Source organism: Trifolium pratense, linkage group LG1 (genome assembly GCF_020283565.1).
Source record: "Trifolium pratense cultivar HEN17-A07 linkage group LG1, ARS_RC_1.1, whole genome shotgun sequence".
Classification (NCBI taxonomy): Eukaryota; Viridiplantae; Streptophyta; class Magnoliopsida; order Fabales; family Fabaceae; genus Trifolium; species Trifolium pratense.
This window is the reverse complement of record NC_060059.1, coordinates 33,639,954-33,776,682: the sequence shown is the minus strand read 5'-3', so window position 1 is coordinate 33,776,682 and position 136,729 is coordinate 33,639,954. Positions and strand designations below refer to the sequence as shown.

General features: G+C 33.4%; 13 protein-coding genes, 1 long non-coding RNA gene, 1 other non-coding gene and 2 pseudogenes across 17 annotated transcripts; 11 read left to right on the top strand and 6 right to left on the bottom strand.

Moving 5' to 3' along the window:
• Positions 1 to 15,362: 15,362 nt before the first annotated feature.
• Positions 15,363 to 16,156, top strand: LOC123902529 (CST complex subunit STN1). The gene has a single exon (XM_045952289.1). The coding sequence runs from the start codon at positions 15,417 to 15,419 to the stop codon at positions 15,948 to 15,950; it is 534 nt and encodes a 177-aa protein (XP_045808245.1). The 5' UTR covers positions 15,363 to 15,416; the 3' UTR covers positions 15,951 to 16,156.
• A 183-nt stretch (positions 16,157 to 16,339) lies between these two features.
• Positions 16,340 to 20,935, top strand: LOC123902528 (protein trichome birefringence-like 14). The gene is made up of 5 exons (XM_045952288.1): positions 16,340 to 16,500; positions 17,293 to 17,562; positions 17,903 to 18,103; positions 19,067 to 19,262; positions 19,719 to 20,935. Exons 2-5 carry the CDS (start codon positions 17,403 to 17,405, stop codon positions 20,545 to 20,547), a joined length of 1,386 nt encoding a protein of 461 aa, XP_045808244.1. The 5' UTR covers positions 16,340 to 16,500; positions 17,293 to 17,402; the 3' UTR covers positions 20,548 to 20,935.
• Positions 20,936 to 22,135: 1,200 nt separating this feature from the next.
• Positions 22,136 to 28,336, bottom strand: LOC123899437 (GTP-binding protein ERG). The gene is made up of 8 exons (XM_045950567.1): positions 27,741 to 28,336; positions 26,964 to 27,053; positions 25,699 to 25,844; positions 24,230 to 24,388; positions 24,041 to 24,107; positions 23,658 to 23,765; positions 23,409 to 23,548; positions 22,136 to 22,675 (listed from the first exon to the last, which is right to left on the bottom strand). The coding sequence occupies exons 1-8, from the start codon at positions 28,203 to 28,205 to the stop codon at positions 22,591 to 22,593; spliced, it is 1,260 nt and encodes a 419-aa protein (XP_045806523.1). The 5' UTR covers positions 28,206 to 28,336; the 3' UTR covers positions 22,136 to 22,590.
• A 3,898-nt stretch (positions 28,337 to 32,234) lies between these two features.
• On the top strand, positions 32,235 to 32,306 carry TRNAD-GUC. Its single transcript has one exon. It is a non-coding gene; the product is annotated as a tRNA-Asp (tRNA).
• Positions 32,307 to 33,068: 762 nt separating this feature from the next.
• On the bottom strand, positions 33,069 to 37,027 carry LOC123897145 (imidazoleglycerol-phosphate dehydratase, chloroplastic). Its single transcript, XM_045947662.1, has 8 exons — positions 36,702 to 37,027; positions 36,489 to 36,613; positions 35,474 to 35,578; positions 35,171 to 35,263; positions 34,884 to 34,958; positions 34,023 to 34,085; positions 33,780 to 33,889; positions 33,069 to 33,487 (listed from the first exon to the last, which is right to left on the bottom strand). Exons 1-8 carry the CDS (start codon positions 36,922 to 36,924, stop codon positions 33,460 to 33,462), a joined length of 822 nt encoding a protein of 273 aa, XP_045803618.1. The 5' UTR covers positions 36,925 to 37,027; the 3' UTR covers positions 33,069 to 33,459.
• Positions 37,028 to 39,895: 2,868 nt separating this feature from the next.
• Positions 39,896 to 42,784, top strand: LOC123897129 (F-box only protein 6-like). 3 transcript variants are annotated; one of them, XM_045947650.1, is made up of 2 exons: positions 39,896 to 40,078; positions 41,363 to 42,677. In XM_045947650.1, the coding sequence occupies exon 2, from the start codon at positions 41,386 to 41,388 to the stop codon at positions 42,496 to 42,498; it is 1,113 nt and encodes a 370-aa protein (XP_045803606.1). In that variant the 5' UTR covers positions 39,896 to 40,078; positions 41,363 to 41,385; the 3' UTR covers positions 42,499 to 42,677. The 3 variants fall into 3 exon arrangements, with proteins under 3 accessions (XP_045803606.1, XP_045803597.1, XP_045803588.1); XM_045947641.1 differs by having other exon boundaries at positions 39,897 to 40,078; positions 41,360 to 42,784; XM_045947632.1 differs by lacking the exon at positions 39,896 to 40,078 and having other exon boundaries at positions 41,353 to 42,678.
• Positions 42,785 to 47,566: 4,782 nt separating this feature from the next.
• On the bottom strand, positions 47,567 to 48,124 carry LOC123892906 (agamous-like MADS-box protein AGL62). The gene has a single exon (XM_045942786.1). It carries the CDS (start codon positions 48,122 to 48,124, stop codon positions 47,567 to 47,569), a length of 558 nt encoding a protein of 185 aa, XP_045798742.1.
• An 8,835-nt stretch (positions 48,125 to 56,959) lies between these two features.
• LOC123902950 (zinc finger protein 7-like) lies at positions 56,960 to 59,174 on the top strand. Its single transcript, XM_045952792.1, has 2 exons — positions 56,960 to 57,193; positions 57,997 to 59,174. Exon 2 carries the CDS (start codon positions 58,043 to 58,045, stop codon positions 58,790 to 58,792), a length of 750 nt encoding a protein of 249 aa, XP_045808748.1. The 5' UTR covers positions 56,960 to 57,193; positions 57,997 to 58,042; the 3' UTR covers positions 58,793 to 59,174.
• Positions 59,175 to 60,360: 1,186 nt separating this feature from the next.
• LOC123892897 (probable ascorbate-specific transmembrane electron transporter 1) lies at positions 60,361 to 62,631 on the bottom strand. Its single transcript, XM_045942774.1, has 4 exons — positions 62,479 to 62,631; positions 62,319 to 62,367; positions 61,317 to 61,516; positions 60,361 to 60,663 (listed from the first exon to the last, which is right to left on the bottom strand). The coding sequence occupies exons 1-4, from the start codon at positions 62,629 to 62,631 to the stop codon at positions 60,403 to 60,405; spliced, it is 663 nt and encodes a 220-aa protein (XP_045798730.1). The 3' UTR covers positions 60,361 to 60,402.
• A 2,705-nt stretch (positions 62,632 to 65,336) lies between these two features.
• On the top strand, positions 65,337 to 67,160 carry LOC123883743 (alcohol acyltransferase 9-like). The gene is made up of 2 exons (XM_045932641.1): positions 65,337 to 65,796; positions 66,103 to 67,160. The coding sequence occupies exons 1-2, from the start codon at positions 65,383 to 65,385 to the stop codon at positions 66,994 to 66,996; spliced, it is 1,308 nt and encodes a 435-aa protein (XP_045788597.1). The 5' UTR covers positions 65,337 to 65,382; the 3' UTR covers positions 66,997 to 67,160.
• Positions 67,161 to 72,239: 5,079 nt separating this feature from the next.
• On the bottom strand, positions 72,240 to 74,305 carry LOC123884695 (probable transmembrane ascorbate ferrireductase 3). The gene is made up of 4 exons (XM_045933862.1): positions 74,101 to 74,305; positions 73,943 to 73,991; positions 73,382 to 73,581; positions 72,240 to 72,694 (listed from the first exon to the last, which is right to left on the bottom strand). The coding sequence occupies exons 1-4, from the start codon at positions 74,230 to 74,232 to the stop codon at positions 72,440 to 72,442; spliced, it is 636 nt and encodes a 211-aa protein (XP_045789818.1). The 5' UTR covers positions 74,233 to 74,305; the 3' UTR covers positions 72,240 to 72,439.
• Positions 74,306 to 76,398: 2,093 nt separating this feature from the next.
• LOC123902980 lies at positions 76,399 to 77,305 on the top strand (annotated as a pseudogene).
• Positions 77,306 to 87,051: 9,746 nt separating this feature from the next.
• LOC123902583 (probable xyloglucan endotransglucosylase/hydrolase protein 28) lies at positions 87,052 to 90,540 on the top strand. The gene is made up of 4 exons (XM_045952349.1): positions 87,052 to 87,452; positions 87,593 to 87,693; positions 88,502 to 88,710; positions 89,653 to 90,540. Exons 1-4 carry the CDS (start codon positions 87,251 to 87,253, stop codon positions 90,140 to 90,142), a joined length of 1,002 nt encoding a protein of 333 aa, XP_045808305.1. The 5' UTR covers positions 87,052 to 87,250; the 3' UTR covers positions 90,143 to 90,540.
• Positions 90,541 to 93,188: 2,648 nt separating this feature from the next.
• LOC123901641 (anthranilate synthase beta subunit 2, chloroplastic-like) lies at positions 93,189 to 96,736 on the bottom strand. Its single transcript, XM_045951680.1, has 8 exons — positions 96,510 to 96,736; positions 96,244 to 96,401; positions 95,204 to 95,274; positions 95,033 to 95,070; positions 94,808 to 94,918; positions 94,480 to 94,579; positions 94,069 to 94,204; positions 93,189 to 93,510 (listed from the first exon to the last, which is right to left on the bottom strand). The coding sequence occupies exons 1-8, from the start codon at positions 96,610 to 96,612 to the stop codon at positions 93,409 to 93,411; spliced, it is 819 nt and encodes a 272-aa protein (XP_045807636.1). The 5' UTR covers positions 96,613 to 96,736; the 3' UTR covers positions 93,189 to 93,408.
• An 11,455-nt stretch (positions 96,737 to 108,191) lies between these two features.
• Positions 108,192 to 115,537, top strand: LOC123918131 (RNA demethylase ALKBH10B). The gene is made up of 8 exons (XM_045970103.1): positions 108,192 to 109,069; positions 109,741 to 109,863; positions 110,225 to 110,322; positions 110,463 to 110,580; positions 113,077 to 113,199; positions 113,323 to 113,435; positions 113,548 to 113,702; positions 114,565 to 115,537. Exons 1-8 carry the CDS (start codon positions 108,475 to 108,477, stop codon positions 115,265 to 115,267), a joined length of 2,028 nt encoding a protein of 675 aa, XP_045826059.1. The 5' UTR covers positions 108,192 to 108,474; the 3' UTR covers positions 115,268 to 115,537.
• A 4,734-nt stretch (positions 115,538 to 120,271) lies between these two features.
• LOC123899464 lies at positions 120,272 to 120,869 on the top strand. Its single transcript, XR_006805638.1, has 2 exons — positions 120,272 to 120,475; positions 120,582 to 120,869. It is a non-coding gene; the product is annotated as an uncharacterized LOC123899464 (long non-coding RNA).
• Positions 120,870 to 125,775: 4,906 nt separating this feature from the next.
• Positions 125,776 to 129,138, top strand: LOC123892869 (annotated as a pseudogene).
• The last annotated feature ends 7,591 nt before the right edge of the window (positions 129,139 to 136,729 follow it).

The following is a 136,729-nucleotide window of genomic DNA, read 5'->3' as shown; positions in this document are numbered from 1 at the left end:
TTGCCCCTTAAAAATTCAAATTGATTAGCATCAAGCGCCTTTGTAAAAATGTCAGCTAGCTGTTCACTTGTACCAATGTGCTTGAGTTCCACACAATTTTCTTCAACAAGGTCTCTGATGAAATGATGCCTGATGTCTATGTGTTTGGTTCTTGAGTGTTGAACTGGATTCCTTGATATATTGATTGCACTCAAGTTGTCACAATATAATGTCATGACATCTTGGTCGACATTATATTCTTTCAGCATCTGTTTCATCCACATCAGCTGGGAACAACTGCTTCCTGCAGCTATGTATTCAGCCTCTGCAGTAGACAGAGACACACAATTCTGCTTTTTGCTGAACCATGAGATTAAATTATCACCCAAAAAGAAACATCCTCCTGAGGTACTCTTTCTATCATCAGCACTTCCAGCCCAATCTGCATCACAATACCCTATCAAAGTTGAATTCTTTGTCTGGGAGTACAGAATCCCATAATCACTGGTGCCCTTTATATACTTCAGAATCCTTTTGACTTGGACAAGATGGCTCATCTTTGGCTTGGCTTGATATCTTGCACAAACACCCACAGCAAAGGTGATGTCTGGTCTACTAGCTGTAAGATACAATAGACTGCCAATCATGCTCCTGTATAGGCTTTGATCAACATCAATGCCATTTTCATCTTTGGTTAGCTTTAGATGAGTAGCAGCTGGTGTTCTCTTGTGTGCTGCAGTGTCCATTCCAAACTTTTTGAGCATGTTCTTCGCATACTTGCTTTGAGAGACAAATATGGTGTCTTCCATTTGTTTTACTTGCAAACCAAGAAAATATGTCAGCTCACCTACCAAACTCATTTCAAACTCTGATTGCATTTGTTGTACAAAATGTTGCACCATCTTTTCAGACATTCCACCAAATACTATGTCATCAACATAAATCTGGGCAATCATCAGCTTCTCTTCTTGTTCTTTAACAAACAAGGTTTTGTCATGGCCTCCTTTTCTGTATCCTTGACTAACAAGAAAATTTGTCAGCCTTTCATACCAGGCCCTTGGAGCCTGTTTCAGTCCATAAAGAGCCTTCTTCAGCTTGTACACATGATCAGGATTAGCAGGATCTACAAAACCTTTTGGCTGCTCCACATACACTTCTTCATGTAGATACCCATTTAGGAAGGCACTCTTGACATCCATTTGGTACAGCTTAAATTTGAAGATGCATGCTATACCAAGGAGTAGCCTAATAGATTCTAGTCTTGCTACAGGCGCAAATGTTTCATCAAAATCAAGTCCTTCAACCTGAGTGTACCCTTGAGCTACTAACCTTGCCTTGTTTCTTGTTACAACACCATTTTCATCTGACTTGTTCTTGAACACCCATTTTGTGCCTATGACATTAACACCATTGGGTCTAGGAACAAGATCCCACACATCACTTCTCCTAAACTGAGTTAATTCATCTTGCATGGCTTCTATCCAGAACTCATCAGTGAGAGCCTCTTTTACATTTTTAGGCTCAACCTTTGAGACAAAACATGAATTAGTAACCACTTCATTTGTCCTTCTTGTAGCAATTCCCTGGTTAGGATTTCCTATGATGAGATCCTTGGGATGGTTCTTCTGTATTCTTATTGAAGGAACTTTGCTCACAGGGCAAGGTGTAGGAATGTTTGATTCATCATCTGAATCTGATTCCTTTTCTGCTACAGCTTCTTCAGATGTTGGCAAAGTTGTTGCAACATCATCTTCAGTATCAGATGTTTTAGCAGATGTCAAATCATCTATTACAACATTGATAGATTCTACTATTACCTTAGTTCTCTGGTTGTAAACTCTGTAGGCCCTGCTGTTTGTTGAGTATCCAAGAAACAATCCTTCTTCACTTTTAGGATCCATTTTTCTTCTGTGCTCTCTATCAGATAGGATATAGCACTTACTTCCAAACACATGAAAGTGTTTAACAGTTGGTTTTCTGCCTTTCCACAGTTCATATAGTGTAGTAGAAGTTCCAGTTCTGAGTGTGACACGATTGTGAATATAACAAGCAGTATGCATAGCCTCAGCCCAGAATTGATATGGAAGATGTTTTGCATGCAACATCACTCTGGCTGACTCTTGTATTGTCCTGTTCTTCCTCTCAACAACACCATTTTGTTGAGGTGTGATTGGAGCTGAGAATTCATGCTTGATTCCTTCAGAGATGCAGAATTCAAGAAAGCTTGCATTCTCAAACTCTTTACCATGATCACTTCGTATCCTAACAATAGCAGAGTTCTTTTCTCTTTGGAGTTGAAGACAAAGTTCTTTGAATGCATCAAAACTTTCAGATTTGTCTTTTAGAAATTCAATCCATGTGAACCTAGAAAAGTCATCTACCATGACAAACGCGTACCTTTTTCCTCCAAGGCTCTCCACTTGCATTGGCCCCATCAAGTCTATGTGCAGTAATTCTAGAACCCTTGTTGTGGTAAGATGTTGCAACTTTGGATGCGACATCTTTGTCTGCTTCCCTATTTGACATTCTCCACATATACTTCCTTCCTCTATTTTGAGCTTTGGAAGTCCTCTGATAGCCTCTTTAGCTATTGCCTTCTTCATGCCTTTAAGGTGCAGATGGCCAAGTTTTTGGTGCCACAACTTTACCTCATCTTCTTTGCTAATAAGACATGTTGGTACATCTTCTTCTTTAGGGATCCAGAGATAGCAGTTGTCTCTTGACCTTACTCCTTTCATTAACAACTCTCCTTGCTCATTTGTAACTAGACATTCAGCTTTCGTGAAGTTAACTTTCATGCCTTGATCACAAAGTTGGCTTATGCTGATTAGGTTTGCTTTAAGCCCTTTTACAAGCAGCACATTATCTAGCTTTGGTAAGCCATGGTTTGCAAGTTTACCAACTCCCTTGATCTCTCCTTTGGCTCCATCTCCAAAGGTCACAAAGCTGGTAGCATATGACTTCAAGTCTTCAAGATAATGTTCAACACCTGTCATGTGTCTAGAACAGCCACTATCAAAGTACCAGGTTTCTCTTGAAGAAGCTCTCAAGGATGTATGAGCTATTAGACCTGTGATCTTCTTCTTTTCTCTCCATTCCTGTCTTGTCGTAACATTAGGAAAGACAGGAGTATAGAATTCTTGATGAACTCTCCTTGGATATCCGTGCAGCCTATAGCAGAAAGGCCTAATGTGTCCTTTCCTGCCACAATGATGACATGTCCAGTTATAGAACCTGGGCATAGAATGTCCCATCAGATGTTGCGACAATCCTCCTGACACAAACGTGCTGCTGATTGGAGTATGTATAGTAGCATTGTTGAACTTCATCTGCTGCTTTACTCTTTCATGTTCAAAACCAATGGGCTTAGGTTTCCCATAGTTTTGTCTCTGTAACATTTCTTCAAAGGCATCAGTACCTTTAGTCATCATTTTAGCCACTTTAGTGACTTGATCTAAATCAGCATTTAATTTGGTTACTTCTTCATTCTGTTCAGCAAATTTACACAGGAGGTTAGACTTCTCCATTTCCAGCTGTTGAATTTGACTACTCTGATCTTCAACCTTAGCATTGAGATTATCAATGTTTATGAGTAAGTCATTTTTCTCAGCTTGTAGTTTACCATTGATCTTCTTTTGTTTCTCTAATGCTTTGCAAACTTCTATACTTCTAGTATGAAGATCTTTATAAGTAGCAGCTAGTTCCTCATAAGTTACCTCCTCATCACATGATTCTGAGTCAGATTCACAAACTCCTGTTAAAGCATTAACAAATTTGGCAGATTCTTCCTCCTCTGAATCTGTATCAGACCATGAAACCACAAGACTTTTCTTTTGCCTTTTTAGAAAGGTTGGACATTCAGGTCTGATATGTCCAAAACCTTCACATTCATGGCATTTCACTCCTCTTTCATCTTCATTTGTCTTTTTCTGAAAGCCGGACTGTTTGTTGTTGTTGAGTCGACCATTTGGCTTGTGCCTTTGATCTACTTTCTTCATCAACTTGTTGAACTGTCTTCCAAGCATAGCCATAGATTCAGCTAAGCTTTCTTCACCTTCAGATTCAATTTGTAAGTCATCAGCAGCACTTTTTGAAGCAAAGGCTAGATTCTTATCTTTCTTTTCATTTCTCCTGTTTAGGCCAATTTCATAGGTCTGAAGTGATCCTATGAGTTCATCTAAATTTAGACTTGAAAGATCATGAGCCTCCTCAATAGCTGTCACCTTCATATCAAATCTTTTAGGCAAAGATCTGAGTATTTTTCCAACTAGCTCCTCATCTGAGATAGGTTTTCCAAGTGCATCAAACGAATTTGCAAAATCAAGCACATTCATCTGAAAGTCATGAATGGTTTCTTCCTCCTTCATTCTGAGATTCTCAAAATTGGTTTTGAGCATCTGAAGTTTAGATAGTTTAACTTTTGATGTTCCTTCATGAGCTTTTCTCAGAACTTCCCAGGCATGTTTAGCAGTAATACATCTCTTAACAAGCCTGAACATGTTTGCATCCACACCATTAAAAATAGCATACAAGGCTTTGGAGTTGCCAAGTGCCAGATCATCCTCATCTTTAGTCCATTCATCATTTGGCTTCTTGACATCAGTTTTATTGCCATCTTTGTCAAGAACCATTGGTGGTTCCCATCCACGTAACACAGCCTTCCATGTCCTGCTGTCAATTGATTTTATGAAAGCCTCCATTTTAGATTTCCAATAATCATAGTTCTCAGGACCTGTCAGTAGGGGGGTTTAGACACTGACCCTCCTTCTTTATCCATTGTACCAGAAAGTACTCTCCCTGGAGCTCACCCAAAATAACAGAACAGGGTGCCTGCTCTGATGCCAATTGAAATTCTGGTATCACTAGAATGATGTTACCGTAGATGTCCCAACAACTACTTTATGAATAATGTTGTTTCTATTGTTGGCACATCTTACATAACATATAAAATACTGACAGAAAATAAATAAAGTGCACAAGTAATTGTTAACCCAGTTCAGCCAACTGCCTACTCTGGGGGATACCAATCCAGGAAGGAAATCCACTAATAGCTCTAGTTACTAAGACCTCCAGCAAACCCTAGGATTTACGCCTTAAACTAAGACCTCCAGCAAACCCCTGGTTTACGCCTTATAACCTCGACACTACTCATGCAACTTCTGCCTAGGAACTCCTAGACATGAGATCCCATCTCACTTCCACTCACACAACACAACCTGTGTTGATTATACAATGTTTGGAAAGATGTGGCGACAACTTGTCAAGACAACACTTCACTTTTGCTTAAAAGCTTCGAGTGAATCACACACGGTAAACTCCGTACTTCAAAGCTTAGGAGCAACCTTAAACTTCGTGTTATAGAATCCACAAGCAAGAATTACAATCAAATAATAAAAGACTCAACAAAGACTCAATATGTGAACTAATATTTTTCCAATGAGATATCTAGTCTTGAACTTGGTCTTCGTATATATAGTGGAATAGCACGCTCCTCTTTCTTCATTACTCATAGGACGCTCCTTGTAATTCATAAAAGGTGATCTGATTCTCTTTTGATCTTCATCAAGAGTGTATAGAAACTTTCCAAAAGTGTTTAAGGACTTTATAGGATAATTGTGATCATACCGTTGTACCATTAAGTCTTATCTTATCCTTAAAATACCTGATCAGATCAAATCTCCATTGAGCGTGCTATTTAAGTGGATTTCCATATATAACAGATGCTCTCATAAAATGCGCGAGATTTCCTTGAATAAATATGATGTTGTAACATGTTTTCCAACATCTTGTTAGTATATTTGTTTTAGCAAAATTAAGCCAATTCAAATATCCAACAAAATCCATCAGGTCCTGGAGATTTATCCGGATGCATCTGAAACAAAGCTTGTTGAATTTCAACCTTCGTAATAGGCGCTACAAGGTAGATATCATCCTCATCCGTCACACGTCGCTGGATTAGATTGAGGACCGGTTCCTGTTCGTCATTCTTAGGCTTAAAAAGATCATCAAAGTATTGTTTCGCTACCCCACAAAGCTCCTCTTGATTATGAACCTCGGTGCCGCCTTCATCGACAACTTTACTAACCTTTTTTTTTTGTGACGAGCAGTTGCCGACTTATGGAAAAAACTAGTATTCATATCACCTTCTTTAAGCCAATGCATCTTCGCGCGTTGTTTCCAATAGTCCTCTTCTTGAACCAACAAAAGGCATGTCGGTCATGAATCTGATGATACTGTTTGCCTTCCTCCTCCCCCTGGTTTCCCCTTAACACCGTCATCTCTCTCACACATTCATCTATTTCCTCCTTAAATTTTACCTTTTTATCTTTTCCCCATCCTTGTAGTCTGTTAGCGCATCTAGCCACACGGTCCACCACCTCAATATTCTCGTGAACACCCCAACCATCAAGCACTACCTCCTCTAAATCTGTTTCTCTCAACTAACTATTCTCAAAGCGAAAAGAACCATTGAACCGAGATCTAAAAGAAGGAGAACATTGCAACAATATCGGACTATGGTTTGAATGTGAAGCTAAAAGGTTAGATAACCTCACATTAGGAAATAGATGGATCCAACTTTACTAGTCATCGCCTTGTCCAACCGTTCTTCAATCATGCGAGGAGTACCATGACTTTTTATCCAAGTGAACGGATAACCTTCTAGCGAAATATCCGACAGGTTACAATCATTAATCGCTTGTTGAAATCCCATACACAACGAATTCGGGTGGGGATGATTGCCCCGTTTATCCTCTTGCGAAAGTAGATCGTTAAAATCACCAATGATACGCCAAGGAAGAGATGACATATTGCGCAACTCTCACAACAAATCCCATGCACTGCTTCGCCAACTACGCTCAGGATACCCATAGTAACAGGTTAGCCTCCACTCCCCCCGTTCCTCATCCTCCACTAATAAATTAATAAAATTTCTAGTATAGTTTAGAATGCTGCAATGACCACTTTCCTTCCATAACACTGCCAAGCCCTCACTCTGTCCCTCCACATCGACAACTAAACAAGAATCAAAACCCAATAAAACTCGAATAGTTTCAAGATGTCTAGTATAAGATAAAGTCTCAAATAGAAATAAAATATCCGGCTTGTGTTCCTGGACGAGCTTACGTAGGTTAGGAATTGCACCCGGGCCGCCCAATCCCCGACAATTCCAATTGAGAATAATCATTGGTCCCGGCAGTCCTGAAAACTACCAGGACCTGCCGATAAAAAATGCTGCTGAACAAGATCAATTGTTTCTTCCAAATTAGTACCTGACGCCCGTCTTCTCTTCCTCTCCACCTGGACCTCCATATCACTGTTAGCAAAATGGCTACCACCAGACAGCTGCAACATATCAGTCACAATCAGACCCCTCGCGACCACCTCATTCCCAATCTGCCCTGTATTCCTATCATTGGTCAAAGTCAATATAGGGCAGTGGGTCAATGTATTAGTGGCAGCAGGGGTAATAATGATTGGACCAGGAGTAGTGTGTGGACTCCTCATAGTTGTTGGCCGTGACTAATGAATATTCATTCTGGTGACCAATGCTCTATCACCACCTTGACTATTATCACTACTAGCGTCGCTTGCGCGTGGTTGTGCCTCATTGGACTGTGGGGACCCTGAACTCGGTGACTCCCTCCTACTAGCATGGCAATCGGTAGCCACATGACCCCTACTACTCCCTTCATCCCGTAACCAACGGGATTCGACTCTACCTCCAGGACGGCCACATCCGCTCTAATATCATTCGACCAACCCCTCCTTCCATCATCCCTTTCCATGGCATATTTGACCTCACTTATTATCGGAATGTCCAATAACTCCACAAACAAAACAAAAAAGACTCAACCGCTCATATTTAAATTTCACAACACCCCCCACACCACTATTCAGGCTGATCTTTTTCTCAATCTTCAACGGCCTCCTAACATCCACCCTCACCTTCACCCTCATGTACTACCGCCAGAAGCTTGTGATGATAAATTTCGCAAGTGCACGAAAATCACGTAGTAATAAAAATATCGATCCACAGGGATTGTGTGATCAAACTAGTCGAATCGTGTTCATAGACATTATACAGAAAATACACATAAATTGGGGGTATGTTGAGTAATGAATTGCTAGAAAATGTGCTTGATATGGTGGAAAAAGCGAGGTAGAATCATCGGGATCATCTAGTCTATAGCTAACCGCATGCAACCTACAATGTCATAAGATCTACTCAAGTGTTCACAACTAGATCGACAAATTAGTGAATCGCAATCTCTTGTCAAAATCCACTCTATTCGTTGTCGATACTCCCCCGATCTCTCGGGCGGAAGCTACCTACAACGAATGATATTAACGCGCGTCAATCGTTCGCTACACTCTATGCCTCAATCTCTCGACCGGAGACACTCGAGTGCTCAATACAATTCAGTTCAGACATTAAATCAATACTCTCGCACGTGACTTAACTCAAAATCATTACAACACTAATGAAGGATCGTAAAGCATTAGAAACAGACTTGAATTGAATGAACACTATAAAGAGAGTATGATCTTACACAATTGCAGGTTACATTCAATGAACTACATCCTAAACTACCTAGATTCTACCTCCGAAGGAGTTTAGCTCCTCATCGTTCTTCGTACGCTTCCTCGCTTCATCGCCACGGCTCGTGAATCCATGATCTGATGCGCTTAGAGCTCTCCACTGGAGTGTTGAATCACGATCTTCAAGTTCCAAGACCAGAATGTAGTAAAAAGTTGCAGAATTTTCCAACCCGAAAACAGAATTATGCAGAAAATATATATACAGAAGGCAACCACGCCGCGCGCCAGATCTACCACGCCGCGCGTGGTTGCAACTCCATCACTATGCCGCGCGTGATAACAGAATCACGCGGCGCGTGATCAAGTCAGAGGCAAACTTCTTCTTCAATCAAGACTTCACGCCGCGCGTGGTCAAAGCTACGCCGCGCGTGATCAAGTCAGAGAGCAACCCAGTTCCTGAACAAAGCTTCACGCCGCGCGTGGTCAAGTATCACGCCGCGCGTGATCAGAGTGGAAATCTTGGCTCCCTGTGAGCTCCATCACGCGGCGCGTGATAGGCTACGCCCCCAGCGTAGTGAAAATCCTTCATTTCCTGCAGTTTTTCCTGTTTTCTTGCAAAATAAGTAATCAAGCTAATGGTTAGATTTCTCTCATATTTATTGCTAAAAACCTACTAAAATGTATCTAATGTTGCTAAAATAGGCATGGAATAGAGAGTGTGACGATTTGTCATCACAACCCCAAACTTAAACCTTTCCTTGTCCTCAAGGAAACAACTTTTACCTCAAGCTTTTGTGTCAAGACCTTGGCATTTTCCTTAAATTCACTCGAATCATACATACGTGAGACTCACCTGATGATCAATGATCCACCTGCAAACAATGCTCAATTGCACAATCGTTCCCGCAAGACATTTTCAAGTAGTTCACACTTTTCGACCAAAGCTCTATGATTTCATCACACTACTCACATGCACTCTTCAGTTTGGGTAATTCACTCAAATCAACACATCAATGCAAGTCAACAATAATTTTGCAAGTAATCTAAGAATTTATTCGGTTCACTTTGTGCACACACATTAGAGGACTTTTAGGGTTATAACGTGGCTTGGCTAGGGTGGATGGTGACATTTTTGGATAAGTAGTAGAAAAACTTGGAGTTAGATCCCCCTAAGGTCAAAAATATTTCATAAACCAAACCCCCTTTTCCTTTGAACTATAGTGGACTAGAGAACTTTTTCAATCTTCAAACAAAGTTTTGCAATTCTTTTGAATTCAAGGCTATCACATCTCTTTTTTTTTTACTGCTTTTCTATTTTCCTTTCACATTCATTCATCTTTTGTTTTCTTCTTTTTCTCTTCTTCTTTGCCTTGCAAATTTTGAAATTTTTCAAATTTTCAAATCAAAACTTTTTGTAAGTTCTCTAGTACCCTCACCCCAAACTTTATTTGTTGCTAATTCCAAAGAGCAACCCCAAACTTAGTGGTGAGCATTGCGCATCAACCACTAATTAGGTGCCTAACCTCCAAGAAAGTCATTCCTTTTTTTCTTCAAAAATTTCTTAAGGTTTTGCAAAAATAACATATTCTTTTTCAGCTCAAATTGGTTAAGCAAAGGATATATATGTAAGGGTGGATAGAAAGGCTCAAAGGTACCAAGAAACATGCCTCGTGTGTGCTACAAAAGTACCAATCAAATAAAGAGACGACAAGCAAAATCGAGAGACAATACACGAGTGGATATCACACATAGAAAGGATGAGAAGTGTTTGGCTCAATACCTCACGGTTGGGTCGAATCAAAGAGCCGGTCAAAAAGTGTGCGTTCCCGTCCTTTGCCTCTTGATCACATGAGTGCAACAAGCTATTGCACTGCAAGTTTCACAAATCACACATGGAGAAAATCAAGTAATTGATACTCAAGTAATTAGAAAGAACATGCCAAAGTATTGAAACAAACTCTAAAAGTAAAAACCATTCCACAATCAAACAAGAGAAGATTCAAATTCAGAGTTAACAAATAACACATCCAGCCAATATCCAAGCAACATCAAATTATTATTACAAACCAACAAAAGTAAAGTAGCATAAGAGTGAAAGGGAAGAAAAGACCGTAAACTCATGGGTTGCCTCCCATGAAGCGCTTCTTTCTCGTCATTAGCTTGACGCTTCATCATCACAAGTTAGGGAGGATACTTCAACTTTGATTCAACCCGGCTCCTCTTGTTTTCTTCATTCAAAGGAGCAATATTAATATCAAATAGTAATGATTTCACACTTCCCGAATCACTCTTGAGATCTTCCCCTTTGGTCTTCAAATTAGTTCTTTCCTTCTTACTAGACCGTGATGGAGATTTCTTAGAGCCTTTCCTCACCGAAGCTTTCAATGTTGAAGTGGAAGACTTTTGAGGATTTACAACCGGATCGGGCTCTTCTTCTTTGGCCATCTTGTGCAAACAATAGATAGGAACCACACCATCCGAGTCCCATCCTAGGTCGTCATTCACTTTCTCCGCTTCTTTTAACAAGTCATTCTCTTCTAGTGGAGTGAGCAAATCACTTATGATCACGGGTTTCCTAGAGTCGCCACCCAAAAACACATATTTCCATTTAGGAGGAAGTTCTTTCAATTCCGGTGGCTTTTTTATCGCTTTTGGCTCTTTCTCCTCTTCTAGGGGGGTATCCAAGTTTTGAAGAAATATTTCAATCTCATTATCCCACTCTTCTTCTTTCTCATCTTTTACCACTTCCTCTAGCACTTCCACTTTGAAGCATTCGGATACCACTCCACAAAATTCAAGGTCTTGGTTATTGACCTTCTTCATCCTAGGATAAGGCATTCTAGCATATGGTGAAGGAACTTGAAACTTGGGGCCCTTCACAAGAGGTTCCTTGCCTTTCTTGGCACTAGACTCATTCTCCACTCTCTTTTCAACTTCACCCTCATAAGCTTTTTCTTCCTTTTTTTCTTCTTTCTTATTTTCTCTTCTCTCTTCAACTACATCCTCCCTCATCTTTTCAACTACACCATTTCTACTCTCATCCTTCTTAGGATTCTCCACTACTTCCGGTGATGAAACTTCTATACTCCTCAAATTAATGGAATTACAACTTTCATTATGAGAATCCGTGGTGTTTCCACAAAAACCACTTTGAGTTTGTAGAGAAGAGACTTGCCTTGCTAATTGACCCATTTGGTTTTCGAGATTTTTGATGGAGGCTTCATGACGTTTGCTTGACACTTCTTGGTTTGCCTTCATCACCTCAAAATTTCCTTGAGTCATCTTCATGGCTAAGATAAGAGTATCTTCAAAAGATTCAAGGTGATCTTCAAAATGTTGATCTTGAGGAAATGCTTGATTCAGATTAGCTCCATAAGAACAATTCATGTGATTCTTCACTCCAAGATTGAAGGTGTTGAAATGAGGATTATTTTGAGAGGTTGCTTGCACCATACATTGAGCTTCTAGTTGTTTGGTAATGATTTGTAGAAAGACATTATTGAACTTGCAACTAGTTAAGAGTGCCTCTTGATTGTATGATTCAAACATATCTTCCTTCCTCCTTACGATTTGCTCGTGCTGCTGTCTCAATTTCAGAATCGAAATCCAGCTTAATTGGACCTGTTCTCCGCATGCACAATGAAACACACAAGTAGAACGCTCCGGTAGAAAAATTATAAAACAGAAAAATAAGGAAAACACAGAAAAATATGAACACTATCGCCTTGTCGAATCAATCACAATCCCCGGCAACGGCGCCAAAAACTTGATGATAAATTTCGCAAGTGCACGAAAATCACGTAGTAATAAAAATATCGATCCACAGGGATTGTGTGATCAAACTAGTCGAATCGTGTTCATAGACATTATACAGAAAATACACATAAATTGGGGGTATGTTGAGTAATGAATTGCTAGAAAATGTGCTTGATATGGTGGAAAAAGCGAGGTAGAATCATCGGGATCATCTAGTCTATAGCTAACCGCATGCAACCTACAATGTCATAAGATCTACTCAAGTGTTCACAACTAGATCGACAAATTAGTGAATCGCAATCTCTTGTCAAAATCCACTCTATTCGTTGTCGATACTCCCCCGATCTCTCGGGCGGAAGCTACCTACAACGAATGATATTAACGCGCGTCAATCGTTCGCTACACTCTATGCCTCAATCTCTCGACCGGAGACACTCGAGTGCTCAATACAATTCAGTTCAGACATTAAATCAATACTCTCGCACGTGACTTAACTCAAAATCATTACAACACTAATGAAGGATCGTAAAGCATTAGAAACAGACTTGAATTGAATGAACACTATAAAGAGAGTATGATCTTACACAATTGCAGGTTACATTCAATGAACTACATCCTAAACTACCTAGATTCTACCTCCGAAGGAGTTTAGCTCCTCATCGTTCTTCGTACGCTTCCTCGCTTCATCGCCACGGCTCGTGAATCCATGATCTGATGCGCTTAGAGCTCTCCACTGGAGTGTTGAATCACGATCTTCAAGTTCCAAGACCAGAATGTAGTAAAAAGTTGCAGAATTTTCCAACCCGAAAACAGAATTATGCAGAAAATATATATACAGAAGGCAACCACGCCGCGCGCCAGATCTACCACGCCGCGCGTGGTTGCAACTCCATCACTATGCCGCGCGTGATAACAGAATCACGCGGCGCGTGATCAAGTCAGAGGCAAACTTCTTCTTCAATCAAGACTTCACGCCGCGCGTGGTCAAAGCTACGCCGCGCGTGATCAAGTCAGAGAGCAACCCAGTTCCTGAACAAAGCTTCACGCCGCGCGTGGTCAAGTATCACGCCGCGCGTGATCAGAGTGGAAATCTTGGCTCCCTGTGAGCTCCATCACGCGGCGCGTGATAGGCTACGCCCCCAGCGTAGTGAAAATCCTTCATTTCCTGCAGTTTTTCCTGTTTTCTTGCAAAATAAGTAATCAAGCTAATGGTTAGATTTCTCTCATATTTATTGCTAAAAACCTACTAAAATGTATCTAATGTTGCTAAAATAGGCATGGAATAGAGAGTGTGACGATTTGTCATCAGCTTGTATTGTTGTTTTTGTCATACTCCACAAACTCCCCAATGTAATTAGCAAGACCCCTCCTCACCTTCTCAATCATCATACCAACAGGGACGTTATGGATTTGCACCCAACAATTAACATGATAAAGAGGGATATCATGTAAAGCCACACCTATCTTCATGCTTTCAATAACCAAAGTGAAGTTATCATAAAGCCAAGACCCTCCCTTGATAACCTCCTCCACATCTAGGGGATGAAAAAATTGGAATAAGTATAAACCCTGTGTGGCTTCCTTCACAACCATACTCTTCACCGGTCGCCAAACATCAGCCAACCGCGCCTTCATACTATTGAATTTAATAGGCCTATCATGAATGAAGTGGCCCACCAAGTAGAGATTAACATCGAATTGTTCATCAGAATTTTCCTCCAGGTCGAAATTCAAAGCCTCCTCCTCAATATTAAGGTTATCCAAGTTAATCCCTTCCATATTATTAGTACACAAGCAATAAACCAAAAAATAGAGAGCAACAGGTTGTCAACGATACAAAGATCCCACAGAAACTCTCACAGAGTGGAGAGATACCCAAACCTTAGCAGAGCACCGGGAAACTCGCTAAATTTTGAATTACTAAGTTTGTTATGTAACCCAGACAAAGTAAAAAGCAACGAGGATGATATCCAGCAAAAACAAAGCTAATAGACGAGGCTGACAAACAGGGAAGATCTGCGATTAGAGAAAGTCAGCGGGAGCAGAGTGACGGCGGCGAAACTCACGGTCCAAGCAGGGATAGTGACTAGTGGTTAACAGAGCAGAGAAGCATCACCATCGATGCGTAGCGGTGAAAGAAATAACTCTTCAGGTAAACCATATCACAGATCGCAAATCACCGCGATAAAGAAGGACTCAACAGTATTAAAGAAATCGCGTGAGGAAGAGGTGTTGAATCAAGTCATGGAATTGTTGAATCGTAATTTGTTGAATCACAACCTCTTAGTTAATCGCAATTGTTGAAACGCTCTCAGTTTAATCGCAATATTTTGAATTGCCCTTCATCGGTTGTTGAATCGCTCTCTATTGTTGAATCGTTCTATGTGATTGAATCGTTCTATGTGATTGAATCGCTCTCTGTTGTTGAATCTCAAAGCCCCTCTTTTGTTGAATCGCTCTCAGCTTCAAAGAAGAGACCCTCTGTGAAGCAGCCGTAGGGAAAGGAACATTAGGTCAGGTGAAGCAGCCCCAGGAAAAAATAACAAAGTTGGAATTCAATATTTCCTTGGGCTAACAAAGTTTATTAAACAATAAACAAAGTTTATTTGCGTTGAAACAGTTTGATGATGATGATGTTGTTCGTACTCCATCGCCGCATCCTCTTTAAAAAATTGAATACACAAATTTCTTTAAAAAAACTTATTGAATGTACAACGGTAGAGAAAAAAGGTTGTGGTTATAAGCTGACATATATTACACAGTATCACACAACCTTGTTTAACTTACTATCTGACTCTCTCCGTGCTTTCAAGCATTCTATTTAAAAAATGATTTAGTCAAAAAGTGAAATAGTTCATTTTGTTCAATTCTCGGACATTGACTTTATACATTTTAATGAAAATAAAAATTTTACACAAACTTACTATTTATGATTTTATGATTTATATTCATGTTATTTATTTATTTTTATTTTTTTTTACTTCTTTTTGTTTTTTGAAAAAATCCCGCTATAAGCATGTCTATCACTATCATTTCCCACCAAAAATAAAAACCTTATTATATTTCCCAAACCATTTTGACCAATTTTAACTATCTTCCTCAACACACAGAAAAAACAGAGCAAATTCAGAAACCCCAAAATGCAGCAAAACAACAATCCAATCCCAATCTCACTACACAACGCACACGTCAAGCTTCTCGCTTTCGATTTCCTAACCCTAACACCACCATCTTCCCCAGACTACCCCTTCACCCGCAAATTAATCCCAATCACCCGCGCAGAAACCCTAGGAACAATCGTCCTCCGCGATCACAAACCCGCTAAATTCCTCCGTTTCGCAATCGACGACGGAACCGGCTGCATCCCTTGTATCCTCTGGCTGAATCACATGACTTCTCCTCATCTAGCTCGACGTCGTAGTCCACAGGATCTTTGTCTTCTTGCTGATGCTGCTGCGAGATCTGCGGAAATGGTGAAGGTTGGTGTTGTTGCTAGGGTTAGAGGGAAGGTTACTGGGTTTAAAGGTGGTGTGCAGATTACTGTTACTGATGTTTTTGTTGAAAGGGATCCTAATGCTGAGATTTTGCATTGGATTGAGTGTGTTAATTTGGCTAAGAATTGTTATAATCTTGTTAATGTTCCTTCTTCTTCTGGTTCTGTAACGCTTAAATAGAATTAGAAACTTTGTTATGCTTTTTGATTTTGTTAATAAGAGTAGTTTAGTTACTAAACGATGTTTTATTATTGATGTTTAGCAATTAGAAGAAGAAATGTTGATTATTGAGAGAGAAAACGAAAATGTATGTGATGCTATGAAGGACGGACACCGGATACGACACACAATTGAATGTAATTATAAGTGTCAGTGTCCTGTCCGATACGGGTAGAGTACCGATCCGATGTGCTTCATAGATGTGATGTAAGAGCATGAGGGAAAACGAAGATGCGTCAAATCACAATAATACCCTTGATTATTTCGTTAAATGACAAAAATACCCCTTGTTAATGGAACGTGTTTTCCTCTAATTGGATCCCTGACGTGACAGTGATTGTTGGAGTGAAAAAAGGAAGCAATACAACGAAACACCTCTCGCACTCTTTCTCTTTCAAAGTTTAGGGCTAACTCTGTCTTTTCACTCCTTGAACGCATTCGATCAGCAATCGCGAATAAACGGACACAACCAGATTAAGCAACGAATTACCACAAAGTGCTTCAAATCAAGGTTCTTAATTCTTAATTATGCCATTATCGTATTATTAATATTATTATTGTTTTTTTTTTTAAACTTGTTACAAACATGGGAGTGTTATTTTCTTTCTTTTTATTCTCAGTAGTGAAATACTGAAATGTAGGCTCGTATGATATGTGAAAACACAATAAACCGTTTTGTGCGTAACAGTAGAATTTTGTTTCGGGGTTGGAACTTAATAAGCAGCTGTTAGTTTGCTGCTTAAGTTTAATTTGCATGGTAGAGGTGTGTATACGGGATTATGATTTTTTAGGTGGGATGTGTTAGTGAAAGATTAAATGTGCTGACAATTAAATGTGATTTTTAAGATTTAAAAGAAATTATTACATATAACGGATTTTGGTGACCATGGGCATCTGGGTATGAGTTATCGGCAGTCTGTTTGGATTGAATTATTTTTTAGCTTATGAGAAACAACTTATGCAAATAAATAAGCTTTTATGTATTATTATAAGTTTTTCAAGGTAGTTCATGAGAAAACAGTTTATAAAGATACAATTTTTGTTTTTTGCGGCTTAAAAGATATACAATTTTTGTTAGTGAAAACTTATAAATTAACATAAAAGTTTATTTATTTGCATAAGCTATTTTCATAACTAAAAAATAAGTCAAATTCAAACCGACCCTAAATATTCCTGTATAAACATTGAATGAATGACCAGGCATATAGACTTTTTTTTCTAGGATGCTAGAGTCCAGCTCAATAAGTTTCGTTATGTTATCTTTATTTGTGCCTTTGATTCATTCATTCTTACACCTGCGCAGATAAAGCCTCAACAATAAGAAGAATTACCAGTGATATTATGTGATGGACTTGTCCTGAATGTAGAGACGACAAGTCAAAGATCTGTATTTACTGTTATGTGTAAGCGCAGATGAAAGGAGGAAATATTTGTAACTTCAAAGGGAGGCATGTTTCTGTAGCAGTAGCCCTAGTTGCTCTTGTTATTTTTAGCTCATTAGTGTGGACATCGGAAAGAAACCCATTTGCCACGACTTTAAGATCAGCTCAAGAATGGTACTACTTACCTACAGGTTTGTATTCGAGTCAGAAATAAATTAATGACGTCAATCATTTACCACCATCCCCTCTCTGTTATACCTTTGTAGGTTTGAAAACATTTACCGAAAATGCTTATAGGTTTTCTGCTGTAAAAAATATACACAGACTGAATATGTATAATGAAACCTCTTGTGTAGGATCTGATTCTTAATAGTTAATTGGCTTATAATTGATTGATTCTTAACTTTTTGTTGGTTTTGAAACCATTTTATGTTGGTGTTTTCTGATTATATTTTTTCATTAACCTGATATATTTTTGTAATCAACTATGCTGAGGATTTTAATATTTTCTGTAAAAACGCTTCTGCTCAGAATTTTCTGCGGAGGTCCCGATTGATTCAGTGGGAATTACAAAGCCAGAAAAAGGTGTGGAAATGTCCTTAACCCCCTTCATCGAAAATGGAACAAAACCACAACTTGGTATCGACGGTGCAGCAGCCATAGATTCTATACGTCCAGAATCTCCGGATATTCTATACAATCAAGATTCGAATTCTTCTTCCAGAAATGAAGGTAGATTTTTATTTTCATTCTTAATTTCATCACAACCAACTTCTGCTGCTACTCTATTTATGCATCTCTATCAACATAGTTTTTCTGCAATCAGTTTTTTGGTACATCCATCTTAGAGTCAATAAGCATGCTGAATAACTTTTTCTTTTTCCATTTCACTATTATTGGTTTACATATCATTCAAAATTGCAGTCACATTGGGAACCAAAGAAGAAGAAAAATTTAAAGAACATAAGAATCTTTATCATCATCATCATCATCATGTGATTGAATGGAACAAGGTGGTAAAACATCTTACGAGGGTTGCTCCATACAACTGATTTTTCTCATTTATGCTCACACATATATAACTATCCATACCCTTAAGCAGACCCTTACTCTTCAAACAATTAAAACACAAGATAATTTCTCTTCAAACATTCTGACACTATGTATTCTCTTTTAGTTGTCTGTTTTGAATTAACTGTTTCCTCGTGAATCACAAGTTTACTTACTGTAGCAATTTGTTTCTCTTCTTTCCCTTTCTCAAACTATGTAAGAACTAAGAGGTACTATTTCCACTATCATGCGCACTCTTTACAACTACATAGTTGATCTCCATGAATTCATGCAACCTTAGCCTAGAAATAGAAGTTTGCTTTCAAATGTTACAACTTTCTAATAAAAATTTATACAGTTTAAGTGTTTGGAGTTGTTAAATACAATTAGAAGTTCCTCTTTGAGAGTCTCCACTTACTAGCAGTATGTCCATTAGTGCAGTCTAGAGTCTACACTATTTAACAAGTGACCCCCTTTGCAGGGGAAATGGCCACGGTGCTCCAACTACTACTGTACCAGAAAATTAGCAAATACTCTGCATGTTATATGTTTTTTCCATGCTTGCATTTGCTTAGACCTTGTTTCTTCATTCTTCAGTGAAGTTTGCAGGGAAGGTTTAATGTTGATTGGATTTATGTTTTGCAGCTTGTGATTATGCCAAGGGTAAGTGGGTTGCAGATAGCAGGAGACCACTTTATTCTGGTTTCAGCTGTAAGCAGTGGTTATCAGTAATGTGGTCATGTAGAATGACACAAAGACCCGATTTCTCATTTGAGGGATATCGCTGGCAGCCGAAAAGTTGTGATATGCAAGAGTTTGACCGGTCCAAGTTCTTGACAAAGTAGGTATAATTCTTTCTTTTAATTTGATCTGGTTTTAGTAACACATCTCAACAGGATTATTTCCTGGTTGCTATATTTATTTGATTTTTGTATGGTACTGCATTATGAAATTTTTTGGTTTGATGTTTGATTTTTGGAAAAAAAATAACACAGTTCCAACTTGCTTTGGAACCATTTCTTAAATAAGAATATATTTATTTCTCAGTTATATAATCTAATCATGCTCGTCCTTTTCCTGACTCGAGCAATTCATCCAAAAACTTGTCTTCTACAATTCATAATTGTTGTTGACATATATATTATTCCAATTAATAAAACTGGAATTTGATAGTCGGTACATTTGTATTTTGTTAAATCTGTACTTCTAATCTTTTCTTCTTCTTTTTCTTCTGCTACATGTGTATTTATTTAAATGTTAATTTGTGAGCAGTGTTTAATGCTAATGTGGAATGTAGGATGAAGGACAAAACAATTGCATTCATAGGTGATTCATTGGGCCGGCAACAATTTCAATCTCTGATGTGTATGGCCACTGGTGGAGAAGAGAGCCCAGAAGTTGAAAATGTTGGATGGGAATATGGTCTCGTAAAACACCGTGGAGCTATACGTCCTGACGGCTGGGCTTACAGATTTCCCAAGACAAATACCACCATCTTATATTATTGGTCAGCTAGCTTATGTGATCTTGTGCCTCTCAACAACACAGACAAACTTAGCGACGTTGCCATGCATTTAGACCGCCCACCCGCTTTTATGAGGCAGTTTCTCCATCGCTTTGATGTTTTGGTTCTCAATACAGGACACCACTGGAACCGTGGGAAGCTCACTGCAAATAGGTGGATAATGCATGTTAATGGAAAACCAAATGAAGACAAAATGACTGCAGAAATTGCAAATGCCAAAAACTTAGCTATCTACAGTGTAGTCAAATGGCTTGATTTGCAACTTGTTTCGCATCCCCGGCTCAAAGCTTTCTTCAGGACTTTATCACCTAGGCATTTCTTCAATGGGGATTGGAATACTGGTGGGAGCTGTGATAACACTATCCCGTTATCAAATGGCAGTGAGGTCTCACAGGAAGGATCTAGTGATCCAGTTATTGAAGGTGCACTGAATGGTACAAAGATTAAGATACTCGATATAACCCCTCTTTCGCAATTGAGGGATGAGGCTCACATGTCCCGCTACACTCTTAGAGGAACTCTTAACTCTAGTGATTGTTTGCATTGGTGCCTGCCTGGAATTCCAGATACATGGAATGAACTCCTAGTTGCTCAGATATAGTGTCTTTCACCCCTTCCCTCTTTCTAATATTGTTTTTTGGGAATCAGAATTTGTCTATTCTTTTTGGGAATCTGACCAAGTATTCTTGGGCAAATGTATTTCACAATTTACTCTCACTGAATAGTGAATAGGATTATAGGGAGATCATATTATTTTATTTTACTCATTTTCAGTGTGAACATTTAGGTGAGCTTTGATATGTTTTGAACCAAGAGACTAGTAAGGAGTCAAAGGACATTAATCGGCGAGGCATGAGCTAAATACCATCCGCATTGCCCGAGATATGACATGCTCTTTATCACCAATTTGAAATAATTTTGTATCAATGTGTATGTATGATAACAGGTTTCATAAAGTAAATATATTGGTCTACACAAATTTTTGGGGTGATCTGGTTTGAGTATCAGAACTGTCTCTCAAGGAGCTTATACATTGCACATGTTCATACAATGGTTTAGTTAGAATTATCTATAATCAGCATCAAATTTACTTAAAAACTCATGCTTATTACTTGCGAGTTTGATCACCTAACAAACTGCAATTGAAAATAGTGGAAAATCGTCATCAACTATTATGCCATGCACCTGTTAAAAGATTCAAAAATCATTAGAATGATGCACCTGTTAAAAGGTTCACAAATCATTGGAATGACAAGAATCTTTGAACAATTTGGTGTTACACGAGGCGCCACTTCTATCTATTTCACGCTTTGGAGCCACTACTGTGATTTTCTATCCATTGAAAATCGGCTCCATTCTTCTCCTAATTTTCTTCCCCTTATTTATTTGCTCTCTAATTTGTGTCCATTCTCATCATAATATAACTACTCGTTCTTTTTCCTGTATTTTTTTCTCTAATGTACTGTAAGTTCTTGTTTTGTTAGTTTTGTAATTAAATTTTAGTTAAGTATAATTTACACCAAGAATTATGATTTCTTTTGATTCATGTAACCAATCTCACTTGGTGTTCACCAAAATAAAAAATCACTTTGGTAAAATAAAGCTTAGTTATTAAAAATAAACTGAAATGATTATACAATAATATTTGCAAAAATGATTTTGCTTCTGTACAAAAAATGATTTTCCAGATAAATTTAAATTAATTTAGATAAGTCATTTCAAAAAGGAAATCTTATCAAATTTTTCTAAATAGAACTCTTATATATAAACAGTAAGAGCTAAATAAATAAATAAAACTAACTCTAAAGGCTTGGTTTAGTGATAAAAAGATAAGTCTTGAATCCAAAAGGTTCAGGTTCAAGCCTCATTAATTTATTTAAAAGGAGATAAATGTAAATACTTTTGTAAATGTTATTTGAGCGCCAATTTCTTCTATAAAAAGAATAAATAAATAAAAACTAAAAACTGGGGCATGTGTGTTTGGCTAATGCTTTAACCTTTTCATTTAATCATTCATTTTTTTTTTAATATCATCATCATATTCAAACACAAATAGCTTCTTTTAAAATGAATTATTCCAATGTCGATTAACATTGGATAACATAATATCATTGACAAAAAAAGAACATCATAAGGTAATGGATGATCAAAATTTCACCATCAATATTGCTATACAGAAAATAACGTTGTACAATAACAAAACTCTTATCAAGTGTGGAGCCCGGGGAAAGGGGCATATATTGGGAGTATCCAAAGTAATAATAGGCATACAACCAAATGCCCTAGTTTTGTTTTGTATCAAAACATATCTATAATCAAAATAAATTTGAATAAACAAAAAATACAGAAATTTCCTCAGTTTTCATACACTACCATAAACTTAATGAATTCAAGTCCTTAAACTTTGGCAATCAAACAGTAAAAGGCATAACAGTTTGCCTGCGTGAAATCACCAAAGAACACATTATGTTTCTCTATAGCAATGATTTTCTCTATGATCACCCTGATCTCATGCTGGATTTTGTGAAGCTTCAAGGACTTCCAAGGTCAGTATAGTCCACACACCTTTGGCATTTTATATGCTGCATAACATGGTGTGGCAAAGAAGGTATATTCTGAACGCCAAATATATTTGAGCGCGTCATTATTTAACTTTAACCTGAAGAATTAGATGCACTTGCTTTTTAAAAATGGTCCTTAGCTCTTCATTAGCTTCTATTCCTATTCTCCTGTGTAAAACAAACAAACAAACATGAATAAACAAATGTTTACTACGTCCAACACAATGATGCCAAAATAACTCTTTAATAAAGGATGAAGGGAAGAGAAATGAATCCAGGTCCTCATGGGAGACGGATTAGGGCATGAGGAGGGACGGTAGACTCAAACAAGAAACTGAAATAAATAAATGACCTATCCTAAGATGGAAAAAAAAAGCGAAAGAACTTTCATGGACTGAAAGGTCATCAATCCCATCCGAGTTCAGAGAAGGGGCAAGATGGAAAATGGGCACAACCATACATGACAATCTCATATACTCCCTCCATTATTTTTAGTTGTCATTTCAAGGTATTTTACACATACCAAATAAATATAAAGTTGTTAGTTTTGATGACATTATTTGTCATTTTCCTACATATCCTTAATTATTTATAATCCCGTTCCAATTATTTCTCTTTCTACAATAAATAGTTAATGGTTTTATTGACAAAATAATCATTAATGTTGCATTGAGCTTTATAAATGATAACTAAATAGGAACAAACTTTTTCTACAAAAACAACAGTTAAAAAGGAACAGAGGGAGTATATAACAAAAAAATTCAGTTGTTTTCCCATATTCTATGTATAAACTCAAATCGCTATGCTCCAATAATGTCATATCTAAAACAAGTGAAATTGGGATAACAACAATAGCAAACTTTGTTAAACTACACAAGGAAAAGCCGAAGAAAGAAGTTACCCAATTTTTGAGCCATTCTTCCCTATGAGAATCTTGCGTTGGCCTAGTTTGTTAGTAACAAAGTGTTGCTCAATCCTAATAGAACCATCTCGCAACTCTTTCCAGTCAACCAACCTATGTTCAATGTCATATGGAATTTCCTGAATTGAGAAAATCGTTAGCCAATAACACTATTATTATCTAATCCTACAACATACCCATCGCAACTTCTAGCTATAAATCAGAAGAACAAGTGAATTCAAAGACTACCTGATGTACATGGTCCAACAACCTTTCACGCACAACTTCTAATGATATCATTTTCATAACTTCCTCAGTCATGGTAAATGGATCTTCTTCCCAGGGTCGCTGTACTGCCTATTGCATAAGAAACAGTTAAAATCCAGTGTTAAGTCTTGGAGTGTCCAAACTCCAACATATCAAGACAAAACTAAATAAAAATGTAATTGTAAAAGAAAAATAAATGCATAATGCATGGTAAAAAAAAATACGATTTCATAAATTTTCAAGTCTTGCACTACAAGGTGGGACAGTCTTGCTACACACAGAAAATAATATTGTTGTTTCCTTAAAGTTGCCAATACTATAATTTGTATATAACTAATAGATAGAAGAAGTAGAAAGATGCATGCCTGCTCCATCAAGTACTGAGTTAAATCTTTTACTCCAGCCCCCTTCATTCCAGATATCATGAAATGCCTAAATTATAAAAGAGGCATTAGAAGCAAGTTTAAGAAGTAGAGTTCATCTACAAAAATGTTAAAACTACACTGCAGACAAGTGTTTCCCCTAACCTTCATACAAAAGTAATAAGACCTTACCTTTCAAATCCAGGAAGATCTTTGAATTCTTCAGCAACCTTCAATAAATCTTTCTTTTTCTCTACTAAATCAATCTTATTAATACACAAAACTCGCTTTTGAGTTGGAATGGATCGTTCTCCCATACGCTGAATTAGTCTTGTAACTCTTGAATCAGGCCTATATTGATGGTATGTTAAAAAAAAAAGATGGGAGCATTAATAATGAAAAGAACAAGAATGTATCAAACTACATAAAAAGAATGTACTCAAATGAGCGAAACATGTGAAGAGACATAAATACAGTAACAACAGATTGCTGTCACACAAACAATTCAACAAAGCAACAATCTAAATAAGCTTTCCAGGGTCCACACAATCAGAAGAGCCTTATACATCCCTTTTATCGTTATAAAGATGACTTCATAAGTTTGAGTCTGAAGCATCGACACATACAATGGACACGACATGCAGACACCACTAATGTCCAAAACATAAGTTTGAGTTATTAAATACGTGCACCGTTAAGGATATAAATTGAGAATCAAGAAGATTACTACCAAGACAGAATGAAGACGAATACCATAGGAGACAAAATAGGAGAGTGGAAATGGGAAACTGGAAAAGGGAACTGGGAAAGAAAGCTGAAGAACGAAGATGAAGATGTGTGTATGCGTGAAGACGTGCATATGAAAGAACTTTTCAAATGCCTATTTTTTACAAACAAAAAAAAAAGTAGCCATGTCTGAGGAGTGTTGAGTCAAAGTGAAGAAAAAAAAATTGGGGATACTTGTCTGAGGCTTTTGACAGACCAACATGTGTCGTACAGGAATCAAATGAGTGTCAGTGTCCGAAAATGTCTAACATGTGGACACACCTAAACCTATGAGTGTTTGTGCTTCATACTGCTTGCATACAAATGATTCATCATCACCTGATACATCATACTAATGATTATTATAGGAAAGAACAAAGAGAAATCCTCTGTTAAATTTTCAAAGAGTTACCGAAAACCCTCGAAGTAATGCCCAACTATAAGTTCAGCAGACAATAAGATTTAATGAATCAATGACTGACTAGGAGATGAGTTGAATACTTGCAGTGAATCAAGAAAAGCTATGATATTTGATATTCAAATCAAGCTTTCAGTAGATTCAAATCTTATATATAGCCATAAGTTAATTAGTGCAACACATCTACAGCCACATTTGCTTGGGTAAATGATAGAGAAAACTTGGGAAAGTTCTAATTACAGATTTCTTGATAAAAATATTTATGATAAAGGAACAATAACCATTTTAAGTGGCTACTCAAGCCAACTTTACCAAAAACACAGCCACTTTTATTAGTTTTTTACCAGATTCAAGGCAAACTAATTTAACACGAGCTTCATATTTGGAATTTTCCAAAAAAGGTTTAAAATATAAAGAAATAGGTTAAAACACGAGTGTTAGAGTATTCCTCAAATTAAACAATAACACTTTACTTTACCTGGTAATATGTCTATGAACATCAAAAATGACTATGAGCACTTCATAAAGATTGACTGAACTCCAAGCACTTTCAACACGGGCCTTGACATCCCTATAAGGGAATCCAGCATAATTTAACGTGAGCCCTGGGGTATCGAAAAAACACTGCATAGAGAAAATGATATCAGTGCAAATATGTAACAACGTAAAATGCATTATTAAATTAAAAACCTATCATAAAGCAACACAATGAAACGGAAAGATCATGGCTAAAATAGTGAATCTCCGAAGTGACAAGAGGAACTAAAAGGGAGCACAGCATGTTGAGAACAAAATGAAGTAGTGATATAAGTGAGGTAGAGGAGCAATCCAAGATTTTAACATGATGCTTAGCATAAAGGTTTACATGATTTCTTTACCCAATAAGCTATATAACTGTTCCAGAAAAAGTGCAGCAGTGGTTTCATTCATTATTAGCAACAACTTCTTGAAACACCTTTTTTCCCTATATAATTTGCTTATTGTCAAAGTCAAAACTCATTCAAATCCAAATTAAACATATAAAAGCAAATATGTGTGTTTTCTAATTGGTTTATGGGAAATGTTAACGAGTTCCCCGGGGGCACTTTTTAAGTACTTTAAATAGTAAGCTTTTATGAAAATGTGTAACGTCAATGCATTGGAAATTGAAATGTTTAACTTTTTGAATAAATAATTTCTTTAAATGAAATCCTTAAAGAGCGTCTCGGGGGCACTCGTTAGCAAGACCCTTGATTTATTTACTTGCTTCTAGAAATATTGTAATTGTATTTTGCAATTGGCAAAAGGATGTAAACAACAATGGTCTATAACTAGCATTAAATTTGTTTCAAAGTATCCCTACCAGTGCCAAAGCACAAAAACATAATCAAAGTGTTCTCATTTTGCAATATGAACTTTTCTTCACTTTACAGAATGAAATGAAATCTATGCATCTATGCAAAATGCACAAAAAAGGACACCAGGTTCCATTGAAAACGATCATGCATATATCGACAGTTCATCCTTTACTGATACCATTGAATACTTAACCAGTCAAACATTATTGATATAATTCAAGTAGTCAAGTATATCATACAATGAAATCCATGCAATCAAACAGAAGTATGCCCCTATTCTAACTAAGATGCAAAACTCTCATATTCGGCATAAAAAGTATACCATTTTATTGCATGTATTACTTTATTATAAAGCAAAATAGCATAAGCCTCTACTGTAAGCTCAGCATTCAGCGAAGTTACTCACAATTTGGGTGTCTCCTTTTGTCAACACTCCAACAACTTCATGAGTTGTGGTGTTCGTCTTCCGTGAAACAGCCGCCACCTTTGTTCCAACCTATGATGAGAAAGCAGAAAAAGCATATATCATATTTGGAAATCATTCAACACGATTGCCTACAATGAAAATTCATAAGTTGTCACTAACGAAAATTTTATCTTCATAAGCTATTATTTTATAAATTACCTTGACTACGAGTAATACATAAAAGTTTATTTATTTGCATAAGTTGTTTTACTAAAGTTAAAAAATAAGCCAGTTCAAATGGTCACTAAGGGCCCGTTTGGATTTGGCTTAATTTTGAGCTTATGAAAATAACTTATGCAAATAAATAAACTTTTATGTTAATTTATAAGTTTTCACTAACAAAAATTGTATCTTTATAAGTTGTTTTCTGGTAAGCCACATTGACAAGCTTATAAATAATGCACAAATAAACTTCTTTTTTTTTGTTTACAATAGAGCTGATGATCGAACCCAGAACCTCTAGCATACAACCCAAACCCCTCGCCACCAGAGCAAACCTAGTGACTTAATAAATAAGTTTTTATGCTAATTCATAAGTAGTCACTAACTAACAAAAATTGTATCTTCATAACCTATTATTTAATAAAGTACCTTGACAAGCTTATGAATAATACATAAAAGCTTATCTATTTACATAAGTTGTTTTGCATAACCTCAAAAATAAGTCATTCCAAACGGACCTTAAATCAATTTGATTGAAAGAAATAAAAGACAAACCATATAATTAGTGAGAGCAGATTTGCCAGCATTAGGAGCACCAATAATCCCAACAGACAAAGATTTCTGATCTTCCTCCTTCACAACACCCCCATCAGTTTCTTCATCATCATTATCATCTTCTTCCTCTTTATTCAACGCAGCCTCCAACAAAGCCTTAGCAAGAGCCTTTCTTTTCCTCTCATACTCTTCATCCTTAAATTTCCGTTTCGCCTCCGAGCTCACCTCATCTCCGAAAATGCCCTCGACTCGGTTTCTGACACCCTCATTCCATGTGGGTTTAGGGGGATCGTTGGAAATGGGGATTTCGTAGTGGGAACTGTCGAAGGTTGAGTCTGAGTTTGAAGGTTGTGAATCGGGTTCTGGAGTGAGTGGTTCGGCGGAGAAGAAAGCGCGGAAAATTGTGGTGTGGTTGGGTTTGTGGCGGAGAAGAGTGGTTTTTCTTAGGATTTCGAAGGCTTTCATTGTTGGTTTTGGATTGAAAATCTATGGAAGAGAAACCATGGAATTGAATTTGAAGCTTTTTTTGTGTGAGGAGGGTTTAAGGGGTTAAGGACTTGCAACGACTGCGTTTCGAGAGACAGACAAAAAAAATTGGTTCTCTTTTTTCTTGTTTTATTTATTTATTTATTTATTTCTTGACAAATTTTTCTTGTTTTATTTGTTTTTTTATTGTTTTTTTTTTGACAAATTTTTAATAATAACGTTTCAACTCTTCTGTCGAAATAAAAAAAAAAAACTCTTCTATAAAAAAAATAATGGTTTCAACTCTGTTCCGTTCCTACATGCCTAAAAAAAACTGCACCTACATGCGTCAAAAAATAAAATAAAAAAATAAAAAAATTCACTACTACATATAAAATGTGGGCGGCGTCTAAGGTGAGGGCTCTATCAAATTTCTCACCGGTGTACCACTCAAATCCACCGTTAGATTTGAAAAGTCTATATAATCTAATAATTTGTCACTACACCGGATTCAATTTATTTCTCTCTCCCTCGGCAGTTCACACTTTCTCTCTCCACGGCTGCACATAATTGCAATTCTACTTTCAAAGTTTAATTCCTTGAAGGACATAAAATATTCATATTAAAGGTTTAAATTTTACGATCTGGGCAATTTTGATGTTTTTCTTAAACTAAATATATATTGAATAATTTTTGTTTATGTTATTGTTACTCTGATAAATATCTACCGGCACAAATATCATGACAAAAATCATCCAAAGAGACAGTTTGTGTTGGTTGGGCTTAGACAATGAATAATCCATGTTGTTGTAACCTCTATTGTGTTTGGAGGATTCAAATTTGAATAAAAAATGGCACGGGATTGAGAGAGAAAGTGGTAACAAATTATTAGATCATATATACTTTTTAAATCTAACGGTGGATATGAGTGGTACACCGCTGAGGGACTTGATAGATCCCTCACCTTAGACGCCACCTAAAATGTGATATTACTATCGATTGAACTAAATTTATGGAAACTTCATATTCTTTTTTTTGAAAAGGAAAAAACTTCATATTACTACCTTTTTTTAACAAAAAATATATTTTGGTAGTTTATAGTATTTGCACATATTTACATTTTTCGTAACAAAATATTCTTATATTTATTATTAATTAATTATGTAAATAAGTAGGCATGATAATTTTTTTTTATAAGTGCCTCATAATAGTTTTTTACAATTAAGTGATAAAGAAGTAGGAACCGATGTCATAGGAGTGCTAGCAACACACTCTTTAACAAACACACTCTCTTCTATTGGTTAAAATTTATATGGGTCCCATAAAAGTTATATGGGTCCATATTTTTTTATGGGACCCATGTGAATTTCAACCAATAAAAGAGAGTGTATTGAAGTGTGTTTGTTAAAAAATGTGTTGCTAGCATTATTCAACACCGGAAACATATGACAAGTTTTCTAGTGAAGGAGGACATTTTTTGGGGACAACATGATAAGACATGTTGGTATAAAGACGGTGATATCAACACTCGATTTTTCATGCTCAACTACCTTTAGGAAGAAGGTAAACTGAATATATATTACTTAGAGATAACGATGGATTAAGAGCTACAAATGACCTTGATATGTGCAACATAGTGAAAAAGTACTTTAATGAACTCTTTCAAATGCAAAGGATTTTGGATTCTCTATATTTGATGTCTCTAAATTCACCCAAGTAAAAAAATAAGAAAGGGAAAATATTGCATATATAAGTACATTGTTGGGATTTATGTAGCCAAGATATTTATCAAGAATGTTGCTCTTTGTTAAATACATGTTAATTACTTCCATCCTGCCCTTAATAAGTTAATATGACAATGTTGGAAAATGAACTTAGTAGTGTTAATTTAAGTGTGGAAATTGAAACATTGTGATTGGAAATGGGATGAATACATTGGTCTTGTAGGACTTGGAACTAAGGAGTGTGAATTAAAAAAAGTGAGAAATATCCCACATTGATAAGAACACTCTCTTTAGTAGTGTGTATATATTTATATCCCAAAGTGACTAGGTGAAATATTATTTTTAGTCACAAAATTAATTAATTCTTTGATTAGTTAATTTGAAGGAAAAACATGGTTTATGTTTGACCGTTGCTCACTCAATACCAGCTATTCCAACCAGTGTAGTATGATTCTAAAACGGATCCATTAATCCCATTATTCCACTTGAAATTCGTTCTCTTGGATCTATAATGAAACCAATTAAGCCACTTAAATTTTGATGCCTCCTTGTCTCATCAGTTTTTCTTTTGGTTATATGAAGAATAGTATGTTCTTTATTTTTATATATATATTTTTTATACGACAACAAAACAACTCAATATATACAATTCATATACTTAAAAACATTCCACAAAATATTGCTCTCGTGCTATTTTCTTTGTCAAAGACAATTCTTGGTGTTTCATTGGTTTTGTGAACTGGTATTGTTGTACCAGCACTGATATTGTTGTATCAGTGAGATTGATATTGTTGTATCAATTTTCGAGTGGTTTTGTAGAATCATTCAAGAAGGTGTTCCTTCTCCGATTATTACAGTGCAGTACTTGATCGGTTCTGTGTTGAATAGGGCTGTTTTATCCTGAGGACGACGCGGTTGGATTGTCTGCTTTGCACAATTTCAGCAGTACCGCGAAACGTCTTAAAGAGAGCGACCTAGTACGCGACTCAGCCAATAAAATCTTCAATTCTAAATTTTTAGAAAATTATTTTTTCAATATCAAAAACAACAGACAAATATAACATTCATTCCCAAAGGTGATGAGCAAAAAACTATGAAGGATTGGAGACCGATAGCTATGTGCAATGTCATTTATAATTTAGTGTCAAAAGTGCTTGTTAACGGGTTGAAAGGTGTTCTTGAGAAATGCATATCTAATATCCAGTCTGCCTTTGTTCCTCGTAGATCTATTGTTGATATAAGCAAGACATATGACCATAGGAGTATCTCAAAGAGGCGATGATCAAGATGAGATTCTCAGTGCAGTGGGTGGAGTAAATTATGATGTGTGGAGTCTGTTGATTACTCAGTTATTGTTAACATGTAAGTGGTAGGGGGCCGGTAATTCCAGGACGCGGACTGAGACAAGAAGACCCTTTATTACCTTATCTCTTCATACTTTGTGCAGAAGGCCTTTAAGCTCTAATTAGACAGGTTGAAGCATGAGGAGACATACATAGAGTGAAGATTTGTAGAAACGCTCCTATTATCTCTCACCTCTTCATTGTAGATGATTGTTTTCTATTTTTCGAGGCAACGGAGAATGAAGCTCATACCATGAAGCACATTTTGGCAACCTATGAAGCGGCGTCAGGTCAAGCTATTAGCCTTCCAAAATCTAAAATCTTTAGTAGTTGAAATTCTCACAGAACTTAAGAAATTTCCAATATACGGAGAACCTTAGATTTCTAAGACTAAGAACCTGATTTTGTGTGTGTATATCTGTCGCGGTTGCTTTCCAACGCGAGCTAGACTTCTTCAAAAAGGTATTCTTTGTCCCATAAATTTTGTTGTTTGTAATGATAACTTTGAAGACAGTCTGCATATTATATTTCATTTTCCCATATCTGTTCAAATTTGGCGCATGAGTGGTTTATGGAGTCAAATTGAAGAAGCGGTTCATGCATCAAATTCTGCGTCTGCTGCAGTTTTCTTGCTTCTGCAGAAGCTAGATGATCAACAAGCGGCTCTTTGGGCTGTGCTTGTTTGGAGTATATGGAAGCACCGCAATTTAAAATTGTGGAATGATGATACGGAGGGAGACAACGATGCAGATTATTGAGCGAGCAAAAAATATGATTAAGGCATAAAATTTGTAAGAAAAAAGAAGTACAAAAAGTTTGCCTTCTTTTCTAATAATATAGATAGATATAGATAGATATAGATTGTGCCTCTAAGACAAGTATAGATATAGATACTATAAATACTCAACTACAAATACTTTCATGAAACTAAATAACCTCAATTGAAACACAAATTTCATCAAGTCGTTGTAGTATAGTGGTAAGTATTCCCGCCTGTCACGCGGGTGACCCGGGTTCGATCCCCGGCAACGGCGTTTTTTTTGGGTATTTTGCCACATTAATTTAGTGGAACAACATCACAGCTGCATACTGGAATTGAGACAAATTTAAAGAGTGGATTTCATGCTAGGTGACGACATCAATAAGAGAATTCAAAATTACTTCTCTCATACTCTACTAGTTTGTATTGCATTCTGTTTATAAATTATAAGGTATGAGAAATTGTGTTCTGGAAAATATTGGATGGTGTTCTCCAAATGTCGATTGGGTTCGTCTCAATACGGATGGTACTGTTAAAGGTGGAATAAATGTAGGGTTTGGCGGTTTGCTGAGAGGAGGTCATGGTGAATGAATGTGTGGTTACTAAGGTTTAGGCACTTGTAGTGCTTAAGATGCAAAATTATGGGAAGTTTTGGAATCTTTAAAGATGGCTAGAGCGAGGGGTATTCACAAATCGAAGCTTCACATCAGAGTGATTCATTGGTGGTGGTATGACTTCTATCATTACGAAGATTGTGGCATAGTATCTGGAACGAGCCATCTTTAAGGAGCCAAAAAAAAAAAAAATCAATAGTTTCTTCAAGTTCATGGTTGATAAAATGCGGAAGCAGTGGAAGCCAAAATATCTTATATAAATATATTGTTTGTAAGGAGGCAGATTTTATTTTTTTAAAGACTTCATTTGAAACTTCAATGCTGATCAAAGAAAGTGTCATTAATCTCTTGGAATCAAATTTGTTATTCAAACAGGATAAATACATGACTAATGTAGAATCTAAATGATCTACATGATGTTATAGGTTTAAAATTCCATAGTGTCATTTTACTAAAAGAAAATCATGTGTACAAATTATTCCTACAATAAGAAACAAACTTTATAACCTTCCAACAACAACACAACAAAAAGGATGCTTGCTGCACAAGGCTCACGCCATGGTACGGTTTGGAGAAGGTAAGACATACAAATCCATATACTATGATCATTGCATGTATGTATAAATGTATACCAATGCCGGTAATTTTGTTTACAAATACTTGCACAAAGTGCTTCCGGTTGTTATCACGAGACAGGCAAGCAATGTGATGGAGATTGGAGCTGGAGTTCATCTTGAATTCACATCCTTGAAGAAGTATATAGTATCAGTAATATTTGTAGCTCGATCCAAATATGCACGTTGGTTGAAGATTTTAAGACCGTGACAGAACCCCTTTGGAACTGCACATAACAAGCGATGATGTCTAATGTTAGTTTCACGACATGCAGATGGAGAGAAAGATAAACATGCATAATCTTTGTTAGAAAACAAATATGAATGCTTAAGAACCTAAAGAATAAACCATGATTATGCCTACATTGTCATTAAGTTATCAATTACTTTGATTGAATAAGCTAACAGATTTTTAAAAGTAGACAAGTATTGTTTATTCTATCATTCAAAAGTAGACAAGGATTTAGGCTCTGATTACACCAGTATAAATTCAAGTAGTAATTTCAAAGGTAGCCATACCTTGGCACAGTTCCACGGCGACGTGGGTCATATTCTGTTGCTTGTCGAAGAGCCCTTGCAAAAGCTTTGAAAGTTGCTTCAATAATATGATGAGAATTTCTTCCAGCAAGCTGTGCTCAAATGAATGCACATAAGTTATATTAGAAGGTTTTTAAACTATGAACAAAGCATATAATTGAAGTTGGGATCAATTTGTTTCTTGCACAAGGATGCACAAATGACCTTGATTCTAGGATTTAATACCTGTCGAATGTGAAGTGTCATACCGGAAGTATTCACTAAAGATTGGAAAAAATGCTCCACCAACTACAAATGACAATATCAAGATGATTTATCAGTGATAAAATTTGCAGCAAAAAGAAAAACTAACATGGTAATTCTTTTATAGAAATATAACTTTTAACAAAGAGATGGAAAAAAGTATGGCGAAGGTTGATAAAAAAAGACGAGAAAATAAAAAAATAAAAAAACACGAGAATAAGACTGGAAATATGTAGAGATGCCTAGTCTCTCTGCTAAGAAAATTCCTATCCCAAAGCAGAATAAGGTCCTATTTGAATAAACAGTTTAACTAAGCACTTATAACTTAAGTGCTTATCAAATAGTAGTTTATGTATAAGTTATTTCTAGAAGAAAAGATAAAATAAAGTCATATTATTTTCATATCTCATAAGCTATCCTGAAAAGCTTATGGAAATAAGCTAAAAAAAACCTTATGGACATATCATAAGTCGTTTTCATAAGCTCTCCCAAACAGTATCGTAGTACTTATATCAGTAGATAAACTCAAATAAGACGGTCCAAACAAGACTTATAAACATGAAGACACATAAAGATTAATGTGTACCGGTTCGAGCCAAATGAAACAAAATTAAGTAAAACTTGCACATATATCCAAAATGTTCTTTTGCATCAAAGGGTGTGAAAGAGGTAACAAAACCAATTCTAGGCCTCATCATAATAACTTGAGCTTTTAGGAGCATAGGAACTTGACAACAACATCTAAAGTGAAAACCTTTGAAGTTCAATAGTTAAAATCTATTATATGGACAAATTCTAAACTAAATATAGCAATCAAATTACAACTTAGAGGTAATAAACTACCTGTGTGTCATATGTCCCAACCCTCTGAGTGGGAATGTCCAAATTATAACTTAGATGCGGTCGACCAGATAAATCCTGAAAAAGAAAAACAAATTATTAGGGAACAAAGCTTGTAAATTAGGTCAGATAGACACTAGAACTTTCCAAAATTTGTCTAGAAGCTTTGAGTACAAGCAAGGCACATCTATAGACAATAGGACTGCGCATCACACCTCCCACCACATTTATGTTAATGACCTGCAAAATTAAAATAATAACTGATAATCGAAAAACGGCGAGCAACGTACCAGTGAAACGTGTATCAATGCTTCATCAAGAGGAGCAGAGAAGTCGCCGAACCGGTTAATACCCTTCCTATCACCAAGGGCCTGCAGCAAAGCCTGCATATGTAGTAATAGAAACCTCTTAATTTAATGAAATGGTACACAAACCCAATTTCAATAAGTTCCATGATAAATGCAAAAACTCTTCACTGTATAATAAAACATGCGCATCAATCATAATGTAACATCTTGATATAAGAAAATGAAGAAAGTTTTGAGTTTCAAGTCAAGAAAATAAACAGTTCACATAGTTGTTGTCTGCGGTACCGTTCCAATTGCAAGAGCAACATCTTCGTTTGTGTGATGATCATCGATGTGTGTATCACCGGTAGCCTTTACGTGTACGTCAAATAGCCCATGCGAAGCAAGTTGCTGAACAATCAAAATCAAGTTTAGTTTTCTTCATTGGACAAATTGTATATCCTCAACAGTTCCTAATTTGCACTTTGAAGTTAGCTTCAAGAAAGCCGAAAGTAAATTCCTAACTATGATTATGAAGCAATTCACAACAGCACAAGACTGTTATTGATTCCACTCTGACACATCTACCTAGACTTTTGTCCATCATTTGCAATCTATTGATTCTATAAAATCGAATTCGGGACTAAGGTTCTGTTTGATATGAGAACATATTTTATGCTTCTATTTTCTGTTGCAAAACTACTACTTTGTTTCTTGTTTTCAAATATTTGTATATGGAAACAAAATATAATGTGTTCACCATTTAAAAATAGGAAACAAAGCAATATTTTAATAAAAAATGAAATCAAGAAACTTCTCAAACCAAACCGACAGTAATTGTATAATTTTCACAAAACAAAACTTATCTTTCTAACATGATCATCAAACCAGGAAAGTGAAATTTAAAGGTCAATCAGAAGCTCCAAAACGAAACTTATGCATGTAGCACCGATCATGATTTTAAATTAGGGTTGCACTTATGCTGAAACTTTTATATCGCCATAAAATGCAGCCAATTGCGTACGACGCGGCCACAAATGCGGCCACAAGTGGAGACCTCAAATATCATTATATGGTAGACCACAATTTAAATCTATGACACCGACACTTCAGATTGAAGGTGTGTCTGGAACCGACACAACCCTGACACTTGTGATTACAAACAATCAAATCTATTTTCTCAAATTATAACCGGTGTTTATGTGTTGGTGCCAGTTCCCATATCATGTCCAGTATCTATGTCAGTCATTTAATAACATAACAAAAATAAAAATCCACAACAAAAAGGAACAACAAATCATGTAAAAGAAAAAGTACTAACATCTAGCATATGATCAAGGAAAGGAATTCCAGTACTAGAATCAGCAACACCAGAACCATCCAAGTTAATTTTGACAGATACATTAGTTTCCTTAGTGACCCTTTTCACCTCTCCAACTCTAACCTCTAAAAAAAACCCAAATAACAATTATTAGTCATAAAAATCACATAAGAAGCTATAATAGTGTATATTATTACTGAACATGAAATTGACCTGAGTGAAAAGGTAAAGAAGTTGAAGTTGAACCGTTGTTGTGTTCAACAAAAGCAGCAGAGGTAGGAGGATTCATAGGAGTGGTGAGAGTGAGGTGATTTGATGAAAAGAATGAAGCTTTGAATGTAGTTGGGAAATGGGTTGTGTGAAAAGTGTTGATACGAGATTTGAAGAGAAAAGATGAAGGATAATTTTGAAGAGAATGAGGTACATACAACTCCATTCAGTTCGTGAAAGACGAGGTAGCAGGAAACGGTGTTTAAGGTTGTACTGACTTGGTGACTGTGCATTTGTGTGAGTTGGATCAAGTTACCCCATAAAATATTATGATGTTCCCTCAACATTATCAACTTTATTTCTCTGTTTCCTTTTTGAAAAAAAAAAAATCACTAAACTAAACTATCCAAATCCAATAAGACAAAGGCACTGTTTTAAGTTCAATAAGCTGGATTATCGGATTAGCTTATAAGTTTGTTTGATAAAAATGTGAAGTATTTTGTAACGAGTTTTTTTACTTAGTTTATAGCGTTTTTTGAGATACTATTTCAAATAGCTATTAGTTTATAAGTTATAATTTTTTACATTTTCCTCATTTTTACCCTTATTATTTTTATTTATTATTTCTTTATTTTTTAAAAAATATAATAACTACCTAGTAACCATGTAATTTTATGTCATTTTCTACTTACAACAGCTAAATAAACACTTTGGTTTTATTCTACTGGTTTTTTAGCTATAAGCTATCAGTTATCAACTATCAGCTATAAGCTAGCTTTTCAGCTATCAGCTAGCTTATGACTTATTTTTACAAAATAGAGCCAAAGTAAAAAGAGTGAAATGTACATTTGGAAAGGTAAAAGATATTCACCTAATAGTTTATGACCTCATATGACAAAAAAAAGTAAGTTTGGTAAATATTTTTCAAAAAGATACTAGTTAAAACACTAGTGCATTTGCACGGTTCTACTAACTTTTATTCGATATTTATTTGGACGAAGCAAAGTAGAGGCCCTAAAGAGCAATTTTCTACTGCAGGGTCGGCTAGTCCCACATAGTAGATTGGAAAAAATAGAGATTATTTTGAAAATTAAAAAGTATTTTATTAAAACTAGCGGCTAGACAGGGCGCGTTCCATGCCTCTCTGGTTTGCACTTGGATTGACATTTCACCGACGAGTTCCACTTCTATTCGAGATCATTTTGTTCAGTTTACTTCGTCAGCTGGTGGAACTCGAGCACGCCGATCTTTTCTGCAGCTCATTTGGCTTCCTAGCGTTTGGGTTGTATGGACGGAAAGAAACTATAGATTGTTCAGAGGCTCGACTAGTACTCTTCTTCAGATGTTGGACAAGATCAAGCTCTTTTCTTATAGGTGGTTGAAGACGACGAGTGTTACTTTAGTCTGAAACTACCATAGATGGTGGTCTAGTCCTATGTTATGCTTGGACCTTGTATGATTGGTTATTTTTCTTTCTTTCCGTGACTATTTGTAAACTTTGGTAGTCTATCTTGGTACACTTTGTGCTAAGGAGACTGTTTGTTAATATATCTCATTTTAGCTTCTTCAAAAAAAAAAAAGTATTTCCCTTTATATATAGGTATATATAAAGTGATTTTATCTATACTTATATATAAAGAGGATACAAAAATGTTTGATGTAGACTTTTCATAATACCAACAATACCCTTTGAAATTATGGCAGACTGGTGGAAAGATGCTGCGAAAGATGCTACAGCATCTCGTACCAGTACAAAACACAATAGACAAGTTACAAATAAATTAAGTGCAGGAAGATAAATAAGACATATCGTTTGTTAACCCAGTTCGGTGCAACGTCACCTAATATGGAGGATTACCAATCCAGGAATGAATTCACTATAATGAATAATAGCTCTAGTTCAAAGCCCTCGACCAACACCCGGTACTTGACTTATCGCCTAGACACTACCCGTGCAATCCTATCTAAGAACCTCTTAGATAATGAGACCTCGTCCCAAATTCCCTCTAACAACACGTACCATGTTGCTGTCAACTTTATAACGATCAAAGATGGAGACACCCTCCTAAGAAACTAATACCTAGCCAATACTTGACTAAGTTCACAATTTGGAGTTGCTTACAAGCTTCCTCCAAGTATAATACTCAACTCATTACCTATAGGTTTCTGAGTGAGGACATATTGACCATCTCACAACCCGAGTGGTTCACTTACACCAACTCTCCTAGAGAGTGGCTCAAAGACACGAAACTCTAAAGACTACATCTTGATGAACAATGACTTCGGTGTACAAATAGGCCTGAGTCTTCATGTATTTATAGCCTTGAATTGTCTTGATGTGCAAGCTAGGTCTTCAGACAAACACAGCTGGAGTATTACGGCCAGCCCTAAATTAATTTCAAAAATATAACCAATTTTTTGTTTCACGCAACAAAAACAAATTATATTTTTGTTTTAAATAATACAAACAGCCTTCCAGAAACTTGAGGAGAAAGACTTCAAATAAACAGCTGGAATCTTCATTGGTCAGCTCACAAGATTTACTTCAAAATAATTCTTCAACAAAGATTTACTCCAAAACAATATTTGATTAAATTCAAAAATATATCACGATATATTTTTGTATCAAATAAGAACACATAAACCGTCTTCAGATACTTGTGGGACAAGACACGTCTTGGCTTGTTAGATAAGCACGAAAATTATATCTGAAACAAATCTTCTAAAGATGTGATATAAAAATTCTGCGTAAAACAGAGCATCAATAATGTTGTACGCGATGCTACAACATCATGTGTAGTATTATGGCTATAACTTGTTTTTTCAAAATGTAGCCAACATAAAAACCTCAACATACTATGTAGTATTATGGCTATAACTTGTTTTTTGAGTAACATAATTTTTTTACTAGAAACTCACCATAAAGTTTGCATAATACACACAAATAGGTGCGGAACGCGCCGCTAGTTATAATAAAAAATAGACAACCACAAAATAAATTATATATCTTTTATACCTATATATGAAAAGGATACAAAAAAATTTGATGTAAATTTTTGCATAATACCAAACAATACCCTTAACTGTTTTTTAGCATAAAAAAAAAGTTTTTATTAACGAATCCTATACAAATCATCATAAAATTCAAATAAAGATTTTTTGACCATGCCTATTTCCGAGGTAACCCCTTGATTGAGAAGTCGCTTAAAATCTTAGAGGTAGTTCTTTCCAAACTTCCCATTAGGAAAAAAAGAGTTCTTGACCAGAAAAATAAAAAATAATATCGATACAAAGAACCCTGAAAGTTGAAACCACTGGTGTTCTTCTGCCGTGCCGGTGTCCGTTGCAGTGTGCTGTGGTCTTTGCTTCAACTTCCACCTGTTAGTCTTCTTCTCTTATTCTTCTTCTTCTTCTGTTTATGTATAATCCAACGTGCTATTTCCTTCATTGCTTGTTAATCGATTATGGTTCTATTTTGTTGTATGCCATGTCAATATAAACACTATTTTACCCTAGATTTTTTTTGTCTCATTGGATATTTTCATGGACAATTGCTTATTATTTTTAGTACTTGGTTGATTACTCTCACTTGGTCCACTTGCGGCTTGTTTGGATTGCCTTATTTTAGCTTATTTATCAGCATATGCACTTGTGATATGATATGATATGATATACATTTGGAAGAATTTATGAAAACAACTTAGGACTGCCACACCTTTATAAGCTATTTTTAGAATGTTTTTATAAATTTAACTTTAGCTTATGAAAATAAATTATAGCTTATACAGAAAAAATTTAACTTTATTTTATTTTTTGTTATAAAACTAGCTTATACATACATAAGTGTTTTTATTATAAGCTGTTTATTCATACAGGGTCAGGGTCTTGATTGTTCACTCTTTTCTGATAGTTGTTAAATGGAAAATTCTGACTTTGCTGTAAATTATTTGCTTGTTTTTATTCTGATATACAAAAAAGTAAAAGAATTGAGGTTTCTTAAACTCCAATTTGGTTGCACAATCTCTTTCATTTTACCTGAAAATAGAGTTTAGGGTGAAGTCAATGTTATGAGAAGGAAAGCCATACGAAAAGAAAACTTGGATCTGTATCTCTCAACTTTTGACCATATATATATGTGTTTTCTTTCACGACAGTTGTAATGATAGTAACAATTGAGATGATAACTATTGTGAAATAATGTGGAATTGATAGTAAAGAGAAATTGAAGAGGGGAAATACAGAGAGAAGAAGAGAAATATCAGAGAGAGAAGATGTGACTAAATCACCAATTACATATTCAATGTCCCTATTAATTTGCTTTCCTTTAGTTATATATGCCTAACTCAAGCCTTGATGTTCCATTTATTGGGCTGAAGTTGACTAACTCTTAATTGAGCCTATCCAATTTGGTGGATTCATTACAACAGTTTCCTGTAAAGTTCAAGGATTTGATTATGAGGTCTCATGTCAAACTTGTTAAGCATTTTTCCCTACGCATAGATCTTTCCTACCATATGATTTATCCCAACCTAAGTTTTATATGCATGTTATGTTCCATTTCTTCATGCATGGTATAGGAATTATTATTAATATGTTTGGTTTCATAGATAATAGTCTTCTTTGACATTGGTGTTAACATTTTTGTGGTCTTTTAATGGCAGCAGGAAATTTTGGAAGTTTCAGTTTGATGGAGCCTCTATCTACTAAGAAGTCTAGAAGAGATAGGAACATGAAAGAATCATCTAGAGTGTCATATATGACTGAAGTAATGGAACCACAAATTTGGAAAAGTTTTCCTGAAGATCTATTTGAGCATGTGCTTGCACGACTTCCCATTGCCACAATTATCCGCTTCCGCGTTGTATGTCAGCAATGGAATAACTTGATAACCTCTCAAGGTTTTTCTCAGCACTCATGTGTTCAAGTCTCACAAGCAATTCCATGGTTCTACATAACTTTTGAAGATAATTACAGAGTCATGTATGACCCCTTTGAGGAAAGATGGTATTATGATCCAAATATATTTGGAATCCCTATTTTACCAGTTTCTTCTGCAGGGGGTCTAGTTTGTTTTTTTGACTTTTATTATCGAGATTTGTATGTTTGTAATTCACTAACTCAATGCTTCAAGAAGTTGCCGGCTGGGTCAATTAAGAGATGGGGTCGTTTAGGGATGACAGTGAATGGGATTGAAGGCTACAAGGTCCTTCGTTTGGATGATTATAATAGAGAATATGAAATTTACGATTCAGTAACAAAGAATTGGGGCCATCTAGCAAAAGTACCTGAATGCATTAACAGGCCAGGATATATTAGTTATAACCCTGTTTCCATTGATGACATGCTTTACTTCATGCAAACTCGTCCAACAGGGATTGTTTCTTGCAACACGTCAACTGGGGTTTGGACACAACACTTAATCCAAGCGCCATTGTATTCGTCTAACTTAGAATTGGCTGAGTCTGGTGGGCAGATCATGCTTGTGGGGCTGCTCACAGAGAATAATGTTACGTGTGTATGCATATGGAAGGTGCAGAAAGTGACTTTCTTATTGAAAGAGGTTGATAGAAGGCAGTTCTCAGAATTTCGGGGGAAGTCGGTTAGTCTGGCTTGCTTGGGAAACAAAGGTTTGCTCTTGTGTTACTTGACATCAAATAATATGTATTATATGGTTACTTACAACGTGGCAACTAGAAAATGGGTGAAGGTTTGTCTGCCACATGGAAGAGAACCGCACGCGGAGAATCGCGTCCTTATGCATGGTACTGCATTTCAACCATGCTTGACTGCAATGCCTTAATTTAGTTTATATTGCACATCAATGTTCTTTACAACTTGCTAGCTGTTGGGAATTATGTAGGAATGGTAATATATTTTGATGGTTTTCCAATTTGGATGTCTCACCCTAAACCACTCATTATAAATTAATTGGTTATGAGTTAGTTATGCTACTTCCACTACATTTTGAGGTTTTTTATGCCTCTCGTAAGAAGGCTTTTATTGTGATTCTTTTTTATTTTATGTTTTGCTAAATCAATGTTTTTTTCTTGACGGCTAATGTTAATAATTAGTATTGTTATTTTTTCTAAGGGTAAGCATTCACTTCCTTATTACTTCACTTTCAAACTCATCAACCCTCAGCCACTAAGTCATCTTATATCTTCTACGAAATCAAGGTACTTAAATTTTTGTTATTTAATTTTTAAAATGTTTTTCGTGCAAAGGATGTTACGACAAAAACTCTTCACCAAAAATAGAACCCAAATTATTAACCATGATGATTAGTTGTGAAAATCATCGTAAAAAGTTTGATTACAATGACTTAACACTACAAAATGATAAGAGAATATTTATAATATAACCTAATGGACTCTAACTTACTAGGCCCAATATCTTAAGCCAAATACTTTATTATCTAACACCTACTGACGCAGTACGGAAGCGCTAGGTAAGCAAAACGCTAAACCTAATTGATAAAGACAAGCCGCAAGCACAAACTTGTCAAAATAGGGTTTCGGAGTCCACCGAAAGAGTAATTTGGAATCCACCAAATTTGAGAAAAATTTCTGAATTTTTATTGAATCAAAAGGTTCCTTCAAGGCTACAATAATTTAGTTTAAATAGGAGTGAAAAATAAAATTAACAAATCTCCTAAAAGATTGTAAAAATAAAAACAACAAACCTAGCTAAATAAAAATTACAAATCTACCTAAAATATAAAAATAACTAACCTAGGTGAAATATAAAAATAAGAAATCAACCTAAAATATAATAAAACTAAATCTAACTAAAATAATAATATACAGAAGAAATCCTCCTACATCAGTCTCCTCTACCTCAAAAGAACTCGACCCCGAGTTCTCGTTTTGATAAAGAGCTTCCTTTGCAGGTTGACTCCTCCAATGAACAAGAGACCACCCTCCTGGATCCCATTGAAAGAAGTGAGAGGACATGTCTCGTGTCAACACATTCAAATAACCACCGGGGTTCCATTGCTCAAAGATAGAACACAAAATTTGAAATTTATCACAAAAGGGTATTTGACCCAACTCAGTTAACATGCTTGAGCTAGTGCCTAAACCATAAGATTTAAGGTAAAATCCGAATTGAACTCAATCTATAAGCAAATCCTTGAGTTCAATGTGACGGTTATGATGCGACGGTTTTGCTGAGATGGAAGTCGCCGCCTGCATCCTTGTGTCCGGAGGTTCTAGTGGCGGTGAGGTTGTTGCCGGATTTCGCACAAATACATCTGGCTTAAATAGAGCCGCCACAGGTAGGTCGACATCAAGTTGTGGATCGCCAGACTTGCACAAGACAATTTTTTTTATCCTAGTTGGATTCTCTTCACCTCCCTCTTCGGACACAACTTCCTCATCCTCAGAACTCGAGTCATCAATAGATGGGTTGTTGCGGTTGTTGTCGCTGTTTCTGTTGTTGTTATTGCTGTTGTAGTTTCGGTTGTTGTTGGATAACGTTGTCACCTGTGTTGTCAGAGCTGTGATGGCCGCGGTTAAAGCCGTCATGGCACCGTAAAACTCTGCTTTCGTCACCGGTTGATCTCCCATCTGATCACGTTAGAAAAGAACAGGAGAAACCTGTTCTGATACCAACTGACGCAGTACGGAAGCGCTAGGTAAGCAAAACGCTAAACCTAATTGATAAAGACAAGCCGCAAGCACAAACTTGTCAAAATAGGGTTTCGGAGTCCACCGAAAGAGTAATTTGGAATCCACCAAATTTGAGAAAAATCTCTGAATTTTTATTGAATCAAAAGGTTCCTTCAAGGCTACAATAATTTAGTTTAAATAGGAGTGAAAAATAAAATTAACAAATCTCATAAAAGATTGTAAAAATAAAAACAACAAACCTAGCTAAATAAAAATTACAAATCTACCTAAAATATAAAAATAACTAACCTAGGTGAAATATAAAAATAAGAAATCAACCTAAAATATAATAAAACTAAATCTAACTAAAATAATAATATACAGAAGAAATCCTCCTACATCACCTACCCTCAAACGCATATGCATCAATAAAAAATATTGGGAGTTTGTCAAACAAAATACGAAAAACATATTAAATAATATAAACTTATAGCACTACCCCTCACGCTAAAGTTTACTAAGCTTTAAGCTTGTTACAAAATTAACCCAGAAAATTAAACTAAATCAACTAATATCATAACCAAGAGCCACAAATAGCAGCCAAAAGAGGAACTTTTAGAGAGAGAGAGAGAGGAGAATCAAATCAAACCAATCTAGCAACCAATTCAGTTCAAGCTAATCAAATCCAAACCAATCGAACAAATCCAAATAATTTTAACGGAAAGAACCAAATTGAAACCTAATGAAAACATAAAGGATCAAATTGATACTTTTTAAACGTAAGAGACCAAATTAAAACATAAAATAATCATAAGGACGAAATGTGTAGTTAAACTTTTTTTTTTTTGACGCAAAGCTATACTATATATTAATGAACATGAAATTCACCTAAGTTAAATTACATACAACTGCATTCAGTTCCTGAAGACGAACACAAAAAAGTGTGAAGTTAACACTAAAAATTGAACCAAAATAAAAAAGTGAAGTTAACACTAAAAAGCTGAACCCAAATCCATGCCAAAACGAACAACATGCATTTCGGCATGCAATTCATCCGTGACCGTCGAGATTAGAACGTCGCAACTCGAAAATGGATAAAGGTTTGTCTACCATATGGAAAAAAACCGCACGAGAACCATGTCTATATGCGTGGTACTGCATTTCAACTATGCTTGGCTGCAATGCATTTCAACTATGTTTGAATGTGATACCAACTTGATTGATTTTGTTCAATTTTCAGTTTGAAATAGGGTTTCTCTTGTATCGGATTTGTTTGAATTAGCTTCAAGCTCTTGGTCACTTCAGAATTTTTGACTTAGTAGTTCAAGACAAGTATTACTATAAATAATCCTTTGAAACTGAATAGTGTATACGTTATAGATATGCTATGATTTGGTTAACCATCACTTTCTTTATATTCAACTAGTAAATATGCTATGATTCGGTTTAAGATCACAATGTGATCCTAGTTCGTTTAATGCTCTCTGCAACTTGTTTCCTCAACATTGTCTCAGTTCAATTTTGAGATTTTCAAATATCAATTTAAGAACTCTTATGTAACTTCTAATTTCAGGCGGATTATAAAGAATCTGCTACATTGGAAACTGATGGCATTAATCCATGGGACACCTCTACTCTGAATGACCTTTTGAAGAAGATAAATCCTTTAATTGTGAAATTTGACGTGAGACATTTAGATACTTTGTTATCTACATGCTTAAATTTAATGCATCCGACAAACATCATGTTCCCTTATATCAAATAACCGATTATCCCAAAAGCTTAAGCTTTTAGGAAAGGCCACATCAATGGTTTTATATTATTTCTAACACGCCCCTCACGCAAGAGCCCACTTGGGCTTGAAGCGTGGATAATGCATAGGCCCACCTACCATATGTTTTTTTTTTAAATTCCACTTTTTAATTAGAAAGTGAGGGGAGCGGGGATCGAACTCTAGACCACTTAGTCATAGAGGCTCTGATACCATATCAAATAACCGATTATCCCAAAAGCTTAAGCTTTTAGGAAAGGCCACATCAATGGTTTTATATTATTTCTAACACCTTACACGTCTTTAAATACATTTCAGGGGTATCGTCTGAACATAATCTCGAGTATTGATCATATTTATCTTCTAGGTGTAGTTGTCCGACTGCTTTTCTGCTCTTTGTACAAGTATGATCAACTCTCCAAAAGTTAATTTTATACGAAATTGGTTGTCTATATTTTTTGCATTAGACCATTTTGATGCTTCTCCTTATCAACAGAAAAAAAGATGTTGAAGAGGAACAGTTTGTTCATAGTTATTTGTTTTGCATGTCTAGTTCTTATCTAGGTGCAAATAAGTATGTATCACTCTTCGCATGACACATGGTCAATTTAGATCATAAATTTTGAGCATTACTTCAAGAGTATGCAGTATTATTGATTGCATATGGCATAAGGCAAAAAGGTTGCCATTCTAAGCAGCCAGTTTGGCCATGTTTTTTAGTTCGTCTTCGTAAGTTAATCATGTTTCATTACAGTTTCTCGATGAGCTAGGTTTATTATTTATTTCCATAAGCTGCTTCCTTGGACAAAAGTTTCAGTTTATCTTACAAACAATTGCTCATGGTTTAACTTATTCTTCCCTGCATCATGGAAGCTAACACTGTTTGAGGGAGCTCTAGACAATTTAGGGAGCTTGAGACAAAAGTGTAGAACAAAGCAACAACGAACAAGGTATTTAGGAAACTAAAATTCTTATTTTCTTAGTATATCAATGCACACTGTGTAACTATTTGGCTCTTTTATTTCATGTTTCCATTTTCTGCTTGTATGTTTATTTGACTTGTGTGTGGGATTGTTCCAAAAAATTTACATGTGTGGTTGCTAATGCAACGGAGTTCACTCTTCTGATGTTCTCCGGAACGCCTATCAGACCAAGATTCAGATGCCATGCAGAAATAATCTCGACTCTTGGAACTATAACATTTGGTTTAATGATTGAAGGGTTTGTAAACTCTGGCACTTTGTCTGAGAATCATGGTAATGCTGGTGCTCTAGACTTCCGTATTACATTTCATTCGATTCAATCTGAGAAAGTCGTTTTGTTGTAGGGTTTTTGAATAAAGAAAATTTAAATATGTTTGTGCAACTAGTTACTAACACCAATTAGATAGTTAAGAAGAAAAATAAGAAAGAAATAATTTTTTAAAAATCAAGAAACGGGGTAGTACATTAAAGTTGCAAATTGCAATATCACTATTGACACCTAATTCAAGATCGAAGTGTGGACATTAACTTCTTTTCGTCATTGGCTGAACCTAAATTAAGTCTCAACTTTTCCAAATAAGTCTTAAATTCCTCAAGAGATTGTAAATCCATATCATCAATAGGATCATTCCACCAACAAGAGGAAATCGAACCACTCTTCTCTGCCTCATCATTGATAGCTTGCCAATTCTTTTCTTCTTCCAAAAGTTTCTTAAGTTTATCTCCAATTGCCTCATACTCAAGCCTTAAGGTTTCAACAATCTCCTCTTGCTTCTTTATCTCGCTGTCTTCAATGGTATCTTTTCCGGTCAAGAATTGTTGAATGATGGCGTCGCAATTAGGATAGCCACATGTATAGAGCTCATTGTTGGGTGATGTAATAATGAGTGCAGTTTTTGCTTTGCATAGAACAGAGAGCTCAGTTGCTTTGTTGAAAAGTCCGAGTATACAATTTGAGAACATCATTTGAGACTTGTTTGATTTTTCCGTTTTCTTGATTTCACCAAATTTTCTCTTCCGAGTGTTGAGTTTTGTTGCATTGTTATTTCCATCGAAAACCATTAAACTGTTTCTTTTGAGCAAACAAAGAAAGAACAATAAAAACAAGTTTGTTTTTTCCTTCAGGTACGATGTGTTGGTAATGCTATTGTCTCAATGTTGTGTTATGACATATTCCTTTTATAGAAACACTAGAAATCGTGTTTCTCCCTCCTCTGCGTAATAAATGCAAGGATCCTAATAAATGCAAAAAGATTTTATTTAGAATCAAATCTTTTATAAAATCATAATAAATATAAAATCTTTTATAATTGCTATATAACTTGCTATATCTATATCTGTTAGTAATACAAAATCTTTTATAAAATCATAGTAAATAGTGTAATTAAATACCGGCGTACAAAAAAAAAAGTGTAATTAAAAACTGATTTATTTTTTCTGGATATAGTAATATTTTTTTTATTTTTTTATTTTTTTTTTGAAAGTTGATGGTTTATAAGTACCACCAACTTATTTACAAAGAAAATACTACAATTGTTGCTGCCAAGGATCGAACCCCTGACCAACAGCCTACACCCGCTCAGTCAGCAAGTGCCAACTGAGCTACCCCACCCACCCCTCTGGATATAGTAATAGAGTATTGCTAAATAGTACGAAGAAAGTGCACACGAAAGGCAAGAATTTCACATGGTTTCTTGTAATAAAAAAAAGCTAAAACGGTTACAGCATATCTAATGGAAAACATGGGGAGGTTATTATGTATATCAAAGGCCAGAAATCATTCTTGTCTTTCTTCGCTAGATACCATCGTACAAATCAGCATTTTCCATAGTAATAACATGATTATTTCGTGAGAATTAAATCTAGTAGTTTGTAGATATTTTTATCTATTTGATGTTATGCTAGCTATAGGACAATTGATTCAATAAATACATTCATGATGTTTGTAAAAGTATTTTTATATTTGTAGATATTTTTATCTATTTAAAATATATTAATCTATTAAAAATAATGTATTTTAATTAAGGTGTGTGTGAAATAAATATTAGTTGACGAGTACAACCATATAATATAACATATAGATCCAACATTTGAAGATTGTCATGACATTATATCGGTAATTTCATGATTTTATAGAATCTGACTAATATTAAACATTTTTTTATAAGAAAAAATTTATCAAGGCAATTCTATATGCAAGATGTGCATGAAAGCCAAGAAATAGGGAGGCAAAGTTCACCACCAACACATCAAAGGAAAATACAGTGAACCAAACAAAAACACAACATGAACTTGCTCTTGCTCCCTCCGGTCCGCATCAAATATTCTCACACGGTATTAGTAAGCTTGTTGAGAGTCGGGGGAGCTCAGAAGAAATAATAGGCCACCAATGCTCCAGGATTACAAGAAAGGAAGACGTCACATTTTCACCAAAAACCTTAAGGCATTAGGTTAATTGGTCACCTCTCTTATTGTAAATCCAATGTTTTTGGCACACATAGTCGATGTGGGACTTAACCACTCACAGTTGAAACCCATCACTAACCCTAGCCCTGTTACACTTAACGCCACCCATCATCTCTTTCTTTTTTCCCTTAACACCGCGGCCGGCTACTCTTGCCTTCCTCCTCCCTCATGGCTAAAACTGATCCTCCCTCTCTAACAGGTTGCTCACACCAAAAATTCTCTCCTACCGGTTCCTCACAACAAAAATTATCCTCAGTCCCTTCTCCAACTCATTTGGCCCTCATTGTACCCAATATCCCCAATTTCATCAAAGTTCTGCTAGATATGGAAAATAGTCAGTATAAGACTTGGTCAAAACTCTCCATGCCAGAGCCTACCAAGTAATTGACCACATATATCCTTCTCTACAAATGATGCAACAACTGATTAAGAAACCGACCCTAAACTCTGGTCACGTATTGACGCAGTTGTCCTACAACAGATTATGGTACTATGTCTGATGTTTTGCTCAACACAATTATCGAACGTGACTCAACCACGGATCCTCATAGATCATGCGCAACCCATCAACATTAAAAATAAATATTAATTTTTTATTATTTTGAATCAAACTAGTTATAAAAATAATTAAACTTCAACCATAAAATAAATAAGTAGAGGTATATACCAAATTTTGTTTTTAGTCTCTCTAAAAAATTTCGTCAAATTTTGGTCCCTCTAAGTTTTCAGTTTTTAATTTTAGTCCTTATATTTTTTTTCAAAAGTTCACGTATCGTATTTTAGATGAGTGTTTTTTCGATTCCCGCAACTGCGATCGGGAGGGGGCTGAAACAACTTGATGCTAGAACTGACCCCCGAACCAGATTAAACTGGTGGTGAAAGAAAAAAAAAATTTCATTATTAAGACTTTAAATTCTGATTTACTAGTATTTTTAAAAAATAAAAAAAATATCAGATTTAGTAAGATAGCAAAATTGAGTGATATTGTATATCATCCGAGTCGGGTGAGGTTGAAAGATATTCTCCTTGTATCAGAAGAGCTATTGTAATCCTATTTTTATATAGTGAAAAATTGAACTTGAGTTCTTCTAAATAATTCATTCTTAGACGAATTTCATTAACCACTTAATCACTTGATTTTTTTATTTTATATATTTTTGCATTACACTTATTTCATATTACCTTTTGTTAACTTTTTTGCTTGTTTCTTTCCTTTGACTTATTGTGGCATCGATCAACAAAGGGGAAAAGTTTTTCAATAAACTGTTTTTCAACCTGGTAACGGTACTCTGTCTAAAATGGAGTACCCATACAACATAGACCATATATGTAAAGCTTCAAAATTGGATCGGTATATAGTAGGATTTGTTTTTTTTTTACTAGTACTACCACTTAATCTTTGGAAATGCTCGTGACATTTCACATAAAAACAAAAAACTTGAATTTTAACTTTTAAGTCTCCATCGCAATAAAGTTCCACAAGGTATTATGGCATTTGCAGCAGTTATGTCTTCCATTACGCGACCAAGACAAGATTTATATTTAGTGTGTCTTGACTCTTGGCATAGTATACTCTTCAAGTCTAATATTGAATGTTCATTCAAAAAAAAAAAAAGTCTAATATTGAATGTCAATATATTTCTCCACTTATGCATGTCAGACTTTCTCTACTTATAAGATTATATGTAAATGAAGGGTTTTTATTTGACAGAATTGTAAATAAAGGAATATATATATTCTTTATAAATGTATAAAATTTTGTTTTTGGTCTTTTTCAAAACAAATTGTACTTTTATGTATGTCTCTATAAAATTACCTGACACGAAATTTTTGTCTCTGTTGATAAGTTAACATATATTTTTGAATATTTTTTTGCAACAATATTTAGAATATTATAAAAAATTCTACAATACATAAGCTTTCTTCCATCAATTAGGTTAATAGGCTCACTCACTTAAAGAGACAACTATAGCATTCTCGTTGAAGAGACAAAAATTTCTTTCTTTCTAAAGAACCCAAATACTTGCAGACCAAATAACTTGAAGACCGTGATAAATTCGATTACTAAAACTGAAGAAGATCGCAAAATTGAGTAGCATGCAACCGAGATACTATGGGAAGAGCATTAATCCAAAACCAAGAGAAAACATAGCCCAAATGCTACTAAAAACACAATCGAAAAAGAGATGAAAAATGGATTCTTCTTTACAATACTGTTATGAATAACAATATACCTCTCAGAGTCAAATTGTCTTTAGTTGGAATCCGATACTTGAGAAGTATCTAAGCGAGAAGATAAACCTTCAACGAAACTATTAGAATTTGAGAGGCTTATACTCAACCACAAAAACTAGCTTGAGAGTTAATGTTTGCACTACACTTATAAAGGCTATCTTTACCATATCTCTAACCAATGTGGGACTTCTAACACTACCCCCTCCAAAACACATAAATATATTTAAATTTACCTCCTCCAAAGAACCTATATATACTATACCCTCATAACACTCCCACATACAAACATGAAGAGAAGAAGAGAGGAGAGAAGGTTCCTTGAGATTAAGGTGTCATGGCGGTCGAAGAAGGCCGCAAGTGGAAGCAACCGAAACTTTGGTCATTCAGTTGACTCCGTCAATCTTTTTGGGAGGTTAAACTACGGTTAAAGCGGACATTTCGAAATGACAACATTTGTATAGAATGAATAATTTACGTTAATATATTTCTTGATTGTTTATAGCTTTTTCAAATAAATCTATTATCATAAATGTATTGATGAATAACATGAATTTGAGAATAATACAACTAACAAAAATAACTTTTTAAGTTATTTTAAAGATGTCAATAGTCCTTCATCGTGTGCAGTCTTTACACTTTAAACTTAAGTACCTTCATTTGACTTTGACTTTGATGATTAAGGAAAAAATATCTTTTGGATTTGGTTACTATCCCATGTCGGCATAACACTGTGTCTCTGTATTTGATGTTATATATTGGGAGGAAAATTTATACAGGCTCATGTTAGATTAGACTATCTTTTTCTAAATAGAGTAGGCTAAAAACTTTTTTATAAGTGTATTTAGTTAAAAATATTAGATTGCATACCATTAAAAAAAAATTAGACTTACTATGCCACCGTTTATTTAATTAAATATGAATAATACTTTTACTACTATTTTTTTTGAACAAACTTTTACTACTATTATTATATATATTAAAATTTATACTTTGATTAAATTATAAATCTATTAACGTAGTTTAAGTTTACTAATCTATACTAATTTTTCGGATATATAAATGTACTATTATTATAAATTAGAATTGAAATATGATGTCATATATAATTAAATTCACTAAAATGTCATGTTGAATATGAAAAGAAAATTTAATCTCATTGATTTATTATACTTCATTGGTATATTTAAAAGTAAATATAATTATTTATTTAAATAAGATTAATATAACATACTAAGAACTTAATGTGTACGTAGAAAATCTATTTAAGTATGTTAAAAAAAAAGTATTTACTAAAAATGAGGTAGTTCTATTGTAGATGTATCAAAGATAAAAGTATTATATTGAAAATGGTGTATTTCATTTGAAAAAAATTGAGTCAAAAAAATATATTATTTATAAAATCTTTAACATGTATTGTACTACCTAATAACATATGTATCAATCGTTAGTTCATTCAGTAATGATTGGGGCTGAACTTGGTAGGGAGGATCACGGTTCGATCTCCCGTAACTGCGATCAGGAGGGTGCTGAAACCTCTTCATGTCAGAACTGACTCCCGAACCAGATTAAACTGTGGTGAAAAAAAATAAAAAATAATAACATATGTGAGCATGACCCTTATGTATACGATACCGTGGAAATAATATATTCCTTCATGATATTTTGTAAGAATTTATCCTTTTATAGCAATAGATTCGTGCATCAATTACGCTTACAAGGGATCCGAATTCTCTCCATCCCCAAGTGTCTCCTTCTCTCTACATCTCCAAACCTGAACCACTAGATTTAATCCAATGGATGAGAGGATGTCTTCCAAAACAAAATGTCTTATATCTTTTCACATCAAATTTTTCCTCTTCATCTTCCTCACCAAAATGTCCAGTATCTTTTTCCACAGCAAATTTTTTCCTTTTCACAACAAAATATCTCCCTTCCATGGCCATAGTTCTCCATCGAATCATATTAAGAAGAACAAATTTCTCCTCTAAACAATTGATACGGGTTTGTTCAATTTCATCGAGCGTGAGGAGCTTCATGGCGGCCGAGAATGAGCATACCACCTTACAACTTCAACAACCACCTAAATCCAGAAACTCAAATCCAACATATCCAAAATCGAAACCCAAAATCGCGCTTCCAGAATTGAAACGTCAAAAGTTGAATCAGAACCCAAATCACATTTCCAAACTTGAATCGAAACCCTCTTTGATTCTAATTTTATTTCAAGATTTTAGTTTTTTCCTTCTTTCTTTGATTTTTCTGGGTTGAAAGTGAGAAAGGAGATGAAGAATCATGTGTAGAAGATGAAGGTTGAAGGATGTGAAAAATCCAGAAGCTTTGTTCAATTTTTTATTCTCTTTGAAAATTTGAACCATGAGATTAATCTAACAGTTCAGATTTGGAGAAGGAGAGAGATGGAGAGAGTTAGAGAAGGAGAGGATCCATTTCCGCTTACAAGTGCAACTTTTGTCCATAAAGCAATCCAATAATTAGTTGTTTGCGAAAAAAAATAAAAATAATTGAGCCACTGGGTTTTGCTTTTCAAAATATAAAGAGAAACAATAAATCTAAAAATATCATATTCACGTGAGCTTAGTTATTTGGAGTTCGAATTCAGAACACTTTATTTATTTATTTAAAAATAAAATTTTAACTATTAAATAATTTGATAATAAAAATCTAAAAATATCATGGAGATTGGAAAGTGAACAAATATATATAATTCTAGGGTTTTGCTAACATGTGCCCTAAGGACATATTTTAAGGTATATTTAATTAACTCGTATCTCATTTAATTATTTCAAAAATATAAATAATCAGTTTTATTAATTAAAAGATATGGTCCACTATACTTATTAATTATTTAAATGAATTTGAAAGACAAATTATGATACTCTTGCCAAAGATAGTTAAAAGTTTAGGCGCACTTGTTTATTTTTTCGGTGAATAGGACTGAGCATTATAGTATATAGTATTATGTTATGATGATAACGATTGTTAATGCTATAAAGATTGTTATAATGATATAACGATTGTTATGGCGCAGTTGTTTATTTTTTCGGTAAATAGGATTGAGCATCATAGTATATAGTATTATGCTATAACGATTGTTATGTCATGATGCTATTTTGGGTTTTGAATTGCTAATATGTTTTGGAATTTTATAATCCTTATAATTTAATTTTTTTTTTCAGCTTAAAAAGAAGCTTTGACAAAAAAAAAAGCTTTGTACCAAAATAAGCTCAGAATAAAGTGGTATACCGTGGACGAGTGATTTACCGAATATGAATTTTATAAAATTTACTGTTAGATTGAAAATTTATATTATATAGATCATTCATAAAAAAATTGAATATCATTTGATATGTTATTGAGACCCATCAAGATTTACGAACCGTTAATCTTGATGAATATCAATAATAACACATCATATGATTTTCAATTTTTCTAAATTTTTTCTATGGATGATCTAAATTTTTCTAAGTATATATGTTTTTAAGTAAAAAAAAATAAAAAATCCCAATTGCAACTGTTAAAATTTGTCTTTAGGGTAGTACTACAGTATCGATTATGGGAGTACATACACACACAGATAAAGTATAACAAGAGGAGAGGAGTCAATAATAATTGCATGAAGAAAGAATATCTACCTATCTTCATTCATACTATAATATTCAGAGAAACATTATAAAAATCATATCACCTTTTTCTTTGGTGGGAAAAATTCTTAGAGTACTCTTTTCTATGTTGTTAAGTTTGATTGAATTCTATACACAAAATTTAATAAATTTAAATATAAATTTGTTTTTATCTTAAATTTAGTAGTAGTATGTTATATTTTTATATTATTTATTTTAAAATAAATTTAAATTTGAAATAAATTTTAAGTACCCAAAACAAACTAAAAAATACCTAAAAAATAAAATAATAAAATGGTATTATTGAATGTAGTGGGCCTTTCCTTTTTGATAGTGGAAGCTGAAGGAGCATTAAGGCTATGTCTTCTTGTGTTGGTTGTATTGTATTGTGTGGGTCTTCTCAAACACTACCCCATTCATTTTCTGTCTTTCTGTTTGTCCATTTATTCCCCCCCTCTCACATAAACAGTCATTATTACTTTTTTCTATTTTGTCCTTTTAGTTTTAACATTTAGTAATAACATTAAAATCTGCCAGAGTGAGTTATCTTAATTCTTTTCAAAAATTATTTTAATTTCTTTTTTTAATTTTCTATCTCACTTTTCTATCTAAGAGGAGTGTTAGGGTCACACCCTCTAACATATTCTTTAAACACACTCTAATAGTAATTCTTTTCTATCTCACTTTTTTTTTTAAAATTTTCTATCTCACGACTGACCATAGCGAAATGGGGTACTGCAAAAAATACTCCGACGTCTAAGTCAGTATATGCTTGAGGTGAAAGTCAAGGTTAATTAAAGTGAGACATATCTTAGGAGGTCGTGAAGAGTTATATATATAAGCCAATATATGTGGCGTTAGGTTGATAGATGTGATATTAGACTTGTTTCAACCCAAAAATCTATTCGAGAACAAAGGAAAACCAAATTTTTAAGATTCATATATAAAGTAGCTAAGGCTATTGTGTAGGTTTCTTTTTGAATAAGCTAAATTAGCCTACCCAAATTAGTACCAGAGAGAATCGAAACTGAAATCTTAAGGAGGAACACACTCTCATGTCTCAAATCAATACCAGCTATTGTGTAGGTTAGATCATATAATGACTTTAACTAAACATTCACAACATAATTTTTCGTAAAAAAAAATAAAAATAAAAATTCGCAACATAATTTATCATAGCTCTAAATTTAGATGATCACAATCATTTTTAGTTATGCTATAATGAAAATAAAATAATGTACTATCAAGATTATATTAATTTAAGTAGAACTGAACTTGAATTCCTTAAATGAGGACATGAGTTTAAGCCTTATGTTTGAAAGAAATTTGATTAGAAAAAATACCTCACTAAAGATGGCATGCTAGATTCAGTTATGAAAATTAATCATTAGCAAAGTTGATAAATATTTTACACCATTAAGATATTAAAGAAAAAAAGAAAAAGAAAATTTGTACTATTTTTGGTAAAAAAAAAACAGTGGAAAGTGAAAATAGATTGAACAGAAACCTTTGAAATTGGACAAAAGAAGTGGTTTGTAGTACATGTTTTTGTCACTGACTTCTCTGACTTTGCTTTGCTCCATCCATCATCCATCCCCACTTTTCTTACCTCTTTCTCTGCTTTCCCATAATACTTTGTCCCTTCTCTCTCTCTCTCTCTCTCTCTCTCTCTCTCTCTCTCTCTCTCTCTCTCTTATCTCTTTTTATTTCAAAAAAACTCCCAAGTAGCAGCAAAATATCACTCAACTACCTTCAAGTTTGTTAACTTTTTCTTTTTATGAAAGACTTCTATGTAAGTGTCTCTTATCTCATCAACTATAAACATGCATTTCATTTTTTCTTACTTTCTTTTCATTCTTCCTTGCAAGTAATTTTTTTTTTTTTTTTGAGGAATTTGTGTTTTACTTTTATTTTGTGTTTAAAATTGTGGAAATGGTTTTGTTACTCTCAATTTTCTATTTGCTAGCTATTTTAGTATTAAAATTAGATATGTAATAAGGTAAATATTAATGGGAGTTAGTTATTATATATAATTTTGTGTGAAGAGCATTTCTTACCTTTTTAATCCCTTAATTTACTAATTGTGTAGATGCTCTTAATCTTAATTTTTTTGGTCATAATTAGAACTTGAACCATAAACTTAGAAGGGGATATTTATCTTCTTTCAATAGTTTCAATTGATGCTTTTGATTAGAAAAGTATTTTAAATGAACTTATGAGTGATGTTGGAATAATCATTTAGTTAAAATCTTGAGATAATTGTATGCAAACCATCTAAAAATTGAGTTTTTCAACTTTTTTACTCTTTTTCTACTCAAATATTATCTTATGCCTTTGTTGGTATGACTCTGATAGGCACAATTGGTCAAACTCGGTGACTAATTATTGTGTCCGTGTTTGTGTTCGTGTTTATTTTTTATTTGTTTTCTTTAGATTTGGATTTTATGTTCTAGCACTTATCTTCCTTAGGACTTAAGATTCATGTTTTGGGAAGGATAACTCCCAAACTTTTGATTGATGAAAGGTTGTAATGCTAGATTTTACACAAACATTTGTGATTGTCATTGAAAATAATGTACTTAATCATTAATGCAGGTGATTATTTGCTCTAATTCAATTGCTTACTAGGATTAGCAGATCCATGATGATGATGACTCCGAATTTGAACCTTGAAGCTGAAAACAGTTTAGAAGTTAGCAGTCAAGTAGGTTCCAATGATCTTACAAAAGACAGTGCAACCACTTCTTCATGTCTTACAAATCTCACTAAGCCTGACATTAATCTAAGTTCTATTTCCCTCGACTTGACTCTTAACTTTGATCCGAGCGATGAAGATTTGAAGGAAACAAGTGACACTAACAGTGAAGTAGTAGGAGCTGATCATGCTCATAATACTACTACTTCAGCGACACCGGTTCATAGAGTTTTCTCTTGTAATTATTGTAAGAGGAAATTCTTTAGCTCACAAGCATTAGGTGGACATCAGAATGCTCATAAACGAGAGAGGACAATGGCAAAACGCGCTATGCGAATTGGAATGTTCACCGAAAGGTATACGAGCTTAGCTTCTTTACCTCTTCATGGTTCTTCTTCTTTTCATTCTCTTGGTATTCAAGCTCATTCTGCAATGCACCAACAATACATGCCATCGTCTTCGTTGTCAATGAGGGCTCATGAAATGAGAGCCACGGCAAAATTCGAGAAAGATTGTTTCGGAGGAGCTCCGATGTTTATGCATAATGATGATGTTGGTATATTTTGGCCTGGAAGTTTCAGGCAGATAGATCAAAGTGTTCATGTTCATAATCCAAATTTGAATACTAATTTTGTTGTAGCAACAGAACCTCCTCAACAAAAATCTACAGCTCCTGATCTCACTCTGAGGCTTTAAGATTTTTGTATTTTATTTAAAGTCTAATATTAGTTTTTTGTGGCAATAAAAAACTAATATATCTCATGTTCATTGTTTTTGAACATGAAATTACTAATTAACTGTGCATGGATTGTACAGTGAGACTGAGATGTTTATTTCTAGTGACCTGTTTAGATGTTTCTGAAATTTTCAGAAATGATAGTTTGTTTTTTGCTTCATTATTCATGTCGTTGCTAAAGCGCCTTGTATGGTTTCGGTTGAATTTCTCTGAACATGAATGTTCGTTGCTAAAGCGCCTTGTATGATTTTGGTTGAATTTCTGTACATGAATGTGAAATAGAGACATGAAAGTTCTGTATTTTTGACATGATAAGTATGTTGCGAAATAATCAAGTTTGAATTCCTAATGTCATTTACATTTTGAACGAGTAAATATCGAAAATGGTTCCTCGCTTTTGACGCTTGGTTCAATCTAGTCCTTTGCTTTATAGATATTCCAAAATGGTCCGTGGCATTGGATAACGTTGACTAAGTTAGTCCTTCTATCAGTAGTTAATCATGTTGACGTATGACATTAAGTGTCACGCTAGCACTCACGTCACTGCAAGTCTGCAACATTTGCATCTGACAAAGATACAACATGGTGCCTACGTGTGCAGTGACGTTTGTGCTAGCAAAGCATCATGCTCAATTGTAACTTACATAATAAATTCCTAATTTGACTTCTATAAGAACCTACCTCATCATAAACCTTGCTTTCAATTATGCTGATGCAATTTGAGTGAAGGTCCAATCCAATAATTTCTTTGACAAAAAACGGAGATGCTGATGTTTGTTCGCATTGGTGTCACGTTGCGTAAGGCACCAAGAGGAACCTGATCCCAGCTTGAAAGATTCTTCAGGGAGTTCTAAAATGCAGTTTCATTGAATTGGATGTGGAAATGATTCTGAAATGTTTTGCTTTTGTTAATGAAGTTTTTCTGTTATGTGCTAATTAAGGATTGCCAATTTGCCAATTCAATGAAACCTTGCGTAAGGAAGATTTTCGGTAGAAGCGAAGATCGAAAAGGGAAGGAATTGCATAACATATTGAGATAGACCGACATTTCATAAAAAATAAGCTAGATAGTGGATTGATAACTATAACATAAATTCCTTCTGGGCATCAATTGAAAGATGTGTTAACAAAAGACTTACCAAAGTTTCAATCAACTTACTTGCAAGTTGAGAATGATAGATATTCATTGATCAGCTCGAGCGAGATTTAATTTTAAACAGTTTTGTGATTATACTCAAACTACTTTCGAATAATATTCAAAAAATTATACTTTTTTTTTTTAAAAAAATTTTATCAAGTAAAAGAAAGTTGAAATAATCTAACAATCATATAGCACGACTACGATATCACATACATTTGTGTTACATAAACATAAACATAAAAATACAGATATCATATGTGACACCGTATGTGTACATAACATTGTATTTTAGAGAACATTGTATCTCAAAGAAAAACAAAAACAAAAAAATTAACAACATTGTATTTAACAATAAAAATTTTAATGTTGAAGAATAATTTTCTATGTAACATAAAATACAGATAAAAAACAGTGTATAAGTGAATTTTATCAGTAATTTCTTGGGAGAATGACAGAGAGACCAACAAAGACAGAAAACAGAAAGAGCAATAGACCAGTGAAATTCACTATTAGAGATTCTTGGTTTCTGAAGAGTTGATAAAAATCAAAATATTGAATCAAACCAGTTTCAGCTGTAGCTACTGCAAGCAAAAAGATGACTATTCCTATAAACTTGTGCCATGGCAAAAGTGTAGCTCTTGTAGATGTTTCTGCTCCTGGGAAGAAGTAAGCAAAGAAGCCCAATATATACTGAAAAATAAAACAAGATATAGATCTTAGCTTAATTTCAACAACATATATTTGATTCCGGTGAATTTACTATTTTAAATGTAGTCTTTACAAATTTGGCTAAATTGCAGTTTAGGCCTTGTAACTTTAAAAAACTTGTGGTTAACTTTCATAATATCACTTTTGATCTCTTAACTTTAACACTTTTTGCTTGTCAAAAAAACACTTTAACCCCTTTTGCAAAAGGTCGATCCCCAACTGATTTTGACCAAGTCAACGCACATGCAACATGCCACGTCAGCAAGTCAACACACACGTGGACATTGACTCATATGACATGTTGCTGTGACATCTGAGTCATTGCTCACGTGTGCATTGACTTGGTCAAAATAAATGGGAGGTCAACCTTATGCAAAATGGATAAAGTTAGGGGACCAAAAGTGTTATTATGAAAGTTATAGACCAAAATCGCAAGTTTGTGAAAGTTACGGGGTCAAAAGTGCAATTTAGCCAAAGATTTTAATCCAAAAAATATCAGAATAATGCAATAAAAATAATAAACAGAGTTACTCTGTCTACAACTAATTCATTTACCAACACATAATTATTTTTATTTTGAATGCCTTTAATCTTGAACTATAAGAGAGAATGAAACATATATAAAATTGAATTACCTGCAAACCAAATGCAGAGATTGCTGAGATGCCTAACCAAGAGTGCAATGTAAACATATTAGGAAGACCTACTTCTTTTTTAAATTTGAAAATTACAATAATTCCTAAAACTCCTGATGTTAGAGCTATTAGATGAAGTAAAAGATGAAACACTTTTGCTGAACTTCTTTTTCCAGGGATGGACTTGAATGCCACAATAGCTGTTGCATAATATCATGTGTCAATTAATTAATTTGATACACTCAACCAATCACAACTAATCATACTATAGACTTTAAAAATAGTTATGATTAAAATTTAATATTTTTAATGATCTAACAATTACTATAATAATTAATATATGAATTAAATCTTCAAATATCTTTGTATTACAAATTATAAGAGTAACTAATTAATTTCAAATTGTGACACCTTTAGAATTGTGAAAATTTGAGAATGTTAACTAAGCATTTTCATGTTTAGCTATAGTTTATAGTTTCACATCCAGTTGTGTGGTTCATTTGAAAGACTCGAAATGAATCTATTTTTTCTGGTAAGCTGGTGACTAGTGAGCAATTGGTGGATTGGATAAAATTCTCTCGTGGAAGTGGTTTTTAGGTAAGATTTATGGTTATTCCTATACTTACTACGAGCGGATGGTGGAACATGTTTTGTGTTTATGCTGATAGTGGATTGTGGTGTTGATCACGACAGATCGGTATGTGCGGGAGGACAAATCGGTGGTTAGATTCATTTTGCTCTCGTTTATCCGCCTACCTCTAATCGTTGGGGTTTTGCCTGGTTGAAAGATACTCTACTAGGTTTTGTTTAATGTTTCTTCTTTATCCTCATTCTTTTTCGCTGTTTTCTTTTTATTTCTTTTTTTTCAGTATGTTGTATGGATTTAAGTACTCCTTATATTATTTTATTTTGTGCTTATAATTTATTTTTTCATTAAAAATAAAACACTCTTAAAGATTTAGTTACAAGTCAACATAATTAGAGCTCTGCTTATTGAATTACCTTCTCCACCTACTAAGATAAACCCAAGTACCATAAGAAGTGGATGAAGCTGCATATACCAAAAATAAAATATAAGTATACATAACATATGCTATATAGTCAAATTAATTTCACAATTCACACTAAATACATAATCAATTAAATAATTTGTAGAACTCACATTAAAAATCTTGATTTTATTGGTCGTAGAATTGAAAGCAACACCTTCACGGAAATGGAACAACCAAACTAACACAAGTGTTGTTATTGCTATGAATAACAAATGTGTAAATATAGTAACTGAAGTTGCTTTAATTTGAAATCCACGAGGCATTGTTGCTCAATTAGAGACTTTGTTGATAATTATTTGAATGCAAATGGATCTAAGAAATTCAGATATCCCTAGAATGGTTCTATATATATAAATATATAATTAAATAAATAAATACAAGGTGGAATAAAAAATTTGCATGCATAATTATAAGAGTATGGTAACAAAAAGGAATCATAAAAACGGCCAAGCCGGCAGAGTGGTGACAAGTTCAGTAACAAGGACATATTGTTTGAATTAGATCATTTTGAGGTGTAATTTTTTTTAAGTAATCAAAGAACTAAAATATATTTTAAAAAAAAATACTAGTACTTTGGTACAATATGTGCACAAAGTATAGCAAAAGAGTACAAAGTATTAATACAATAAAATGCCTGAAATACTCAATGGCAAAAAATTTGACAGTAGAACGTCCCATCTTGGAAACAACAAAAATATTGAGGAGGAAAAATTTAATAAAATTAGAATAGGGATGGATGTTGGAAAACAGTAGAATTACATCTCAATTCACCAGAATCTGATATTTAAGAATTACCTTCTCTTGGCAATTGCTTCGTGGTTATCTTCCAACCAAGCAGAATTTGAGTAGGCATGGCAATAAAACTCATACCCGCGGGTATCCACCCAAACCATACCCGTTTTGACGGGGAAAACCCGAGTTGACTGAGTTTTGGTTCGGGTTTGGATTTTCCCCGATTTCAAAAGATGGGTTTGGGGCGGGTAATGGGTACATTGATACCCACCCCGAACCCGTCCCCGAACCCGCCCCGCTTATACTAAAAATTAGATTTCACCTCCTTTAAATTAGAAACGCTTAAACAATCTCTTAAATTACGTTCATATATTTATTTTTTATTTTAATTTGAGTATTAAACAAACCATTTTCTTTATTTTTTTTTTCTTTATTTAAAAAAATATTGTTGAGAGAAAATAATTTTGAATATTTAACTTTCTTTTTAATAAAAAAATACTAAAATATAATCTAAATTCATGTGGAAAGAGGTGTAATGGGGATACCCGATCCCCGTCGGGTATGGGTTTGGGGTTATCATTTTTATCCCCGCTCGAATTTGGGATGGGTTTGGGGAAACCCGAACTTTATGGGTTTGGGTTTGGGGAGGGCAAAACCCGTCCCCGCCGCCCCGCCCCATTGCCATGCCTAAATTTGAGTATAAGAGGGTTTTTTTTTTGGAGGAATTGGATCCGGTGTGTGGGTGGTGCAGAAAGCTATCAAAACGGAAGAACACCTTTTTGCTAAATGCTCTTTCACCGGGGCGATTTGGTATGAAACTTTTAAATGGTTTGATGTGATGTTTATTCTTCTGGCGAATTTGTTAGTATTTCTCCAAAGTGTTTGCTCTATTAATAAAACCAAAAAGGTGGTAAAGGACTTTTGCTTTTGTGGCATTCGACGGTTTGGGCTATTTGGAAGGTAAATAATGATATTATAATTGTTGATAAGCAAGCTTCGGTGCTAGAAGTAGCCGATCTTATTAAAATCCTTTCTTGGCGGTGGTTCTCAGCAAATAATTTGGGCACACCGTGTACGCTTTATGAATGGTTCTTACACCCGATCTGTTGCTTGCTTAACTAATTTTGGTTGATGTCGGGGTTTGGGTGCTTACGGTACTATTTGTACTTGAGTTAGTTTTTGGGAATTTAGTACCACTTGTACTCTGTATCATCATCTCATTAATAATAATAAAAAAAATTGTTGTTAAAAAAGACATTCAAGTCGTAAATTATGCCAACCCTGACCTGAGCATGAGCTATTTTCACAACTAATGGCAGCAGTCAATTCATCATTTAAGGAATTAGTGATATCAAGTGGCTGAGCAAAAACATCTTAAGAAACCTATGATGTTTTCTCTCCCAACCCCCCTCAATTCTTTTCTACCCCCTGAATTTCCGTTTTTGCCTCTGGGGGTACTGCGGTTTATACGAACCGAAATAAGCTGACATGCTGATAAATTTCGGTAACCACTTACCGAAATCTGGGACATTTCGGTTCGCAGGTACCGAAACAATTATTTCGGTAAACTTCTACCGAAAATGGCCTAATTCCAGCGACCAACGTACCGAAATCTAGGACATTTCGGTTCGCAGATACCGAACAAGCTGACGTTCGTTTTTTGTGTACCGAAAACGCTAATGTTCGGTTTGCAGTTACCGAAATGGTATAATATTTGGCTTCGGTGAATACGAACCGAAGTTTTTTGGCAAAAATGTTTCAAACCGCAAGGGGCAAATTTGGATTTTTGGGGGGTAGAAAAGAATTGAGGGGGGTTGGGAGAGAAACCATCTTGAGAGAAACCTATAATCTCCGAAGGTGTAGATATGTCAAGAGACCTTCTAGAAGCACCATTAGGAGTGGACCTGTTAATTTGTTGGGCCAAAATTATTTGGGCCTCTATATGTAGAGGGTCCAAAATATACTAAGACAAGAAAAATTCGCCCCCCCCCCATCCAATTTTGCACCTGAATAAAAAAAATTTGCCCTCAATAATTCAAAATTTAATTGAAATAAATAAAGTCTAATAAAAAAATCATCGAACAAAATGAAATGACAATATTTTCTCTATACAAGGAGTTCAAATTAAAAAATAAATAAATTATTAATCACTTAAAAAAATGTGAAATTATTGCCATTTTTTCTCTGATTCTCATCTATAAATAGAAAGTATTTTCCCTTTTTTGCACTCACTTTCTATTCAACCTTTCTATATAATTTTAAAGAATAACCTGTCAACAACCATGGAGCTTCCAGATTGTTACTATCCCATACCACCAATTAACATCACCCCATGTGTACCAACACCAAATCACACTCTCCATCTCAATAATCTTGATGACGAATTGTACAAGAAATTTGTACCTTATGTGTATATATTCAAGAAATCTGTGGGAATGGATACCTTGAAGTCTTCCCTATCAAGAGTTTTGGTGGATTACTACCCTTTTGCTGGTAGGTTTAGGACAAGCACCGAGGATGAGAACAAGTTGGTGGTGGATTGTAATGGAGAAGGTGCTTTGTTTGTTGAGGCTTCAATGGATATCAATGTTGAAGAATTACTCAAATCTTCTATGATGCCTAATAGCTCATGGAAGAAGATCATTTGTAATGTGGAATCTAAAAATTCTATAGATACTCCTCTTCTTGTAATCCAGGTTAGATCATGTGAATCTTCCTTGATTATATTTTATCTCTTCAGAAATAAATTTTCAAAAATCAAAATGTAAAACAAATCAAATTATTTTTCTGTAGTAGTTCCAGAGTTCAGCTAACTGGTAAGTAAAGTTTGATAAAAAATTGTTTCTATTAAGAATCGAATTTAGATTCTCTCGAACGATTCATCTTAGGAGGGACTCACTAACCACTCGAGTTCAAATTTTTTTATTTATAAAACTAGGTTTTCTTACCTTTTGCTTGGGTCTTCTTCATGAATGGATATATTAAATGATATATTTTTTTAGGTGACTAATCTTCGATGTGGAGGAATGATCTTGTGCGCATCAATCAACCATAGTTTGAGTGATGGCACGGGCGCATCACAATTTCTAAATGCTTGGGGCCAACTAACCCAAAATCCCAATAGTAATTTGACAATCATACCTTCGCATGATCGACGAGTATTGAAGATTCAAGAACCTCCGCAAGTAAATTTCACTCACCCAATATACACCAAAGAATCAACACACCCGAATCCCGAATCAAACCTTTCGATGTGGTTTCTAACACAATCACTTGTCCCTACATCATTCATCTTCAGATTCAATGAAATTCTTCGCTTAAAGAAACAATGTACGACATCATCGTTCAATCACATAACAAGCTTTGAAGCAATAACAGCGCACTTATGGCGCTCATTAGTAAAAGCAACTAACTTGTCCCTCTCTCGAACTGTGAAGCTTTGTTTCACAGTTAACTTTCGAAAGAAGATGAAACTTCTTCCAGAAGGGTATTATGGGAATGGATTTGTCCTTGTCGGTGTTGAGAGCATAGTGAAGGATTTAGTGGCTCCAAATAACCTAGATCATGGTGTGAAACTTGTGCAAAAAGCCAAAGCTAGTGTGAATGAAGAATATATTAAGTCAACGATTGATGTGTTGAAGGACAAAAAGGTAATTCATGATGGTTCTATAAGCTTATATGTAACACAATGGAATAGATTAGGGTTGGAAGATGTTGATTTTGGAGAAGGGAAGCCTTTGCATGTAGGTCCTTTATCTGTTCAAATTTATTGTGTGCTTTTGCCGGTTATTGGTGATCCTAATGCGGTTAGAGTGCTTTTATCAGTTCCTAAGAATATAGTGGAAAAGTTTCAACATTACATGATAGAGATAGAGAGTTGGGGAAAAGATGAATAAGAAGCTTGTTGAAGGTTAATCAACAATAATAATAATAAGTATATGAATTATTATATATAATTTGTAATCATTCATATGTCAATTGTCTTAATTACAATGAGTTTGAGAACAAATTATGCATGTGATCAAATTTTGTTAAATGGACAAAATTACCTTTTTCCAAAAGCTTATTTTAATTTGGTCATATGACCCCTGTGCACTTATGCAATATTACTTTTTCATATATGTATATATCTTGTGTAACCTAAATCATTATAAATTTAGCCTGTCCAATTATAATTGGGATCTCTAGTCCTTATTATAATTTTTTTTTTTTTAGGTTTTAAAATATTTGATGTATATAATCTATGATATAGATATAGACTAGATATATCAAATATTCTTTTTCTTTTTTAATACAAAATTAATATATCAAATATTCTATTAAAATAAAAATTAGAGATATTATAATACTCTCTCTGTCCCAAAATATAAGCAAAAACTGACTCAAAAAAATTTGATATATTAAGTTAAAAATTTGGGTCAAATACATTTACTTTTGCTGACAAATTTTTGCTATTTTGGGACGGTCGTACAATTCAAATTCAATTAATGTATTATGAGAAACTCACCAACTTTTAGGTGGGAGTTGGAGATATAGGGATGAACCTTTCCATTCTTCGTACCGTAGTTGTTGACAATTAATCGTCCATTTGCAGTGGGTTGGGAAAATGTATTTCGACCACTAATTTAGTAGCTCAAGTCATATGTCTAATGGTTGTGTTGTAGGCAAATTCCATATTGATCAAACATGTATTATTGTTGCTTTTAAGTTGGTTAAATGATAATTGACGTTGGATTTGGTGAGAAGAATGATCACTTCGATCTTTCGTAACTGCGAGAAAAGATCGGAATCACTTGATGTCAGAACTGACATTCGAATCAGATTAAACGGTTCAGTGAGCCGGATACTAGTTATAAAAAAAAAAAACTGTTATGTTGACTAAAAATTTTGCCAAGCTATATAAGTTAAAGTTATTGATCTAGTTTTGCACGCCTTTATAATATTTTTTCTATCTCTTTTATAAAAAATAAATTTATTTTTCTAATTTATTAAATAACTAATGTAAATATTTATAAATATCAGTTCTTCAATAAATTTAAAAATGAAATATTTTATAAAAAAGATCGAAGCGATTGTGTATCCATATAAAAGTGATTCTTGATTGTAGTGGGTCTTGTGTTGGTTGTGCGTGTTGGTCAAGTGTTGGTTGTATCATTTTTGCCCGGTAGATGCATCAAATGTAAAGACCGATTATTAATAATAATATATCTATCGTTGAATAAAAAAAATAAATATCGCGGTGGCAAATTTTCAATTCAAAATTATTACAAAAATTTTGGCGGACAGACTTGCGGTGATTGCCCCTAAAATTGTTTCAGATCATCAAAGAGGGTTTGTACAAGGAAGACATATTTATGAATGCATTTGTATAGCCTCCGAGGCCATTAACATGTTGGACAAAAAATCTTTTGGTGGTAATATGGCTATGAAAATAGACATTAAAAAGGCTTTTGATACTTTAGATTGGAGTTTCCTTCTCAAAGTATTACAGGCTTTTGGCTTTAATCATAAATTTTGTTCTTGGATTTCCACTATTCTTCATTCTGCAAAATTGTCTCTCTTGGTTAATGGTAAAACTGTTGGCTTTTTCGGCTGTTCTAGAGGAGTCAGACAGGGGGACCCCTTATCCCCTCTTCTTTTTTGTATTGCAGAAGAAGTGTTGAGCAGACATCTTTCTCTTCTTGTGGATGCTAACAAGTTAAGTTGCATTACTTCAGGTAGAACTATTCTTCCTAGCCACTCCTTTTTTGCTGATGACTTGATGATTTTTTGTAAAGCTACTAAAAAAAATGCTAGAAATATTCATGATTTGTTGGAAGAATATGGTGCTAACTCGGGCCAGAGGGTTAGTCCTCATAAGAGCAAACTCTACGGAGGCTCTATTAGTCCTACCAGATTAACTACTTTGTCCAATACTCTTGGATTTTCTTTGGGTTCATTACCTTTTGACTATCTTGGAGTTCCTATCTTTAAAGGGAAGCCTAAGAACATTCATCTTCAGGCTTTAGCAGATAGAGTCAAATCTAAACTTGCTTCTTGGAAGGGTCATTCTTTGTCTTTGATGGGAAGAGTCCAACTTGTTAATTCTGTGATTCATGGCATGTTGACATATAGCTTCAAGGTCTATTCCTGGCCTAAAGGACTGATTAAGCAGATGGATCGTTGTATTAGAAATTTTATTTGGTCTGGTAATGTAGATAAGAAGAAATTGGTCACTCTGTCTTGGGACAAAGTTTGTACTCCTACTTCAGCTGGTGGTCTTGGGCTGAGAAAACTAAAAGACATGAACAAAGCTGGATGTCTTAAACTTTGTTGGGACTTGACTAAATCTGACAAACAATGGGCTATCACTCTTAAAAGCAGATTTTTTCGTAATTTTAGCCCCATCAATCATGCGATTTCATCATCTATTTGGTCAAGTTTGAAAAATGTTTTACATTTGGTTCGTGATCATAGTATTTGGCAAATTGGTAATGGTTTATCTACTTCATTTTGGAATGATAATTGGCTTGGCTACAAATTAAAAGACTTAATTTTGGAGCCACTTCCTAATCCTATTTCGCATCTCGTGAATGCCAAAGTTGCAGAAGTCGTTCATAATCAAGTTTGGGCTTTACCTGAAATTTTTAAACAACAATTCCCTATTATTACTTGCGATATTCATGCTCTTTCTCTCCCTTCCACACCGGAACCAGACGAATTAGTTTGGGAAGATTCTATCTCTGGAGAATTGACTTTTAAACTTGCATATTCTTGTGATATGCCGCCCCCTCAATGTATAGGCTGGACCAAGCTCATCTGGAAACTTTTTATTCCCCCTTCTAGATCTTTAGTTGTTTGGAGAATTATGCATAATGTTATCGCCACTGATGATAACTTGATCAAAAGAGGCCTCACGATAGTTTCTTGTTGCAGTCTTTGTGGCAGTAGTTACGAAACTGTTGCTCATCTGTTCTTGCGCTGCCCCTTTATAATGCAGTATTGGAACTGGTTATCTTCTTTGCTAGGCATGCCTCTTGATCTCTCAAATTTTGATTCCCTTCTTGGCATATGTAACAAAGGTTGGAGTCCTCAATTGCATGATCTCATTATTGCAGCCATTGTCAATATTTTGTGGAAGGTCTGGAAATGCAGGAACAATGTCAGGTTTAATGATATTTATCCCTATTTTTCTCGGGATCTGATCTATGTGAAAAGTCTTATTCATCAAGCAGCCCATTATTCCAAAGGTCACATGTACTCATCTATAAAAGAATTTTCTATCCTCAAGCATTTTGGTGTTGATTGTCATCCTCCCCCTCTGCCATCTATTAAACAAGTCAATTGGATCATGCCTCCTAGTTTTTGGGTGAAGTGCAATACTGATGGTGCCTCTAGAGGTTCTCCAGGTATTTCTTCTTGTGGTGGCATCTTTAGAGACCATCTTGGTACTTTTTTAGGTGCATTTTCGGCTAACATTAGTGTTGCAACCTCTCTTTATGCTGAAATTTGCGCTGCAATTTATGCTATTGAATTTGCTTCTGCTAAAGGATGGACCCGTCTATGGCTTGAATGTGATTCTATCCTTTTAGTTCAAGCTTTCACTAATGTGAATGTGGTCCCTTGGAAGCTGAAGGTTAAATGGAAAAACTGTCTTCATATCATTCGGAATTTTCGTTTTAGATTTTCTCATATTTATAGAGAAGGAAATACTTGTGCAGACAGATTAGCTAATGCGGGTTTTTTTGTTGATGAGTTAGTCTGGTGGGATCAATTACCAAGTTGCTCTAGAGAGAGTTTCTTTAGAGATAGAGTTGGTTTGTCTAATTATCGCTTTCGTTAATCTTGTTTTGGTGGGTTTGGTTTATGCCCCCCCACCCTTTCTTTTGTTTTTTCATTCTAATAATACTTTTGGTGAGATGGTAGAGGAGTGGTAATGTATTGAGGTGCCAACATAGTTGGGATGTCGATGACTTACTATGATGCCATACTCTCCATTTTAGACAAAAAATAAATAAAAAAAATAAAAAAAATAAATATATCAAATGTCAATTGAATAACGAAATCTTCTATAGAACCATCTCATTTCAAATGATATCATAAAAGGGAGATATGTCTCTCTATAAAGATTTTGATTCCACACTTTAATTTGTAAGCTTGTTTCACAAAATATTGATTAATTTGAGATGCTCCATTTATTTATTTAAATAAGTGGAAATTACCACTAAGTGTATAGTAATTTTCCATTATAGTTTAAAGTGTGATATTTATTTTTTCCATCAAATATAGTAAGCGCTCACTAAGAGATAGTGGGACAGTTATGATTGCAAGTAAAATACTTTTGTGATAGACAAAAGTTATATAAAGAATGCAGTCTCTATTGTTTTGATTCCCCAACCTAACATCTTACACCATCAAAGGGAGATTGTAGAAGATTTAGAAGAGCACCGACACCCTTAAGCAAGCAAGAGCAATCCTTAGACAAGAACGGTCTTTAAGCAAGAGCAATGGCTATATTTTCGACTATTTAATTTAATTTTCGTTTCCGTTGAGATAGAATTTCGCTTATGAAACTATAGAAATTATAACACACAAAAAATCCAACGCTACTTAACCACTTAGCTACTTGACGTAACAAAAAAAAATCTTTACACTTAAAATGTAATATCGTAACTAAGGGTGGCAAGTGGGTCAGCCTGCCCTGTTTAAGCTCACCCCTTTTATTGGCGGGGTGGCAGGCCGGGCCGACTTCCTATTTTTTTTTTATACTTTAAACTACTATATTAATTACAAAATTATTAATCTTTATCAAAGAGGCTGACAAAAATTTTATTTTACCTTATATAGCATGATTCATTTCATGCACGAGAACACATGACGACACGTTGAACAAACATGCAATCTACTCCAATATTCATGTAAATCATAATAAATAAAAAAAGAGGAAGAACACCATGTAATCAAAGTCAAGCCTATAATTTTACCATTTTTGCTTCATGGCATTGTTGACCTTCATTCCTCTCGGTAGTCAATTTTCCACAAAGCAAGACAGATACTATTATAGAATAATCCCATTGCTAATGCTATGCTATGTCAACATAAGAAGACAAAAATACATTTAAGTTTAAACATAACTATGTCATTTAAAATTTGAACTTGCTTTGAACTAATAACGGTTGTCAATATTTTTTAATCATTACAAAATGAATAATGCAAAAAGACAAAAGAAATGAATCTAGATCGTCTTCAATTTATTCTAACATTGTCGCTGAACTCAATCATGCACCTTTTTTATTCTTTTATCGAGACCGTTATTTTCTCTTTGCGAATGTAAGGTAGAAAACGCGCTATGCAAACTAATTAACGAACACCAACAGACATTTCGACAAAAACTCCAAACAAGAGAATTGAAAGACCCGTAAAATTGACCAATTTAGTTTCTCTATGATGTGCCTTCAGACCTATGAAGCCAGCCTTCTCCATCAATCCTGTTTCTGCAGCACAAATTGCCATGAAAAGTAAGACTCTACCACTTGCTCTGTGCCATGGAAGCATTCTAGCTCTTGTTTGAGCTTGTGCACCAGGAAACATGAATGTAATCAAACCAATTAGCCACTGCAATTAATCAACAAATATAAACTACTTCCCATTAGTAAATTAGTCAATATCATAAGCTACTGTTAATGTAAATCGGTTTGACACTAACATGTAAGAAAATCGATTTTTGGTCTTCTGATTTAACTTTTTCGGATTTCTGGTCCCTCACACATTTTTGGATCATTTTTTTATGATATAGTTTATTCATTTCTAACGTGGCAGCGCTTATTCGACATATTTCTGCTGATATGAATATTTCATGACCTAATAACTACTGTCACATCATAAATCAACAGGTAATATTGTTATGGTTGTGAAAATAGAATTACTCTATTTCGAGGATAAAGAAACCTCCTAAGAAGAAGATAAGAAGAAAAGACTAATTTCTCATATTTTATAATGATTGAATAAGCCAATAGAAGTTTATATAATACTAACAAATTTATTCTAGAAGGTAGATGAGTCACCACTTCATTTCATTTTGGGCTTGACACTAACTTGGGCCTCAAGATCATAACAGATATCAACAAAAATTATCCATAAGTACCAAAAATTCAAAAAAAAAAAAAACTAACTAAATCGAGGGACAAAATGTTTTTTAAAATACGGTCAAAACGACTCATATTTCTGTACAGAGAGAGTACCAAATAGTCTAAACTATTTTGTGCGAAAAAAAAGGCACACATGATTAATATGAACTTTTACCTGCAAACCAAACAAGCAGAAGGTGCTAATACCAATCCATGAATGAAGGCTATAAACGTCTGCAATGTTTCCCATATTATGGAATTTGAAAACAGCACACAAACCAACTATGCCTAAAACAATAGCAATCAAGTGAAGTGTCATATGAACAAACTTTCCCTTAGGTCTTTCTCCTGGTACCGTTTGGAATGCCATAATTGCTGTCAAAATTTTACAACATCAAAACCAATGAAGAAAATTAAATGAAATATGTATTTACTAATTTTTAATACAAAATCATTGTGACACCGTAATTTTATTGAAATTGTAGAGCGTAATATTTGTTAAAATTGTGACGTCTATCATGGGCGCTATACATGGGACAATATATAGTACTATGGAACAAATATTAATTATGTGATTAGATAAGTTTAAATAAGCTATGGAAAAGCTTTTTGAAACATGCTTAAATTTTGTCTACTAGGATTGCACTTAAGAAAGAATTATTCAATATAGGATATGTTATGCAGCAAACTAGCATTCTAGTAAGATATGAATGAAGGAGGTGCAGTTAGCAGATACCTTCACCAACAAGGAAAATAAAGCCCAAAAACATCATTAAAGGGTGTACCTGCGGAACACAAACTCAAGTTTTAAAATATGATTGCTAATTGCTAATTGCTAATTGCTACGTAACATATGTGACAACAAATGAAATGAAAAAACGGAAATTATTTTACATTGAAGACGCGGAATCCATCATCGGAATCATAGTCGATCCCCTCGCGGTAATGCACCAACCAAACAAGTAAGAGTATGATGGATATGATGCCAAACAAATGAGCCAAACCTGAAATTCCAATGGCACTCATTGTTTCACACTATCTATGTAATGTACCTACGTAGTTGTGGTAGATATGTTGTTATAGTGTGGTTTTCCATGCATTTTGCTTTTGATGAGGATGATGGTAAAAATAAAGTGAAAAAAAAAAGAGAGTATTGCTTGTGTTCTTAGTTTTGGAATTTCGAACAAACCATTAAACTTTGGTATTTAGCAAGCATATTCGTTTCAAAAGTAAGGTAATGAAATATTGTTGTAATTGAAAAAAAGAGAGCATTGCTTGTGTTGATGTGATTTCATTTATGGTCGTGTAACTCGTGTTGATGTGATTTTCTACATATACTTTAAGGAAAATGCTAAACAGTGCCCCCGGGGCACTAGTTAAAGATACAAATATAGAAGTTTTATCTCGTAAATTGTACATTCAATGTTTTAATTATGTGAAAAGTTATTCTCTGTCATCATTAACTTTATCATTTATTTCTTTTTTTAGTATGCTTAACGGCATGACCCATACTTTAATTATTAAATGTTACATTGAAAAATGTAAAGGAACAATTTAGTCATTATTTTCATATAAGGCATATAAGGCAACAACTCACTAACTAACAAACTTCCTTTCCCTAAATGAAAATAAACTCTGCTCTAAAATAAACTAGTAAATAAGTTGGTATATGATGATGAAAAATGTACCATGGTTGTCTCAATGGAACAATGAAAATTGGATCAAAGCATATCTCATTACTTGTTAAGAATCATGATATAAGAGTAAATGAGAGAAAATCTTGAAAAATTTGTATTGAAATCAATAGAAAATAATACAGATGAAAGTGTCAAAATGCAAATGAGTTAACATTCTATTTTATAATTTATATATTGGGATTTTCTTTTACCACCTACTCATTTTCTCGCGCGCCCTACGAATTTACAAAAATATTCATGTCTGCTACTTAGGTAGCGTACAATATTTTTCAAAAAAATTTCATTTTTATAACGTCCATTATTTAAGTAACGGAAGAGTATAAATGAAAACACGTAGAACGTACGAAAAATAGGTAGGGTGACAGAAGAATATTTCTTATATATTAACTACCTAGTGGGCCTATATAATGGGCTTAACTCTATATTTCAACTTTACTCTAAAATACTAATCCAACTTCATCATTTTATTATCATTTTAGTGACTCATGTGAACAAGTGGTTCCCATCCAGGAACAACTTTACAATTAAGATTTAAGAACATGACTTAGTATATATCACGTTTGACAAATTATATATTCCAAATAAAAATAAAAATAAAAATGATCCACATAAATCACGAGCAATGACAAAGTTTGACTATTTGCATTATTCACATAATCTACTTTAATTATATTTTTCTACCAATATATAAATGCAAATATTAACATTGACAAATGGTCAATAGAACCATTTATTTTGGGATTTGGGAGATTAACAGAAAAGAATAATGAGATGGAACTTTGATGTGAAGAATAATCATTTGCATATGTCTTACAAGTGTCTCAAAGACACTATACTTATAGAGGACTAATAGTGACATTTAACTTTAAAGGCTATGGGCTAAAAAGTCCAACTAAAATGTTCAACTAAAATAGTCCAATTAAAAGTATAGTGTACCAAACAGCAATAATATAATATTATTAACCTACAAAATTTAGATAAATGTACAATGTACCTTAAATATAAATTTATTATTAACCTCTATAAATGTAAAAATCATTAAAACAAGTCAAACTAATAATTTATAATCAACAATATTATTCAAAGTTATAATTGCATTTATAGTAGGTTAATAATATTAACATTAAAAAGTTTCTTGACTCTTGACTCCAAAAAAATAAGTTTTTTAATTGGAATATTATATCGAATAGTTTTAGTTAAAATATTTACTACATGGTTTTCTAAGAGGAGTATATAGCATAGCTAAGTTCACTTCAATCATCAGATAATCAAGACAAACACGTACGTAAGTTAAATCGTATTTTATTTACTACTCACTCTGTCCAAAATTATAAGTCACTTTGGGACGGATCTATTAAGAAGATAGATAGGAATAGTTTATTTTCATTCGAATTTTAATTTAATTTTACTACTTTAAATTTATTTTTATGAATTTAGTTATTTTTATGTGTTGTTTTTTTTTTCAGAGTTAATTTACATAAAAAAATTCATCCTCATGGCTATCACATCCTCAACATCAGCAGAAAAAAAGAAAGTTTTATTCATAATGGGTGCAACTGGAACCGGAAAAACTAAACTTTCCATCAACTTAGGTACTCAATTCCTCTCTGAAATCATCAACTCCGACAAAATTCAAGTTTATAAGGGTCTTGACATTGTCACCAATAAGGTATCAGAATCCGAACGTTGTTCGATTCCACATCATATGTTAGGAATCATCGATGATCCTGATTATGATTTCAATGTGAATGATTTTTGCAAGCATTTGCTTGAAGCTCTAGATCTCATAATTGAAAATGGGCACCTACCTATTATTGTAGGAGGTTCAAATTCTTACCTACAAATATTAGTTGATAATGCATTTCGTTCAAAATATGATTGTTGTTTCATTTGGACCGATGTGTCTTTGCCTATTTTGTTTCAATATTTAGACAAAAGAGTTGATGAAATGGTTGAGGTAGGGTTGGTGGATGAAATTAGAGAATTTTTTGTGCCAGAAGCAAACTATGAAGTTGGAATTAGAAGGGCAATTGGGGTTTGTGAGCTCAATTATTATTTTGAGATAGAAAATAAAAAAGATATTGATGAGGTTCACAAGGAAAATATACTAAAGGAAGCAATTGAAAAAACCAAACAAAACACTTTCAAATTGGCTGAAAATCAACTCTCCAAGATCCATAATATGGTTTATAATCTTGGATGGAAAATGAATAAAATTGATTCTACGAAAGTGTTTGAAGCCCTTTTAAGGGGAGAAGATTATAAACATTTGCATCAAGAGATTGTGGTTAAGCCAAGCATTGAGATTGTGACGAGATTTCTAGAGGAGACAACTCATGCATGCATTTGAAAATACAAAATATTCAAATACAAATGGAAAACACACAACTAATGGTGTTTGATAAATGGTGGCAAAAATTACATTTCTTATTTTTTAACAATAATTATTTTCAAAAAATAATTAGATAAGAATTAGTTTTTTGTACTGAACAACAATTTTGTAGGCTTGTATCAAAAAATAAATAAAATTCCCTGTCTCGTGTGGGAAAAAGTTTTAGGTGGTTTGAGTTTTACGATTTGGTCGTCTTGTTGTAATCAATTATGCAAAAAATAAATTCAAATTATTAATATGTACCTTACTTTTATAAATTTTCATCTTCTAAGGAATTGTAACTTTTCATCTTATAATGAATAATACTAGTATTATATTTTTTATCTCAAAAAGCAAAACAAGTCATCACTTGATTAAAAATACAAAATTCTAGATTTATAACTTACCGTTGTTCCTACAGAGAGCCAGCCATAATTTTTAAAGAGATAAACTCCTCCTTCTGATTACGTTTTCTTCATCTCCTTTCATCAAAAAAGGGGTGATTTTGGGTTTTTTTCGGCCCAAAATCACTACTTTGCATCTTTTTCTATTTGCTTTAATTTAAAGAAGTGGTTTTCATATAGATTAACATTTTCTTTTGTGTGTTTTTTGTGATTTCGTCATCCCGTCTTTGTGTGGTGTTTGCGTTCTCGTTTTGTTGCGGTGTTCGTTTGATTGAATTGACAAATCAACCTCGGTTAACTACTGATTCACACGGTTATTAAGTTCATCAACGATGCAGATCCGGAGGGATAGGTATTCCGGTTACTTTGATTTTATCACATTATTTGTAGGCATGAGTATGTCGTTTTATGCTATTAACTTGGATGTTTGTGAGTTTGTTCACAGATTCATCCTTTTCGTTTTTAGCGGTATTGAATTTATAAACCTGATATACTTTACCAATTTGTACTATCGAATTCTTTTTTGTTTTTTTGTACATAGACGAAATGACAAAGCCACCATAAACTCACACACATAAGCGAGGGGGTCATTGTTCGAACTTCGGTCATGACGTTCAGCCTAACAGTTTCGACAATTTTTTGTCAGTTGAGCTAAGACTTGTTGACATTGAAAATCGAATTCTAAGCACCTATTTAAGAATGGACCAAACTTACGTACAGATCTTACTGTGCTAGATACATGAGGAAAGTTATTTTTATTTAAAAACAATTTTCTCTTTCTTTTTTTAATTAAAAAATATAAATAACTACCTTTTTGTAAGAGAAACAAAAAAAATTGCATATAAAGAAATGCATATAAGTTTTTTCATCGCTTAAATTTATTCATATTTTAGATATGTGTAGACTCATAAATTCAAACAACATGAACTTACCCATGCAAATGAAACTAAATTAAGTGTCAAATTTATAAAGACCAAGAGAAATAGTAGACCCCAATCGCACCTCTACTCTCTATAGCTAGCAAAAACAAACACATCCGCAAGGATTTTGTGATATGGTGACAGTTTAGTTATACATGTTACAAAATCAGCCTCTTGGACATCATAGAAGCAAATAAAACTTGAACTTATCTGACAGTTGTGCAAGAAAAAGACTTGCTACATACCTCAGATCAATAAATTATACTTATCATTAGAATAATTTTTCCACATAATTCATCACTTGAACGGATAAGTACTTTTCCACATAATTCATCACTTGAACGGATAAGTAATTTTGTTTTATATAATGTTTGGTGGATAAAATATTATTTTGACAATTTAAATTACTGAGAATAAAAAGTTACCGCATGATTCAGTGAGGACAAAAATTTCAGTTTTAACTATTGACCTAAATTTGTTCAACACTAAAAATAATTTTAAAATCAAACATAATATCAAACACGGTACGTACTCATATCGAATACTTTATTTTTTTATTGGATCAAACCTATACCTTTAAAATTCCGTGACCACTCAAGAATATCTCCACACAACATTTTCATGTCTGCCTTTTCACCATTAAGCATTAACATGTTTAAATATCCATCAACAATTAACTTTAAAAAAAAAAATAGAGATTAATAGAAAACTTTTTATAAGTTAAATTATAATATTAATTATTATTTTACAGCCGTGTCAGAGAGATTGGAATATCAGACAGTATTGAAATTAAAAGACTATTGAACATAAACAAATATCTACTAATATGGCATTTCCAAAATTGAATATCAAACAAACTTCAGCGTTATGATAATATATTAAGTTTTTTTTTTTTTTTACATAAACGAAATAGTAAGTTATTGAAAACTCACACATACTAATTGGAATGGTGTGCGGGGTTCGAAGTCCGGTCATGGCATTCGACCTAGCAATGTCAGTTGAGCTAGAATTTGCGGACGATAATATATTAAGTTCTTTGAAGTCAGTTTGTCAACAAAAAAAAAATACACCATTTTGATTAGTTTTGGTGATATGCATGCACATTACCAAGTAAGACAATGACATTTATAACCTACACAGGGGACCTTTTCTTTCTCAAAAAGTTCATCCGGTGATATTGAACATACCTCCCCATTTGATTGTATGATTGTATCTATATGTATATATAATAAAAAAAAACATTATTATTTTTTTAGGAACACACATTAGTTCTTGTAGAATTTTTATTTATTATACCATATATAGATGATTGACTTTTTCATTCCAAAATGGCAGACACTATATTATAGGTTTAAACTTGTATTTCAACACATCAAATATATTTACAAACTATTATCATCTAAATTGTATTTACAGGATTCAAAGAACAATCATTTAACTTGGAATATAAGCAAAAGAATAATTTAGTGATAAAATGCATGATATATGGCTCCAAAAAATAGAAAGGGAAAAGAGGGCAATGGCCCGGTTTGGAGATATCCTATGTGTTTGATAGTATGTCTGGAATAAATAATGTAAAGATGGGGCCTACAAATGGTACCTGAAAAAAAAAACATAGGATAAAGTGGATTAAAGCCTAAAAGGGTTGTTGAAAATGGAAATATATGGATCCTCACATATCATGCTAGGATTGACATTAACCCATTTGTTCGATGTTTTCAATAGATAGAACGAAATAACAAAGTCATTATAAACTTTCATACGCAAGTAAAAAAGTTGAGAGTTCATTCTTTTTTCTATTAATCTTTTCTATGATTTTTATATGTAGTTTCGGAAATAATCTCTTTGTCGATCAATGATACTATTTTTGTATATGTCCCTTCTTTTGGTCTATAGATTTGTAACAATAGATAAAATCGGTGGATAACATCAACAATATCCTTTCTATAAAATTGCAAAATCTTGCATTGTTTTATAATATACACATCATGTGCACTATAAGCTCGTAAGTTTTATAGAATTGTTTATTGGGCACCGAAAGCTACTTATCTTCTTCAATAAACTAGACAAAAATAAATTATTTAATAAACTATAGACAAAAAAATAGAGAATTGTCGTCTATAATATATAAAATTCACACCAAAAAATTCAAACTTAAAATTTTGAGATAAATACACTCTAAAGTCTTAAATTTTAATCGAAGGTGTTAAAAATGAAAACATTTAATTAATGTAGAGCATACTAGTAATTTTATTAACACTTTTGTTTTCATTTGAATAAATTTTCATAAGGGGTAGTTTGAAAATTTTGTATCAAGTGAGTTCAATTATTTTTTAGAAGGGTGTGAAATACTTGTTTTTGTTGATTACAAAGTTGAATACAACTATCAACTATGAAGTGAATGGTATAAATAAGTGTGGATATGTCAAAGGCATTTCTCAAAAGCTGAAAAGTTTAAGTACTCCATCAACGGAGGCATATACCCGTGAGTGTAGGATCTTCAACACCACCAGCTTGAAAACTTGAACAAATGCTTATAGCTTTTCCATTAATCACTTTTAAGATGCACATTTTTACATGATAATATTTATTAATATCAAATAATAAATTAGGTTAAGTGATAAATGTCTTGGACTTTTTAACTAAGTAATTGGATGTTTAATTTTTTACTCTTGTTTATGAAAAAAAAAAAAACTCATTTGATAAGAGAGAAGTCACCTTATGTACTATAATTTATCGATAAAGATTAATCACCTATAATATAATAAACAAAAAAATCATGGTTAAAAATCATGATTCGATGAAGATTAATCATGACCCACTACAAAGTCTATATCATGTGAAATCGTGTATAAATTAAAAGTCCAATTCAATACAAAAGTCTGAATCTAGCATCATTGCGAAAACACTATACTCACTTTCTATGAAGGATTGTCAAGACCCACACAATCATGTGCTTGAAAGTTGAAAATAAAAATCTCCCACAATGGCTGAAGTTTAAAGTTTATAGGTAAGGTAACGTTGTGATTCTAGCTCAAAAAACAGAACGCGTTCGAGTTATTGACTTGTCCTACCCGACACCATTCAAGAGTCGCTCGTTCAACTATCCCTTGAAGACACGGTCGAGAACATGGTTGCCCCCGTCCTTTCTTGCTCTCGGTCCCATCCAGCAAGATATGGTTCAACCAAAAAACGTGATTATTTTAGAGCACAATATTGTCAAAACACTTTAAAACAATTTCTTTTATCTATCTCTCCGCACAATTAGAGCGAAGAAGAAAAAAGTTGAAAATATTTGTTTAAGCCTTCTTTAAAATCTATAGTTTTTCTTACCTTGTAGTAGGACACATTCCTCACCCTAAAATTGTTTCACAATCAGAATAGTAATAAACAATATGCTAGACGGCGCCTGCCCAGGGGACAAAGTTTCGGTTGATGCCCCCACTTCCCACTTTCCCCTTTTTTATAGTTTTTTAAATTTAAAAAAAAAAAAAAAAAAACTACTTTCTATTTTTTCATCAATTATGGTCTTTTTATGATGAAAACAAATAATCAATTTATTAAAGGGATTCTCCTTTTTGCCCCAAAAGTTTTTTAGAATATATGATTGTTTTCCTCCCACAATCATTCCAATTTCTTGTGCTGGATTCATTTCCTCCACTACTCTCAATTGCTTTTATTTGTTCATTCTTGCTTTTTTGTTATTAAAGTTTAGACACTTTGTCCCTCTCTTAAGCCTTCAAATTTTAATTTTGAAGCTTTCAATTGTTTTTATTTTAAAGCCTTCACAATATAAGGGGAGTTAAAAATTATTTTTCAACTTGATATATATTTCATTAAAATAGATACTAAATATACACATTTCTCTCTACACGAATTCAAATATTGATTTCTCACATTATAAGAGACCAAATATTTTATACTAATTAGTTTCTGACTTTTCTAAAATATGATAATAAGTAACAACCGCTTTTGAATATTTATTAATATTAGTTGTTGGTATAATTCCTCTATTTTAAAATGAGTGTCACGTTAGAAAATATATATTTCAAAATAATTCTAAAAAGGAAAAGTTGTAACCTTGTTTCTGTTAACCTTATTAGATATATGCTATTTGTGGTAACCAAAAATAAAAATTAATTGATTAGAATATCAATTGAAAAGTTTACATGTGCTTCATGGCTATGTGAACATTTAAGAAGTTGATTCATTTATTAGTAATGTGAATGAGGTTGTTGAAAATGAGAGAAAAAATATATTTCCGTTAATTTAGTCGTTTCTTAATGTGTAAAACATTTTGCATGACGTGTGATTCATTTGAAATCTCTACATTATCTTTCTATGATATACTTCAAAAGGAGGTGAAGCTTGTTTAATTTTGTCCCTTAATATCTAGAGTTTTTCTGCTTAACAAAAAAATACTTCAGAGTTCAGAACAAGATGATTCATTGTGTTATTTACTTGGAGATAGCTAAATAATTAGATTATCTTCTAAAGATAATTTGATATATTAGACGTAAATTTTAGCTGTGAATGACCAACTTTGTGTGGTGGATGGGATGACGAGGAAATATATCATCATTTGTTTTTTGAATTTTATGTTTTTGGACAAATTTCATGTGGTATTAATTTTGTGATAGTTAGGCATATCTCGTGCTTTGATTAATCATGTTATGGAGAAACCCACTTGGGGTTGGTTGAGTGGTGTTGGTTTGGGCTCTTGGAGTATGCTCCTCTTAAGGTCTCAGGTTCGATTCTCACTGGTGCCAATTTCGGTGGGCTAAGTTCATACAGAGCAAAAAAAAACTCTGGCTTTAAATGGGGCCCCCGCAAGTGGGCGGTGGGATTGGTCCCCTTGGATTAGTCGGTCATAAGGCCGGATACCAAGTTTTCATAAAAAAAAATCATGTTATGGAGAATGTTAAATAGTCTGATGGATTATTTGTTGGGTTTTAAGTGCAAGTGAGATTAGAGTCGTGGTTCAGTTTAGTGGAGAGAGTAGAATGAAATTATGGTATTAGATCAACTATAGGATGTGAGAACACACACTTGTGGGGAGAATGTTCGGTTTCAAGTGTGTGTGATTAAGTCTCGTGTCAATTATGTATGAGAAGAATGTTGAATTTATAAGAGATGATACATTAACCTAATGCCGCTTAAAGTTTTAGGTGGAGATGTGGTATCTCCCTCTCTTATGATCCTGAAGCATTGACCTTATTATTTCTCCTGAGTCCCCCGAACTCCCCAACATTTTGGATGGTGGTATTGTACTATTGTTTGGCACTTTGGCTACTATGTATCTATCAATCTATAATCTATAAAAAGAGGGATTTGTGTTCATCGATCTTTTAGGCATTATATTATGTGAGGTTATGTTATTATTATTATTATGCATATCTTTGTGTTGAGGTATATATAGGGTTAAACCTTGTGTTCTCTCTTTGATGAGTATTTTATAACATATCAAAAAAATTAAAAAATTTAAACGTTATTTATTTGTCACCAATATAAATATTTATTCAAAAAAAGTTATTTATAAATAAAATGTTTATATACTAGTACCTAATATAAGTAACTTAAAATTTAGTCAACCACAAAGTTACAAGGGGCTAACTCTCACCTTCCTTCCTCACGGGTGAGCAACCGTGGGGTGCTACCTAGGTACTACTGTTTTTTAGCTAAAAAGTAACTTAATTTTTCTATTTAAAATTTGTCCTCATACAACCCTTGACTTTTTGGGGTACTTGCGGTGGGAGAAAATGGACCTTGAACTAACTTAAGTTTTAGTACAATGCAATTACAGGCATTACACATTAAATAAATTTTACATAATTTTTTTTGCAAGTGTAGTGCAATTTTTTCACACTTTTAGCATTTTATAATAGTTTTATCTAAATTTGTAAAAAAAAATTAGTTTTATCTAAATTTTCCACAAGAAAAAACATTTATCTAAATTATAAATAACAAGTTTTTAGTTTTAAATCTTTTAATCATTATTTTTTTTCATGAGTTTCTTTCACTGAAGTTAATATATTAAAGGTGTGTCATATGTTGTATGTGTGCATTTATTCTAATAAAATTCAAATGTTAGTTTTACTATATTGTGTGAGTCTAACCCATATGTTATATTTAACCTTGTTTTTTCTTTTTGGTTTACAATCAACCTTGTTGTTGGTTAATCACTATTTTTTTTATTCACCAAAAAAAAAAAAAATACTATTTTTTTATCAATTTGAAATACTACATTTTTCAGTATAAAATGCTTTTTAGGTTTAATATTAGACATAATTGATTATTACAAAATCTATGTGTAAAGTGAGAAGTTTTTTTTTTTTTTTTGAGCAGCGTGTTAGTTGATCTCTATTGTGACGTATGTTTTTCTAACACAACCTCTCTCATTCAGTAAAAAAAACACATCCAACACACTTGAGTTTGATGCATTGATAAAAGTGGTGGGTGATCCTTATCTAATATGAATAATACATCGTTACAAAATCATCTTACAAGGTGTGATAGATGTAATTTTTCTTAAAACCTATTTAATTTTTTTTAGATAAAGGCGCAAACACCATTTAATTTGTAGACAAAGTAACAAACATGACATAAAATTCATACACATGATATTTAAATTTAAAATGACATTTAGCTTAAGAATATCAATAATATTATCATTTTGGTTTAGAATTATTCCCACAAAAAATCGAATTCATTCTCATGAACGATTTGTAGGAAGGAAGGGGAGCTCATTAACATCAATTTATCCATTTAGTCAATGTTATTAAGTAAACCCTATTACAAATTAATTAATCCATTTAATGGAGTTATGAAAATGCATTTAATGGAGATGTATTATCCATATAAAATATTTTACACTATTTCTATTTCCACATAAGTCAACTTTCTAACCATGATTTTTGTAAAAAAAATAAATTTTTTGTCAAATAAATAAATAAGTTTCTAACCATGATTATTATTATTAAAAAAAAACACTTTATAACCATAATTGAAAAATAAATTCACCAACAAGAAATTGGTCCAAATGGTAAGACTTTTGGTATCTTAAGCATGCGATTAGAGGTTCGATTCTTGGCTCATGTGTTGGAGAAAATTTGATTGGAAGAAGAGAATTCACCTCGTGTGCCACACAACCTCGACGAAGATTAGTCATCACTAATACCTGTGAAAACTTCGTACTACATGCTAATCCAATATATATATATATATATATATATATATATATATATATATATATATATATATATATATATATATATATATATATATATTAATTTTAATTAAACACCTACCCCATTTTGTTTTTGTTTTTGAGGAAACATAGTATAGTAGTACCTCATTTTCTTTTCCTTTCTTTTCTTGGTCAACAAGAACCTCATTTTCTTTTAATTAATTAATTGTTTCAAAGAAACTTTCGGAGGAAGAAGTAATAATAAAAAAACAAAAATATAATAATAAATAAATAGATAAAAAAAATTGTCTACATAGAACCGCTCCACAAACCAAGGTTGTCAGAACCGGACCGGACCGGCCGGTCGGACCGGTCGGACCGTGAACCGGCCATGAAACCGGCTCGGTTATGATCGAAAACCGGACAGGAAACCAACCGGGAAAAAACCGTGGCGAACCGGGTTGAACCGGTGAACCGGCCGGCCGGTCCAAACGGTTTTGCAATTTTTTTTTTTTTTTTTAAAAAACAAGGCAAAATCTTTTTTTTTTTAAAAAAAAAAAAAAAATCTGAAACAACGTAGGAATAGGAAAAGTTGTTTTTCATCTTTTTTCTCTTCTCTCATTAGTCATCACGTAAAAACGCTTAATTTTTTTTCTCTTCTCTCCTCCACCCTCTTCAACCTTGCCACAAACCCTTCCCCTTCCTCCTCTTGCTCCGGCGCCGGCGGTACTACTATTACCTTGAAGACTATAATGATTATTAGTTTTTAACTTTTTATGTCTAGATGAACATTATAATGATTATTACGTTGCATTTAGCTATGCATTTGGACACTAGTCTTTATGAACTTGATGAACATTTAGTTTTTGCTTTTTCACTTGGCACTTGGTTTTGGTAGTATGTTGTCAATTGAATTTTTTTGAAAGCAGTATGTTGTCAATTGATGTTATGGTGCTATTTTGTGTTATTGAACTTAGTTTATTATATAATTTCTAATTTGGTTTGAATTATAAATTTTATTTTATTTTGACATTTGATATTTTATCTTTTTAATGTGTGAAATTATGAAATATTGAACAATTATTCATATTTTTTATTTATATATTAATTAAAATATATATTTAATTAAAAACGGTTCGACCCCGGTTGAACCCGGTCCGACCAATTGAACCTTGAACCGGTGAGCTTGCCGGTTCGATGACCGGTCCGGTTCTGACAACCTTGCCACAAACAGAACACAATAAAACCACATTCATTCACTCACTCTCTTCCTCTGCTCTTGTTATATTCATTCATTCATCATTCATTTCCAAACTCCTCTTCTTCTCTCTTTCTTTTTCCTCTTAATTTTTTAATAATATATTTATTTAATTTAATAATAATATTCATAATATTTCACACCTTTGAAGAATTGAGAAGAAAACTTTTGACACATATTTGATTGATTATTAAACAAAACAAAAAACATGGGAAAGGGTCAGCTGAGATTGTTCTTGTTCTTGTTCATGTTCTGTTCTTTTCTTTTTCTTGTTCTTTCTTCTTCTGTGTCACCCAGAAATTTTCCCATTATACCCTTTGATGAAGGGTATACACCTTTATTTGGAGACCATAACTTGATCATTCACTCTGATGCCAAAACTGTTCATCTCTCACTTGATGAGTCTTCAGGTTCTTCATCTTCAACATTAATCCAAAAAATACTCAATTTTTAAAAAGAATTATTAATAAAAATTTCATTTTTTTATAAATTTTTATTAATAAAAGTTCCATTTTTTTACTTAAATTTTTATTTTTTGTTCTGTTTTCAGGCTCTGGATTTGCTTCTCATGATCTTTACCTTCATGGGTATTTCAGTGCTTCCATTAAATTACCTTCTGATTACACTGCTGGTGTTGTTGTTGCATTCTATGTAAGTATTTGTAACACCCCATCTTTTTATTTTATTTTTTTCAATTTGATTTTTTATATTTGCAACTGTTTTTAATTTTTTATAGTGTGCATGTTTTTTAAATTTTTTCTGTAACTCCTTCATCAAGTTGAAGAGTTGAAACTTGATTGTAAAATTAATGGTATGACTTTGTGTGATAAACCTGATAGCTTTCAATTTCTTTAGTCTTTATGATCTGCAAAGAAAAGGACAAAGAAAATTAATTATCATTATTATGTTTTCTGCTTTTTGACCCTTTTTTTCAGCTAAAGTTTATGGGTTTGTTTGAATTTTTTGAAAGAGAAACTGTCACTTTGGTCTGTTTGTCTTCTTGTTATTCATTTTCATCTTTGTGCATGCTTGGAATCACACCGTTAGTTTGACTAAATCAAAGTGACGCTGTTCTCTTCTAGCTTAATTAAGTTCTCGGGTTCAATCATGAGCTTGACTTGCATTAAAAATTTTAGGATGAGTTTGACACCGGTCTCTTCTAGCTTAATTAAATTCTCGAGTTCAATCCTGAGCTTTACTTGCATTAAAATTCTTAGGAAGAGTTTGAAGTCCATTTGAATCCTAGAAGGCTCGAGTGATTAGTCTGTATGTCAGGTTTACACCAAAAAATCACAGTGATTTTGTTGAAGTTCTAAAATATAACTTTTTGTTAAAATCACGGCGTCACACCGTGATTTTGCCAAATTCACAACCAATCCAAGCATGCACTTATTTTACCATAAAAAGGGGAAGAAAAAAATATAGTAATTTAATTTACTCTTTAAATTTTATGTTGCAGTTGTCAAATGGTGACATGTATGAGAAGAACCATGATGAAATAGACTTTGAATTTTTGGGACACATTAGAGGCAAAGATTGGAAGGTTCAAACCAATATTTATGGAAATGGAAGTACAAACATTGGAAGAGAAGAAAGATATAATCTATGGTTTGATCCTTCTGAGGATTTTCATCAGTACAGTATTCTATGGACAGATTCTAAGATTATGTAAGCAAAATCTAATCTCAACCCTTACACAATGCTATATTTAGTTATTTGGTTCATTTTACTTTTTATAGAAAAATTTCTTTGTTTTTGTTCAAAGATGTCTTTGATTTTCTTCTTTTATACTGTTTAGTACATCCACAGTTTTGTGAAAACTGGTTTTTGCTTTTAGTGGGATTATTACTATGTACATTTTTTGCATTGATGGTTGGTTTGCTCAGAATGTGTAAAAACCATATGTCATCAAAACTATATATTAAATTGTATATATAATATATATCCTTAAGGGGAGGAACCCACAAGATAAAAAGTTGGTGGCATGTGACCATTGAATAAATTCTTATGTATTGGAATCTATATAAAATTTAGTAGTTGAAGAACTATTTTTGTCTACCTAAATTCATGAATTATACCAACATATGGTTGGTTAGAGTAGTAAGGGACTCGAACACTAGTGGTCAGAGGTTCGATGTTTGGTTTTTGCGTATAAAGAAAAGTCGGTTAGGGGAGAGAACCAACCTTGTGTGTCCCACAGGTTCTTCGATAGATATTAGTCACTATTAAACTACATTGGATTCGTTGTACGTATAACAAGTAAATTCATGAATTAGTAATCAATATTCACTCCTTAGATACCATTGTTAACAAGTAGATGTATGTTTGGTATCACGGTGGGTATGCCAGAATCACCGTGATTTTCCCAAAGCTACAGAGTACTTTTGTGAAATCACGGTGGATCATTGTGATTCTGATACATTCTCTGTGATAACATAGGCTAGTTCTCACATGTAGGTCACATATGTCCCGAATTATACTAACCTCGATTCTTAGAAGTCACTAAAGTTGCAAATCTAAACCATTGGACGAAAAATAGACGAGCCGGATTTGCGATGTTCGAATAACACTACTTAATTAAATGTTCTTATTTTTTGTTTTCTTTTACAGATTTTATGTGGATGATGTTCCTATAAGAGAAATAAAGAGAACAAAATCAATGGGAGGAGATTTTCCATCAAAGGCAATGACATTGTATTCTACCATTTGGGATGCATCTAATTGGGCTACCAATGGAGGAAAATACAAAGTAAACTACAAATATGCACCCTATGTTGCTGAGTTTTCTGATTTTGTCCTACATGGTTGTGCAGTTGATCCTATTGATCATGTGACAAACTGTGACAGTGTTCAAAGTTCTGAAACAGTTCCTTCTGATGTAACACAACTAGAAAGAATCAAAATGGAGAACTTTAGGTTAAAGCACATGACATATTCTTACTGTTATGACAAAATTAGATACAAAGTTCCTCTACCAGAGTGTGTGATCGATTTGCGAGAAGCTGAAAGGTTGAGAAAATTTGATCCTGTTACGTTTGGTAATGGCCATCACCGCCGTGGAAAGCGACACCACATCAAGGAAGAAGCTGCTTCATTTTAGTGTATGTTTGAATTTACTGTGAGTTTGACAAAATCACATTGGTATCGTGGTTTTGTTAAAGTTCCTAAGTGTAGTTTTTATCAAAATTACGATGGTACATTGTGATTATGTCAAAATCAACAGTATTTTCCAAACATGCACCAAAAGAAATATGTTTCAAAATAATGATTTTGATCAGTAAAAGGAATATGTTTTCATCATCTCTTTTGCCTTTCATTTTGGTGTATAGAGATTAAGTGGGGGATTAAGCATACAAGTCCGTAATATAATAATAGTTATATGATTATTATTGGTTATATGATTATTATTGATGGTGGGTTATTACTTATTGTATAGTTCATCATCTCTTTTCCTAGGTAATTTTATAAATTGAATCTTATGATATGATTTATGTAGTCTATTCCATCTTCAATCTGGTCTTATATATAAGCAAAAAAATCGCTTCACATCCTAAAAAAGGTACTAGTTGATTTCATTCACTATGATTTTTGTTGCTTATATTCAAGACTAAATTGACTTCTTAGCCAGGTTTTACTTATTTCGCGGCCAAATTCCGAATTATTGGTACCCTCTTTTCTTAAGAACTAGAGGATTAATAAAAAAAAGACTAAATTGAATTTTTTATTTTGGTGAAAAATTAAATATTGTTATGAAAAAAAAAAACTAAATTGAACATTTAGGCACACCTTCTGATTTCAATAAAGTACTTGGAATGAATTATTTAATGAATGTTAGGTGTGAATTATTTTTGTTGGTACTAGTTATATCCAATCCAATATGAAAGGAATGCAAGTTGTTGAATAATTTATATTGAAGGACTGTACTGAAAAATGTTGGAATTGCTTTAAAATTGATAAGGTCAGATTGTCAGCAACTTAAGGACATTTTATGTTGGCATTTTGTCAATCTAATTTGGAATCCAAAGTCAAGATGAGTGTGACAAATGCTGCAGCAACTGCTTAGTTTACAACTACTGCTTTCATTAAATAGGACCAAATTTTCTTACTCTCTTTACCTTTTTTTGTCTTCTGGTGTATAGATTATACTACAATACAATATTATTTGGTACTTTTTTCCCACTTGATACTAAAAAAAACTTTCATGTTTTCTAAAGTATGTACCCTAATTCCTAAGTCCTAACGGCTATAGGAATGATAATTGGACTTCACACTCGTATATCTTCGCGTAAAATTGCAGAGACTAATTTTGTGTTTTGTGAATGAGTAGTTAATTATATCTAAATATTTTACCGATATTGCATGTTCAAGTTTGGGTTTAAATCCAAGATTTTAGTTGGACTAGAACAACTCCTATTGATTTCAGGGAAATTCCATGCTTTTGCTTCAGAATTGTAAACTAGTTGAGAAATAAGTTACTTATTATTCTTTATTTTTTTTTTAATTGATCCTATTTTTGTTTACATAACTTCAAACACTATTTAGTATTAATGAAGCAATCCTTTTGGTTTTATATATAAACAAAGATTTCTTAGGTTCATTGAATAATTAATGTATTTGGTTTATAATATGAATCAGATATATGATGAGGTTTAATTTTATTTTCATAAAACCCATCCAACTTTAATGGTCTCATAATAGAAGTTGTTTTAACAATTTTTACATGTTTGAGCAGCAATATATACTTCAGAGTTCAGACATTTCTCTTGAATTTATGTGATTGGCAGACAAATAAACAGAAATTTAGGGAAAAATCCAACAATGGTTAACAGATACTCATTCAACAATATAAACAAGCTAAGAAGTTAAGCCATCACACAAAATATACAGAATCTATTATAATAAACTGACGAGGATTTTATAGCAACGTACATAAACCAAAAATATTATATTTTCTTGTCTCTAGATAAAACTATTAAACCATATTATTAACAGATATTATATTTGTTTTCTCCAGATAAAATTTATAGCTACAAAATCTTCATGTTTATTTCTCAAACACATCTTGATACAATATCATATCATATCCTTATTCACCTGCTCTCAACTTGCTCATCCCCCAAGAGTTGCAACAGTGTGTTCCTTATTTTTCAGTACATGTTGCCAAACAATTAGGATATTTAGCCAAACAAATTCTCCAACCAATTTGATGAAAGTCTACACTATTAAAATAAGGATGTTTAGCCAAACAATTTCTCACAATAGAGTCCACATACCCTAAAAAAATGAAACCCAAAGATAGTTAGCTCACAATCAAGATCAATAACACAAATTCTTCTACCTTCTATTATCTATAATGGTTTTAATAAAATTGATTTGTCCATTATGAATTTAGGTAAAACCTGAAAATATTATAAACATTGATTTTCGAACACTTTAATTAGTTTATTTACTTTTAAGATGTAATTTTTAACTACTAAATTACTTGACAAAAAAAAATCATGATAGTCGAAACTCGAAATACAATATTTTTAGAATCTTAAATCCTAAATTAACAAAATAAATAGTCATCATCATCATATACAAAAGGAGAAATAAGAAAGGGGGGCCACATCCCACCAAATTCCTTCTAAGTTGTATAAGGCATGCTTAGGTAGGGTAAAAGGATGTGGGGCTAATATATGAATATGATGGAAGTCTAAATATATAAATATTCTTTTCAAAAATTCTACATTTAGCTTTTCAAAAGTTAAATTATTGGTCTTCAAAAACTCACCGGAGAGTTTGTCACCCATTTGGATCACACAAGACTCGTTGAATTAATCTCTGCAATTACGCGTAGAGGGACCCGATTTACGCCAAAAAATTATATTATTACTCCTTAAAAAAAAAAGTATATTATTGAATTTTTCAATGTAATAATTCTATTTTTAGATTCCTTAACATGTGCTCTTAGAGTATAGGTTAACAAACCTTTTTAATCCATGATAAACTTTTTTTCCTCTGACACAATCATTGTAGCCTTGATCCTTTGTGAAAAAGGATAGGTATAGAGTGAGAAAGTGGAGTACGTTCAAATGGTGATTCTTCAAACAACGCAAGAAAATCGCCATTTTCATTTTGAATGCTAGTAAAATATGTATAGAAAATGGAGAGAAAAAAGTAACTGATAACTACTAAATGATTATCACATACATGAGAGGCAAGATACAATTGTTTCAACTCAACAATTCCTAGAAATTTCAGCTAAGTTTCTTTTCCATGCCGTGCTTTGCTTCAGAAATAAGTTACCTATTATTCTTTTTTATTATTGATCCTATTTTGGTTTACATAACTCCAAACACTATTCAGTATTAATGAAGAATTGTTTCAAGAACCACCAGCTTCCTTTTTCTCTATAAGCTTCACAAAGTTGTGGACGATTTTCTTGCCGTCAGGGGTTATAATGCTCTCTGGATGAAATTGCACACCCTGTAGTTGTAAATAAATGAAAATGTTAATATGTGCGAGACAAATTACAAGTTCAAAGCATCCAAATTGTCTGCAGTAAAAATATCACGTAGTAATCAATCTTGACCATTGACTTGAGATTGGAGGGATGAGATTACACTTTCACTAAATCAATTTTCAACTATCACGACCATTGATTTTAGATTGGACAGTCGAGATCAGTAAATGAGCGAATTTATTTCCAGCTTAAAATGAACATAATCATTTTCTGCTAACTAGGACTGCTATGGGGGTAAATCAATACCAACTGACAGTGTAATTAAACTCTATTAGTATTAGAATAAACTGCTTTTAATGTATGCAATTCAATTAGACCATATGTATTGGTGTCTAAAACCAGACACACCTTCAATCTTAAATATCGGTGCTATATGAGAGTCACAGATTTAAGTCTTAGAATAAGCCTCTTATAAATGCAAGTTAAGACTTAAGACTACCTACAGTAGACCTAAAATGGGTCCAATCCTTTTTTGGACCACATCATGAAAGATCCGAACAACAAGAAGAATAAGTTGTTACCTGCATATACCGATATTTCTTGTGGCGAATGGCCATTATGAGACCATCTTCAGTCCATGCTGTTACCTCAAGTTCTTCATGAGGAAAGCTCTCCTTTTCAATTACAAGGCTGTGATATCTTGCAGCCAAGAAAGGACTGAAAATGATATGAAATTGAAGCCAAATTATATCAGAGCTCAGAAGCGTTTAAAAGTGAACAGCACCTAGCTGCTGATTACTAAACCAATTATAGTTCTAAATTGCAGTCTGCAACCGCAATTGCAGCTGCATTGACCGTGTTTTCCAGCATTTACCGCAATTTAAAACCATAAAATAACTGTAAAGTATAGTATTACAGTGTATGAAAGAAAAAGTAACAACAGATAATGCTTCCTCAAAATTTCATACATAGTAATAAAAATTAAAACCTACTTAGGTAGTCCAGCAAATAATCCATCTTCTCCTTTTTCGTCATAATAAACCAGAGAACTTTTTCCATGCATCACACCATAAGGAGCGCGAACAATTTTCCCTGCACGGTATAAAAAAGTTAAGTCTTGATCTTGTTGTAATGGCCCAGCCAAGGGAAGAAATGATTTTGTGATTGAGACGAAAGGGTAAAAGTCAAAATATGCTTTCCGATAAAAATGAAAGGCGAGTTAATCATGAACGACACACAATGTGAAGAAAATTTAACATTGAATTATATGACCTAATAGATTAGTGGCAAATAGGATTACACGGAATTATTAAGACTCACCGCCGAAAGCCTCTCCCATGCACTGCAATCCCATGCACACACCAAACACAGGTACAGTTGGTCCAAGTTCCAAAACTGTTTGCAAAGATATGCCTGAATCTTGAGGCTCTCCTGTAAGGAAGAAATAAGCTACATTAGCTCATTGGTCATGTTTAAGGTTTTTCATTATTTTATTCATCTAAAAATTAATAAATAATATAAAAATCTGAAGAAGGCAATCTTTACCTGGCCCAGGTGATATCAGCACTCCTCTCGGATTTTTTCTGTTCAAAATAAATAAAAGACAAAGCTGCTTATTACATCGGGAACTTTAAAGAATATGTAAAATAACATAAACATCACCATGAATATGAAATAAGAAAATGTCAGACATGCATAACAAGCAAAATGATTTACCTTTTCAACTCCTCCACTGTTAACTCGTCATTTCGGTAGACCTCAAAGTGAAATCCTAACTCTCCCATATACTTCAAATGTAAATGAAACAATGTTAGAATAACCAATTTTGTAAAAAACAAGAACCATCTTAAGTACAATAAAATCCAAAGTCCTTAGCTATGTTCCTAATTGCAATCCTCTTGAAACAAGTCGAAAAGAATCTCAAACTTGTTATGACTCTTCTGATAGATTTTCCATGTTAAACTATTTCTTCCCCTTCACCATAGGAGGGTCAAAAGTAAAGCAAAAATGTCTATCTAGAGCTTATTTCAGATCCACCAGCAAATAACTTGGTTCTTTTGAAGGGTAACATTTTCAGATGCAAAAGCACAAGTGTTTGAAATCAGCAAAATCTCACCTTGCTGCACATTCCACAATTCGCAACCGCAATTGTGGCTGCAGCAACATCTAGGTTTTTGATGTTTCTGCAACCGTGCAATAACAAAATTGCAGCCGCATTTCAACTTTAATGCAAAGTAAACATTTTAGGACTTTCTACGACCATGTCACGAATCATGACACAATTGCGGTGGAAATACAACTTTAATGCAAAATCAATGTTTTTAGGGTTTGGACAACCAAGTTACAACACAATCGCGACAAGATTGCAATTTCCCCAAACATTCACGGTGTTTGGGGGTTTCTGCAATCTTGTCATAGACACAATTACCGATCATAACGTAACTGCAACCGCAACTTACATCAATTTGACCACACAATTTTTTTCTAAATTGAACAATTTTAAACTGACTACAACAGATTTCTACAAATTGAATCTTCTACAATTCTTCAAATCACTCAATTCCCTCCAATTTCAGCATTAAAACACAGATAATCAATAATCAATGCCCTTACATTTCTCACACTAAAAATAACACACATGATAGATTCATCACTTATCAAGCTTAATTTTATAATTTCAATAGAAAAAACAGAACCATTAAATTAAATAAATAACCAATACAGAGCAAAAATTACACAAACACAAAAAAACAAACCTGACAAAGATTATAGGTAAAACTATCATAGTTATCAATAACAATAATTGGATCATTAGATTTTTTAGCTGAAATGGGTTGCTTCGAATTCACTTCCAATACACCAGAAGAAGCTTTCAGCACAACCCCTTTTGCCCTTTTCGTCTCAAAACGAAAACCTGCCAAAAAAATTCAAACTTTGCATCAAAATCAATGAACTTTGCATCAAAAGAACATTATTGAAATCAAAACAAGATTGTGAAAAAGGGTATGAATAAAAAGGGTACTTGAGGGAAATTGTTGAGGAAAGAGAGGAGATTGATGGGGTTTGAGAGAAAGAGATGGGTTTGGTTGAAGAAGAGAGATTCGAGAAACGAATGTTGCAGCCATTGTTGTGTTTGTTTGAACTCAATACACAGAAAAGTGTTGCTGTAGAAGATACTGTCTTCAAAGGTGTATCTTATTTAACTATTTATAACGGTTTTTTGCATCAGAATTTTTTTAATTTTTTTGTAAATTTTATTTTTAAGGAAGGAGTATTAAAATGTAGTTTGTAGTTTAATTTTTTGTAAATATAATATTTTGATGTTTTTTGACTAAAAAATAAAATAACATAAATGTTCTGGCAGCTGGAATTTCCACTTCATAGCATGTAAGGAATGAGGTTGAAGAATTACTGTATATTTTAAAATGGATTGTTTTATAAAAAGAAAAATTACAATAATAATAATAATGAAATACATTGAATTGTGAACTGAAGGAGTATAATTGATGCAATTCAATGAATTGTTTTATAATTTTTTTTTTTGTTACTTGAATTGTTTTATAAATGGAATAATAATAATAATATTTTTCAGTTCAATTCATTTCGATAATTTAAAAGTGGTGAATAATTTAATTTGGCTAGACGAATTAAGCAACGAAGTTAGAATTTTTTTAATTAAATGTATTTTCTTTTTTTTTGATAAAATTAAATGTATTTTCAACTCACTCTTTATGATGAACCTTTTTTTATTTTATTTGGATGAACCTATTTTTTTTTAACAAAAAAAACATTGCACTTTTTTTATATAAAGTAATTTCTTAAAAAGTGGGTTGACTTTTTTGAAGGTTCAAATCATTTTGATTCAATTCATTTTGATAATTTAAAAGTGGCGAATAATTTGATTACATGAACTAAGCAACGACAAAAATTAGCAAAATATTTAATTAAATGAATTTTTCAACTCACTCTTTATGTTTTTTTTTTACTAAACCCACTCTTTATGATTAAACTATTTCTTTAATTTATTTGGATGAACCTAATTTTTTAAGAAAAAACATTGCACTTGTTTTATAAATTGGTTTCTAAAATAGTATGTTGACTTTTTTAATACTACGTTGACAAGAATGTGGTTCATGAATTATTTGATAATTGGCTTAAAATATATAGTTGGTTAAATACATTTTTTAATTCTTATAAATATAGTTTCTGTCAAAAAAATCCTTAAGAATATTGTGGATTTTACTTTTAATTTTTAAAAATTTGTTTTTGGAATTTTTTGGCATGTTTTTGATATTTTTTAAATAATATCGATTTACATAAGTTTAACATAATAGATTGACATAATATAGAAAGAGTTATAATCTTCACATCAAAATGAACTTAAATTGGTAATTATGGTCTAAAAAAATAGAGTGGTACAAATGTATATTAGGTGAAAATGTGTTGTGACATGTGAACCTTGAAAAATCATACGATGGAATCGAAAGACCCACATAACAAAACAAGATATGGATCCTTTTTTTTTTATTTCTCTTATCTCGTCTGTGTTGCACTAATTAAAGAGAAGTTTAATTTGATCTACAGTCTTGACCCTTTTGCAAAGACTAATCCCGTTAAAATACTAAGATCTATTTAAGTATTTGACTTCTCTTAACAAATTTTTTGCATACAGATCCGTCGTAGATTAAATCATGAACCAAATAATTAAGAAACTCACATATTTATCATTTGTGTCACATTATATTAGTGACCCTTTTAATGAATATTGTCAAATGAGCCACATAAACAATTTTTGACAATATTCTAATGTGCGATTTAACCTTTAAAGCCAATAATATTAGATTTTTTACAGTAAACATACTTCATATATAAAAAAAAAAAAAAAAAAAACGGATTCCTGCAAATGTATATTAGGTGGAAGTATGTTGTGAGTATGTGAACCTTTATTAGGTGACTATTATCTTATATAACATGAATATTTTAATTATATGATGTGTTATAGGTGGTATGTTATGTGAAAATGTGTTAAATCTTGATTCTCCATTGGTGATATCCCTCTAGGGTAAGGGAGTGTAATTTGAGTTTGATCGGTAGCTAGGGATCTACTTGTTAGATCATGAGCTATGAAATGATGAAATTTTCTTAACAACTTAGGGAAGCACCCTAATTATCAGTTACTACACAACCCTTTTGAACTTTGGTGTGTCACCTATAGGATCGCAGAATGAGTTAAGAGAGTCTATAAGAACTTGAATGTTTCCACCTTTCTGAGAGCATAATATCATATTCCTCGACATAGAGTATATAGTATCAAGAGTGTGAATATGTAACTCATGTGAAGTGTGTGATTGCATTGTTTTGTTGTTTGTGTCATGGCAAGTGTCAAGAGAAACATAAGTGTCTAGTGTGTGTAATAGTACTCTCATGCTTTACAATTTCGCGAGTTATATGTTCATCATCTGCTACCGCGGAATTGCTCTCAGGTTATTTGGTTGGCTATGATTTTGGTTATTTGGAAGGCGCGTAACAATCTTGTCTTTAATTCAAAGGAATGTCATATTGAATCAGTAGTTGATCAAATTAAAATTCAAGTGTGGTGGTGGTTTAAAATTAAGTGTAAGAGTTTTGATTATCCTTTATCTTTATTTTTGTTGTTGCGGCTTTGAATTCTTTGCCTGGTGACTCTCTATGTAAAGACTCTGGCTCTCTCTTTATTTGCACTGCTTGTGCTAGAATGAAGTCTCTTTAATAATATATATATTTTTTAATAATATAATTTGCTTAAAAAAAAACTAATTTAATTTAAATTATATACTAATCTTAATCCATTTAAATACACATCGTTTACATGTGCATACGCACACGATACAATAATTAAATTATATAGCTTGCATAAACATGCTTTTATACTATTCGTAATTGATACTTTTGCCTTTCTAGCACCATGAATTGTGGATCATCTAAAAAGAGTTCAAAGAGTCATGTATATCAATGTCGTATCTCCTAGGTCTCTAGGTGTAGTTTTCAAGAAGATTGATTTTGTCATAAAAAAAAGTTAGCGGCGCAAATTGTTGTTTGTTTGTGTTAAGTGATGCTCATGATCAAGCCTAAGTTGAATTACACATTGTATAGCTAACTAGTTTGTAACTAACTTGTAGCACAAGTTATTGTGTGGATAGTGTAGCTTAGCTTATGGTAGATCCTTTATGATTGTATATAAGTGATGATTAGTGTAAGAACAATTCATTCTATTCAATAATGAAGAATCTTTTCCTTCAATTCTCTCTTTATCTTTGAATCATAACATGGTATCATCCGCCTTCAAGATCCTAACCGTTTTTCCACCACCGTAACTGTTTTCTTCCGCTGCCGTAACCGTTTTTCATCATGGTTTGAGCTCAACCTGATCCAGTTCTTGACAATTCTTCTCCTTACTATGTCCATCCCGGCGATGGACCTTCATCTGTTATTGTTACTCCTCTTCTCACCGGTGCTAACTACCATTCTTGGTCACGTTCTATGAAACGTGCGCTTGGTGCGAAGATGAAGCTTGATTTCATCACCGGTGCTCTTCCAATGCCGGACGATGACTTTGATCCTGCATATCGTGCTTGGCACCGTTGCAATCAGTTGATTTCATCTTGGATTTTGAACTCCATTTCTCCTTCGATTGCTCAATCTGTCGTATTCATGGAGAACGCCATTGATATATGGAATGATCTTCGTGAACGTTTCTCGCAAGGTGATTTGGTTCGTATCTCTGAACTTCAACAAGAAATCTATGCTTTGAAACAAGATAATCGTTCTGTAACTGATTTCTACTCTGAACTCAAGACTCTTTGGGAAGAATTGGAGTTGTATCTTCCAATTCCTTCTTGCACTTGCCGTCAGCGTTGTGCTTGCGAAGCTATGAGGTCTGCGCGTAGAAATCACACCTTGCTTCAAACCGTTCGTTTTCTAACTGGTTTGAATGAGAATTTTTCTACTGTTAAGTCACAGATCTTGATCATGGAGCCTCTTCCTCCAATTAACCGAGTTTTCTCCCTAGTTATCCAGCATGAACGCCAAGGTAATTTTGCTGAAATTGATGATTCTAAGATTTTGGTTAATGCTGCAAGATCTGCAAAACCTTCTTCTAGTTCCAAATCTTCTACACGTAGTTGTTCTTATTGTGGAAAGGACAATCATGTGGTTGAAAATTGCTTCAAAAAGAATGGTGTACCACCACACATGAAGAAGTTTTCATCTGCTCATAATGTTGCAGCTGAGGGAGGTAGTGTTGATTCTAATGTTGCTCCTACTCCTCCATCACTCTCTCAAGATCAGTATGATAAGCTCATGACTCTCCTTCAGAATTCCAATCTTGCATCTAATGTTGGTTCTGCAAGCTCCAATCAGGTTGGTTCTTCCATCATCACTGATCATTCATCAGTGATTCACAAAGGTATTCATCTTTCTTCTCATAATGCATGTGTTCTTGGTACTTGGATCATTGATTCAGGTGCTAGTCACCACATATGCAATTCATTATCTTGGTTTCAATCATATATTGAAATCAATCCTATTCACATTAAATTGCCTAATGGAAATTTTGCAATTGCCAAATATTATGGTATTGTTAATTTTTCTTCAAATTTAGTCATTCATGATGTTCTATATGTGCCTGCTTTTTCAATCAATTTACTTGCTGTGTCCAAACTTTGTAGTTCATCTAATTACATTGTTAATTTCACTGGTTCACAATGTGTCATTCAGGACAAGAAGTGCTTGAAGATGATTGGTTCTGGTGATGAGCATGAAGGCCTGTATCACCTTAAACTCACAGATAGATTGGCTCATGTTGCTTCTATTGATGGTTCTAACCATGCCACCATTCCCAAAACAGCTATATGGCATTTTAGATTAGGGCACCCTTCCCATCATAGACTTGTTAGTTTGAAAAATAAGTTCCCTTATGTAACAGCAGATCATAAAGGAATATGTGACATTTGTCACCTTGCTAGGTTTAAGAAACTGCCTTATGGTAGTAGTTTTAATAAAGCAGTTGCTGCTTATGATGTAATTCATTTTGACATTTGGGGCCCTATATCAATAAAATCTGTTCATGGTTATTCATATTTCTTAACTGCTGTAGATGATTATAGCAGATTTACATGGATTATCTTAATGAAATCTAAAGCTGAAACTAGAACTCATATAGTAACTTTACTCAAAATGATAAAAACTCAATATAATCATCAAGTCAAAATTGTTAGGTCTGATAATGGACCTGAGTTTCTAATGCATGATTACTACTCTTCTAATGGCATTTTACATCAAACAAGTTGTGTAGAATCTCCACAACAAAATGGTAGAGTGGAGAGGAAACATCAACATCTTTTGAACATTGGTAGAGCTCTTTTATACCAGTCTAATTTGCCTAAAAATTTCTGGTCTTATGCTGTATTACATGCTGCATACATCATTAATAGAATTCCCACACTTGTACTTGAAAACAAATCACCATATGAAATGTTGCATCAATCTTTACCTGATTTAAATGATTTGAAAGTTTTTGGTTCTCTTGCATATGCATCTACTTTAACTGCTAATAGAACAAAACTATCACCAAGGGGTAGAAAATGCATTTTCTTAGGCTACAAGCAAGGTGTCAAAGGCACCATCCTTTTTGATCTTGAATCTAGAGACATTTTCATTTCAAGAAATGTTAAACATTTTGATCATATTTTACCCTATACTACCAATCATTCCAAAATCCATTGGCATTACCATTCAATCCTTGACTGTGATTCCATCACTCCTTCACCAGATAATTCAACCCAATACTTTGACACTTCTGCCATTACACCACCAAATGACTCACCTCCTAACACCCCTAACCCACAACATAATTTACCTAACCCTACACCAACTGCTACTTCACCATTGGTTAGGCCTGACAGGATAAAACATAAACCTTCCTATCTGTCTGATTATGTATGCAGTTCTTCAGATTCATCCACACAGCCATCATCTCTAGGTATTCTCTATCCTATCTCCTCATTTCATTCTTTAGATCATTTGTCTTCTTCACATAGTGTCTACACAATGTCTCTCACACAACACACAGAACCTAAAACCTATAATGAAGCTTGTAGATCAGAACATTGGATACAAGCTATGAATTCTGAGCTTGAGGCATTGACTCGTACTGGCACTTGGAAGATTGTAGATTTGCCACCTAATGTTAAGCCAATTGGTAACAAGTGGGTTTACAAAATTAAGCACAAGTCTGATGGCACCATAGAGAGATACAAAGCCAGACTTGTAGCTAAAGGTTATAACCAGGTAGAAGGTCTTGATCTTTTTGACACTTTCTCACCTGTTGCTAAACTCACTACAGTTAGAATGCTTCTTGCCATTGCATCTATCAAAGGGTGGTTCCTACATCAGTTGGATGTAAATAATGCCTTCTTACATGGAGATTTGCAGGAGAATGTTTATATGCAAATACCAGATGGTGTTCAGTGCACTAAGCCTAACCAAGTATGTAAGCTGCTCAAGAGTTTGTATGGTTTGAAACAAGCCAGCAGAAAGTGGTATGAGAAGCTTACATCTTTGTTAGTCAGGGAGGGATATACACAATCCACCTCTGATTATTCATTATTCACACTCAATCAACAAAACAACTTCACTGCATTACTTATATATGTTGATGATGTGATATTGGCTGGCACTAATATGCAAGAGATAGATAGAATCAAAGCCATTCTGGATCACAACTTCAAAATCAAGGATTTGGGAGTTGTGAAGTACTTTCTTGGTTTGGAAGTTGCTCATTCTAATGAAGGCATCAACATTTCTCAGAGGAAATACTGTCTTGATCTGCTCAATGACTCAGGTTTGCTTGGCTCCAAACCTGCATCTACACCTCTGGATCCTTCTATCAAGCTACATCAAGACAATGGGAAACCATTTGAAGATATAAGCTTGTACAGGAGACTTGTAGGGAAATTATTATATCTCACAAACACCAGGCCTGATATAACATATGCAACACAACAGTTAAGTCAGTTCTTGCATAACCCTACTGTGACACACTACAAAGCAGCCTGTAGAGTCATTAGATATCTCAAGCACAATCCTGGTAGAGGGCTCATGTTCCACAGAAACACAGATACACAACTCCTTGGATACTCAGATGCTGACTGGGCAGGGTGCTTAGATACAAGGAAATCAACAACTGGATATTGTTTCTTCTTAGGTTCATCACTAGTTTCATGGAAAGCTAAGAAGCAGTCAACTATATCCAAATCATCCTCTGAAGCAGAATATAGAGCACTATCTTCAGCAACTTGTGAATTAACATGGCTGCTATACTTGCTGAAAGATTTACACATTGAGAGTTCCAAACAGCCAGTGTTATTCTGTGACAACCAGAGTGCTTTACACATAGCTTCCAATCCTGTCTTTCATGAAAGGACTAAGCATATAGAGATTGACTGTCACCTTGTTAGAGAGAAGGTACAAGAAGGCTTGATGAGGTTGCTTCCTATTTCAACACATGATCAGTTAGCAGACTTTCTAACAAAAGCATTGCCTGCACCAAAGTTTAACAATCTCTTGTCCAATCTTGGATTGCTTGACATATACCAAGCATCAGCTTGTGGGAGGATGTTAAGTGATGCTCATGATCAAGCCTAAGTTGAATTACACATTGTATAGCTAACTAGTTTGTAACTAACTTGTAGCACAAGTTATTGTGTGGATAGTGTAGCTTAGCTTATGGTAGATCCTTTATGATTGTATATAAGTGATGATTAGTGTAAGAACAATTCATTCTATTCAATAATGAAGAATCTTTTCCTTCAATTCTCTCTTTATCTTTGAATCATAACAGTTTGCATTCAAGTATAATTATTTTAAGGGTCATGTTAACATGTGCACCAATGGCACATGTTAAGTATCTAAAAATAGAAATTTATATTTAATAACATAAAAGAATTTAATGTTTAAAAAATATAATGCACAAATTACAAAAAAATATTATTACATTTGTATTCTTAACATATGTCTTTGGTGCACATGTTAACATTTTCCTTATTTTAAATATATACACAAAGTATTGAATTTAATCACCACTCAACTAAATGGATTTGAAGAGTACTAAGTAATTTGGCAATTGTACCAAATCGTTCGAATAATAATAATGATGGGTAAGGTCTCCACACAAATTGAGATTAATTATTTAACTCAACAATTATATTGAACTTAGGTTGTTTTTTTTGAACCAAACAAACTTACTGCATTTCATTAATTATCAAAAGTTCAATACATGAAGGAATAATCTCAAATCTATGGAAACTAGTCCAGGAATTGGCCGCCCTAGCTAAATTGTGAGCAACCGAATTCACTTGTCTCCTAATAAACTTAACTTCAAAGTTTACACATGATAACATAACAAGAATAATTTCATTAACGATTGAGAGAAACTCTGAATTGCCTCGCCGTTTGGTACGAATAGCATCAACCAACACTTGAGAGTCACTTTCAAACTGGACGCTTTCAAAACCTCTACTCTTAGCTTCATTCATAGCTTGCAATAGTGCCCATGCTTCACCCTCCTCTGTTGATAAAGTCATTTGCCGCCACTGCGTAATTCCAGCCATAAATTCACCAGAATTATTACGAAAACAAGCACCCATCGCGGTCCTACCTGCACCGACAAAAAATGCTGCATCTACATTGCACTTTAACCATCCTATACGAGGCTTTTCCCACCGAATGATGCTGACAGGCGAATCATCCTGATCATCGTTACTTCGCAGCTTATGGACGGCAATCCACTCGTTCCACTGATCAAACGCAGCCCGGCCAATTTGGATTGGGCATCTAAGATTATCGATTGAACTTAGGTCGTTTAAAAAGCATAAAATGGGGGATTTTTGCACATTGTTTTGAGTGAATTGCATAATGACGAAAAACTGCTATAAATTATTGGAAATACCCTCCATTTCTCTCTTCATAATTAAGGTTTTAAAAATGACAATTGAATTTCTATATTCGCAACAATTTGGCTCACAAGACCCCGTTTATTTAATATATCACCATAGTCTCTTAGGTCTACTCATCATATTATAAAAAGAAAAAAGTTAACATGTGTTCTTAGGAAACATGTTAAGGAACCAATTATGAATTATGCATTTATCTTATAACAAAACATAAACGAACGCTAAATTCTTAGTCATACTAAATAATTCTATATCTCTAAAGCAATTTACTTCATTAAACATTAATTCTAGATCCAATCATAAAACCTACGACTAGTTATGAATTATTCCTTAAAATCAATTCTTGATCAAGTAAAGAAAAACATTAAACATAAAAATTAATAAATAAATATAAGTTTCAATTGCATAAGGTAATACTCATGAACCGCATGGTTTAGATAGTTCAAAGGAGGTTGATCAACAATTTCTAATCCAGATAAATTTAGCTACTCATTACAAAAGAAAACAAACAACATAGAAAAGAAAATAGAACCGAAAACATTGCTCTTAATTCCGTGTTTCTAGTTTGTTGCCGTTTTTTCCTTTTCCTTTTCCTTTTGACTACCCACAAACCGTGGATAGTCTCCTCTCCATGGTTTTATCAGTGTGTCTTTTTTCTTTAAACTCTGTATAATGTATCAAATTCTGCTATAATAATCTCTAAACCATGTAAATTAAGCATAAAAATTTACTAAAAAACACTTAATATAACCTGATGTTATCAAAGAGTATTAATCATTCATTTTTGTAATCAACAATTGTTGACTTATGAAATAAATACAACTGCTTTTTAGCCTTTTCACCTAAATAAGTATTTTTCACATTTTGCATGTAAATAAAAACTCATTCAAAATAATAATTTTTTCCCCATAAGTTCCAAATAAGAACTTTTTTCCACAAGTTTTTATTTTTACTGATTTTTTCACAAGTTCACAATGTGAACATTAAAGTAAGTTCATTTATTTTTTTAATTATATAAAAGTAAGTTCATTCTCTCAAGTTTACCCAACCTTAGAATATTTGCACTAATTAAAACATGTCATGCTGAAAGTCAAGTAAAAGCATGTGGTTGAAGTTTTAATATCAACACTTAAAGCATCCATTTAGTACTTTTCACAACGTGATTATTCATTACTATTAAAGTCGGTATCAAAATTTCTTACCACTGAAAATCAATCTTAATAACATTGACAAATGGACAAAAGTTTGGTTAGGTTCATTTAAAACTAAAGACTTTAAGTGCAAATGTAAGGTGGAGAAGTCTTCAAAATTTTAGAATTTATATTCTATATACAAGCATGAAAAAGCATAAATTTGACTAGCCACAAGATCAAAACCATTAATTTTCCGTAAAAAAAAAAAAAGAGATAAAAACCATTAAATAAAGATGAAATATCTCAAATTTCAACATCAATAAAATTAAGCCTGAAATATAAATTGAAAAATCTCAATCAAACAATCTAAAATCAAAACCACCAAAAAATCCTCCTATCTTTTTCCTTCTTTTCAACATCAGAATTCCAAACTCTAAACATAATACTAACTTCATTAAATAAGAAACAATAGATTTTTTATATTCATTAAATAATTGATGTATCTACTCTATATTATAGATAAAATACATCGGTTATTTTTTTTTGATGATAATACATCAGTTATTTAATGAGTCTAAAAAACGAATTATTTTTATAAAAAAGACTTAAAAGGGTACTATAAAAGTTATATTATTTGGATTTCGACATCATATTTTGCCACCACGTACTAATACTAGTATTTAGAGCATCTCAAATGCATTTTTCCTTATTTTAGATTCTTTAAGATTTTTGATTAGGTCTTTCATCACATATCATTTATAAGCAACACAAACTTATTTCTCTCTAAGAAAACGTTTGGATTGATGGTACATAACGGAATGGAGCGGAATGGAATAAGATGGAATGGAGCGGAGCGGGATGGAATGGAGCATAAAATGTATTCCATTGTTTGGACATTTTGTATTCCATCCCATACACCCCAAATTGGAGGGGAAGAAAAATAAGAGAAAATGATGGAATGGGATGGAATCCATACCATCACATACCACTCCATTCCATTCATTTTTAAAGAATCCAAACAATGGAACTTCACTTCATACCACCACATACCACTCCATTCCATCTCATACCACCAATCCAAACAAAGCCTAAAAGATTTTGTACCTTCGTCTCTTACCTAAGGAATGTACTTGAAAAAGCAATAGATAAGCAATGACCACATGTATAAGATACACCACTCTCGATTAGTAGAAATGAATAAGAGATGACACATGACAGCTAAGAAATGCATACGAAACTTGCGCGTAAACAATAATCCTTATGTGAAAAAACAAACCGAGAGAAAAACAATTTAAAACTCAAAAACCATTAATATATACTATGTCGTTTAATACCATAAAAAAATATCTTAAAAAACATTTCTTCTCTAACACGTAATAAAAAAGATCTTAGATTCAACAGTCTCGTATTTGAGTCTCACCAACGCACTTAAATAAAAATAAATCTAAGTTTTTCTTAAATTAATAAGATTTTCTCTACCTTAAACCGTTCTAAATTTATATATTATTAAAAAATCTAAAAAAATCATAATTGATGATCAAAAAATAATAATAATATATATTAATTAATTAATTAATTAATAATAAGAAAAGAAAGCGTATAAAATAATCTTAACCCTAGATCTTCAATTCATTCACCACCAAACTCCCTTTCTTCTCATTACTCAACAACCATCACACACTTTCCTTTTTCATTCCATTTCCTTCCAATTTTCATTCTCAGATCTCACAATTCACACTCTCCTCTTCAAAAAACCCTAATTTCCTCATCAAAGTTTCCATCTTTATCACTTCAATTTCAAATCCCATTCCTTCAAGTACAATTTTGTATATTCTTTGAATTTCTAGCTAAAGACTGAGTTTTCATGGCAATGCCAATGGGAAATGCAGTTACGCCGGAGATTAAGCATTTTCCGGCAGTGGTTACTGGCGGTGAGATACAGTACAGACCACAACAACAACAACAACCACAACCACAACAATGGTTTGTTGATGAGAGAGATGGGTTTATGAATTGGCTTCGTAGCGAATTCGCAGCTGCGAATGCGATTATTGATTGTCTTGTTCAGCATTTACGTGTTGTTGGTGAAGGTGGTGAGTATGATTTTGTTGTTGGTGCAATTGAGCAGAGGAGAGTTAATTGGAATCAAGTGCTTCTTATGCAGCAGTATTTTTCGGTTTCTGAGGTGGGGTATGCTTTACAGCAAGTGGCGTGGAGGAGGCAACAGAAGTTTGCGAAACCGGTTGTTAAGGAGTTTAGGAAGGTTAGACAATGGCAGAGGTTTGAGGGTGGTGGTAATGTTAAGGAAGGTAGTAATTCTAGTGTTGAATCTCGTCGTGGTGAAGTGAATTATGCAGTTAAAGGGTCTCAGGTAGTTGATAAGAGTGAAGAATATAAATCTGGTGGCAAAGTTGGAAGTAAGGATGATAAGAGTTCAGAAAGTGTTGAGGTGAAGAAAGGTAAATGATGGGTCTTTTGGATTATTTGAGTCATCGTTTTAAATTGCGGTTTGTGATCATAGATATAGTCATAACTCATAGGATACTGTTAAACCACAATGTTAAGTTACATAGTATCTTTTGTAATCACTATTTGAAACTGTGATATGCATATTTATTCATAGTGCCGTCAAATAGCAGTGCTATAGCGCTGTAGTGTTGCAGAATTTGAACAAATTCTATTGTTCTGTGATATGCGCTGTTTAGTATTAAGTGTTGTCAAATAGCAGCTATAGCATTGTGGCATAGTGGAATTTGAACAAATGGCTATTAACGATTGACAACATTGATTATACCACAACAATGTTATTGTTGGATCTGTTGTGGCAATATTGCTATTTTTAGCTTTGTGCAATATTTGTTTTTCATATGATCTATATTTTGTGTTAGTGTTTTAAGTTGCAATTATGGAGCAGGCTGGAGACCATTGTCAGCTCCTTGACTGCAATGTTGCATGATGCAAACTGCAAATAAAATCATGATGTGCATTATACTTCAATTGATTATTGTATTTGTATCTACATGACTTATGACCTGTTAAAATTAGTAACATTTCAGAGATTGTTAGTTTTTGAACATATTCTCTTTGCTTGAAGCCATCTTGAATTTTTATCTACCGGTTGCTTGAGCAGATACTATAACAAATCATCAATCTGATGGCATTTTGAAGACCTCTGTTAATTCTCAAGGATCTCTGTCCAGCGCAGAATGTAAAGCTGTGGGTGTAAATGCAGAATCGGCATCAAAGTCTGGAGGTTTTATTCCTGTTGACTATGATTCAAATAATGATATACTAGTAGTATATTGAATTCTAGAAGGCACACCACACTATGTTAGGTTTATACATGACTTTTTGGAATGAAGTATATATTATCTTAGATTCTAACAGTAGCTAATGCTCAGACTCTGTACCCCACTGGCATGTTGTCTACCTTCAGATAGACATCCTGATTTTTAAAAAATATCTATCTCTAGTTTCTTATACTCTCTTTCTAGATTCCGCATACCTTGTAATTATAGAATCAGAGTCACCTTACTTTATACATGCAGTTTTCGGTGAAAATTGTTTTGATATGTTTTCCATCATACTGATACTCTTGTACATTGTGTTTTCAGAAAATGGTTCACTTTCTATGCAAAATCAACATAAGAACGAGAATGGTTCTACCACAGGAAAAACTTTTATTAGCAATGAGATGGTTGATGGAAAGATGGTAGGATCTTTTAAATATTTGATAGCTTTTCATCATTTCTTGTCATTTTTGCTCGATGTGTAATCCCTTCTCACAAAAATGTTCTTTTTTCTTTTATCGTTTTTATTTTATTTCATGGTGCATTTGTTTTTAAACTTAAGGTTAATGTGGTGGAAGGACTGAAGTTGTATGAGAATTTACTGGATAGTACTGAAGTTTCAAAACTTGTTTCATTGGCCAATGATTTGAGGGTTGCTGGAAGAAAAGGACAATTGCAAGGTAAGTGGACTGTGTCTTATGTCTTCATATTGGAAGAGTCTATCGCTGCTTTGTTTTTCTTTCTTTGTTTAGGTTCTTTTATAATAATTTCTCTGATGTGTGTGGCAAACACTTGATGGGCTCTCTGCACATGTTTTCCATGCTGTCATATCAGTGAATAATATAGTATATATGTATTATTTTTCTTGTCTTTTGTTAAAGTAGTTGAATAGTTATCAAAAGGAATTCTTTGGCATTCCCTTTGATGCTAACTAACATCTTCTGATCGGGAGCTCGACATTTGCTTATGTCAAGTCAAATATTTCAAATATTTACTGTACTGTGTATTTTCTGAATCTTGCAGTGAACTATATGTATTATTTCTTTCTATTTGTTAAGATCCCATAAAAGGAGTATGCCTTAGTAAAACCATTTCAATATTTTTTAATTTTTGGATAAAATAATTCTTTATCAAGAGATGAGGGATACAGAACAAAATAATGAGAAATCTTCCTAGTTCCATGAAATAACAGGAGGAAAAAATATTTAAAGAAAAGGATTTCGGCTCAAAAGGACCCTTTCTTACAAAACAGCAATAAATATTCTCTTCTATGTTCTACCTTAGTGAAATCCCACAATTGAAGTTATAGGGTTTCATATAAAGGGGAAGAGAAAAAAAATAAATACTTCCAATCAATACTTTAGTTTTCCTCCTGTGTGATGTGCTCTAATAAGCCGACACACTGATTTTCAATCAACACATGTCGGCAGATTATTGAAGTCCTTTTAAATAAAAAAATTGGCACACACTTGATATGTCATTGACATGCTCGCAACCCAACATGTCATCAACACTTACCATCGTCATCTGATGTAGGAGAAACAATGAAAGGGGATGCAATTGAACATGTATACAATACGGGGGTTAGGAGAGGACGATTAGGAAAATGAATGAAGATGAGGCGGTAAATTGACTGGTCACATGCACATCAATGAGTCTCAACTAGGATGTTTACGTGGATTTTCATTATTCATCTCAACTTGACTTTTAATGTCTATTGACCATAAAGTCTAAGTGTGATAATTATAGATATTTAAGGGATAAGAAGTTTTATGAGGCTGAGGACCAATATTGAGATTCTTTGATTTATAGACCAAAATCATATATTTAACCCTTCTTTTTCAAATTTAAAGGTTTGCTCATTTTGTCCATGAGGTGTCAATTCAAACGTAAGAGTTTGACCTTTGTAACTCCCAAGGGACATAGTTCAAATCCCCTCAGGGCAGTTTTTTTTTTTTTTTTTTTTGGTTTACAATGAGTTTTTTTGGTTTTTTTTTGGGTAGTACGTTATAGGTCCCTCAGGGCAGTTTTAAAATGAGTATTAGTGTAACTTCAATAAATTGCAATTTCTCCTTTCCCCATTTTTAAAAAATGGTCCACCTCATTTTATGTTACGAGTTGAAGTAAAATACTTTTCATGATTTGATTTTTAGGTGATAGATACACAAAGAGTTGGGAGGGCCTGATGAGCCTTGGTACACATTCGGGATACAAACAATGAGATCAAATGATGATATTATTGAACATGAAGCAATAAACTAAAGCATAGTTACAACACAAGTTGAAAATTGTTTGATACAGCAAAAGTTCTTTTACCTATTACGTATAGTTTCAATAACCCAACGAAGTTTCTACTTTTTTATGGCCATTGCTAACTCCTAGTATTTGTTAATGTATATTTTGGTTGTATTTATTTTCACAAACTAACTTTTAGGTTAAAATCTCTCTTCCACATTGATTGTAAAATTTTCTGTAAACAGAACAAAGTAATCTAAACACGCCCAAGTCAAAAGTTCAACAACTTAAACTTACGGCCTTCTGCTAATAGCTAAACTCTTAAGCCATCCCTATTAATTCCTTTGATTTTAACGAATGCCGCAATATATCCTTCCATTAAGATGCTGTTAAATGGTCAGTTACTCACAACCATCTATCTGTTAAATCGTGTGACCTTTGATTTACTCAACTTATTTTTATATATATACACATTAATTAGATAAAATCTATACTTACATAAAATAGTTGAATCCAGCAGTGTGCCATTCTAGAATTTGTTTTATCGTCTGCATTTTGTAAAATATGTATCGATTGCTCACTAGTCTACTTTTTGTTTCTAAAAAAAATAAAATTAGAGTTTTGTTTTTGCTCTTAGTAAATCAATAGGATACAATTGCTATCTTTGAAAAAGAATCTACCCATACCGTTATATCCATTTCATTCTTTCTGGGAGATTTTTTAAAAAAATCTAAATTCAATGTATTACAGTTTTATATATGTTTTTATTTTTCAAATGAAAAAAGTTGTCATATCATTGTGTAATGTGTACTGAAATAAAGGACTTATTTTTACACCCTGCAGCTCAAATGCCTTTTCTAGAACAAAGTACCTTTTTCTATTTTATTTTATTTTAAATATTTGCTACTTCTAGCTGCTAATATGCTTTAATTTATGAACAGGTAGTCAGACATATGTGGCTTCTAAAAGGCCCATGAGAGGGCATGGAAGGGAGATGATTCAATTGGGTGTTCCCGTTGCTGATGCACCACCAGATGTGGACAATATGACTGCATCATTCAAAGGTAGGTTTTCTATCACAAACGCATTCACTCACTCAATATATAGTTTCTCTCTGCATCTATGTTATTTGTCTTGTCCTACCTCTATAACAATGACTGATGAAATTCAGTAAATGAATCTTACAGATAAGAATTTCGAATCTATTCCTTCCTTGTTTCAAGATATCGTTGAGCGCATGGCTGCCTCAAAAGTGATGACTGTGAAGCCTGATGCGTGCATTGTGGATTTCTATAACGAGGTAGCTTCTTTTATGTTATTTTTTTTTTGGGAAGGGAGTGAGTACATTGGTAATTTGGTACGATATCAAATTTGCTAAAGTAACCCGGTATCTATATTACAATCATTTATAGGGTGATCACTCAACGCCAAACAGTTGGCCGTCTTGGTTTGGAAGGCCTATTTATACGCTTTTCCTGACTGAATGTGACATGACTTTCGGTAGAACAATTGTCTCAGAACACCATGGGGATTTTAGGGGCAATGTCAAGCTTTCTCTTGTACCTGGGTAATGTTTGTTTACCTTACTCTGTTACTTGTTTTGTATGCTAGTTTTTATGTTGATATTGTTGTTATTATTATTTTTTGTAATTAGGATCATCTTTGAGTCATAGAAGCCAGTTAAATTGTGGAATTCCATTGCAGATATGTCTATACTCTAGAACTTAGTTGAGTCCCTAATAACTATTTGGTAGAATAAATTGCTTTCATTGGTTGCCACATATCCAAATGTACTAGGACAAAACCAAAGGTGTCATTTTCTAAGTAGGTTTTTTTTTTTTTTTTTATTTTTTTTTTTTTTATATTAAAACATGTTAGTTGAAGTTTGTAGCTGATAACTGTATCACTTGACATTCCCTGCACCATGGGACCTTGTGTATTTTTTAGTTGTTTGTTTCCAATCAAGAAAATAATTCTATTTTGATGTTTGCATTTACAATTTAGTTCTTTGGATAGATCATATTGAAGATGTTTTCAAGGGACTTCTATTCATTTCTTTGCAGTCTTTCTTAGTTGTGACATCTGTGTTTCTACTGTGCTTATAATTTGGCTCTAGTAGCTTGAAAACAATGGCTTTAGACTATTCTATATTTTTGTCAGTCCTCAAAGGTTTTTGCTGCCATGATGCATGCATAGTGTGGGGACCGACACTATTTGTCATGGTCGGGTAGTTTTTCAACTGTTACTCAATACTAGGTGCCCTAATAAGCTTAAAAGTTTTATACCATTATGTTTATGGAGGTTGATTGTCGAGTTAAATACATTGCTTATCGTTGAGTATAATACTGCTTATATTTGCTTTATTCAGATTCAATAACTCAACACTTGATTATTATGACTTATTATTTTTTACTCTGTGGCAACTGTAGGTCCCTTCTAGTGATGCAAGGGAAGTCAGCTGATTTTGCTAAACATGCTATTCCTTCTATTCACAAACAACGCATACTTGTTACTTTTACAAAGTCTTTACCAAAAAAGTCCCTGCCAATTGATGCTCAAGGTTTTGTATCACCGGCAACATCACATTGGTCATCGTCAGCCACACCGAGCAGATCTCCGAATCATATCAATCATCGTCCATTAGCTCCTAAGCATTATTCCGCAGTTCCAGTAACTGGGGTACTGCCTGCTCCATCCCTACATGCTCCTCCTAATAGCATGCAGCCATTATTTGTGCCAGTGCCAGTTGCACCTCCCATGCAATTTGCTACACCTGTGCCGATCCCTACTGGCTCCACAGCATGGAACGCGGCTCCTCCAAGGCATCCTCCTCCTCCTCGAGTTGTCGTTCCCGGCACAGGAGTCTTCCTCCCTCCATCTGGCTCAGCTAATTCATCTCAGCACTTGCAAGGTACCTTAACTGAAGTGAACGTAGGCGTTGGTGGAACCCAAAACTCATCGATTAAGGAAAACGGGAAAACTAATCATAAAAATACTAATGGTTCACCAAACGGTAAAAAGGATGGAAATCTGCAAAGGCGAGAATGCAATGGAAATACAGATGGAACTGAAGTTGAACAAGCTATAGTGGAAGAAGGGGAAAACAATGGAGAAACTGTTGCAAGCCAATGAGACACTAGAGATAGAAGGAAGGTTTATTATCAAAGGAAAGAGACAGACTAAGAACTTAATTTGAGTTTGAATCAAAATGTAAAAAGCGGCAATATCGGAGATAACATTATACTGCAAAGGAGAGAACAAAGGAACGATTCAGAACATTTTGGTTCTCTTCAAAATCCTTTCTTTGTTTGCTTCATTCCTTCTTTTTGTTGTCTTAATATTTATAACTTCTATAGTAAGATAAAACTCATTCTTAATTCAGATTTAGATGTTTCCACTGAATTCTTTTGCACATTTTGCTATTGATTTTTATTGTGGTAATGCTTGCTTCAACTAATTTTTCAGAAAATATTTAATCATGTATTGGCTTCATATTTAATTTTTCAGAAAATTCTTCAACACATTTTGCTATTGAATGTTAGATTCTTGATAAGCTTCTCTGAGCTTCTCATGTATTGGCTGATGTAGCTAGAGTTACTCTAACTGAATAGTAGCATATTGGTCAATATCTAACTTGGTTATAATGAAGTCCTAACTGCTTCTAACTAAAACAAACAGTAACTGAGTTGTTACTCTAATTGATGGATGGAGGTTTGCCGTGAAATTCACTAAATTTGGTTCAGGAGACTGGATCTACATCACTCGCATACTTCTGTACCCCCTCTGTGCTAGAATGTGTCATGTTATTTTTTAGTTAGGAAATAGAGTGACAAACACTATTTAACAGACACTTAAATCGGAGATCTTGAGTTCAAATTTAATGAAAAAACCACACCAAAATGCACACATCATTTGCTAATAATCAATTTTCTCTTTAATCACTCCCCTTCCCTCCTTTCCCTTCCTTCCACTCATTTACATCTTCCAAACATAAATATACATCTTGCATGGAGAAGCATTGCATGGAAAAAGAACACAAGCCAATATGTACAAGTTTCTCATTTCTCAGTGAATAAAGATCAATAAAGCAACATTTTTCTTTTCCCTAAACTTAATGGAATGAATCAAATTTTACTAGTTACTACATAAAAATTACACAAATAGCCTGCTAAAAAACTATGTAAAATTGAATAGCACATCGTTGGATCTATCCTTTCATTATATTGTTCCCACATTTCCCAACAATGATGATGGTAAAGCCAATAGTGGCAGGTGACAATGAAGGGGAAAAAACAACTCCATTCATTTATGTATGCAATTAAAGGTGGGAGGACAGTGGATTAGATGCTCGGGCACGAGCACCCTTATCATGTGCAATGTATATATGTGTTCGGGCACGAGCACCCTTATCATTTAAGTTAACTTTTGGGAGTGGGATCCAAACTCATTTAACATATTAACTTGTGGATTTACATGCATGCCTTTTCTTATCAGTTACAGATAATATTTGTACTATAAACTATGAAGACTTACACCTTGAGAGTCTTTGGAAAAATGTGTTAAAAAGTTACCATTCACAACTTCATTACGAATATAAATCACCAAGGAAAAGCATAATCAGAGACAGAAATCAAATAAAGCAAGTCAAAGATCATATAAAATGGCTACAATGACCTTCATGAAAGTCAAATGGGAGGTCACAATAAGATCAGCATATGAATCACAAAGAACAAGGAATAGCTAAAATTATTTTCTTGTCATCAAATTGAAGCAAAATAAATGGAAAACTACCAACTGACAAGTTATAAAATTGGTTGAAACATACATAAGATAATTAAGATGCCTAGATGTAAATTTGTGAAATCATGGAGTGGTACATACAGTACTTAAGACTAACCTCCACACCAGATGCCTTCAAAATCTTAATTTCATTTCCAGAAACACCAATATACGCTGATTTAAGTTTCTTTTTACAGAGTAAACTATATAACCCTGCCAAAAACATGCAGAACAGTTAGGTTCTATATCAGATGCTACATGTTAAGGATACTGTTGGAGGTTATTTGAAATTTGTTGTGAGAAAATGCGATAAGAGGTGCAGCATATTGCTTATCTATTAGAAGGGTGCTTGTTGAATATCATATTAAATCCGCTTTCGATATCCAAAATTCCAAAACTAAATGTTCCGTATTGATATACAGGTATACAATTTTAGGATAAATGTAAGAATTAAACAGAATATAAAGGTTCTTTATATTTTTGACATCCGTAAAAGCTAAAAAAGCCATTCCCTGCGGTGCCTTTCGAAAGTTCATGTGGCCTACAATGGTGTCAATTGCGGATTACAGAAAATTGCGATTTTCTCAAATTCTGCTATACTATAGCGCCGCTATTTGACAACACTTTGTAGCTGTAATAAACAGTATACTGCAGAACAATAGGAGTTTGTTCAGATTCCATTATGCCATAGCAATATAGGCTATAGCACCACGTTTTGACATCATTGCAAAAAACAATTGAAATAGTATGATCCAAAACAATTTAAGAAACTCAAATTTGGGACATTCATTTTCAAAAAGCACCAGAATCAAAAGCCTCAACATTTTTCAAATAAAAAATGGTGCTAATCTGGCTACCTGGCTAGGTATTACATGATAAGTCCGAAAAGCTTTTACTTTAAGATCGTTTCTCATTCCATCGGTCCAAACATAACCTCAGAGAAAGTCTTAAGTCGACGCTAGATTTTGATCAAAATATTTGGTTACACACATGATAAATAAAAAATAGAAAGAGAAAATAATAAAATAGTGTGTAGAGGTTTTCACAACTGCTTAGAAGTTTCATCATGCAACCCCTCATCACACCTTGCAGCAAATTGTATGTAGATTTCACAGGAAAAACCAATAGGAGTGTAATTCTTCCAAACCCATTTATCATCTTTGCATGCGGTACGTTAGAGCCACATTGTCTAACAACGCTGCCGCATCAAGTTCCTTCAATTTTGAGTTTGAAAACCAGCTGAGGTGAGTTTCTTGGTTTAAGTTTGAATTTTTGAAGAATGGAATCAGATTAGAATTTGGCATTTAAGAAATTATCATGGAAAAGTGATTTAGCAACCTTATTAAACTGTTATGGCTGAATTTTATGGAATTTTAGTTAAAAAACTGATGCGTATGACAGTACAGGTGCTAATAGACTCATAGTTGTTTCTGTGTATAATTGTTGTATTTTCGGATTCGACACTTAATTCCCTTCAGTATGAATATAAATCTGGAATGTTTTGGATTAGAAATGGTTCGGAAAACACGTTTGAAGTTTGGATATTGATACTGGAAACTGCTTTCAGGTTTTGGCATGGATTTTGCGGAATAAGCTAAAATGTGAGTTTAACTTTTTTTTTTGTCAAAAAAAAAGTTAGGTGAATGATTCCAGAACTGAATATGTAATGCTTAATTGACTGAGTAAGAGTTTGAAATATTATATCTTTTTGACTATTCTCGAATATTTCTATAAGCAACGTAACAATATTATGTAATCAGAGTGTTAATCACCTTCAGGAACTTATGTTCAGGAAATTATGACAATTTAGAATTACCTCGGGAAGGTTTTCTTTTATTTTGGGTAGGATAACTTGGAATATTAAGTTAGAATATGTCAATCAGGAAAAATTCATGTAAGAGGAGTCTCCTTACTCCATATTTATGTTAATTAAATGTGAGCCTAGGCGAAACAGACTTATATACTTATCCAATTACACAATAGCAGGCATTTTGAGACCGGCTTGCCTCAGAGTGTACTTGATGGTTAAAACGAACGAGATAATAATAAGTGTTACACCTTTGGTGCTTTATATTATTATGTGATGAAAATATCAGATTATGTTAGAAACTGACATTCAGGTGCCCCGGTGTAATCATCATTAGTTGGGTAGTAGAAGCTCACCGAGGCTTAGTAGTCTCATCCCACACCTACTTAATTTTTTCAAACAACATGTTGATTGGAGCATCGTGGCTGAGGAACGTGAAGTTCAAGTACGTGGATTTCGCTTTGAGCTGACGTCATATTATTCTTACATTTTAGGTAAGCATTAGTTATGTTATCTTGTATTATTACAAGATTTATGTTGTTTATTATGTCGGTTGTTAGCTCAGTTACGAATTCCTTTCATGGACTTATGTAATCCTAACCATGTATTTGGACTTTATGCAATGTAATTTTATTGTATTCCGATTCAGTTATGTATACTTCTATCGATATTCTAGGCAATCTATATCGGGTGTTACACTAAACGACAGAAAATTTGAGGCTGCATCCATGAACTGTGAATCTAAATTAATCCCAAAGATGTTGCTTTTATTGAAATTGAATTTAAGTCCGAAAAAGTAATTAAAAACTTCAAAGAAAAGCTTTAACAATCGACAAGCAGAGCCGGCCTGCACACATGTGTGAGATGTGCAACGACATCAGGTCTCAAAATTTTGAGGGTCTCAACTCAAAATTTTGATGTCCTATAATATTACTTATATATTATTTATATCCACAAAATATCAGATTTATATTAATAGATTAATTTTTAGGCCCCTAAAATAATAGTTATATATTGTTAATGTTTATAAAATATTATATGAGTATCAATAGATTAGTTATCTATACTCGTAACTATAGTTCTAGTCCATTTTAATCTTTGCATAAAATTTAATCTTAGATTAAAATATTCATTTTTTACATTATATACAAAAATAATTATTTTATATTTTCTGTCCTCTTTGATTTAATACAAATAACTGATAAGACAAACTATTGTGAACCTTATACCCGATCAACAAGCTCAACAGAACAACATTTCTTCAATAAACCATAACTTTATCTTAGATATTTTCTCCATATCTCCATGATACTTTATTTTTTGGTAGGTTTGACTTGATAATTTTAGGTACTATTAATTTAGTTTGTGCGTTATTATATTTTAAAATAAATTTTCCCTTCCTGACTGCAAAGGATGGAAATCTAATACTTAATAATTACTTTTAATGAATAATAATTAATAACTTAATTCTAATGATTAGTAAGGTTGCTAAAGGAACAAAAACAACGCATTGATCAACTTAAAAGACACTTAATAATAATTACAATTTTAGGTATGGTTTTTTAAAAATTCTTAAGCATTAAAAATATTTAATATTGTATAACACAACATGCACTTCATACATTATATAGATCGATTAAATCATATTTTGTTTGTTAAATGCAAAGAGAGAAAAAATATGGTTAAAACTCTAAAATTTGTGTGTACCATGATTTTATTATTTTCCTTATTTCTCGTTGCAATGGCTCAAAAATGTAAGTTATTTTTTCATCTGTTTCAAATTTCTTTCTTTAGTTTGTCAACAATATTTATCTCATTTTTTTGGAATAATTGTTTTATTGTCATTTTTCATTATTACAGCCACAATTAATTGCGAATCTGATAAGGATTGTCCACAATTAGCTATTCATCCCAAGTATGTTTGTTATCATGGCAAATGTTGGAGACTTTCTGTAGGACCACCACGTGTTGATTGATGATTAGCTGACCCAAAACGAGATATAGTTACGCCATGCAAGGATGAACGAGTTCTTTCTCTACTAAAAAATTAATGAAATACAACATATATGTTAAAATATTCCAAAGTTGCACTCAATAAATGTGTAATTTACGTTGCACTCAATAAATGTGTAATTTGCTTTTTTTTTCTTTCTTTTTTTAATTTCACGAATCTTGAAATTATGATTTTTTACTTTAAGATGTTGATAATTGAATATAATAAGGAATACAAATACAAATTTTATAAAATTCACGGTGAGATTAAAATTTTACATGTTATAAATTTTTCATGTTAACTTTTAAAATTATTTGACATATTATTAAAATCGATTAAGATTAATGGTTTAATCAACAACCATTTTCATGAAAGAAAACAAATTAATACAATCTAAAGGCAAATAAACATGAGAGACTAAATTAGAGTAACCAAGCTTATTTAGAAGTTTCAATATAAATAGCATTAATTAATTCCCAAGAGGATACCAGTGACAAAAAATATGACGAATTTGAATGACGTCGAACCTCCACATCATTCTTCACCGCCACTTCCAACACCACCACATGAGGTGATAATTGACTGTCAATGAACCCCAGTTCAGGCTCGCTCTTGCCCCACATCTGTGAGCAAAAGTGATTTTTCCGCTACGTGTTCCCAGGGATTTCGGAGGAGCGGTGACAGAGGGCATCAGGTTTTCAGCGACACCAATATATATATATCGACATATGCATATATAATAATTATAAAAAATTAATATATTGAAATAATCCTCTCTTAGTAAAAAAAAAAAATTCCCTAGTTGGTGACATACAAACCTAAATTAACGGTTTTTTTTTACTAAACTTAAATTAAAGGCTAAAAACTCAAGTTACATACTAGACCATAAATTATAAAAGTCCACGAGAAACTACTAGCATGATCACAACTAAAATTGAGAAGTGTGGTTTATATCACACAATTAACTAAGTATCTCAATTTTGGTATTAGATTTTACCAAAGAGAAGTGCTATATAGCACGACTTGTACAACAACAAAGTGGAACGACACGGAAATCAAGGGATGAAATGAAATACACAGGATAGAGAAAATACAAGTTGCACCTTTACAGAATTCATCGGATGGTTGCTATTTATTCGTCTCTAGTCGTGCTTGTTGGTTGTCGTACCAACAAGTATTTTCCTTTACCAAATGAACCTTTTCTTGGTGACATGGATTTACTCCAAAGGGAAAATTATTTACCGTCGACATTATATACACCTATTAGTAGAGTTTACGATTGATGATATTACTCCAGACTCCAAAACATCTGCCCAATTTACCAAAATACGCTTTTAAAAATTGAATCTTTCTTGAAAATTAATGGCATCAAACATCCACCGATGTTGGTGGCACTCCAGTCACCGGAATTCCAATGGCGGAGGTCGTAGTGATGATCAGTGACGGAGCCTGGGCAAAATAATTCAACACAGAAACAAAATTCATCATGTTCAGAAAAATGATTCAACCGTGAACTTAATTCAGTTGGTAGGGACACTCTACTTATTCACCTTTAAGGTGAATTTTCTATCCACTACGCTACTTAAAAAAAAAATGATATAAATGAGCGACAGTAAAATGAGCGGTACATGAACGAATAACATATAAAGTGGGTTATGCCGTAATAGTTGCAATAACATTCACATTGTTGACTTGACTTAACTGCTTTTTCTTCCGGTATTCGACCCTCCGGTGCATTTAAATCTCCGGTATTGGATCTCTTCTAGGTGGTTGGTTTGAGTAACTGGTCTTCCGATCTGCTTGACACCAACCGTGCCGCTAAGAAGGCTACTGTTTCAACGCCGACGGTCCTTCAAAACCCCTATGGGGCTGAGTAAGCAGTCTACGCCATCATTGGTTGCAGACTTGGTTCTGTTTTGCATCTTAAGCTTTGTACCGTTGTTGGATTCATCCCTCGATCTAGTTTCATCAGGTGCTCTTGAGTTTTCGATTCACTGTCTTGATATCCGCTTCAGTACTTTGTGTCTGAATTGGGACTTGTTGGCTGGAAATGGCCCGCGTTATTGCTGTTTTTTCTCACAGTGATAGGTTGGTGCTTGGTTTCGGCTTCGTGTTGGCTATCTGATTCAGTCGTTGTTTGGCTTGAAAGGGCCCCATGCTTGCTGTAGTTTTTGGAAGGGAGTTGTGGTACGTGATTCGGTCCGTGTTGGCGGTCGTTCATTCACCTTTTTAAGTTGTAGATGCACACACACCACTTTATTTGCTATTTGTTTCGCATCCGCACGTGGGTTCGCTGAATATTGTCTGTGATGTGAATGCTTTTGCTTCTGTTTTTTAAGACCACTTTTAATTCGTTGTATATAGATTATCTTCATACTCAATTAGTACTGACTATGTGGTTTGACTGAGTTTTGGTTCTTGTCCCCCAGTATTACGTATTATGTTTTATTTTCATTTTAATATATTTAGGTCGTTGCATAAGGTTACCCTCTGCACGCCATTTGTTTAAGAAAAAAAGAAAAAGTATAAAAATAAAAGGGTAAGGTTTCTTATTTTTTTGTTTTGCGTCACTTTTCTAGGATGGAATTCTAAATAATATATATATATATATATATATATATATATATATATATATATATATAGTGGTAATGATTGTAGCTTTAAATGAATGTGTGTGTGTCCGAGTCCTGCCTTAGCCATTTTCAAATTTATTATCAACAACACGCCAATATATATGCGTTTGATTTTTTTTCACCAATAAGGTCGCCGATAAGGTTTTGAAGGGAATGATATGGCACGCATTACGAGCAAAAGTAAGGTTCCTCCTTGGGAAACTCTCCTCGTCGTGTCACGGAGGAATTTACGAGCAACATATAAATTCTCCTCGCGCAAACGATCAAGAGTCGCTGTGGGCAAGTTACTAATTCCTCCTAGGATTGACGGGGAAAACATTTCCTCGACATACAAGCCTGAACCTTAAGTCATTACTCCTATGCCTAGGAGCAACGACTTGGGGGGCTCCTGTTCTGGACTGGGCCAAGAGCTGGCCCAATTATCCTCTTTCCCGACATTTGGGGCACAACCCAATAAGGAGAGACTTCCCCGACACATCAGCCAATGACGTGTCCTCCTCGACATAACGGATAAGTAGCACGTTAAACATGTGCCCATCTAACCACGCGTGTTGATCCATTCAACCACGACCCCATCCAGCGAACTTATCCATTACCCGCGAATAATGGAGCGGTTCCAACCAAGATAGAGGCGAATAACGGCCTCCCCTACGATACAGGGACTATCTTGGCAGTTGAGTCTATTGGGTCGGTTATTCCAGCCCAATAGACCAACCTTTGGCCCAGCGCCGGGGGCAACTATATAAGCTCTCCTAGACAGGAGAGCCAGATATTCTAATTCATTCCACACTTCACTTTCTCTCTCTTCTCTCTTGTATCTATCTCATTCTCTTGCTGACTTAAGCATCGGAGTGCCTGCAGGTACAAACCCCCCTCCGGTGGACGATTTGCTCAACGGACCAGCCATCAACCTTTTCTGATCATCAGGTTAGATCAGTGGTGAAGGATGAATTGAAACAAGCAGCTCGCACACCAAGCCTGCACACTATATTACATGGTTTTATCTTTATTTCATTGTTTCTTTAGTATGATGTCTAGCTAAATTCTCATGATTGGTTCTTAGGGGATTCTGATTATTATTTTTCTTGAACCATGTGATTATCATATGTTATGATCAATGAATTACGAAGTTAGTTTCTTCAATTTTTCCTTGTGCTTAATGCTTTACATGACTTGATCAATTGTGTGATGATTTCAATTATTTGTTTTACTATGACGATAGGAATGAATGATCGATTTAGGAATGATTGATCAATTAACTTTCCCTTAAGACATTTCAGATTGTTAATTGAGATTTTATAGATTAAAGTTTGTAAACCTCAATTGATCATAGATTACCTAAGACATTAGAATCGTTGATCAAGGGAGAAGATTATGTTACCAAGACATTGGGCATAATCATTTTTGATTTAATCTAATCGTGAAATTAAATTGAGTAATTTGTAATCATACATGAAATTACCAAGAAAAATAGTAATTAGATGAACCAATAAGGACCAATCACTTCTCTTCATCAATTTGAATTCTAAGTCAATTTTAAGTTTATGATAAGAACTTCAAACCAAAGAAAACCCCCCTTTTTATTTACGTCTTAAATACGATACAATTGTTTTGTCAAGATTGAAACAATCCATGCAGATACGAACTTTATAAATTTTATTACTTAACGATAAATTAGTACACTTGCTAATTTGTTATCAGGGGGTAAAATTCCGATTTAATCAAAACAGGGGGTAAACCTGCATTTAAGCCAAGAAAGAATTATCATATGATATCACTTCATAGATGATTACATTTTCAAACATAATATTCATAAATTATTACTACTTTGTTTCATAAATATAATTTGTTTCTATATAAAAGAGCTATTGTTACCAAAAAAGAGCTCTTGTACAAAAGATCAGCCTTTAAACAAATCAATAATTAAGGAAGTTGACCGTTTCAAAAAAATAATTAAGGAAGTTGGTTTCAATGTCGGCAGTAATTTGATTTTTATTTTGTGAGGGACTGAATTAAATCATCAAAAATTTGTGAGAGAGAGAGACTAAAATGAGTCTTTGCACTAAAAAAAGAGACAAATTTTATATAAAAAGCAAAATTTTGAAAAAATGCAAGATTGGAAATGTGTTGTTTCAAAAAAAAAAAAAAAAATGGAAATGTGTTCCGTAACTATTAGTAGTAATAGTATTTTCCAAACGTGTGTCGACCCTTTGAGCGTTTATTTGATTTTCCTTTAATAGGTTATGTATTGAATTTATTGACCAACATAATAATTAATGTAAAGCAAAAAAAAAAACATAATAATTAATGTCCTTTATTGAAACAAATATAAATAATGTCCTTTATTAAAACATAATAATTAATGTCCTTTACTATATTCTTATTTGTCTTGCACCATTGACATATAAATGGGAAATACTAATTGTTTATGGATCACCAAGTGCTTTTGTTCGATAACAAAATTGTGAAAATGATTAACATATTTTTCTTATTAGTTTTATGTTTGGTGACTATTACAAGCCATAGAGTTGATGGTAGGCATGGCAACAGAACCCGTACCCGCGGGTACCCGCCCGAACCCACCCCGAGTTTGACGGGGAAAAACCGATTTGACTGGGTTTGGGTTCGGGTTTGGGTTTTCCCCGATTTCAAAACATGGGGATGGGGCGGGTAACGGAGATATTGGTACCCACCCCGAACCCGTCCCCGAACCCGCCCGTTTATATAAAATTACTATATTTTGGAATATTGGTTTGTACCGGTACTATTTTATGGTTTTTATAATTTTGGTTTGATATTTTAGAATATCATTTCATTTGTATGTTTAATGCATGAAATTTTGGTTTGTATTGTACTTTATTATTTGAAATTTTTTGTATTGTATGTATCTCAGCGTTTAGGAAAATTTTGGGTTCGGGTAAGGTTCAGCAGGGCAGGGTTAGGTTCGGGGATACCCGAACCCATTTGGGTATACCCGAACCCATTTTGGACGGGGATTGGGTTCAATTTTTCATCCCCGTCGGGTAATGGGCGGGGAACGGGTATTTATCAATGATTCGGGTATGGGGAACGGGGAAGGTAAAAACCGTACCCGCGGGTACCCATTGCCATGCCTAGTTGATGGCAGTCATACTAAAGTGAACGAAGATTTAGAGGTGGAAAGACAACTAAAGCTTATTAACAAGTCTCCTATCAAGAGTATTCATGTATTATTCTCATATATTAATTGATTAGTGATTTTGTTTGATCTCACTATATAACATGATTATAATATAATTTTTTTGAGTTTGGTTTTGGTGGTTTTTACAGACAAAATTTGGATACATAGTTGATTGCGTTGATATTAATAAACAACCAGCTTTTGACCATCCTTTTTTAAAGAATCATAAACTACAGGTTGCACGACTTTCAATTTGGTTTACTTTTTTGATTAATGTTTTATATATTCTCTATGACAATGTTGATTTTCTTTTCCCCATTTGTTGCAGAGACGACCTAATTTTTACATAAAAAAAGATAAAACAAGTTTGAAGAATTCAACAACAAATCCCACATTTGGATTTGATGAAGTTGAGTGTCCAACCGGAACAGTTCCTATCTGAAGGACAACAAAAGATGATCTCATTCGTGCTGAATTTTTACGGAATGATAATATCTTAGTTGCAACCAAAGCTCATCATGTAAGTAAAAAAAACCCTTAGATAATATGTAAGCATACATAGAATTGTTACACGTCGGAATATAAAAAATTGAAAAATGATAGTTAAACAACAAAAACCAAACAAAAATATATATAACAACTTACATATAACCATGTCACTTTTTGATTTTTTAATATTTATTGTACGTCTAGAAAACATGCTGAGAGATAAAATGCGGTTGTCGTATTGTTATCCATAAAAAGTTGTTCATATAACATAACTCTAAAAAATTAACACGACGTCCCGACCGACCAATACACTAAAGCCAAAAAAATAACCCGATTTGATCAAATGTAATACTGGTCTAAATACATGCCACATTTAAGCAATTTTTTTAGGAAAATGCTAAGGTGCACGATACAAGTGCTCGTGCAAAAACGACGACAGACACGTCACACATGAACCCTTTTTTTTTGTTTCCAGCACATGGATCCAATTTTAAATTATATTTTACTAAAATTTTCAATTGAACCCTTTTGTCATACGATTGTAACCCCTGTAATTTCCCGCGGCATGCATCTCCGCCCAAACGGTGGTGGATGTGTCATCTCCAATTGAGGTCTCTGCCTTTTGGCCTCCCTTGTCGATGCATCACCACTTTATTCTCCACCAACCGTATCGTCGCACCGCCTCTTGATCTTGGATTTCTAAGAAACCATGTCAATTCGCACGTAGCATACTGGTATGGTTAAGGCTAGAGTTGAAACAGTGATATGCAGTTGTAATTGTGCAGTGAGAACTGTGGCAGTGAATACAACAACAGTAAAGAAGGAATGCGACTGAAACAACAATGTAGGAGGACTGCTCTAACCTTTGGTTCTTAGTTTGTTTATACGTACAAAAAATTTCAACTAATGTTCCAATTTTTTATTAGCTACTTTAACATATTTTGAATTTGTAGGCAGATGTTTCTCTCAAGGTGCCTGGTGAACGTTATTATGCAGTTAAAGGAACTACTAGTATTTATAATCCAAAGATAAGTATCGCTCAAGCAAGCTCGTCTCATATATATATTCAAAGTGGGGATGGTACTAATAATATTATTGTTGGATGGCATGTGAGTTTTAATTTATCCTAAAATTTGTTTGATATATAACTGAATAGTTTTAATCAATTTTTTTTTTATATATAAAAAAGACTCTAATTTATCATATCATATATACAAATTCAAATTGATGTCAGGTATTTCCCCATATATATGGTGATGATAAGACACATCTTTTTGTAGCATGGACGGTAAGGGGTGATTGATTAATTTGGTTTATTTTTACTTACAATGTGAAAGCACTCTATTTGATAAAAAAAAAAGTTATTCTAGGTATAATAACTTTTTTGTTTTTTATTTTAGTAAAAAAAAAAACTTTTTTGTTTTTATTTTTGCTTTTGTTATTAAACTTCTTTAAATTTTGAGTCTCTATAAAAAATTTCATTTCCTCAAACTATATAATGTGACATGACAACAGTCAGATAATTTCAAAAAAACTGGATGCTACAACGTACAATGTCGAGGATTTGTACAAATCGAAAGTCATTATCACGTCGGTGGAGTTATACCAAACATATCTGCCTATGGTGGACCGGTGTTTGATATGCCAATTGAGATTTTTCTGGTAAACTTTTTTACTATAAATTTTGAATTAAAGGCATGTATACTTTAAGGAATAAAGACTATTATACAATGTACGTAAATGGTACTATATATTTACAAAAATCCATGGTTATGTGTGTAGGAGAACAACAGATGGTGGGTGGCCATAAACAATTATTCGGTAGGATATTTTCCGGCAACTTTGTTCACCAACTTGAAGGGAGCTGATGAAGTGGGGTGGGGTGGCAGCACAATTGCTATCGGTGTTCCTAATCCTCCAATGGCATCGGGATACTTTCCCGATGGTAACCTTTATCATGCTGGTTATTTTATAAATATTGGATACAGAAATGCACCCAGATCAGCATATATAGGACCTGCCAAGTCCTCAATTCATGAAAATAGTGATGCCCCTAATTGCTATAGAGTTAAATACTATGAACATAGTCGATTTGGGCATGCTCTTGAATTTGGAGGACCTGGTGGTAACTGTAATGTATAATTTATATTTTGATCCAGTTTCAAATTTCAAAATAAATAAAAGAAATTGAAACGACCGTTATCTAAAACAACTTCTTTAATTTTTCAGTGAAATTTTATTCATGAGCATGCCAATAAGACTGACACCCCTGGTAAACAACAGTGGCATAGTCAAAGTTAAGTTAATGCTTCACCTTCTAGTAGGTGGCGACTTAATTTTGTAATCTAATCGAAGCTCTCACCCATCGTGACCCCAATAATTCAGACATATGTTAGCCATATTTTCTTCTTTCTCATAAAATAACAAACAAATAATCTAATATGTTGTCATCCTAATTATATACTCTCTCCGTCCCAAAATATAAGCAAAAGTGAGTCAACAAAAGTGAATGTATCTGGACTAAATTTTAAACCAAATTCATCAATTTTTATTGACCTATTTTTGCTTATATTTTGGGACGGAGGGAGTACTTTTTTAATGGCAAATACATGAGTATAAAAAATACTCAAAAACAAAATAAAATAAAGATTTATAAAAGAAACAACGAAAAAGATTCCTAGAAGCAAGCAACAATTAATCCATCAACATTGCTCAAGTTAGCCAAAAGAAAAAGGAGAAAGGGAAAGCCACCTAATTATACTCCCTCCGTCCCAAAAAGAATGACCCAGTTGACCGAAACACGCATGCCAATGCATAACTTTGGCGACTAATATCTTTAATTGTATAATAGTAAAAATTATAAAAAATTGATATTTTGAAAATACTCATCGAGACGAATCTAACAACATCTTATATGTTAATATTTATTTTTATTTATTAGTAGAAAAATATGGTCAAAACAATATATATAAATAGTGCATATATTCAAAATGGGTCATTCTTTTTGGGACGGAGGGAGTAATATGTTCTTCAAAATAACATAATTATAATATGCTCTCGCGAATTATTAACGAAAACTATAAATTTTGTCTTTTAGATGCTCATCTGAAATTGAACACCAATGGATTCCAACATTAAGTCATTAATATCATTTTTTTTTTACATTAGTCATTAATATCATTAGTCTTGTGTAAAAGGAATGAATAATGGTTACTTTTATTTTCCCCTTAAAAATAGATAATTATTGTTGCAAAATTATGTTGAATTTAGGGATTTGGATTGCATGCAAATGCAATCAAAGAAAATTTGGCATTCTTATCGTAATTAGAGTCTAACTATAAAACAATTATACAATTTAATTAAATCTTCTTTTCTGATTGCACGACTGCATGCAGTTTCGAGTACATGCAATCCAAAACTTGAATTTAGTCATTTTGATTTGTCTCAAAAGAGGAAAGAGGAGAGACAAAACGAAAATGATGGACAGGTGCTTGGAGAATTGAATTGATATCATGTGTCCCTGATTTAATTTTCATATTTTATTTTAGGGATAAATATGTATCTAGTCCTTTTGTCAAAAAAAAAAAAAATGTATCTGGTCCTTGTAAATACTGTTAAGTTGGGTTAACGGAAGATGATGTGGCACTAAGGACCACTTTTGAAAATGGAAATTTTTTGGGGACTAAAAACAAAATTTTGAATGTTTACGGTGATCAGAAACATATTATCCCAAATATTTATTATTAATTTACTTTTAATTTTAAGAATATTGTAAAAACATAGAAATAATTTAAATAAAATATATATGATTAATAAATAAAAATAAAATATTTATAATTAATTTATCTAAATTCTATAAAATCCTCACCCGTAAAAAATTCGAGTTTTCATATATTAGGATAATTTTATATTATTAAACAACGAGTTTTCATATATTCGAGTTTTCCAAGTTTGTCTCTTTTTCTTTCTTTTTAATAAATTTATCAGGGTGCTGCAAATGATAAGTGATGATTATGGGGTGCCAACATAGTTGGGATGTCATAATTATCATGTGATGCCTATTGCTGACTAAATTAGCAAGTGTACTAATTTATCGTTAAGTACTAAATTAAATTCGTATCCACAAGGATTGTTTCAATCTCGACAAGACAACTGTATCGTATTTAGGAATGTAAATGCACGGGGATTTGCTAAGCAAAGTTGGTTTATAAAACAATTAAAATTAAAAATGATGATTGCAAACGATTAAAGAGATGATTAGAATTTTCGATTCACTTCCTCTTCATAATTTGGTAAATGCGGTCCTAAGCACCCTATTCACTCTCATTGTCACAATGAATTAACTAAATAGTTCAGACCAGTGTTAATGACTAAGAACCCTTTTCCATAAAAATAACTTCAAAATGTCTTAGGTCAATTCAAATTCATAGAAAGATTTATGCTCGTTAATTCTCCTTATCATAGTACAATAATCCGATATCTCTAAAACGACTATTGACCAAACAATTATTTCAGATTCGAGTTTCAAAAGTTACGGTTAGTAATCATTCAATTCCTAAATTCAATTCATAAATTCGTCAATTCATAAAAAGCATTAAGCTCATAAATAACTGAATAACAATAATACTAAAAAGGTCCCAAAATCCTTAACAATTTGCATGATTCAAATCAATTCAAGGAATATCATCTAGTAATTCTAACCAACATAGACTTAGTTACTCATAACTAAATTAATAAGCAACATGAGTAAAGAAGAAAAGAAATAAACCAGGAGGCTATGTGTTGTACCACTGCTGTCAATCACTTTCGTGCCTTTTCCTCAAGTCTGCGTTTTTTCAATGTATCAGCCTTTTCCTAGGTTAAGAGCTAAGATCCTATTTATATGCTTTTTGAAGAGAAAATCACGTGCCACTAAGAACATGTCAAGCAGCCCTATACCATGTTGACACGTCATTATTCAGAAGAACATAAAGTTGATGACGTCATCTTTCACACACGCTGATGTCACAATATGGAAAGTGGCAAATTGCGCCACTATTGAGTATCACGCTGATGTCACAATATTTGCCTCATTGAATCTTTTCTAAGTGGTTTTCTCTTTTGCTCTTTTGTCTTCAAACTCTTTGATATATCAATTTCTTCATATAATCATCTCTTTGACCATGAAATTACTATTAAAAACTAACTAAACTACTATAAAATTGCAATTAAAATTAACAAATAACTAACTATCAGCTATGCACTCTAATGTTTTATAAAAAAAATAATATTCGAGTTTTCACCATTATTATCGAATGTCGTCGCAGATACAATCCACTGTCATGAAAAAAGAAGAAGGAAGGATTAATAATAGAGTTTAATTTGTATGCACTGTCGATGTAAATTTTTTTTAAACATGCATTCAATGATGTGTTGCCACATCATGTGTTTTTAAACACTTATGTGTTGCTATATTATTGTTCGCATTGTTGACATTTTTTGAAAAGAAAAAAATATGTGACACATGATAAAGGATCTCAACTAAGTATATATTAGATAAATCTAATGGATGATAAAGAGAAACATCCATAAATTCCTTATTGTCTTTCGTTCCTCATCATCAATTTCAAATTTTTCTGATTTCTTTTCTATTGATATTCTAAAGATTTTTTTTTTTGGCGTGGAGATTACTGGTGTTTATATGAATATTAGAAGGTGGATGAGTGAGAATAAATGAATGAGTGAGTGCCATTAGTAATCCATTTTTAATTTTTTTGGTCAAATACTCCCTTAGTCCATTAGGAATCCATTTAACAACATAATAATAGATTAACTAGTATCCGGATCCGTGCCAAACACGGGTAAAATGAGACTAGTATCCATTTAACAACGTTATACATAGTATAACAAAATGTGTAGGGATGTGCTAAATGCCTCAATCAACATACGAAATTTAGGGGGACACATTTAATGTGGAGTATGGGTGTGATTAAATTTTTAGATTGTTAATTATTTCATGACATTTATATATTTTTTTCCTACCATATATTAGATTTATCCGATGATTGGTATATTTGGTTGAGAGATTGATGGAGAGATTGGTACATTAACCATGAGTCCATGATTGAAACTACCTAAAGATTATCCAATATATCTACACATAAAATATTATTTTTGATACCATCCAAACCAAAAAAGAATTTAAAGATCATACAACAATAAAAAAACCCTTCAAATAACTTCTAACATGCACAAGTGCACCATATGATGCACGGTGCATAAGTTAGTGTTTTCATTATATCGAATATGAATTTTACAAAATTCATCGTTGAATTGAAAGTTTATATCATATAGATCATCCATAAAAAAAATTTAAAATAATTTGATACGTTATTGAGACTCATAAAGATTAACGATATTTAATAAAAATTTATAAATCGTTAATTTTGAGGGGTCTCAATAACATATCAAATGATTTTCAACTTTTTCAAAAAAAATTATGGATGATCTATATGATATAAACTTTCAATCAAACGGTGAATTTTGTAAAATTCGTATTCGTTAATGAAATCGCTAACTTGTGCACTACCATCACCATATGGTGCACTTGTGCATGTTAGCCAGGGAATGTAAGGAATCCACAACAAAAAAATAAAGAGAGGGATGAAATTTACCTTCAAGCCTTCAACAATGGAAACAATCCTTCAATTGAGATTTATGATTTAACAACGGAGAATTCGTCTTGTTCAAAATAACAATGGAGGATTCGTATGAGTTTAGTCAAAATTTTATGATAAACTATAACTTGAGTTGATTCTAAATATGTTTGCCTTTAAATATGTTTGTCTTTATATACGACACCTCTATTTTGTAATTCTGTTTATCTCGGCCTCTGTTCGTCTTATGCAGAGACCGATTATTTTAATAATATTTTCCTGTTTTAAAAATAAAATACAATCTAAATTAATAGTCCTTATATTCCCAGGTACGTATGAGAGAATATTTGCCTTCATGGCTTAACCTCCAAAATTTTCTTGTCCACACCACATATATTATTACACCAAAATAATGTTGATCCAAAGCAAAGAGATTCAGAACAAACTACTGCTACCTAGATTTGAAATTACTCATTAACCCCTATGTAATAGTTTAGTTCTCCCTATATATAGGAACCATGTGTAACAGTGTCAAAAACTAATGAATCGAATGAGTCGCTTTCCCCTTTCAATTCCAATCTCGTGTAACTAGGCCTATTGTTCTTACATTATTAATTGGATGGCAATTCCTCCAAGAAAATTAATGTAGTAGATGGATTCAGATTCAGAGAAAGATCACGTCAATTCCTCTAAAAGGTAGATCATAATATTTGTATTCATCAACTAGTTTATTAAATTTATGTATATTTGTGGTATAGTTGATTATAATTTCTAAACTAGTTGAAAAAAAATGAAATGGTAGGTTAAAATGCATTGATTATAATTCCTCCTTCTCAAAAATATGGTTCTTATAAAATAGTTCTTTACGAAGCAAGTAGTCATTATCATCACTTGTTCTCCAGCCCTGCATCTGAAAAATGGCATACCACTATACTGTTCTCCTTCTCCTTCTCCTTCTCTTCTTCCTCTGAATCCAGACATTTAGGCTTTTTGGTATAATTGAATATTTTCATATGCAAAGGTATAATTGAATTTAGCATCAAGAATAAAATTTTAACCTATGTTTGAATTTGTGTTTGACCTAGATTTCTCACATCACGTCTCAACTCTCAAGCTATATTTTGTAGCTTCAATGTGTGTTATGTTGTCTCTTGAACGTGGTTTTCAAACCTATAATAAGACTGAAAACCAAACCAAACTAATTTGTGCTTAAAGTGTTAAACCACATTTGACCAACCCAAACGCGATTACGGAGTGTTTGACCGTGGAACGGTTCATCGAGTAATACACAATGTAGTATTGAGCTAAATAATGGGGGAAAAAGTACTAGAACATTTTTATTTTTGCCTTAAATACTCTATATATCCTTGTGAAAACATGTGGAAAATAATTGACATGGTAATTTTGTAAACTTGAATAGTTGTTGCTTGCATATATAAGTACACCACGTTATGAAGGCCCAGAATTTGATAATCTAATGGTAGAAGAAGATGCCAAACTACTGTATAAAGCAGGAGAGAAGAGAATAGGAACTGATGAGAAAACATTTATAAGGATCTTTAGTGAAAGAAGTTCCACACATTTGGCTGCAGTTAACTCTGCATACAAAACTTCATTTGGCAACACATTAGAAAAGGTAAACATAATATATAATATGCCTACAAAGATTTATCTTTATTGTTATTTTTGTGCATAATTTAATGGGTTAAGAGGTCTTTATCTCACGTAATGTTATCGAGTTTTGTTTTATTTCCTGTAATATATATTTTGAATATGTTGGCTTAATATTCCGTCATTTTATCTCCGGTAATTTTAACAAATTTTGGTTTATCATCCTAACTAAGCATGTCACATCATCATTTTTACGCAGATTTTGCGCAAGTCAATGAAGGGTATTGACACTGATGATAGTAGACTAACGAGGGTAATTATAACAAGGACTGAGTTTGACATGCAACAAATTAAAATAGCATATTATAATAAATATGGAAAACCATTAACACATGCTGTTCGTTCAGATACATCAGGATATTATGAAAACTTTCTTTTACATCTCATAGGTACTGACTATTAGTTGGTGATGTATGTCAATGTCACTAAGCAGGGTCCTATGTATTAACCATGTAATTATTATATGATTTTAAGTTAAGAAAATTTAATCATTGTTGGGCTTATTAGAAGTAGAGTTTACTTAAATTTTAGGTGTGCCAATTTTTTTTACTTAGATTGTGTGAATGTGCGTGCACGCATGCGTACTTTTTAAAATAAAGTGGTTGGCTTAACTTCATAACCTTTGGTGCCCAATAATTACTTGTATAGAAATAAAACATGGTGTTCATGAAGATATATAAGCGATTTCTTTTCGAATTCTCCACCTTTTAAATATTTAAATATAATTAAGGTGATGTAATTATCTTAAGAGATAGTGATAATATGTTGATAATCATACAAAATATTCATTATACATTATGAATTATTAGCTCTCTATTCAGTAATCAAGAAGATAATTTCCATCATTGTAACTACTATCTTGTGGAATTAAAGAAACAACAAGAATTAAATTTCTTTTTTTAATTTTTAATATTATATAGTTGCCCTTCCAAAATTTCTTTCGTTTGTCACATTGGTTCATTATATTAATATTGTGCAGAAAACATTAAATTTGGTTTCATACTAGTCTCTAACTCAATAGGTTTCATATTAGCCTCTAATTATTTAATTTAATAAGTTTTATATTAGTCACTTATCTAATTTAATAGGTTTTATATTATACCCATTTACTAGAATATTTGTCATCTATAGTCAAAATAAAAAATCTTTTTCAGCAACATAAAATGTAGGTGAAATGTCTTATTCATATTACTCTGAATACATATATTGTTGTATTATCATTGATGACAATGTGGTGACTTTTTCATTATATATCCAAATTATAAGTTTGAGTCTCACAGCTTAATTACCTCCCCTGCACTCATTTTCCAAAAAAATAAAATCCAACATTTTCTATAGATCTACGGAACAGGACCAACATTTTCATTCTCCAACTACAATGGCCGTTTCCACCCTCTCCCTCTCCTTCCTCATTCTCCTTCTCTGCA

Bases quoted from the DNA above. Each gene is read 5' to 3' on its own strand.
- LOC123892906 (XM_045942786.1), bottom strand. From the start codon at position 48,124: ATGGTTTTCGATGGAAATAACAATGCAACAAAACTCAACACTCGGAAG.
- LOC123902528 (XM_045952288.1), top strand. From the start codon at position 17,403: ATGAAAGGAGGAAATATTTGTAACTTCAAAGGGAGGCATGTTTCTGTA. The intron at 18,104-19,066 runs GTAGATTTTTAT...TATGTTTTGCAG, and splicing joins TTCTTCTTCCAGAAATGAAG to CTTGTGATTATGCCAAGGGT. The intron at 19,263-19,718 runs GTAGGTATAATT...TGTGGAATGTAG, and splicing joins CGGTCCAAGTTCTTGACAAA to GATGAAGGACAAAACAATTG.
- LOC123892897 (XM_045942774.1), bottom strand. From the start codon at position 62,631: ATGCCTCGTGGATTTCAAATTAAAGCAACTTCAGTTACTATATTTACA. The intron at 62,368-62,478 runs GTGAGTTCTACA...TGGTATATGCAG, and splicing joins ATAAAATCAAGATTTTTAAT to CTTCATCCACTTCTTATGGT. The intron at 61,517-62,318 runs GTAATTCAATAA...ATTATGCAACAG, and splicing joins TATCTTAGTAGGTGGAGAAG to CTATTGTGGCATTCAAGTCC.
- LOC123897129 (XM_045947632.1), top strand. From the start codon at position 41,353: ATGGCAGCAGGAAATTTTGGAAGTTTCAGTTTGATGGAGCCTCTATCT.
- LOC123902950 (XM_045952792.1), top strand. From the start codon at position 58,043: ATGATGATGATGACTCCGAATTTGAACCTTGAAGCTGAAAACAGTTTA.
- LOC123902529 (XM_045952289.1), top strand. From the start codon at position 15,417: ATGCAGCAAAACAACAATCCAATCCCAATCTCACTACACAACGCACAC.
- LOC123899437 (XM_045950567.1), bottom strand. From the start codon at position 28,205: ATGAAAGCCTTCGAAATCCTAAGAAAAACCACTCTTCTCCGCCACAAA. The intron at 27,054-27,740 runs GTTTGTCTTTTA...TTCTCATCATAG, and splicing joins CTGCTCTCACTAATTATATG to GTTGGAACAAAGGTGGCGGC. The intron at 24,108-24,229 runs GTAAGGTCTTAT...TTTATAATTTAG, and splicing joins GATCTTCCTGGATTTGAAAG to GCATTTCATGATATCTGGAA.
- LOC123897145 (XM_045947662.1), bottom strand. From the start codon at position 36,924: ATGGAGTTGTATGTACCTCATTCTCTTCAAAATTATCCTTCATCTTTT. The intron at 36,614-36,701 runs GTCAATTTCATG...GGTTTTTTTTAG, and splicing joins TTCTTTACCTTTTCACTCAG to AGGTTAGAGTTGGAGAGGTG. The intron at 34,959-35,170 runs GTACGTTGCTCG...TTTCTTTTTCAG, and splicing joins CATTGATACACGTTTCACTG to GATTTATCTGGTCGACCGCA.
- LOC123884695 (XM_045933862.1), bottom strand. From the start codon at position 74,232: ATGAGTGCCATTGGAATTTCAGGTTTGGCTCATTTGTTTGGCATCATA. The intron at 73,582-73,942 runs GTATCTGCTAAC...AAATTTTGACAG, and splicing joins TATTTTCCTTGTTGGTGAAG to CAATTATGGCATTCCAAACG. The intron at 72,695-73,381 runs GTAAAAGTTCAT...GATTAATTGCAG, and splicing joins TCTGCTTGTTTGGTTTGCAG to TGGCTAATTGGTTTGATTAC.
- LOC123902583 (XM_045952349.1), top strand. From the start codon at position 87,251: ATGGGAAAGGGTCAGCTGAGATTGTTCTTGTTCTTGTTCATGTTCTGT. The intron at 87,453-87,592 runs GTTCTTCATCTT...TTCTGTTTTCAG, and splicing joins CTCACTTGATGAGTCTTCAG to GCTCTGGATTTGCTTCTCAT. The intron at 88,711-89,652 runs GTAAGCAAAATC...TTTCTTTTACAG, and splicing joins TGGACAGATTCTAAGATTAT to ATTTTATGTGGATGATGTTC.
- LOC123918131 (XM_045970103.1), top strand. From the start codon at position 108,475: ATGGCAATGCCAATGGGAAATGCAGTTACGCCGGAGATTAAGCATTTT. The intron at 113,436-113,547 runs GTAGCTTCTTTT...AATCATTTATAG, and splicing joins TTGTGGATTTCTATAACGAG to GGTGATCACTCAACGCCAAA. The intron at 113,703-114,564 runs GTAATGTTTGTT...TGGCAACTGTAG, and splicing joins AAGCTTTCTCTTGTACCTGG to GTCCCTTCTAGTGATGCAAG.
- LOC123883743 (XM_045932641.1), top strand. From the start codon at position 65,383: ATGGAGCTTCCAGATTGTTACTATCCCATACCACCAATTAACATCACC. The intron at 65,797-66,102 runs GTTAGATCATGT...ATATTTTTTTAG, and splicing joins CTCCTCTTCTTGTAATCCAG to GTGACTAATCTTCGATGTGG.
- LOC123901641 (XM_045951680.1), bottom strand. From the start codon at position 96,612: ATGGCTGCAACATTCGTTTCTCGAATCTCTCTTCTTCAACCAAACCCA. The intron at 96,402-96,509 runs GTACCCTTTTTA...TTTTTTTGGCAG, and splicing joins TCCTCAACAATTTCCCTCAA to GTTTTCGTTTTGAGACGAAA. The intron at 93,511-94,068 runs GTAACAACTTAT...TTACAACTACAG, and splicing joins AGAAATATCGGTATATGCAG to GGTGTGCAATTTCATCCAGA.